This window comes from Rutilus rutilus (assembly GCF_951802725.1).
Source record: "Rutilus rutilus genome assembly, chromosome: 19".
Taxonomy (NCBI): domain Eukaryota; kingdom Metazoa; phylum Chordata; class Actinopteri; order Cypriniformes; family Leuciscidae; genus Rutilus; species Rutilus rutilus.
In genome coordinates, this window is record NC_140232.1 from 22,305,845 (window position 1) to 22,449,620 (window position 143,776).

Consider the following 143,776-nt stretch of genomic DNA (forward strand, 5'->3'; position numbering starts at 1 on the left):
TTGTTTTATAACTGAAAATGTTTTGGAGGTAGGCTAAATGGTTAATTGACAGGAGCCGCACGTGATTGATTTCTGGGCGTATTGAATCAGATCGCTGTCTTACTCCCTCCCAATTCACGGGTCTTTGTTTCTGATCCTCTAAATCCCACCCACTTGAAATGAAGAGGTGGAAAAAAAATCCCCTACTCGCTCGCTACACTAACGTGTCCCCTGTTAATAGCATCCTAGTCCACTATTTGCGCTCTCGTGCTCGGGACGAGGTGATGGAGACTGAGAGTTGTTTGTCTTTCTCCTCGCCTCCAAACAGGATCACGCCGGAGAATTCACCCGGTTTGGAGCATAATTCCGGCTCTTTCTTTCAGTGTGACGACCTTCAAAAGTCTCCGCATCTTCCTCTAGCGCATCGACATGAGTTTTTTATGGGACGCTACTCTGACGGCGGCTCCGCGAACTTTACGCACGGCGTCAGCACAACTCCTCGCGCCTCGCCTGGAAAGCATACCAAGTTTTTGGAGAATATGAATCAGGACCAAAAACCTTCGATCACCGAGAAGAACTCGTCATTTTATGAGACGAATTCCGAAGGTAAGTGACTGCTGTTGTTTTGGTAGTCAAACGCTATAATAATAATAATAATAATAATAATAATAATAATAATAATCAATTGAAGTTTAAAAAAACTTTTCAAAAACTCCGTCTGAAAGGCCCCATCTCAAAACAACCAAGATGACTGTTATGTGACAAACCATTCATGTTTTTAACTGACCCATAATTTGTTAAAAGTTTATGGCAAATTGGATTTTTCTTTTTTTATTATTATTTCATTTTCCCTTAAAAAGATATCAGATCTAATAAGTTTATCTGTGATGATTAGAGATAGCTTTGGCCTATTTTAATATTTAATTTAAATTTTCATTTAGCCTTTTCGGTCAATCAGGCCTATTTCGTTCGATCTGGAAACTTAAGCAGCATTTTTGAAACGGTAGGCCAAATGTCATTACTAATGTAATTATTATTATTATTATTATTATTATTATTTTAGGAAATTAGCTAGTTCTAAATATAGGCCTAATAATCGAACATTACTAATAAAAATAGGCTATACAGATCTCAATAACCAAACAGTAATAAATACGTAACATTAATAAGGCTATTAAGAAAAATACCAACATCTTAAAAACAAGCATAAGACAATACACTTATAAAAATAAAGTTTCTTTAAAACTTTAGGTTCAACAAAGAAGCATTAAAAACCCCGTTGGCCGTGTGGGGGTTTTACGTTTTGGGGTTTTTGTTTTTGAGAAATGAAAAAAGTTGATATTTGGATCTTCAGGTCAGTGTATTCGTTGATATTTTCATAGAATGTTCTCTAAATAACTACACAATTATTTATTTATTATTATTATTATTATTATTATTATTTTATTTAGGCTATTTTGCTACACTTAAAATACTTATGTTAGGCTTTAAACATGTTTAATTACCTTTTTCAGATTGTAGAGATAATTGATCTCAAATTGCCTAACTACTATATTTGATATTTTATTATTTTGTAGGGAAAAAAAAGATTGACCCTAAATAAGATTTTTTTAAATATATTTGAACAGCTGAATGATTTCTTCAGGTTGTAGAATTATGTATTTTAGATTAAGTTCAGCCCTGTACAGGCCAATATCCATGGCGCGTTTCGTCCTCAGACTTTTCCATATTATGATAAAAAATAAAGCATTTATAGTTCTAGATTATTGATAGTTATTTTAACAGGAGTTTGAATAACCCTCAAAGCGATTTAACGTTTTCTTCCCTTACCGGACTGGAACGATTTATTTCAACCACAAGTCCCAATTTATATAGCAGGCCTAAAATATTGCGATGTGAAGGCCTAATGCTCAGAAACAATATTTATTCAGATTACAGCATTCAAAACTGGATTTGTCTGCGCAGTTTTGAGGCCTGTCTCGTTTGCTTTTAAATGCCTTACAATATATTGTCACATATAAAGACGAACATTGATTTTCCTTGGAATAACAGATTGTAGGAACTAGTATGCTTGATGATTCTAAATTCGTTTAATTTATGAACGATATTGTTGATACCATTTTTCCATAAGTCAACTAGCAGTTTTCCATTTCTGAAATAACTTATTTGTTTTAAGATCATGAGATTTGTTCAGCCAGTAGGCTATCTTTAGCCCTTTAATTGGGAACCATATACCTTATGGGGGGGTGGGGGTATATACCCTAAATATAGCCTGGATTTGATTAGTCAGAAGGAACTAGTTCTGAAGGCAACACTGTTATAATACCAGGTCAAAAGAACATTTCAAAGACAGGTTGTCTTTTGGCTTACAGTATAAGGAACAGAAAAAAAAATCCCCATCAGATCATTTTTGATACATCATTGGACTTACTTTATTATCTACAGGCATTCACATAAATACTATTTTGTAATTTTTACAATAATTTATTTATCAGGCTTTTTAAGGTCAGTAGACATATTGGGATATATTTATCCCAAATAAAAATGAAAATGGATACAAATTTACATCGACTACATTACAGAACCTTACAGTATAACTGTTCTTGACAGTTCTATTCTTAAAACTGAGTTTAGCTTCTTTTTTTTTTTTAGTTCCTAAACTATTTTAAGAGATCAAATATAATGCACTCTTTATGTAGCTCTGTAAATGACTTCCTCTGTTTTGGTTAAAATTTAATTATGAAGAATAAATCATTTCTGCTACTTGTAATCACTGAGCAAAGAGACACATTGAGCAGTAAAGCAAACTGCCTGAGGATATTTTATGACCCAAGGTCAGATGTTTTGAATATCTAGAGAAATGATAAGTTCACTCTAATTCAGATGGAGTAGAGTTCTTATTATCAAACAATATTATGAGCTGAACTATTAGGAACTTTAGATGTGCCTTTTAATATAATAATTGTTTTTTATGTATGTGTATGTATGCATCTTATTTATTAACCTACATTTTATAGAGCCATCATTTTGTCATTTTATTGACCTATGATCATGGTTTAAACATTATCTCTTCATTCTATGCCTACGTTCAGGCAACTATGAGAAATTGCACAAATATATCTGAAAACATGAATTTCCTTTTCATAAAAAATTGGGAATACAAATATTGCATTACAATTTTTCTCAACGTCTCACTATTTTGGAAAGTAGTCAGGAAAGAAAACAGCCTTCTAAAGCTCTATGGTTTATTCCTTTTAAAACAGCACTTCCCATCCTTTATATTCTCTTGAGAAAAGCAAACACGTCCTGTTTGAATTATGTTTATTATTGTAGTGATTTTAACGGATCTTTTTTGTTGTTGTTGTCTGTAAAATTCTTCGACTTCTTACAAACTTTTAATCTGTCACATCATAACTGTGGATTTTGTAATGACATGCTTTTTTATTGTGTTATTCAAGCAAGCATCCGAACTAGCAAAAACTGCAACATTCACTCTAAACTCAAGCCATTCAATCTCAAGTTTCAAGCTAATCAAAACAGTAAGCTCTACTGACAGTGTGTTTTATTATCCCTTTTAAAGTATGTGGAATACTCAAAAAAAAGACAGAATATTTAAAGGAGAACATTTTTGTCTTTACGAGGTTGTTTAAATAGTATTTATCATAAAAAGCAGAGATATTTTTGATTTTATGTGCCGGTTGCACACCATTATTTAAATCCCAGTACATTACATAAGCACTGTTGATGTACAACATAGCTTACACAGTTTACAGTAGCATATACAGTGATTGCTATTAATTTATCACGTATCAACAATGTGTTTTTAGCAAAAGTTATATTTAGGGAATATATTAAAATGAAAGCCTGCATTTAAATTTTTTAAATTTTTTATTAGATATATAGATACTGCATTATAATTGTGTTTGCCCTTTAGTTAAAACTCACATAGTTGACGTGCTTTTTTTGGTTAGTCTAATGTCGCTTAGCTATATCACATGATGAAATATTCAGGCTATACATAACAATTTAAAATGTCATTAACAGCAGTTGAGGAGACAAAAACAAGCACTGTACGTACTCAGAAACTGATGTTTAATTAGCCTGCACAGTATTATGTTAGAGACTAAATGGTCACTGATCTGCATTTAGTGGCAAAACTTGCCTGTTTGTAACTCCGCAGGAGAGAAAACCCTACCCAAGACCCTTGGCTATCCTGCATTAAATTCAGAGTGCTGTGGAAAACTGAAAGAGCCGTCCCACGAACTAACTGGAGACTCCATCGCTGACTCCATCGACCTTTCAGGCAAGAACAAGAAGCGGCGAAACCGGACAACTTTCAGCACCTTTCAACTGGAGGAGCTGGAGAAGGTCTTTCAGAAGACGCATTACCCAGATGTGTATGCTAGGGAACAGCTGGCACTGAGAACGGAGCTTACAGAGGCCAGAGTGCAGGTGTGTTCGACTCCACCTCCTGGGACGGGTTGTTAGCTATGCATGTAAGAGGAATGCAAGATTAAATAAAACTGGTTTATATTAAAACAATCATGATACACTCTATCGTTCAAAAAATGTAGGGTCCTTATGCTCACCAAGGCTGCATTTACTTCATCAAAAATGCATTAAAAACAGTAATGCTTTGAAATTTTATTACAATTTAAAACAACAATCAATATATTTTCAAATATAACTTATTTGTGTAATGTCAAAGCTGAATTTTCAGCATCATTACTCCAGTCTTCAGTGTCACATGATCCTTCAGAAATCATTCTAATATGCCGATATGGTGCTTAAGAAACATTTCTTCTTATTAGCAACGTTGAAAACAATTGTTGTTCTTATTAATATTATTGTAATAATCATGATACTTTTAGTTACATAGTTCTTTGATGAAAAGAAAGTTCAGAAGAACAGCATTTATTTGAAATCGAAAGCTGTTGTAACATTGTCAAAGGCTTTACTGTCAGTTTTGATTAATGTATCCTTGTTGGAAAAAGTATTAATTTCTTCAAAGTAAACTTTTCAACTGTAATTGATTCATATATCTGGATACTACTCTGTTGAAAATGAATTGATACAATTGTGATTTAAAGGGTTAGTTCACCCAAAAATGAAAATTCTGTCAGTAATTACTCACCCTCATGTTGTTCCAACCCCGCAAGACTTTCGTTCATCTTCGGAACACAAATGACGATATTTTTGATGAAATCTGAGAGCTGGCTCACTCCTTCATAGGCTGCTAGGTAAATGATATCTGCCGGCCCAGAAAAGTTAGTAAAGACATCGTAAAAATAGTACAATTGACTACAGTGGCTCAACCTTAAGTTTATCAAGCGACGAAAATACTTTTTGTGCGCAAAAATAACGACTATTAATTTTGGCTCATAAAGTGAGTTCACGTGTAACAGCGCAGCGCTTCTGGGTTGTACGTCAGAACGTAGGCTCACCATTGGCCAGCATCACACACATGACCAGCGTCGGCCAATAGTGAGCCTGCGTTCTGAGACGTACAACCCAGAAGCGCTGCGCTGTTACACTACGTCAACAGCTTAGGAGAAAGACATGGAAGAGAAGAGATGGTTGAATAAAGTTGTTATTTTTGCGCACAAAAAGTATTCGCGTCGCTTGATAAACTTAAGGTTGAGCAACTGTAGTCACTTGGACTATTTTAACGATGTCTTTACTAACTTTTCTGGGCTGGCAGATATAAATGACCTTGCAGCAGCCTATGAAGTAGTGAGCCAGCTCTCAGATTTCATCAAAAATATCTTAATTGGTCTTCCGAAGATGAATGAATGTCTTACGGGGTTGGAACAACATGAGGTTGAGTCATTTTCAGAATTTTCATTTTTGGGTGAACTAACCCTTTAAGAAAAGATCTATACATTTTACATGAGACAGAGGTGTTTCATTCAGACAGGGCCTATACTTCAGCTTCACCTTCAGCCAATCAACCAAAACTTTAAATGAATAAATGTGTTCTTTCCCCAGGTGTGGTTCCAAAACAGACGGGCCAAATGGAGAAAAAGAGAGCGCTACGGGAAGATGCAAGAGGTGCGAAACCACTTTGCTGCTACATACGATATCTCCCTTCTCCCTCGCTCCGACACATACCAGGTACACACACGAATATACAAACACAGAAGACACACAGAGCTTGAGAACAAGTATTTCAACACACACTGGGGAGCTGCTTTGGTTTGGCTGGGGATATAGTGAACATTGTAACAAATTATATTTGTTGCCAAAAACACTGATTGAATTTATTTTTAGGGGCCATTTACACAACACTGATTTCTTTTCTTTTTTTTAATTTAAGTTTTTATTGCAAAGGGAAAAAAATACACATCTGTTTATGACATTTGTCACTTTTACAGCTTTACCGGCTTACAATTATATTCATTAATCAGGAAAAGCAAAACTCTCCAGTGACTCAAGTTCTTCATATAAAACACCTCAATGTAGTTATCCTCAGTTTCAACACAGAAACTTTTTAAATAGAAGGGGGAAGTAGCCACATTACTCATAAAAAAGAATAAATAAAGTAATGATAATAAATAAAGAAATTAAATGTTAATTCTATATCAAATAAGAATTTGGTTCAATAGGAGTTGTATACTCAATCCATTTGGACAGAAATCAACCAATAAATCCTTCTGAAAATTCACACAAAATGTAATATATTGAAAATACTTTTTAAAACCAATCCATTACTGTTGTGGAGGGTTAGGTTTATAATAACTTCTAGTTTTTCTAAACATGTGTTTGTTCCTCCTTTCCCTGGAAACCATTGACACACTGCCCAAGTAAAGCCCTAAACTGAAATCAATTGAAGTGCCTTGAATCTTTTCTAATACAGTGCATATCTTTCCAAAAACTTTTGATGTTCGGGTATGTGAAAGGGGTTTCCAACAATTTGCATTACCTAAAAATACCACCGTTTTCAACTAAAAATGGAAATCTTTTTTTAGTTAATTTACATGACAACAGCTCTTGGGAGCCTGAAACTGCAAACTTTTCAGAACAGGTTTCAAAGGTTTTTTTTTTTTTGATAACGTATGTAAACTTTTTTTTTTTTCAGACAATATTCTATAATTATAATTAATTCTAAGACATATTAGAATAATTCACTAATGTATTTCTATTTAATGTCCACATAGATGCAAAATACCCTATGGCCAAGCAGTGCGGGAACGGGAGGTGTAGGCGGAGCGGCCAGTGGTTGTGTTCTGGGCACGGAAAACATGGCGTCATCCTGCATGACCCCTTATTCCCATCCTCATGGCAACCTACCCGGGCTTATGGGTATGTCTGCATCTGCAGGCCATCCTCATCATCATCATCATCATCATCATCATCACCCAACCCACCATCCTAGTATAAACGGGATATACTCACTCCATGGCTTCCCTGGAAGCCTAGGGGCCCATTCCTATGAGCCCGGACCGGAGTCTGAATACAAGGCCTCAGGTCTGGTGGCCCTGCGCATGAAAACCAAAGACCCCGGGAGCCTGTTATCCTGGCCGACATGACCGTGCAGCTGCAATTGCGATTGCGATGACATCACTGAGCCAACAAACATTTAGCATGCCTGCACATACCGGCATGTTAGTGTTACTCAGAAACACACAACTGAAAGACACTATTTTTAAACGCTCAATGTACACATTTCTTTTTTGCAGGCTTCTAGATGTTTTCACGGCAAAGAACCAGCTTGTGCCCGGACTCTTTGTGTCGATCTCTTTCCCTATGGAAGCGTCTCATTTGTTTGTGTGATTTTGTTGAAACTCAATGAGCCATAATGGGCTTTGCACACAACTTGCCTAACTATAAAATTCTTTCTGGGATACTAAAATTGTAAAAATTGTGTAATATTAATTACCAAAGAGGATGTGCAACATGTTTATTTAAGTATGTTAATGTTAATCTCATAGTTTCAGTGTATGCAGTGTTTTAGCCCCATTATGTATATATGTAGTCCCATTCAATAAATGTTTTTACATTTCCCAACTTTGTGCATTCAAATATGTCACCACTAAAAACACCAACTACATGTGTGCTTCTTTGGCTGGAATTAAGCATCTCTTCATATAGATTGCATTTTGTGTTGCTGATTGCTTAATGCTTATTCTAATTATGAAACGCAATATTGGTATCATATTGGTTATTGCTGATACGGGTTTTTTAATTTAATTATTTTGGCCTATATTTAATATCTACTTAAGCTTGCTCATTTCTCCAAGTTTTACATTTAGATTACCTTAGCCATCATCTAATGCTTAATCTAAAAAAAAAAAAAAGACAGAATTTAACAACATTGTTAAATGTTATCTTTAGCAAACATCAGAATTTCATATTGAGCATTATAGAGCTACCCAAATTCACTTGCTGCATTAAAAAAAAATTTAGATAAAATTGTACAGATTTAAACTCTAATTTTGGTATCAACCTAAATTTTTAGTTTCATGCATCCTTAATTCTAATTTGAAAATATATTTGAAATGTGTGGTTTTAGTGTAACATAGCGAATTAAACATGCCCTGACAACTTTTGGAACCATACAAGCATCTCAAAATATTATAATGCAAGAAAAATATTTTATGTGCCAATTCTTTAAGGCTAGTAGCCTTTAGATAAATGTTTGCATGCATGTAAGGTGAAACGTTTTGTATTTGAGAGAAGACATGGCCATCTAATGTGTAATTTTAAATGTGTGTTTTGCTGTAGGCCGGCTGGGAAGGCTGTCAAATGTCACTCGATACATCAGCAGCATGTGACACCACTGCTAATACAAAACCAACTAAGTAACCACAAGCCCTTCACTCCTGGACTGATGATGGATTGCAAGGTTTTTCTCTGTCGTACCTATCAATTGAGGTCTGGGGTCTGACAGCAGAGCAGAACCACAAAGCCTAATGAATTATGAGTCAACTTACATGTTATGCTACTGTTTAATTCAAAAGTCTTGGACAAAAAATCAAAATACTTAATTTTCCAGTGCACGCTTCAAGTTCTTGAAGCTGGCTCTGTTGTTGAATGTATTGGATAAAGAATAATAATAATGAAAATGTAATAACATGTTCGCATGGTACAGAATGCACATAGGCCTCAATAAATAATCAAACTCAAATTCAAATTCTGCCTGGTGAAAACATATTGTCACATATACAATTTTTCTGACATTGACTTTTAACTAAAACTATGTCCCTCATAAGAGTATACAGTTGATCGTGTTTGATGTGTTTTTGGAATCCCGATCCAAGTGGGAAATAGCTGAAGTTAAAGTGTTCTGTTGATACAAGTGCCAAACAGCCTTGAGGAGGGCAGTTCTGTGACCCAGCAATGGGACTGGTGTGGGTTATTCAGCTCCATCTGGGTTTAATGACTGCATGCCAATCCTGCCAGCCATTCTTTCAGGGTGATTCACTTCATTTAGATGACACACAAGACGAAATTTTTCGAGATGAAAAAAGCTGCAGTAACATGATTTTCAAAGCTTCTCTCGATTCCCTAATTCTCAAAATGGGAACAGATCGACAGTCTCTTTGGGGCAAGCATTTCCTGCTGCTTCTTTCCTTTGTGCATTGAGGATGACAGAAACGCTGGATCACATTAAGTGCCAGTTTAGCTGACCGTGCCCTGTTTTGGAGAGAGCTGACATGTGGTTCCAATAGAGGATAGAAAGGGAGGCTGACAGAAACTCTCTCCACACCCACAGCTTCGAATTCCAGCCTGATCTTTCAAGAAAGGGGAGCCAGCTCCGGCTACACATGCAAACTGATTAAATCCCTGATTAAAGGATGTGATAAAGAAACACAGTTCAGGAATACAAGAGAAGCATTACTAATAAGAACTACAATGAAACTGGCAGGATGAAAAATGTACACAAAGACAGTGTGTGCTAACTATTGTAGGCTTTGATAGGACAGACACACAATATAAACGTACACAGCATCTCAGTATTTAACATTAACCATAAAATAGCCAAAACTATTGAGTTGACCTGTCTTGATGACTAGGCCTGCAGCAGTTTGAATGACAACTTGGCAGTTAACTGGCAGATAACCACTATAGGCTACTTAAACAAAAATTTTGTTATAGGCCTATAAACAAAAATGTAAATTATATGATGTGTTAGCTTGTGCTTTGTGCATTTAATCCTTATTTGTAATACACAAATTATTTGTAGCCTAGCCTATAGAAAGCATTTATTTCCTAACATTTTTTTAATCGCATATTTGCTCTCTTTTGACCACACAAGAAACATTCAAAGCAGTTTTTATTTTAATTTTTTTTGCCTTAAATATAGGCTAACATCTTACATTAGCCTTTGGTTAGCAATTTGGGAGACAAAAATAAATAGATATTCCACCCGTTCTGAAAATCTTTATTCTAAAAAAAAAGAACCCCGTTGACAATGCTAAATCTAATGGGCTACTGAACCGACAACCGACATGTTAAAAAACTATTCTTCACGTTTACACTAACGTGACCCTTCAGTTCACCTCAGTGGAACAGGCAAGCATCACCATCTGTTGGACATAAAGTGAACTACCATATTTTTATGTTTCATTTATTCGACCACTCACAATTTATAAAGATAACATTTGTAATTTAAATGAAATGTAAGACAAAACTCCCAGTCTTTAGAATCAACTCAACATAAAACACTTTTTAAATTCAAACAATTTTTGTTGAATCCTAACAGATTTATTGATTCGTCATGTTTATTAAAATATGATGGAATTTGGTGCAGAAGCACATATATTATATTTTAGGTGCATGACCTCAAGACCTCACTGAAAATTAGTTAAATGTCACCTCTCTTGTTTATAAAGTGGCTATGGTTATGGTAAATATTTGCCGAATGAAGCTAAAATGGTGTACATCGAGACTGGGCGCTGTACGGGCGGTCTAGATTGACAGACAGAACAACCAGTGGCGTGGAAGTTTCTCAGAGAGTCAAACCAATCAAAGTCGACGGGCGGGACATGTTTTAGTCTCGACAAGATGGCGTATGCGGTTGTTTTGCCGCAGGGACACTGAACAAATTATACAATTTCTCGTGTAAATTCGTTGCCATCGCGTTAGCGTACCTGTTAAAAAAAGTGTTTTGTTTGACGCGCAAAGCCAGAGGATATCTAACATGAAAGGGAAAGAGCGGTCGCCTGTGAAAAAGCGTTCAAGGGCCTTGGATGATATACGAGACAGGGGAGGAAGCCACCCGACCAGTAAGAAAATGGGGGTTATCTCGATTTCTGGCGGGGGGAGCAACAACGGCAATAGTTCTTCTAAAAGCGAAGGGGGCTCTGCACGAAGGGGCCTGATCGGAGATAAAAGAGATGGAAGGGATTTTGACGGACATGTCTCCAGTCGGACTGGAAATAACCACGGTTACACCAGCCCCGTTGCGAGCTCGAGCGGCAAGAATCACGCGTCGAGCTTGTCTTTAGAGGCGGCCGCGCGCACCAACTCGCGCGGAGAGTCGCGCGCCCCGCTTCCCACCAACGAAAGTGAGTACAAAACTTTAAAAATCAGCGAGCTCGGCTCCCAACTGAGCGACGAGGAAATCGAGGACGGCCTTTTCCACGAATTCAAAAAATTTGGTGATGTGAGCGTTAAAATCAGCCGAGTCAATGACGAGAGAATCGCATTCGTCAACTTTAGGAGACCGGATGATGCCAGGGCGGCAAAGCACGCGCGAGGGCGGCTGGTGCTGTACGACCGTCCTTTGAAAATCGAGGCTGTCTACTTGAATAGGCGGAGAAGTCGGTCTCCGGTAGATAAGGACCATTTCTCTGTCGTTGCTGGCCATAGACATTTGCATACCCAGAGGCCGCTCTCTCCAACCGGTCTGGGTTACAGAGACTACCGGTTACAGCAGTTAGCGCTGGGCCGGCTTCCTCCTCCCCCACCCCCTCCCTTACCGAGAGAGCTTGAAAGAGAAAGAGAATTTGCCTTTTATGAAGCGAGGGCGCGGCCCGCGTACATCGCTGAGCGAGCCGCTCCTTTCCGCGAGGAGGACTTTATCTCTCCAGAGGACGACCAGAGAGCCAACCGCACACTATTTCTGGGTAATTTGGATATTACTGTGACTGAAAATGATTTAAGGAGGGCTTTTGAACGATTTGGGACCATCACTGAGGTGGACATTAAAAGGCCCACTCGGGGCCAGAGCAGCACCTATGGCTTTCTTAAATTTGAGAACTTGGACATGGCCCACAGAGCTAAAATGAGCATGTCTGGGAAAGTCGTGGGCCGAAACCCCATAAAAATTGGCTATGGCAAAGCCACCCCCACCACACGCCTATGGGTGGGTGGTCTTGGACCTTGGGTGCCTCTCACTGCGCTAGCCAGGGAATTTGACCGTTTTGGCACTATTAGGACTATAGACTACAGAAAAGGGGACACCTGGGCTTATATTCAGTATGAAAGCCTGGATGCCGCTCAGGCAGCCTGCACACACATGCGTGGATTTCCTCTCGGCGGTCCCGACAGGAGGCTGAGGGTGGACTTCGCTGACACGGAGCACCGCTACCAGCAGCAGTTCTTGCAGCCCCTCCCTTTGCAGCACTATGAAATCGTGGCTGAGTCTTTCGTCCATCGCGCCACCCCCGAGGCCATCAGGGTCCGAGAACGGACTCCCCCACCACTGCACTTCAGAGAACGAGAACTGTACGCCGGGGCTGAATGGCCTGCCCCTGCCATTCGTGAACGTGTACGAACTCCTGCATTTGAACCCCTTGAACACTTGGAGCGTGAACGACGGCGAGAGGCGTGGTCACTGGAGCGGGAGCTGCCGGCCAGGGACGCTGCACGCAAACGTCGACTCATGGAGGACGGGAGACATCTGGAGTGTTCGCCTGACAGCAGCAGCGAGTGGGCAGCCCGACGCCGCAGACCACCGTCCCTTGAAGGCAGCCCGGGAGGGAGCAGCCGAGATGGTCGATTCAGCGATTCAGAGCGTCCAGCGAGAGCAGATCGGGTGTCCCCTGCACGAGAGAGCCGCAGCAGCCTGGACCGAGCCCCTGGTGAGAAGCGCATTAAAGGCAGCAGCGTCTCAGAGACCAGCGTCGGCGCAAGTCCAGCGGAAAGAAAGCGCAAAGCAGGCGATTCAGCCAAAGGCATCTCCAAAAGGGACAGATCCGAGGGCAGCTCCAAAAGCAGCCAGGCTTCAAAGCAGGATGCAGGGGGCAAGCTTAGCATGGCCTGGAATGGCATGCTGCTCCTAAAGAACAGTAACTTCCCAGCCAGCATGCATCTCCTGGACGGGGACTTGAGCGTCGCCACCAGTCTTCTTATCGACGGCAGCGTGGGCGGCAAAGTCGCTCAGCTGCGCATCACGCAACGCCTCCGCCTCGACCAGCCCAAGATCGACGAAGTGTCTCGCCGCATCAAAGTCGCAGGCCCGGGCGGGTATGCGGTTCTTCTGGCAGTTCCGGGCAGCACCGAGGAGCCTTCGTCTTCGGACCCAGCAGCATCGACACAGAGGCCCCTGCGCAACTTGGTTTCCTACCTGAAGCAAAAGCAGGCCGCTGGGGTCATCAGTTTACCCGTCGGGGGCAGTAGAGATAAGGACAACACTGGCGTCCTGCACGCATTTCCACCATGTGATTTCTCTCAGCAGTTCTTAGATTCTTCTGCGAAAGCTCTTGCCAAAACGGAAGAGGACTTCCTGGTCATGATCATTGTGCGAGGAGCATCCTAACAATCATAATACACACTAAAGTATTGTTAAATGCAAGCTTCTCTTAATGTCTCTTAATTGCATGCTCTCTAAAGCAGAAGTGGTACTAGAGTAAAGGGCAAATGTTATTACCTGCTCTGCCAAACATGTACAAAAACGAAAGAAAAGGCCCATTCGTATAGCAAAGTTTAGCTCTATATAGCAATATATTTGTTTTCCATTGCAATTTATTCAGATGTCTAGTTTGTGATAAGTTGTACCCTGCGTAAAAGAATGAGTGATATTGGGTATATTAGAATAGAAATTTAATTTGCTATGGGTCATTAAACACTGTTTAGTTACAATACTTCTTATCAACATGTATTTCAGTCAGATTCCAGACAGTTATCCCTGTACGAAATCAATGTTCATTTCATTCATGTTCATGGTTTTCAATTGATCTGATTTAATGGGAACTTGGTTTGTGTCTTGATGCTTTGAACAATCATTCATTAATGGGGAGTGTAATATAAGTATATATAGTCCTGTAGGCAAACTAAAACAGGCCGAATATTTTGCTCAGTGAACTGCATGTTAATGCTTGTGTTCTACTGTAAGCTGTTGCAGAGGTTTAATATACAAAGATGTAGCCAAATAGTGTCATCAGTGTTATATTGATTGAAACAGGCAGCATTTTAACACCCCATTTCACATTAAAAAAAAAATCTGTAAACATATTTTGATTATAAAAGTAGTCCTCCTTAGACCAAAGCATTACATCAAGCATCAACTTTTGTGAAGAATAAGGTATTCTGACATACTGTTTCCATGTTTTTGGGTTACATTTGAAAGGTTTTGAATTAAGCATGATTCTGGTTTCAAAGTGAGGTGTCCCAGTTTAAATTATGATTATAATTCATTTGTTTGCATAGTGTGGTTTTAATTTTATTTTCCCCATAGGACTGTCATTATTTTCCAGAAATATCCTCTTTACAGTGACATTTTTTTAATACTGGTGGTATTCTTATAAAGGTCTCTTTATAAAGATGCATTTGCTATAAAAACAGACTTTTCAAATAATCAATGTTAAGTAAGTGCATGTGGCCTATGATATGATATTTTGTCATTGTCACCCGTAATTTGCTAAATATGCCATGTGGAACTTTCACCCAAGGGAAAGTTCACCCAAAAATGTAAGTTCTGTCATTTACTCAGCCTTATGTTGTTCCAAACCTGTATGAGTTTCTTTTTTCTGTTGAACCCAAAAGAAGATATTTTGAAGAATGTTGTAGCCATTGACTTCCATAGTATGAAAGTCAACTGTTTGATTACCAACATTCTTCAAAATAACTTATTTTGTGTTCAACAGAAGAAAGAAACTCACACAGGTTTGGAACAACTTAAGGGTTAGTGAGTGATGGCAGAATTGACATTTTTGGGTGAACTATCCCTTTAAGGTGTATGAGTAATTTAAAGAAATCAAGCCCACAGATTTGTACACGAACAGAGACTTTGATGCCCTAAAATTTTGAATCTTGTGCAACTGTAAGACAGTCCTACATTTGATTTTAGTTGACAATATAGATGTACATTTAAATATGTTCATAGTTCAACAGCCATTTATGTTTGAAATATTACACGCTGTTGTGGTTCTTAGGTGTCATTGTTCGAATGGTTTTAAAATGACAGTCTATACTTTACTCTGAAGTCCTGAAGAAGTAGAAATTTGTGTTCTTAGTCTGTTTAGCTAACTGCAGTGTACTGATCTGATGCATAACTAACATCTTTTCATGTATGACTTTTCTATTCCTCACACTAAATTGTGTTTTAAAAGTTGATTGATTGGTAATTTCACAATATAACAGCTCTTTGTGTACATGGTTAAATGGACATACTGTACCGTTCAGTCCCGGCCACACAGGACAGGACAGCAAATGGACCGTTCCACAAGTGGACTTCACATGGCTGGAAGCCGAAATAATTGTTTGAAATGATTCAGGAGCCCTTTGGATGCACAGGGGCAAGAGCTTTCCATTTAGTGTTAGTGTACTCTCACTGAGAGCATCTTCCTGCTTGTGTAATTGTTTTTTTTTTTTCGTGCTTACAGTTCCCGTATTTAAACGGAAATAATGACACTCTTGATTTGTGCTGTGTTTACCTAATTTCTTGATTGGGGAGAAAGAGGAAGCGTCACTCACTCCTTGCACAGCTCTTGACGTGGCTGTTTGTACACACACAAAAAGTGCACTGGCCCCTCATTTGATTATATCACGCTATCAATAAATTGTTTCATTTGAGGGAGAAATGTTTATTCCTTGGAAATCAATTGAAGAACGCCTGCGCTGCTTTTTTCGGTTGTGTTTCGGGAGGAATTGTTGCTCAAATGCTTGTTTCTGCTCAGGAAAGAGAAATTCTGCTCCTTTGTGTTCGGCCCGGGATCAGTCATGGCAGTGAGAGCGAAGGGGCGAGAGAGCTCTTTTGAGGCTCGATGTTGTTGTTGATCTGTGTTTTCCACCCTTGTGTCCTGGAGTTGCCCCACATGCTAAGTAACCTGAGGTTGCTGCTGCCCCCCCCCCCCCCAACCCTCAAACAGATCAGGGAGAAAGGGGCCGTTCTGCTGAGCGTTGAGAATGAGTGGAGAGATGATGTTTGCGCAGACCTTCATCTAAACTGAAATATCTGTTTCAGCACCTTTTGATTCTCTCAGGCGTGCCGGCTGCTCCCCGTATGTGTCCCTCAGCTGGAAGTATCCAGGCTTGCTGTAACCTGGCCGGCCACACTATGCATTGCCAGCACGACTGCCTGAACCTTACCTGATATCAGTGATTTCCATTTCAGAGGAGCAGGCATTTGTTTATCCCATCCTTTGATTTCGTCTGATATGATTTTGTTTTGCTCCATTGAAAATCAGTGAAGGAAGAGGATTTAGAAAAGCCAAAAAAGCGGTTTTAGCCTTCGAAATTGTGTGCGCCTCGAGTCGAGCTTTGATAGTTTTGTTTCCTTAAGCGTTTATTTTCCCCAAAGAGATTGTAAAATGCATCCAGATGATCGGTACGTGGTTAATTGACCCTCCGTTGTGAAGAACCCCTGAAAGAAAACAAGCTGCCCTTGTGAACTCCACTCAAAGTTAACATGGAGTTTGCTTGCGTTGCGAGGAGCCTCATCAGGAGGAAGAGAATGAACACCACCTCCTTCCCTTTCCTTAGTAAGACATGCGGTCAGCTGCATCACTTCACCTGCAGCTCATTCAGGCCTCTCGCGTGAGGAGGAACCAGACCAGTCCTCTGGTGTGGGTGGTGAGTAAGGGAGCATTTGCTTCATGCCAGGTCTTTAGACTCAGAGTCTACCTGGTACAGGTAAGTGTCAGTTAAACAAATGCATTAGAACATTGACTGTAACTGTGACATCTTGGCCTGCATTATCCAAAACATTTCTTTCCTCTAAAAAAAAAAAAAAAAAAAAGTATATATATATATATCGGTATCACTTTACAATAAGGTTGCATTAGTTAACATGAACTACGTTCATTTCAACATTTACTAGTGCATTATTAAAATCAAAAGTTGTATTTGTTAGCATTAATGCACTGTGAACTAACATGAACAACTGTATTTTTTATTAACTAACATTAACAGAGATTATATACTATAACAAATGTATTGCTCATTGTTAGTTCATATTAGTTAATGCATTAATAAATGAGACTGTTGTAAAGTGTTACCGAAATATTTGTTACGCTATATTTTTGGTAGGTGAATTTACACAAATAAACTGGCAATAAGGATTTTCATGTTAAAGCACTAGTTCACCTGAAAATGTTCTCACTCATGTTCTTCCAAACCTGTATGACTTTCGTGTAGAACAAACAAGATATTTAGAAATTTTCCTACGTATAATTTTTCTAATTCTTGTTTTGGACCCTATTGACTTTAACTGTATGGGCAACAATGGTTAAAACATTCTTCAAAATATCTTTTGTTTTCAGCAGAAGAAGGAAAAAAAAAAGTCATCCAGGTTTGGAATGACATGAGGGTGAGTCAATTATGACAGAATTTGCATTTTTGGGTGAACTATCCCTTTAAGTGAAGAATAATAAATGCATTGTATTTTCAAATGTAAATAAATTAATAACCTATATATTATTCATAGATGCAAAAATAGTTGTTGGTTGTATCCCTAGAATGACAATAACCCAAATGAACACTAATAGTTTTAAATAAATGTAGAAAATAAAAGTATATATAAAATAAGATATATCTGTGTTGTTAAATTTTTATTTGGATTATACAAAATTGGAGACAGCTTTTATAAGATCTAAAACAACCACATTTACAATTTACATACAATTTGCAATAAAATTACATATACAATTTAAAGGGATAGTTTTTACTCACTGTCAGGTTGTTCTAACCCTGTACGAGTTTCTTTCTTCTGTTGAACACAAAATAAGACATTTTAAAGAACGTTGGTGTCCAGACAGTTAACGGAAGCCATTGACTTTCATAGTATTTTTTTTTTTCCTACTATGGAAGTCAATGGCTTCTATCAGCTGTCTGGACACCAACGTTCTTCAAAATATCTTCTTGTGCGTTCAACAGAAGAAAAAACCTCGTACAGGTTTGGAACAACATGAGGGTGAGTAAGTAATGACAAAATGTTCATTTTCGGGTGAACTATCCCTTTTAACATAATGCCACACTTCATTTTAGCCTTTGTATTTTCATAGAGCTTTTCATTCCAGTTAAAGCTTCACTAGATTTACTATTAGCCTTATAATCCTAACAATTAATTGCCTTATAAGTTCTATTGATAATTTTCATTGTAACTTTCACCTGTCTGTGTTGAAAGTACTGTAATTGATAGATCCTTAGAGCACTAGGTACATTATAATTTGCTACAATGATGTCAATATATCAGGCTCCTCCTGATTGTAAAATATTTCCCTAATGATAGCAGGAAACCAATAAGATAGTGATTACATTAGTTATGCAGTAAACCTCATTGATTATGAACAGACTTGAAAATAACCAGGGGCTGTGGGAGATTGTGTTGAATATATTATCTAGTATATTGAATATCTAATTAAATTATGATGGGTGTCAGAAAAATTATTTAATTGCATAGGGCTTTTTTATTTTATTTAGTATACATAGGACTGTCATAATTTCTACCTTCACAATGAATGACACTGTTAATACTGGTATTCTTATGAAGATCACTTTATAAACATAAGACGAACAGGAATTTTCTGTACAAACATAGATTTCTGCCCATGGATATGAATAGAATTAACAAGCTGAAATATTATGTATGTATGTGTGTATATATATATATATATATATATATATATATATATATATATATATATACACACACACACACACACACACTCAGTTATAAAAATAGTCAATCTTCAAATTTTACAGTACATTAAAGAAATATTGGTGTTTTATTTCAAATTTCGACTCTATTACTGTCTCATTTTGAAGACTGCGCCCTCCGGAGGTCATATGTCATAGACGCTGCCTCATTTCAGAAAAGTAACCAAATGACAATAATTTACTCCTCACAAGGAACAGTCAATTTTAAAATGATTACTTTTCTAAAAAGGAAACATCCTGGATGACATATGCGTTCCCCAAAGGTGACCTCCGGAGGGCGCAGCCTTTGAAATGAGACAGATTTTATTATGAGTATAGATGTGGTGTTCTATTGACCAAAATCTGCTCTTTGCAAAAAGATTTGGGCACTGACTAATATTAAATCCATTAATACACCTGATATAATTCATCTCTATAACATTTTTACTTGTCCAGTGTCAGTCACGCATTGAGAGAATACCATGGCAGTGACGAAAATGATGAGTTCTCTCAGCCCTTATGTTTTCTCTTGTGTCTTCACCACAGTTCTGACTGACTGGCCTGTCTTCTGATGCTATGGAATGGGCCTGGTAACTTGGTAACCGTAGGTCTCCACGGTAACACTCAAACCCCTCCTCTGGCCTCATTTGCATAATCTCTTTGTGTAGTCTTGGCACTTTTCCCTCCCCACTTTTCCAAGCAATGAAAAGACCATATTAAGTCTGGACAGTCCAAAACATTAGCTCATTGTTCCTGGTTGTAGCTTAGTTCTCTCCATAAGCTACCACATGACTATAAAACTATTTCAGGCCTCACAAGAGGCTTTCTACCCTCTGATCTTAATAAGAATGACCTTACTACTCTTGAGTGATTATTGGAAACTCAAGTTAAATGTGCAAACTGAATACAGCCAGAATTAGCTTTTTAGAAAGTTAATTCTAAACTATTATACATGTACTAATCATTATAGAGGAGAGTGATCATTGAAATTCTTCATAAATCTGTTTTACAACACAGTATAATGTTGATGTCATAGGTGACCTATCTGCATCCTCCGCTGTTACAACTTCATTTTAACACCGACTATCCCTCTAGCAAGTATATATGCTGAATTTATAAAAAAAATTCACCGATGTGCTGATCTGAATGGGTTCCAGGTGGACAGATCTGGATCTGCTGAGAGAAACCGTTAGATGGTTTGTTATTGATTATAAGCCTTTGATTAGTTTTTCATGTTTTCTTTTATGCATGTAATTAATGAGATTTTGCTACACCTTTTTATGTGCTTTTTTTTGGTGTTTACAGAACATCAGTGTTGCATTGTGGGTATCCATCCATCAGTGATTAAACACGAAATAGTCTCTCATCACGGCTCACATTTCTGTAAGTACAAGTTAATGTTTTTTTAATCTAAGCATTTTTTTCTCTCCATATTTTAGAATTGAGTAGGTTCATAATAACAATGAATGCTAATGATTTCTTGTAAATAAAAAATGATATTAGAGTAATGATGCATTCAAATTTAAAACACTGCCTACCATTGTTGTATGTACTACATTGTGTTCTCAATAAAGATATTTTTACACCACTTTGTTTTGATTTTGATTTTACACATGAAAATGCAATCTTTTTTTTTCCCAAAAAGCTAATAATTAAAATAATGAATGTACTTCGGACAGTTGCATTTTAAAGATTGTAGTATATTCTGATTTGAAGATAAACTGTTTTCTTTTATATTTTCCTCATGGGGAAAAAGGAGAACATCTCTCAGGTATCAACAAATGTTTTACAGAAAACCCAGTTGCTTTGTCAAATTTACTGCGGGCTTTAATTGCAGTCATGTAAATCTTAACAGCTGTGAGCATTGTCAACAAAATAATTATTCAAAACCTTCAGAAACAGTAAAAAACAAAAACACTTTCAGTTAATAACCCCAATACCAGTATAATGCTATCACGTTTCCACACAATTACAAAATCATTAACAGTACAGAATTACTGAAGTCTGTCATTGACAATAATATTGTTATTGTGTCCCCTTATTCACCCAAAAATGAAAATTCTGTCATCATTTACTCACCCTGATGTTTTTTTTGTTTTGTTGAACACAAAGATATTTTGAACATTTTTGGTGTCTGGTCACCATTGACTTCCATAGTTTTTTTTTTTATGTAATTTTTTTACTATGCAAGTCAATGGGGTCCATCAACTGTTTGGTTAAAACATTCTTCAAAATATCTTTGTGTTCAACAGAAGAAAGAAACTCGTACAGGTTTGGAACAAGAATTTTCATTGTTGGGTGAACTATACCTTTAATTGTCTTTAAGTTTTTGAGTTAACAAACAATGTATACAACATTACCAAAACATTTCTAATCCATTTCTCCAAAGAAACTTGCCTTTATTAAACAATTAAGAGTGATAAAGAAATGCTTTCTGCAAAAAAAAAAAAGAAGGTGCCCAGAGTGTGGCAATCTGTTCTTATATCTGTGATGTGCTTATTTGTTAAATGGTCACAGTTGTGTGTGTCTTGCTCATTCTTGTTAGGAAATACTGTTTGTATTTACTTGCTGATGAAAGGAAAGAACTAGACATTCCAGAACATGGATTGCCTGTTAATGGATACAACATTCCAGTCGCAGTACATCATTAGTGCCTCTAGAGGGCAAAAGCTCACGCAGAACTTCTTGAGAGAACTGTAACGTGTGAGCAGTAACTAGATTTGTTTATAGAAATACAAGGACATGGTCAAAGGCATAGATTGATAAATTATATTTCTATTGCATCTTTGGCTCTCATTACATGATATTTAGCACAGTCATTGTGTACAAAGGCAAATAGTGGCGATAAACATGACACGAAATAAAAAAATGACAGTAAGTATAAAGGATTTGCACTTTCGAGAAACTCTCCCACTCAAAGGCTCACCATCTGGGCCTCTTGTACAGGTACATATGAACCCACAAGCCAAATGACCTAATTCTTGCAACACTTGGCTCATTAGCATCAGAAGAATATTCACTTGTTCCAGCAAATCTCTTGGTGGTTGTCAGTAGTGAATGACAGTGTGACTGATTTGGCACCAGTGAGAAGAAAAGTCCATGTCTGGAATATTCTGCCCCCAAATGTATTACAGTTGGGGCACTGACGGCAAAACAAAATCTATGTTGTTTTCAGTCATTGTGCCATTATGCAGTCATTTACACGGCTTCATGGCTAGTGATACACATCAACAGACATGAACAGGCATTAAAGGCTCAAAATGGGGACTCGCAGAAGAAGCAGCCGTCTTAGGCTTATTGCATAGACCCATCACCATCTGACAAAATACCCTTATTTTAGTTCTAGTTTATTTGCCAAAGTGAGTAAAATGTGTCATGTGATACACAAATTTACAAGCATGTCAGTGGAAGATTTTGAGTAACTTTCTAGTGAAGGAAGATCCTGATTAGGAAATAAATGCTTATGTGGTGATGAAGACTCTTCATTTTGTTCTTGTGCTGATTTGATTGTCATTAAAGATCGCGGTGAGGGAAACGTACTATTTGTTTATATATCAAACCAGTTCAACAAAATCCATTCTCATTCACCCACTAACAAAATAGTTTGCATTGTAGTGTCCTCAAGCATTCATTTATTGGTCTCTATATTCAAATGACATTAATTTGCTTGCCACACTGTGGTCCCGCCAAATGTTCAGGTCAGGTCCTCTTCCGATCAGAACCACATGACATGGTGGAAAGTAAAAATGGCTTTGAGTTTATTTCCTTTATTATACAACACCATTCCTCTGAGGCGCCGGGCAGAAACAGCCATTATTCCACATCAATTCTTCGCTCATCGTCTCCAGCCGTTTCTTTCGGGCTTGCCAGCGTCTCGCCAGAGGCTCGAGAAAAAGAGAAACCGATGATAACAGGTAACACGCACCTGCCAGGTAGAAGGAGCAGTCGTAGGTCTGTGTGTAGTCGTACAGGAAGCCTTCAGGAAAAACGCAATGCGTTAGACACATATTCAACTGTTGGCAGAAGTCAATGAAGAAAACAAGGAAAAAAGACTTTTGCAAGATACATTCGGCGAACAGTCAGTAACCTAACGCTTAAGATGATGGACAGATGGAGAAAACTTTCTTCACTTTCCAGCCCAGAATCTCCCACACCTGTTTTCTGACTGGATACGCTTTTAAAACGACGGCTTGTTTTCGCCACGCAAGCAAAAGCGGGTCAAGTCCGGAAAGGCCTTGGGTAGGATAATAAAATCAGTTTTGCTTCCCTGGCTGCTCATTATTTTTGGTAGGCGGAGGGATTGTGGAAGGGGGCCCTGACAAGATGGTTCATGTTAGCATAACTTTAACGAGTTCAGGGCAAGGTCTATACTCGCCTTCCTAAAGAGGCCCCTCTGCAAGACTTGTATTTCCAAGAATTGTCCCATCGCTTTACAGCTGTTCAACATAAGGAGATTCTGTACTGGGATTTATTACTGAATACTGCTAATAAATAGCAGCAAATAAAACAAATCGATATATGTTCTATAATCCTGAAAGTAGCCTAAATGTATTTATTCAGCATTAAAATGTGCCAAAAGGCATTTCAATCTAACCAGACAGGTCATCCTATTTTTAGATGGGTTAACATGACTCCCATCTGTAACCCACTTAAATTGGAATATGAAACTAAATGACCGCAGTGTGCCCCAAGCCACACACACAGAAGCAGGCTTGTCTTACACATTATAAGGACTGGCCAAGACTTTCCAAAGCTGCAGGTTGTTTTTGTGAGACATCAAGACTGCATTTTCCTATTGATGCTTGTGTGATCTAGTCATGGAGCTCATTCAAACTCCACATACCTGCAAGAGGAGGACCTGTGAGACAGCCAAGCCCCACGAAGAACATTGAGAAGCCCATCGAGTTGTTCAGCTTTTCAGAACCCACCAAGTCCACCTGGAAAACGCAGACAGGAATATGAATGATATTTATGACATATGACAGATTATGACTTCTCTGACTAGGCCAGAAGAAATGGAGCTTTAGTTAGCAAACTCTTTGATATGAAAAATAGACAAAGTTTAAAAAGCACAGTAAATCCCATATTCTTATATTTATAAATACACTTCTTTTCCCCAAAAATGTATAATTCTTTATCTAAAGATGCTTTATATCAAAATGAATGTCCATTTCATACACTACAGCAACATTATATATATGTGTAGCCGTGTGATGGATTATTAGACTATATTATCATTATTATACAGTAATTCAGAATTCTTTTTTCAGCATCATTACTCCAGTCTTTAGTGTCACATGATCCTTCAGAAATCATTCTAATATGCGGATTTGGTGCTCAAGAGACAGTTGTTCTGCTTAATATTTTTTTATATTTAAACTGTGAAACTTTTAATTATTAGAAAGTTCAAAAGGACAGCATTTCTTTTTTTTTTTTTTGATAATTTGTGTTAACAGTATAAAAACTCTTTAATGTCACCTTTGACCAGTTTAATGCATATTTGCTGAATAAAAATCTTATGCAGACCCTTAACTTTTGAATGGAAATTTAACATTTTTCTTGCACCACACAGTATGAAACATTGCTGTAATGGAGGAAATTATTTCACTTTTACTCATCAATCATAATAAAACAGCTGATTTGCATATCACATTTGGGTAAGTAATGACGTTGTGTTGACACAAATGGTATTTTCTTTTTTTGGTTTTTGCTTTCTTGAGGTTCAGGGAGTTCACTTTTTCTGTTCAAAGCAATGTTCAACATAACTACTTTTTTAAATTCAACAAACAATACTTATTTAATGCCCATGCATGTTGGCAAAAGACTGTTTTCCCCCAGGGTCTTTTTCTGATTCACTGAGAGTGTTTCCATAGGTTGTAAAAATATTTGAAAGGTAAAACCTAAGATTCCTTCCAGAGGAACGGGTGCACTGCAGTGCTGACTGTCAATCTATCCCTCTCTCCTTACACTGCCCTGCACAGCATTACAGCACAAGAACTCAATGTCTCAATACTTAGAAAGGTACGGAGACCTTTTCATGAGCACATTTAATAAAAGTGAAGGAAGCAGCACTCAGTACTTGGATGTCGTCAAACCCTGCCAACCAGTCCAGTCAGTTTACATAAATTCTTTTTTCACTTAAAGACAGAAACACCAACAAAACTCTATGTACCTACAGAACAATTTGCACTTACATGGTCTTTTCAAAACTGTTCAATTTAAGTTCAAAATCTTACATAATACAAAAATGAACGAGCCAGCAGTTTGCTACATTTCTGCAGTAATACCATATTGACTTTGAAAAATACTATTAAAAAATGTAGATGTAGCAGAACACATGCACAGGTGTTAGTCTTTGAATTTCATTACTATCTATACAAAATGAAACGATGGTAATGAAATCGATAGACTAACACCTTTGTAGGTGTTCAGCTACATCTAATTGTTTTATTTCATTTTTTAAATTCTGAATTTATTTGAATATGGTATTACTGTAGAAATGTAGAAAATTGCAGTCTTATTCATTTTTGTATAATGTTAACTTAAGTTCAACAGTTTTTAAGAAAAGTATTTAAACATAGCCTGTAAAAGTATTTAAACATTAACCTGTATGTACAGAGTTGGAGGTGTTTGTGATGGAGTGAGAGACCAATTCATGAAATCTGAAAGATGACATCATTGAATGCATTTTGTTCCAAAGCAATGACAATTGATCCACAGTTTATCCCACATAGACTGATGTTGTGTTCACTGGTGAAGAGTTTTGAAAAAAAAATGACCAAAGTATTGAGAAATGGGTGCTAGCGATTGTCAAAAACTGTAATGTCCATATCATAACTACTCAGTTTATAACTGCCATTACTCACCAGCACAGGAAGTAGTAGGGCCATGTACCCCCCACAAAAGATGGCAAAGAAGATAGCGTAGACCATGAGCAAGATGTATGAGGTGGCCAGAGGGGAGAGAAGATTGACCACACCACACAGGATCAGGTAGGCCTTATGGTAGTGATATTTGTGAACTAGATTCCTGTCTGTCACCCAACCAGATGCAAGTTGGGACACCGTCTCTGTTATACCTGTGAGACAGAAAAGGCGCTGAACTGATGGACTGAAAATGGACCACTTATTGTTGGATTCTTTAAAGGTTTCATGCTTATACAGTATTGAAGTGTTATATTAAGCCACTGGCATGGCAACACATTAATGAGTGAGCTTTAAAGTTATGCTAAAATGAAAAGATTTTCTCCTTTGAATAAATCTGAATTTGGTCAATCATCATCAGGCACGCAATAGCTGCGGATTATGTAAGGGATAATGTAGAACGCCTCGGCTGTTATAGCGAATACAACCCCGACAGGCTGATCAGGACCCCGACGCGAAGCGGAGGTCTAATTCTCTACATTAGAATTCAACTGAGCCATTATTACATGGCTTGGTTGAATTCTAATGTAGAATGCGGTCTGTTATTTCTTGATAACAGACCGCTGCTAAGGATAACACACCGTTGCCATGCAAAGCAGAGCGTTGCTATGGACGCAGGATTCTAACCGTAGAGAAGAAACTTACTATTTTCTTTAGCGGAAGCAATACAATCGTTTTTAAATCAATAAACTCCTTTTTAAAGGTGTCAAATTATTGATTTATTTGGTAGGTAGCCATGTAATAAGTGGGTTATTAAATTTTCCGCTTCGCGTCGGGGTCCTGATCAGCCTGTCGGGGTTGTATTCGCTATAACAACCGCCTCCGTCTACTTTATCCCTTAATTAAATGCCAATCACTGCAGATTGGTACCTTATATTATTACACCATCCTCATGTTGTTCCAAACCTGTTTGACCTCTTTTCAGTAAACAAATGAGGGCTGTGACTGTCAGGATGCAAAAATGACAAAGAGCACCCTAAGGGTGTTATTACAGTGCTCTAAATGACTTGTGACTTGCATACATTTACAATTAGTCATTTTCCAGATGACTTTGTCCAAAGCGACTAACAAATGAGGACTAAATTAAGCAAGTCTTCGTGGAGAGACAAAAACAACACAAGAAGTGCTCAAAATACAAAGTTCAGGCATTGTATATATTTCAAGTCATTCATTCAATCCTTTCCATTTGTGAGAATTAAAGAAATGAGTTCTTCTATTCATCAAGGATGCATTACATTGATCAATAGTGACAGTAATATAACATTACAGAATTTTCTATTTTAAATAAATGCTGTTCTTTTGAACTTTCCATTCATCCAAAAAATCCTGAAAAAAAGTATCACGGTTTCTTGGGCATCAAATCCACATAGAATGATTTCTGAAGGATCATGTGAGAATGAAGGCTAACTAATGGCAGCTGAAAATTTAGCTTTGCCATCACAGTAATACTGTGTTACTGTTTAAAATTACATTTGAAAATATATTAAAATAGAAAACAATTTATATTAATATTTCTGTTTTCACTGTATTTTTGATCATCAAATAAATGCAGCCTTGTGAGCATAAGAGCATTCTTAAAAAAAAAGAAAAAAAAAGAGTCCCATCCCAAACTGAACTAACAAGAAATACTGAAAAAGAATACTGTCAGTCAGGTTCATACACAGGAAGGGCTGTGCCCTTACACTCCGAAGTGCCCCTTTTTTTGGTGGTGGTGGTGTTTTTATTTTTTTTAATTTTTTTCAATAAATCAATGCTATTGGTCACCCTTTACGTCTGTCTGTCTGTTTTACAAATATTTAGCCAATGAAAGTTCTTAAAAAGCGCTTGTCTAAATCTAGTTCGATCCTCAAACTGTCAGTAAGCCTGATAACTCCCCTCTATCTTGACTGAATTAACTGAAGTTGCGCAGCAACCGCACAGTAGACAGCAGCTGAACGAAGTTTTGCAAGGGTAAACAAAGATCTTGCTGTTTGAATAAGTACTAAACACTATGTCTATAAAGGCTCATATTTTATTTATTTGATGTCTGACTGAGACATGTGGGACCTGAGAGAGAGGTCTAGCATTTGCCATCTAGTCATAGCCAATACATAGCCTACACTTACTGTGCATACAGTATAGCATTTCATCTTTTATAAAATGAGATTTGGGACAAATGTATTTTACAACAGGAAACACTGAGCGCATTTTTTCCTTTAATGTAGTCTTACTAAATAATTTTAATATAAAAAGAAAAAAAATGGGAGAGGGGCACCCTTTTTCAGTTTCAACACATGCACCTCAAAAGGTCTGTGCACGGCCCTGCTGTCAGTTAATTGCTTTTAGCCTCTGGCGGAATCTATTTTTCAGTTCAAAGAGTGACATAAGAACAGAAGTAATGATAACAGCCTAGTTATTTTGTGGCGTCCTGTACAAAGCATTCAGTGCTGGTTTGTATTTGCTGTTCTCTGAGCCGCAGTTGTGATTGCGTGTCCATGTGCTGCAGAGCTTTATTGAACAGTCCAGGAAAAGACCTGATGCAGCACTATTGCAGATTCATACATACGCAACAGATCCAAAGTGTGACACTCACTGCTGACCTGCAGGCTGCCGCAGTTTATTGGATGTATAAAAAAATGCACATATGCCCCATACATTGGATCATATTTATCCTGTAATTCATTCATAATCTCTTAAGTAACGAAAACCAGAGGTGTTGGCATGATCAACCATACTGACCAGGGCTGTTTCCCAAAAGCATCGTGAGCCTAAGTTGATCTTAGAACAATTGCTACCAATGGTCTCTAAGATCAACTTAGGCTAAAGATACTTTTGGGAAATACAGCCCAGCTCATGTAGAACTGACGGCTTGAGCTGATGCTGCAGTTCATGCACATGTGGGGTCATTTATTGCTGGCCAGACATAAAACAAAACAGCTGCTCAATGTTTGCGTGTCCTCGGTGCGCCACTAAAGGTGATATCCTGGTGTGCCCCGCTTGGACCCGAAGACATTTTGTGCGTTGTTTGTGTGTTTAAATCCCAGCAGGGCCATTGAGTTTCACAGCTGTTCCTGTCATGCTTTGTACAATGAAACTTTAATACAAAATCTCAGTGACAGAAAGTAGCAAACTGCCTTTATATGGAGGAGCCTAGTCCACAAAACTCTGTAGTGTATAGGGGGACTTTCACCAGGGTAATCGGGCATGTGACAGGTGTTTGTGTCTTTGTGTACTTCACCCAGTGGACACAAAAGGACTGGACGAATGCAATGTCCCCACTACATCAAAGGCGGACAATAGGCCCTCACTGAGGTACAGAGAGTCCAAATGCATGTCCGATCGCTACTAGCTCATTAAAACACAAAACGTGTTTGGCTCGTCTCCTCGCTCTCTTTTGTCCGCATTGCTGCCTCGGTGGCAAGCCACACAATGTCAGGCACTTCAGAACTGGGCACAGAACTACCAAGCTTCGCGTCAGCTACTTGGGCTGTTGCTTAGCGACTTCCCTCAGCTCGCCGACTGTGTGTGACCTGCCACGAGGAGGTGAGCTTTAGTTCCCTGCACACCCTGCCTGATGTGAAAATTGCAAAGTGCAGGTGGGAGGGGGTGGGGGATATGAGACGTTTGGAATACGCGAGTAGTATATTCACACTGAAAATTCCAAAAAGAAAAAGTGCACTTTAAATACTGAGCACTTAATTAACCGAAAGAAGTGTGAAATGTTGGATACTATATTCTCTCAAGTTACATAGCGGAGGGGGTGAGGTTATCAGACTCTAATGCTGGATTACAAAATAACCGTATCAAATTCATTCACTAAACGGTAGAGTACTCTGTAAAAAAATTATTTTCAAAAACAAAGATTATTTGAGTACAATTTACAAGAAAATGCTGTTTCAGTTTTTCTACTTCTCAGCTATTTTTTTCTGGAAGCAGTTTTTTTTTGACAGCTTAAATCAGGCAAACCAGAAAATGGCAAAAATGCATTCAATACAGTGGCTTCAAAAAGTATTTGGACACTTAAAATTTTAAAAACAAATGGCATCTGTAAATAAGTGATGCTAAACTTTTCCCTTTGAGCCATTTTTGCAGTGATTTATGAATTAAAAAATGCTTTGCTTGAAATGTGTTAAAAACAACAACAGACATGTTGTGAAAAGAGAGCCTTCATCAGGGTGTGTATTGCATTAAACATACAAAGGTGTTGCGTGTTTAGAGTCCTACATGTTGGCGGGCGTGGGGGGTGGGGTAGTATTTGTTACTACTATCTGTTGGTAAAGAAATGTAAATTGAAAAACGCCTGTTTGAGTAAACTCATTTGAGTACATTTTCATTCACTACGGCATTTTTGACAGGGCACTTACAAGCCCTCTGGTTTTAGCCACTGGGCCAAAGTTCATTATTTATGTAAGAGAACTCATTGCATAACACTGCAGATTTTAAACTGCTCACAAATAATTAATGTGAAGTTGGCTGCGTTTGCATCAACCCTTTGAAGCCCATATGGGAGCACATCTTGCTGCAAAACACAATGGCCTTAGTGCATCTCTCAGGTACGGCTTTATGGCTTTCCAGAAACACAGCCCTGATGAAGCCAGAAAAAAAATCTGTTCTCTGGCACCGCTAATGACTGACATTACAGGGTCTTTTGTCTTTCAATTTTCCACAGCACAGCTCAGCAGTGCTTACGTCCTATTGATTTCTTCTACTGTAACACATTATTAGTGTACAATTGAACTGTTGCAGCCAGAGAACAGCAATAACGATCAGGCTGACTAGAGGACTTTTTTATGCAATAGGTAACTTTGAAAGTTAGGTAACTTAGAAAGGGAGTTAGAAAGGTAACTTAGAAAGAGAACAGGTACTATATATTTGCTATAGTTGGACCCAAATTGCGGAATAGCCTTCTGTTATCTATTAGGCTAATCGCTACAGAATCTCTGTTTAAAACAAAACTTGTGACACTGTCACACATGACACATGTTTTAACCACTCTATATATTAAATAAAACCTACCATTTACAGAAGGCTTATAATATGTGAGTCTTTCTGAGGTTGTTTTCTGTATGTAAAAGGTCTTTGTAATTTTATTTTATTGTTTTGATAATTTTTGTCAGCGACAGTTGTTTTATTGTGCTATATAAATAAACTAAAACTAAACTTTGTAATTAGAATCTTCATGTAACCTTTGTCCCCAAACCTTTATCTATATTTTCCCCTGCTAATGCAAAATTAATTCTGTAAAAAGAGCATTATACTTAAAATAGATGACAGTGGGAAAACAAAACTCTAGTGTTACATACTGTAGGTTGGTCAAAGGTAATTTGACTCACCAGCCACAGAGATGATGAAGGAAGCATCCATGGGGTCGATGCCCAGGTTCCGGGCCCTTGCAGACAAATGGAAGTAAGGGATAAAATAAGCCAGCTGACTGAAGACTAGCGACCAGGTGTAGATGCAAAAGAAAGGGTTCTTCAACAGCGAGAAGTCCAGCACTTTTTGGGAGGTTTCAGGAAGAGTTTCTGTTTTGCTGTTCTCAAGTAACGCATCCACAGGAGAAACCCCATTCATCTCAGGGGACGTTTTAACTTGGCTGCCATCCGTTCCGTTTACACCATTCTGGATGGATTTTTTGAGTTCCGGATGTGGAAGAGTGTTCTGCTCATGAGCTGGGTTCTCTATTATAAGTGTGTCCCTGTGATTGGTGGATGAGCTGTCCATTTTGGAAGTGCCATTGGACACAGGCGTGTTGCCATTCATATTGTTCTTAAGAGGATCTTTCTCTGACCCAGCCTGATGAAGGGTGGAGTTTGACATGGGTGAAGCTGGAGGTCTAATGTTAATGGGCCGCAAAAGCATCCCAGAAGCCACAAGGTTCAGCATCAAACCTCCCAAAATCAACAGAGCTCCTAAAGACAGAACAAAAAACAGTCAGTGAAAATAATAAGATTTATTTATTTATTGAAAGGAATTGACACTTTTATTCTGCAAGGATTTGTTCGATTACTCCAAAATTACAGAAAAGACATTTATATTGTTACACAAGATGTCTAATTCAAATAAATGCAGTTCTTCAAACTTTCTGTCTCCTCAAAGAATCCTGAAAAAAATCCATTACATAACAATTTTTAAAATAATGCAGCCGAAAGCCAATTACCCTGCCAAGCATACTGATCCAAAAGCAGCTGAGTGAAAGGAGCGAGGGCAAAGGTCAGACCCATGCCAGAGCGTCCAATAGAATACGCAGTTGCCAGTCTCTTTCGGAAATAGGTCACTGTTACAACAGATGTGGCCTGATAAAGAAGAGCAAACCCGAGACCTGGAAAAATCAAAGTTTTGTAGATGACTTATTGCATGATAACCCTCCAATATTTAACTTTGATTTATAAAACAAAACATAACAAAATACTCACCAACAACTAACCCCATGCTAACGTAAAGGTAGATCACGCTGGTGGCAAATATGCTGGAGAGAAAGCCGGCGCTGACTAAAAGCGCCCCCATTATGGAGGTAACCCTGTTCCCCAGCTTGGCACAGGCCACCGAGGCCAACGGACCTAACGGGTCACAAACAAAGTTCATGACCTGTCATATTGACCCTTTGGTTCAAAGGTTGCTATGGTGACCGTACCTCCGGAGAGCCTGAGGCTGGACATTATGGATCCAATCCAGCTGATGCTCTCGGACGAGCCTCCAAACTCATCCTGCAGTGCCACAAAGAAGATACCAAAGCTCTTCAATGTACCCATCACCAACACGTTCACCTGAAAAGACACCAGAAGATTTTAGCTCAATACAAAAAAACCTCCAGTTCTATCATAACAAAGATGCTCTAAATCAAAGTACATAAAAGTGTCATTCATGACATACCAGAAAACAATGCAGAACCACCATCCAACCCCAACCGCCATCTGGTGGGTCCACATACACAACCTCATTCTCTTCATTCTTCATAGCCTTGGCATTCTCTTCATTCTTCATGGCCTTGGCTTTTTCTTCATTGCAGGAGGTTTTGGCAGCCTTGCCATCACTGGAACATTATCACATCCACTTAATACATTTAATACACTTACCCCCGGTCTCACAGACAAGGCTTAAGCCTAGTCCAGACTAAAATGCATGTTTGAGCTGTTTTACCTGAAAGCAGCTTGCACTGAGATATCTTAAGATATGTCAGTGCCATTGTTTTGTCTCGAGATGCACATCAGTAATGTTTTGTTCCAAAGCATATTTATAATAGCTACTTAAATGCCCTAATCGAACTAAGGTTTAATCCTGGCTTAATCTAAACCATGTCTGTGAAACCAGGCCGTAATACAATACATCCACTAGTAAGAGATAAAGTTTCATCAGTATCATGTAGACCATGTAGACTGTTCACAGTGTCAGTCCAAATCCAATTATATGTGGATCTGATTGGAATGTGATCTAAAGCCTCGTTCAGACTGTCAGTCCAAATCTGATTTTTGTGCATATCCGACTGGAATCCGGTCACATTTAGCAAATGTGAACGCGGTATAAAAAACATGTACTAATCCATTTTTGAGCAACATTCTTGTGGTTTGAAATCCTATACAAAATGCATTTCTGGAAATCCGTTTCAGTCCGAGCGCTCTAATCAGATTTCACGTAGTTTATGTCACTTTCTTTCCATTTAAAACGTAAACATGTCAGACATTTTTATAGTAAATGTGCTGAAAGTCGCTGCAGAAACAAGGTTGTGTTGTTGCAAAGTGCCGGTCGAGCAGAGAATTACAATATAATGGAGACGTGTTAAATTTTGTTTTCAATTCAACAGCAACGTGGAAGGGTTCACACAAAGATGTTGTCTTATTTACAACACGTCTTCTGAGGCGGCGGCAGAAACATAGGTGGCTGCTGGTATGCGCGGCTTTATTCCATGCTGTTGTCTCCGCCGGTCTCAAAACATGTCTTCATTTAAAGCCAAGGCTATTGTAATTTTCTGCTTGACTGGCACTTTTTAACAACACAGCGACCTTTAGCATGTTTCCTATAACAACGTCTGGCATGTTCTCCGTGACTCGAGAAAGCTACGTAAACCACACAAAATCCGATTAGAGCGATCAGACTTCTAGAAATGCGATTTGAATAGGATTGTGGCTCAAAACGGATTTCATGTGATTTCTCGCATTTACACTTGCTAAAGGTGATCGGATTCCAAACGGACATAGAGATCAGATTTGGACTGACAGTCTGAACGAGGCTAAATATTGTAGGCTACTGTTAATTTTCTGAAACATATAAAAAAAGGGCTTCCGTGAACACATTAGGTAATTTACATGAACAGGTTCAATGAAAACAAAGACAAATGTACCAAAATTTTTCATTTTTGTTTTTTTTTCCAATAATTTATCTTGTATTTCTTTTGCACTGGACCCAAAAACAATATCACCAGCATAATGTGGTGTGATTTTAGGCTATTTAAATATTTTCTGTTCCAGGGGGTAGTAGATTATGATGACATCAGTAGTACCATGCTCTGTTTAGAGTGGTTAAAATTTGATTAAACATGAGGATGCCACTGGTTTAATCTGGTGATCAGTATGAGGTGAGGTGTTTTGGATCCAGGCCTGAGACCTCTTTATTTACAGCTGATACAGCTGAATACAATGTGTGTCTAGTACAGTGTTCAAAATGACACGGAGAGACTGAGCGAAAGAACGGTCAAAGAGTAACGGGTTCGTTCAAACAAACACCTGGCATAAAGTTAACCAAACTGTGAGTCCCTGTGCGGAGGTGGTGGATCCTTTGAAATATTTCACAGAGATAAATGTTTGCTCAACTATAATACAGAGCAATCAAAGTCAGCACCACAGGTGGTTCCAGCTGAAGCAAGAACATGATAAAAATTTGCTGATTTTAAAATGTGTGCATATTTACCATACACACAACATCTGTATAGAATTATATATTTTTTATCTTAAAGGTATAGTTCAAGCTCTAAAAAGCGCAAAAAAACACCACCAAAGCCTCAGTCCATGTGATTATATGAATTTTTATTTTTTATATACAGTGCTATGCATAAGTTTAGACACCCATACTAAAGTTGACTAAAAAGAGGAATAAAAAATCATCTTTTGGAAACTGAACTTAATGCCTTAATTTAAAAAAATAGGAAAAATCCAACCTTTAAGGACACCAATTTTCTTTGTGAATGAATAATGCATCGTAAATAAATAAATGTTCTTCCTTAAAATACAGGGTGCATAAGTTTGGACACCCCTATGTTAAATTCCCATAGAGGCAGGCATATTTTTATTTTTAAAGGCCAGTTACTTCATGGATCCAGGATACTATGCATCCTGATAAAGTTCCCTTGGCCTTTGGAATTAAAATAGCCCCACATCATCACATAGCCTTCACCATACCTAGAGATTGGCATGGTTTTATTTCAGTTAGCCTAATAGCTAGTTTGATTTGCATTGAGAGATGATCTTATGGAAAGTACCCCATGCCAATCTCTAGGTATGGTGAAGGCTATGTGATGATGTGGGGCTATTTTAATTCCAAAGGCCAAGGAAACTTTATCAGGATGCATAGTATCCTAAACAAAAAAAAAAAAAAAATACTTAAAAATAAAAATCTGCCTGCCTCTATGGGAATTTAACATAGGGGTGTCCAAACTTATGCACCCTGTATTTTAAGGAAGAACATTTATTTATTTACGATACATTATTCATTCACAAAGAAAATTGGTGTCCTTAAAGGTTGGATTTTTCCTATTTTTTTTAATTAAGGCATTAAGTTCAATTTCCAAAAGATGATTTTTTATTCCTCTTTTTAGTCAACTTTAGCATGGGTGTCTAAACTTATGCATAGCACTGTATATATTTTTATTAACGATTCGATAGATTTGCATGAGAAATAGACTATAATGTAATGCTTTATTAACTGAAGTCATGGTCATCATTCACTTTCACTGTATGAAAAGAGCAACTTGGGCATTCTGCTATAAACATCTCCTTTTGACTTTTGAAGTAAATGACAAGAACATGTTCTTTTTTGAACGAACTATCCCTTTATCTAAAGACTGGCCCACATTAAGATTTAAAAAAAAAAGTGAGAGACCACAAACATGACAATAAAAAAACAGTTTTTGACAGTTTTGTTCCCATAGTGTGTGGAGTGCCGCAATGTGACCAAGACAGCACACCACACACTAACAGATTCCATACACAAACAAAAAAACAGAGTCCCGACTGTGGACGTGGAAAAATCTCACAAAATCTCTTGCGGTCATTAACACACAGGGAAATCTGATAAAAAATTATCTGTAGAACCATCAAGATAATCTGAACTTTACCAAGGATTTTCGGAAGAGGAGAATTGAGCCCAAAATCGGCTTGATTATCTTGAAGTGTGTATGCTGTTAAGTGTGTATAACTTTTAAAGACAAAAACAGTTCTGGAAATTCAGTGTTTCATTGATGAAAACACAACTGTGTCAAGAAAATATGTGGTTTGTCTCGTTCAAGTTGTTGGCTGTTCCTTCAAGAGAAGATAGACATGTGGAGAGGCCAAAGCATGTAGAAACTGCTTAGAGGATTACAGAGCAATGAATTGGGCCAGTGTGTTGTAAGTGAAAACATTTTCTTCCATGTGCTTACCGCGGGCCACCCCGGAGTGTGTCTCCATGTGTGTGTGTGCTTGCATGCATGTGTAAATGCCTCGGTTCAAGGGAAAGTGCAGGAAGTTATATTGGTTAGGTACTGAAGCAGACTACGATCCACCCTGTTCCTCACTCCGACACTTTCACTCAAAAGCCTCTTAAAAATCCACAAATTGCATTTTTGGTAATTGCCCTAGGCAGCAATTGAGTGAGCAACATTAGTGAAAATGCATAAAGACGAAAAGGGCCGTCCATTAGGCATTCTCAAGTCTTAAAGGAATAGTTATATCATTTACTCTTCTCACACCTGTTTCAAACCTGTATTAAGTTCTTTCTCTGCTGAACACAAAGGAAGATATTTTGAAGAATGCCGGTAACCAGACAGTTGATGGACCCCATTGACTTCCATAGTAGGAAAAAAAATATTATGGAAGTCAATGGGGTCCATCAACTGTTTGGCTACTGATATTCTTTAAAATATCTTCTTTTGAGTTCAGCAGTAGAAAGAAATTCATACAGGTTTTAAACTACTTGAGGGAGAGTAAATGATGAAAGAATTTTCATTTTGAAGTGAACTAAGAGCAGAAACTAAACAAAACATTTTAACATCTTAAATATGACATATTCAATTTTAGAGTCACTAACATGGAAAAGGAGAGTTGTGGATTATGACAATAATATAAAATTCACAAAATCGATCAATAATGTTAGAGCCATGCTGATTAAATAAAAGGACAATGGAATTGCAGACTCACCAGTGTTGCTCTTTTGGCAGCATAGTTGTAGCACTTGAAAATGAAGCGCCTTATTTATGTGTCATCTTCTGCATGAAGCTCAACTAGTAGTTCCCGTATTGGACAAACCTGTTACACAAAATCTGTTTTAACTTGCTATGTTTTGGATCGTCCCCACACAAGAATCTTTAAGCATTGGGTGTTCAAGGTGTGCGCATACTTAAAATAATTCTTTTTCACAATTTTCATGCATGCAGTCAGACGCATGACACAGTTAATCCAACATTCATTGTTAGAAATGTCTGACTTGGGAATCACAAGCCTTCATAACTGCGGTGACTTTTGAGGTGAAAAGTCAAGAGTACTGCTTTTGGCGCAATTTTTTTACAAAATTGTAGTTGTTGGTATACCTGTGAGGAACTTTACACCCCTGTGATTGTGCAGCAGTTTTTCTTGTATTGGATTTTTGCAGGGGGTTGGTCCTTTTTAATTAGTTATATCACCTTAATTCAAGTGAGAATTGCATTTAAATCTATAAATCTCACTCATTTGATGAATCTGCAAATGTTATCTTGTCATTGTGACATTACAGCTAGGCGAAGGAAATCCTTTGACCTCTCCATTGATTTTCTGTGTTTTCTAAACACATATTCACAGAAGTACATTTCCACACATTGGCTCCCAATGTCTTCACATCAAACATTTAGATTCTACAAAAAACATACACAACTCATAACAATGTAAAACATAATAGTAGGTTTGGTAAGATTGAGAAAGATTAACAGAGCATATTCTAACTTTGGATATATCTTATGATACAACATCTCTCTTCTAGTCTACTTTATTAATGCCATTGCCATAAATGAAAACTGGCCACGTGACTCCTAACTTTTATTTAAACAAATGTTTGCACCCTTCAAAGATGCACATTGGGAACGCACTGTTCAGGACATCCCACATGTCTACAACGTGATCATCCTCAAACATCAATAACTACATCGACGACAACTAAGTGAGGTCGTATAGTTAAACGTCTGAAAAAGCTTAGTTTATAATCCTATACCATGGCACAAAACATTGGGGAAAATCACGAGGGTATTGCACGTATGCACTTACCCCAAACGCCCAAGCTGATGCTGTCGCGCGCTGTCCGCAGCCGCATAGCGCTCGTGTGTGGTTCGCGCGAGCCCAGCGGCGTTCATGTGAGTGCGCGCTACTGGAGTGCAGTACTTTACACCTATCGATAACAGTCGATGAAAAAACAATGTCATTAAACCTCCGGCATTGTACTATCAATGATTCATGTTCTGATAAAACATGTCGGGGTTTACTTTACTGTAAGTGAAGTAGCCTAGCCTAACACTAAAAAAAAGTTAATCCCAAATAGGTTACCTGCCGTTTTACACGCATTATGTTGCCTACCAAATGGTTCAAATAAATTAAATAATTAACAAAACCGCGAAAACACATCACATTTGCTAGATTACAATGATTCAACTATTAATTTTAAAGGTAAACAAATTCGAAAAGTAAATAAAATGATACTTTTTTTCAAGTAAAGCACCAAATAGGCTAGCTTACTTTATTTTATGACTTACTGAACACAGAAATCCATAAAAAAATATAAAAAAAAACATTCGCTATTAAAATGACTCGTGAGAGAGACACTTAAAAAGAGAAACTATAGAAAAACTTGTTATAGGCTATTTAACTTGTGGCGTGTCTGCAACCGACCAATTTATTCTGTGAATTGTCAAGGACCATTTTATAAATGGAAACATATGGTTGGCGACAAAAAATAAGGACTTACCATATTTCCCGAAACGATATCAGTCAGTTTATTCCAGATTTCACTTGTTAAGACTTAATTTGTGTTGACGCTTCCTAATGCGCGCATCTGCAGTTGCGCCGCGGGCAACATCCGTGGATTTCCCGGTTACAGCTCCTCCTATGTGCTGGTATATCTTCTCAGAATCATCCCTGAACATGGCTGGACCACCTGTGCTGGATTTCTCTTACTTTCTGAAAGTTTGCCCCTAGTCTCTGAGTATCTCTAGGGTCACATCTGACCCCTTGGACCGGCACAGATCGGATGCAATGCGCTCAGGCTGTGCAGAGCCAAATACTGCCCCAGTGCATTTAATGACCATGTGACCGGAACCTAGTAGCCAAGCATTGAAGTGGAACTCATTTCAGAGGCTTTCCTGGACTGTGCCTATTTGAAAGAGGTCACTACACTGTGACAGCTTCAGGGGCAAATTATGAATGCATAGGTATCACCATGCGTGGAAAACCCCTAAATGCAGTAATGCCAGATGCTCAGGCCCTTAAAAGGTTGGTTGAAAGCAGGTTAATATTCGAGGCTGTTAGAACACAGGTAAATAGACAGTAATGAATGACAGACTGTCCTGAATGATCTAGATATTTTAATACTGCAGCAGGTAAACATTGCCATGTGTCAAGTGTCCTCCTATAGCCAGGTCTCATTATGGCACAATGCAAACCTTCCATAAATACACCTGTATTCTGAAATGTTATAATTACCATTCAAATGTACTTAGAGAATATTTATCTGCTGACTTAAGCACACACAAACCTTCTGCAGTGTTTAGTTTATCCCGAAATTGTCAAACTATTTGGAGCTGCAATTCAGATAATATAATATGTCCTTTTTGTTGTATATGGCATTATACAAAAAGATCCAGAGCATTTCTTTCAACTGTGTTTTTCTCTTAATAGTCATGAAATTATGTAATGTTTACCCACACATGCTAAGATGATGATTACATTGTGTTCTGTTCTCAGTGCTGTTTTTGTGCTCTGAAAGTTAGACATTCAGAACATCTACTAAACATTACAAATAATACATTACAGATACAGTACATCAAAGAATGGGACAAAAACTATACCTTGATTTCTTAGCATTCATGCTACTGAAGGGGGTGGATTGGAATACTCATGTAATGAGTGATTATAATCAAGGTATTAATCAATATTTTTCCTTCTAAATATCACACGAGTTGAATGACTTCTCTATAGCTTCTGAGATTTTACTTTGTTATAGAAGTTATCAGTGCGATCACTGACATGTTCTTTTCATGTATTCTCTAATGTATGACTGCAGTAACCGTGCTTGCTAATTTAGCCCGGCTTCCAGAAATGAAATATGGAAAGATGTTTTGTTTGAGAAAGGTCTTCAACATGTGTCAATACATACATCTGTTTTTTTTTTCTAGGGTACTCTGACAACTATGGTCACAGGGGTCAATGAAGTCTATAGTTTGAGGGACCATCTCTTTGTTAAAACCTTACTTTCCAGTTAGACTAAAGTGTAGCTCTCCTTGAGGGAAATAATGCATTATCTTGATGTTTTAAGACGACTCTCCTGTTTATAGTTAGAGCCTGGCCAAATCCAACCTTGGGAAAGCTGTGTGTCAGTGTGCGTTAAGTCTTTTTGGTTACAGGTTAAGGAACCACTGGCACAGATTGACTGAGTTGTTGTTCTGAACATGTTGGCGCCCAGCAACCCAAATCTGAGACCAGGAAGGCCACGACGTGCCTAACTTCAGGGTCCGAGTTTGAGCTGCATAATCGATGGAGATTTGCTTCAGTCTATCTGTATATGTGTGGAAAATTACTGTTTATCTATTTCTTAGCCGATCAGAAACTGCAACCTGAAGCAAGGATTCAGCTTAGACTTTGGTGTAGGGTATAACTGCTGTGATCTTTGTAACTGTAAACGGGGCGGCCTACGAACTCCTGTGTGAGTCTTGAAGCTGACTTCTGCCTGATGAAACTGCAAACTATCTTCAGTAAAACTTTTCTTCAATTTATTTGCAATAACTGCAAACTTGGCAAATAAAAGTCTGGTTCACCAGTCATCACATGCATTCAGAAGGAACGCTTCATGACAGGCCAGAGTGACTGATAAAAAATTCAGCAATCTTCAGATACCTCATTTTCTCCCCTCACATGTTTTACTGGAGTGAGCATGACAAAAATAAAACTAATGAATTCTCTGCATTCTCCATATGCATAAACCAGTACAATCCAAGCAAACATAAAGAAAAGAAAAAAGGGATAGGGATAATGTATTTCTGTTATTCCTAAAAAACAATAGTAATAATTATAGTTGCCTCTTTTTTCTCAGCTTACATGTCTCTGTTTAAGAAATAATGACTTAGTGACCATTACAGAGAAGGATTAAAAAACACCTCACCTGTCTTAACTTTTATAATATAAACGGCAGCTCAGAATGAAAACACTTTAGCTCTGATTTGATTATGTGTTACAACTGCTGTCCCCTTCTGACACACTATGGTACTTCAACTATTAGTACTTATGTGCAATTAGACACAGTCAGAATAAGTTTCCTTAAATAACACAATTTATTAACTGGAAACAATATTGTTTGAGCAAAAAAAAAGCAGTAAACACATTTGAACTGTGGTTTATGGTTATAAGAAAACATTCAAAATTAGTGATTAACCACGGACAACAAACATCTGATGGTTGCTGATATGAAGGAAGACTTAATCTCAGCCAATCATTAAGCTTCTATGTTGCTGACAATAGGCCTAGACCTTTAAAGATTTTCAAACTCAAAGTAATGGTGTTTAAAAACACTGCACACATTCAATATCTGACAATTACATACAAACAGAATTCATGATGCCATCTTATGCACGGCCAGTGTAATTGTTCCATGTGTTCTCACCAAAATGTTCCTGCAATAACAGAATTACAAACATTCCCCAATTAATACTTAAAAAGCAGCTGCAATATGTATTATTACAAGTCTCTTTATAATAAATTTAGGATGAGGATACTAAGCCTTTAAGATCTGGAGTTTGTTTTGTTGTTCTTTGTTCTCTATCAAAATGAAGCTTAATCAAGAAGCGTCTTACCCACAGTCAGACTCCAGGCACACAGTAGGGAAGTCAGTGGGGTCTTTGGTTAGAGAAGCAGCTTGCTTGGCCAGTACAGACACAATTCCTCCATGTTCATCAGAGAGCGAGCCACGGCCTAGAGATTAAAACATTAAAGAAGCTTACAGTTACAGTACATAAGTCGTTCTCATATTATGGTGAGTAATGGAAAAGATTTCAAACATTCAAGAAAACCCATATAAAAGCCTATAAGTCTATAACCCTATATTTTATTAAACAACATGTTTAATGGTTTAACTCTATTTTGCTCCTGTGTGCAGCAGATTATATTTTCAGTGCAGATTTAGGATTTATGGAGAGGACCAGAAAATTGTGTGTTTATTTTATCGGGCAGTTATAGAGAGCATAATTAGATATGGCATTATGGTATGGTTTGGTAACCGTGCGGCTCAAGCAAAGTTTAAGTTTGCTCGCCTGGTAAAAATAGCGATGAAGACCATAGGGAAAAAGAAACATCAGTCTTTTGAGTCATTGTAAAAACAGTCAGTTCTTAGGGAAGCACATCAAATTTTAGCCGAGGCATTGCACATATTGCACATAGAGTATGAGTTGTTGCCCTCTGGAAGACAATAATAAACAATAATAAAAATTCGTTACATTTATATAGCGCTTTACTCGCACTCAAAGTGCTTTACATGGAAGGGGGAATCTCATCAACCACCACCAATGTGCAGCGTCCTCCTGGATGATACGACAGCAGTAGTGCTTTTATTATTATTAATTGTTATTATGTATTGTTGCATTTATTGTTTATGGACCCAGTTTATTGTCACTGTAAACACACCTTGAGTCCAAGACAAATTTCCATTATATTGTTTTGCACATAAAAAAAACTGGGAAAAAGGAATATTTAAGGAATTTGTCACTGGTCTTATTAATTGCGTAATTGCGACTACGCGTAAACATGTTAACTACGCAAATACAGTCGTTACTGTCATCAAGACCCAGTGGATGAACGAGACAAACGATACTTACATCCTAGATTATGGCCTTGAGCGTCTGTGCACAAAACCCCAACAATAGCAGGATTTTTCATCCTAGTGTAAGAAAACACAGATTGGTAAAGCAACACACAAAATAAGTAGGCTAGGCTAATATGCTTGGTAAAGAACGATCATTTTTTTAACGTACGTATCATCAAGATGCTGTTCCAGAGCACCCTCCATAACAGCGGCTTAAATAACGATGTTAAATTAACAGTAAGAGTAAATATTGTGGAGAGAGGTGAAGCGGCAGTTATTATTTGGGCTACTTCCGGGATGTCAGCTGACATCCTAACATGCGACTCAAACACTACGGCGTCCTCCAAGGAAAAAACACTAAGCGAATACGATCTTAGCGCCATCTAGCTCAAGTCAGCACTCAACACTCTCCATGTAGTTGTAATGCAATATGTGTTTTAGGTTAAATGTAAGTTATATGATACAGTTTAACAGACTTATGACAGGAGAACTGAACAATTTTCTGCGTAGTCAGACTTGCTGAAAGCTGTTGTTTTGCTGGACCAAAATCACCCAAATGGTTGAAGACCAGCTTGGACCACTTAAAAAACAAGCTACAATGTACCATAACACCGCAACCAGCTTTAGATGGATGTTCCTGCAGGACTATCATTAGCAGATGATCACATTTGATTCAGTGTCTTTTTTCACATCTTTTTTTTTTTCTCTAGGCTACTTCCTTTTTTATCAATAATACATTCTTAAAGAATTCTTGAAAAATTCTTTAAAGGGCGAATACATCCGGTTAACATTTAGCTGTCATTGTCAATGAGAAATCCCAGGGGAAGGTGTGAATGTTCACTGTTGATATCTCTAGACGACCCCATGCTCTGACCAAAAGCAGAATAAAAGACCAGTCCAGCTCCTTACCATCAATTCTGTTTGAGGAGTTCTTTATCAGAAACTGATGCTGTCTTCTCTATTTTGAACTTATGATACTGAGGCACTCTGTCTTTTATGTTTCATGAGCCACTTTTGATGAAGACAGTGTCCATTATATAATACATAACATATATGTTTGTATGTATATCATATATCTAGACTACTGTGTAAACTGTAGCCTATACTTCAAAAATACAGCCTACCATTTTGTATTTGTGCACATTGTGAAGTATAAATCAGCTTAGAGCTCAATATACATGCAAATGAAATGAAGCAGAGCAACAATCCCTAGAGCCCAGAACTGATTCAGGTTTCCAGAATGTATGCAGCCTTATGGGTATCACATTTTTTAGGTCAATTTAATTTATCTCCCCTTCATTTCTCTCTCGATAGATTCATTAATAATATACTAAGATCCTAACTGCCAAGATATTTTAACTGCTTTTACAAACTGCTACTACTAATATATTATGCTCTTATTGTGCCAAAATGCCAAGATATTAGTGTGTGCTAATAATTTAGTTTAATTAGTGTGAGAATTATATAATATAATATAATATAATATAATATAATATAATATAATATAATATAATATAATATAATATAATATAATATAATATAATATAATATAATATAATATAATATAATATAATATATAATAGCTCAGCTCTATTTGGTTCAATGCTCACATTGCATTATGAAGTTATGTTTAACAGCGACCAAGCTCTTTTAGCCAACATAAGTTCTTCCCTGCTGGCAACGCTTGATGATTTCTGCCCAGTCCTGTGCAGTTAGAGCCAAGCTGGTCTGCTGACGAGGCAAAAAGTTGCAATGTAATTGCGTGGCCTGGCCGTCAGTGGCATCCATCACTTTCACTGCAGCCAAGAAATGCACTGCTGACTAACCAATGGCATTTTCATGCTCTCGCTAAACGTAAATCAAATCCCAACTGTACTGACATTTTCCAATCGGCTATCCTTCACTCCAATTGCTGTCAAGTTGGATATTTTATTTAGCCATAATTTCAAGTAAGCTCATTGATTCTGTATAATTGCATTCCATCACGTATCTCCAACCCAGGGGCTTTGATCATCAGCAGTTCATAAAGGCCATATCCACTTTTCCATATGCATCTGACTCTGATGAAAAGAGAGTGCCTGACTTCATAAAGTGCAAGGCCGCATAAGAAATAAGTCATGAATGTATTTCTTTAAATGTATTGTTAGCTGAATTATTGGTCAAAAGCACTTGCATGCAAGTGGCTGTTATGAATGGCAGGCGTTCTAATTCTGTGTAAAACTGCAGAGCTTTGCATGAAGTTCTGCGGGCGATGATTCAGTGCAGGCCTTCCGATGACCTCACAGCAGCAAAAGCTGAAGTTCGAGACCAGATTAAACCTGACACCAGAAATTGAAGAGTCGTTATTTTTAAAGAGTCCCTTCATGATAAATGTACTGTTTGTAGTGAGTAGGGCACATGTGTCCGCGATGAGATGCAATTACTCTTGTTACTGCTGGGTCAGAGAAGTTTTCAGGCTTGAGAGGACATGATGTCGAATACGTTTAACAGTCTGTGCCTGACTGGCACATTTAAGACTTGTGAATAGGAAATTGTCAGTGAATGACAGTGCATATTATGTCACGGGGTGACTGTAGGCTTAAACGTCTCAAATGAATTGACAAGCGCTTAATTTGTTGTGATTTACCTGGGAGCTGCATCATATTGTCAGGAAGCAAAAATAAACGTTTCTCTCGTCAACCCTTGCGCTGATGACTCATTTCCTATGACCTTACTTGACTTGTGTTTGGTACTCTGAAACTTGGCTGCAAAACTGACATTACTCTGGCGCTGTAAAGGGTGATGAATCTTAATAATTCAAATGAGAAGGTGATAATTATGGCCCCGTGGACTCCTGTAAAATGAACAAGTGCCTTGTGGAGAAGTGAATAAGGGGGAAAATGAAATTACTTTAACAAGCTGCGCATGAAACTGGATGCATAGAGGATATTAGATGATGGTGATAAGGATTCTTTCTCTTTGACAATGAAGTAAATCATTTAAAAAAATATATATATGTATTTTCAAATGATTGTTTACATCATTACAAATGATAAATCCTCAAATTTAAAATATAAAAAAGATATATTGTGATATTCTATTTGTTGCACAATTTAATAAATTAGAGAATCCAACTGCAGATACTACAAACTATACCTACAAAACATTAATCAATCAAACAAACTAGAGGATTTACTGAAATATTACATAGTAATTTGTGCTCTAGTGATTCCAAACTAGGAATACTTGGAACGATTTTGATTTGTTAAACCTATAAAAGTAAAGGAAAAAAATGATTTAAGTTCCTTTTAAGAAAAGAATTAAAACACTAAATTAATAAACAAAATATTGTGTTTTTTATGAATTTCTGTGGATGACACCGATAATATTCGTGCTACTGTGTAAATCTGTTTTCAAACCATATCAGCTGTGATTTTATCAATTATGACTTTAATTGTATTAATGATATTGTGATGATAAATGATATTCGGTATAAAATGAGTTGACAGTATGAACACATTTCAGGTTTCAGTGAAGGTGTACTTGAGACTTATTGATTGGGGCTTTTTGGGGGCGACGTAAGCCAAAAACAAAGTTTGGCAAACAATGCTCTTCTAAATTTAACTGGGCTGATTAATAACCACACATATCCAATGAAAAACGTGCTAATAGCTGGTGTCATCAGGAAGGATTAGCTTGAAGTGAAACATCCAGTAAAGGTCTCTTCTCCATCATCCGGTCCAGCGTCATACAGAAAGAGATGACGAAGTCTCTGCGGAGGTGTGGGTGGGGGGGAAAGAGGGGCGAGGGGAGATAAAGAGAAAGAGAGATGGAGAAAGAAAGAGAGAGACAGCCAGATCTCAGACCTTATTTCAGAAGTTACCAAAGACTCCACACTCTGAGACAGAGGGTTAAGAACAGCAGAGAAGTCAAATCGTCTCCTCAGGGCCATAGAAAATCCTCTGGGAGCTCCGCAGGACAGAAGAAAGATCAATAGGGAGATTTAGAAGACTGAAATAAGATAATTCGTGCTCTTAGTGTTTTGTGGTGTTTGTCCCGCTGCTGCTGCTATGAGCAGGGTGTTGATACTGTCCGTGCTCCTGCTGTCCCTGAGCTGGTGCAGATGTGCCGTCATCACAGGGGTGAGTCTGACATTTTTACTGATTTTATTTTTCATCCATTTATGCAATTATACATAATAATGAAGTGTTCAGTTGGTTTCAATAACTTATAGTGAAAAAAGTGGTTTATATTTCGTCAAAATGGATTGGTAACAATTTACAATAAGGTTTCATTTGTTAACATTAACATTTACCTACAGCATTTATTATTTAATGTTAATATCAACATTGACTAATACATTTTTACGATCAAAAGTTGTATTTGTTAGTTAATGCACTGTAAACTAATGTGAAGATGAATATTTTTATTAACTAATAGGTTAATAAACGCTTTAAAAAATGCTAATTAACTAATGTTAACAAAAGAGACCTTAAAGCGTCACCAATGGATACAGTTACTTCATTGTGTTTGTTCAGGCTTATTGTTTAATTGATTGTGTCAGATTCAATTTACTGTATTAATAAATGTTTTTGAAAGGACAGTTTGTTCATTATCAGATTTTAGATCCGTTTTTCCACATTTTCCATTTTTGCATTTCTATCACATTCCCCCCCATTTCTCCATCCTCCATTTAACTCATATTTAACTCTAATCTAGCATTTTCATTTAATAAAGAATGATAAATATATTGCAAGATACACTTAAAAAAAAAACAGACTTACCAAGAAAGTGGCTTCCTCCTTGCTGGTCTATAAAAGGTTCTGACCATTCTAGGTAAAATTTTAGACGAAACTAACTTTCTGAGAAAGGCATTAATATAAGTCAAATATTTAACAAAGGTCATTTGCGCTCTTGGCATTGGATAATTCAAATACATAGAAGCTCAACAAACTATCACTCATGAGCAATACACTATTATCATTTGTACAAAATTGTAATCTTACAAGTAAACAAAGCCAAAGCAAGATCTTACATGTATTGGGAATCAAGGGCATACAGTATGTGACGTGTTCTGTGTTGTGTTTGTGTGTCAGGCGTGTGACAGGGATGTGCAGTGTGGCGTGGGGCTGTGCTGTGCTGTGAGTCTGTGGCTCCGAGGCCTGCGGATGTGCACACCACAGGGGCTGGAAGGAGACGAATGCCACCCGTACAGCCACAAGGTATACAGATACACTCACACACACACTGTACAGAGCCATGAGAGACCCCTCCGGGAAATCAAAGCAGTGATTCGACTGGCTGGCTCGAGGGAACCCAAGGTTAACAGTTATAAGAAGAGAAAGAGAAAAATGGAGACAAAGAGCAAAACAGAGATAGACTAGTCAGAACGGACAATAGATGATCAAACAACTCTAAATTGAAAAGAAACACTCGGATTCAAGAATGCAGAAATCAAGAAATCTGATCTGATTGTGACATGCAGCCAGAGATGAGTGAGGAAGGCTTTAAAAGAATCTGCTGATAAGTGTGGCTGATATCGATCGAATGTCTCACAGATCAGGGCTGTTTATCACTCTGACGGACAGTCTCACACTGATACAGAAGCTTTGCCATTCAGCGTAGGCTACGAGGTGAAGAAAAGCAGATTTGGGGAGTTTTGTGACTCAATGATGACTAATAAAACTGACAAGATCCTTAAACAGAAGCCTACGCCTAGAGAATTTTGTAGTTTCTTGATTGGCTGACCTAACGTCTGCAAAGATTTAATTAGAACCAGTCAAGGTTTAAAAATAAATGGTCTTTATTTTTATTAATTTGAATGTAGCAAGTCATGTTTTTTTAATCAATGCATTGCTGATCAATAATACTAATAAGTTATATGAAATAATAATGTCATGCAGTTATTAATAAAGTTATCTGTGTGTTTTGACTTCGCTTCAGTTTCCTTTCCCCGGGAAGAGACAACACCACACCTGCCCCTGCCTGCCACATCTGGTCTGCACCAGCTACAGCGACAACAGATATCGCTGTAACAGCGACTTTAAAAACATAGACTTTTAACACTGGAAAGAGTGCAAGAAAAGAGGAATGGAGGAGGGGAATACTTGAAAGCAGGATAGCACAAGAAGATTAATAACAAGTGCCATTTTAATTTTTCACTCTCATGCACTTTGCAGTACAGAAATGCAGATATTATTCGCAGTGGCGCAAGGTCTACCTTTAGAATCACTGGTTTACCTTGGCATCCACTACACTTGATAGTAAAAGCAAAGTTAGTCTCATCACCAGATTACCTTTATGTTACACACACCTTGATATATACACCTTTATGTTGTGTACATGCAAACAGAGACATTTTGGAATGTGCTTAGGAGGGAGTCATATTTCTGAATAATTTATCTTCAATATGCTGTAAATATGTTGAAGGCTTAGTTATTATAAATAAAATATAATCAGTCTGAATTGTCTTTGTGCTTTTTTTCACTGTGTGAAGAGTGAATGTGAACTGGACCTTTTCATGCATTCAGACTTTTTGATGTCTTGCCCTTAATGTTTCTGTTAACGAAGTATATGACGGAGAAAATATTAAAAATTTCTTTAAAACATTAACAGTTTTGAACTATAGCATCAAATCACTCCTGACTTTCTCTGAAATGCACACCTAACGCTCAAGGTGAGATATTAAAGATCACTAGCAAACAACAGTGTTTCATCCCTAACAGGGAACTTTCACAGAACTCTCAAAATTATGAACAAACGTTCTTCCAGTAGCGTTAATAGAATGTTCGTTAAAAGTTATCTGGTCTTTAATAATGTTCTCAAAATGTTAGCACAAAAACTTTATTTATACATCATTTATGGATTTTTTTTTTTTTTTCTGAAACAATTTATTTAGATTTTTGTCTAATGTTTTTAAATGTTATTAATTGCTTCAGAACATTCAGAGAACATTCAAAAGTAATGGTCATATCTTTGCAGAATTATAAAATGGAATGTTACATTAATTTAACCAAGAAAAAAAGTTTTTAAAACTGTACGTTTTGAACGTTGAGGGAACATTCAGAAATAACATGTTCATAGCTTAATGGGAACGTTAGCAAAATGCTCTTAGAATAATATTTTAGTTGGGTGGTATCTGATGCTTAATAAAAAAGGTTTTCCTATGAATACCATTAAAGACAGCAAAATACTTGTAGAAATGGCATAAAATGCTATAATATTCCAAAAAAAAAGTTTCAAATTTCTATAATATTTTTTTTTTTAAGATTTTACCAATTTGATATACTTTCAAAATGAGATAAGACATATGCATTAGCACATAAAAAAAAATAAAGGTTTATGAATGTAAAAATGTAAAATAGAAAATTAGGTGCAATACAGGAACAAGAAGCATTGTTGTCAATATTTCACAATAGTCGTCTTATTTAGAGATGTGTGAATCGAAGATAACCATTTGACCCTTCTTTTTTTTTTTTTTCACTTCTGTTTAACAGTCTTTAAGACCGGAGCAATCTGAGTTTCACTTCATAGAATGTAAAAATATATATATATATATATATTGCAGTGTCTGGTTCCTATGAACTCTGCAGTGAATGCAAAGGAATTCTCTTCATTTCTGAAAGCTCCTGGCTGATTAACATGGATAGGTCAACAAATTGCCTAGAACAAACATTATTAAGACAAAGCAAGGGTGCCCTAAAATGTCGATGTTGAATTTATTGGCATGATTTGTGGAAAGTGGTTGTCCTCATTCATTTGAATGGCCTTGATTAAACCAGGGCCCTTGAAATCTTTTGTTTGTGTAACTTTGCTCTGCAATACTTATCCTTTGGACAGAAGTGGCCAAGACTCACTCTCGATTCTGATTGGGTCTTGCCATTGCTGCCAAAAGAAGTACTGGATTGCAAAAATAGTTTTTTTTACCGATTTCGACATCTAACCATAGCCAACAAATTGCAACATTATCAGTTATTAATATTTCTTTAATCCTCTCTTGTTTTTGCATGTGTTCATAATTTCTTTGTTTGACAGCCTGGCCAAATATTATGGCCGCACAATTTGGCATGTTTCATTGTGTTATCACAAATAAAACGCAATATGCTTACAAAATCTTTAACAAATGTTTAACAATATTTGTATAAAGGGTGAAGATGTCATTTTTCCTATAGGCCGGACATCACTTTAGTTGAAAGGTTCTCTATTCATCCGAAATAAAATTATTGTAATTATAATTATTGCATCACAAATTGCCATCCTGTGTTTTTCTGTCTGTCAAACACCCAAATTTAACGATATACAGTTTGAGAGTAAAGAGAAATTCATTTTTAGCTTCATATAGAGACAGTACACATTTTTTACTATAAAGACGTTTTCAGTTATCATCATTTATATTTGATATTATCATATCAGACAGTGTTGCATTCATAGTTTCTCATAATGAAAAGAAATATCCATTGAACAGCCAAAAACAACAAATGAAAAAAATCTAAACAATGACAATTTTTATGCTGGTGCTCTCAAAATAGTGGAGTATTCTACACTTCCCTCTGTTGTGAATGTACATCTTGAAGAAGGATCCGTGTCTCCTGGACTGTGTATCTGTAAATTGGCATATATTTCAGATGGATCCTGGTGGGGCTTGAAGTCCACCATAGAGTAGATGACGCTGTTCTGCTCCTGTGGAGAGATGTTGAGCAGACAGGGTTTGATTCTACAAAATCATCCATCTCTATATACCAAGCTGTTCCCAGTTGATGAAGATGATTACAGATCAGCATACTATTATGAATAAGGAATGGGCCGATTAAGCAGAATGCGAGTTGTGGTTTAACTCATCGGTTTTACCCCATAATAAACCTTATTTGTAGTATGACCGATGAATGTATCATAAAAGTGGGAGATACTGTATATCAAAATAAATAATCTATAATTTACACTTAAATATCTTACATCTGTCTGGGACTAAATAAAAGTAATCCGTCAATTGAAAATGTATGGTCTCCTTACCATGGTGGTGTTAGCAGAACCACAGGTTCCACTTATTTCTGTGGGAGTGAAAAAAAAAAAAAAGTGATGTTCAACCCAAAAGATAGATTACCTTACATAATTGAAAATAATCATCGTTCATTGCACTTACCTGTGGATTTTTTCTTCCTGGTCTTTAGACGATAGACAAGCAGTGTGACTGAGATGACAGCAAACACCAGAACACTTAAAACTGCAGCGAGCGTGTAGGTTGTTTCCCAGCCGTCACTGCTTAATGTTGTGATGTGTTACACAGATTAATGACTATTACTATACTAATTTAATTGTAAGGGGTTAATATTTGTGACAAAATTTACCTGAGTTTCCCTGCGTCGTTCTCAGAAACAGTTGGTGCAGAGGAAGAAGAGGGCCGGACTGTTGGCTTGATGGAGGATTTTGGCGAGAGACGAGCTGTGTTTACTCCACTTTCTTTAAGGCCTATTTGTGGAAATTACCAATATATATATTTTTTACAAACTATAAACTAATAATTAAAATACAACTTCCAAATGAGTATGACCAACACATAAACCATAAAAGACTGATCATTTGATTCCAAAAATAATTATCAACGCTTAATCAATGTATGCAAAAAAAAAAAAAAAAAAAAAAAAAAAACATTAATTTATAAAAAGAAAATCTCACCAGAAACTGTAACTTCAACACTCTCATAGGTGCCAGGGGACACACTGACACCACACATGTATACGCCAGCGTCCATTACACTCAGGTCCGTAATTATTACTTCAAATCCTCCATTGTAATTAATGATGAATATTCTTCCTCGATACAGGGGATCAACTTGTCCTCTATTATTCACTAAGAAGAAGCACTCCGACTGAGCAAACTTACAGCAAGCTTTTTCAAAACTATTATAATATTGGTCAAAGGAATATTTTAAAATAATGTGCCCTGATGAATAAATCACATGGAGTCCTTCGGTTGGATTCATTCCTGAAAAACATTTTCTGAACATTAATGTTCTCTCATTTTAAAATTGAGATTATAGACATAATACCATCTTTTATTGCTGCTTGAAATAGTATTTTATTCTTGAAATCATAAAAACTGATTTAAGTTCAAATTTAAATAGGGAATTACAATGCTTTTGCTCCATAATCTTTTAAAAAGAGCAGAAAAAAAACAAGAACCATTCTCACCGTTCTTCAAGAGCACAAGAAGAAAGAAAATCAGCTTCATTTTTCTCTCGATAGTTTAAATGTTCTCTAAAAAGCTGGACTGACTTCGGCAAGCTTTATGTTGTTCTTCTGTCAAATTGAGGAACAAACTCTAAACATAAGACCATGACGCACAACTAACAGAAAACGGAAGTGTGGCCACCAACCACTGAACATTATGATTTCATAATCATCTTGTCATCTTATCATCTGTGGCATGTTTTTGAACACATCATAAAATAATTGTAATGGCTCTCTCAGTAGAATATGAGAAACCATAATGCTTAAACCTTACATGTTATATTAGCAACCATATCTTCTGCACAAAATTATATCCAATTTTATATAATCTAAGTCAATATATTTTGTTGTATCCACCATTAAGAGTATGTCAATAGAATTAAGTGTGATTAATCTCATGATTTCCAACCCGCATTTCGACTGAAACGGTGATGTCAAATTTAGTAAATGTCTTATTTTATACTTTTAGTTCTCACTACTTTTTGCAGACCCCCTTGCAACCACTTGCCGCCCTCTTGAGGGTGCCTGCATGGACCCCATTTTGATTTACATCACCTCTGGTCTCCAAGTGTTGCTTTCATCCATCGATCATCTTTCTTCCATTTGAGAACATTCTAGAATTTAATATTCTGCTGACTGAACATTTAAATGAACACAACTTTATTGGGAAAATGGTTAAAGGTCATACAAGTTTGGTGATTATTAGAACATAATGTCTCTATCCATCAAGAAATTGACACAGAAATGACTTAAACATGCTTTTTTTTTGTGCTTTGCTTTACGTTCAACCTGCTGTTTCTGCAGAATCATCATTTTCATATTCGTCTTGAGAGATTTGTCCATGATTCATCTAAGAAGAGAATCACAATCAGACTTTATATTGTTTTATTGATAACATAGCCTACTGTTGTTACAGAGCTTCCAAAGCAATTTCTAAAAAGGAACATTTCCTATTACAATTGGTATTTAATCCTAGACTAACTGTTTACAGTAAGTCACCTATAGAGTGTGTTTAACAAAAGAAATAGACAAAACAGTACTAATATTATAAATCTATACAACTTACACCTACCGTTCCTGAAGAATTATGAAGGAAAACATTTATTAGGGATTCCATTTTTTCAGTTATGGATATACTGTGTTAAAGAGCACATGCTAACCTGAATTTGCTTGCCTTGAGATTCCATAACAAGCTGTTGTGGGATTAAATATTGACCTCCATCCTGAGAGTTGATATACTGAACCTGGGCAATGGAAGACAGAAAAAGATATTGGACTGTGATTTGATTATATCTGAGAGTTTTAAAAATATTTATTTGAATCTATTTTCAGTGCTGGGTAGATTACAAATTGTAGTCAGTTACTGATTCCAAATTACATGACAAAATTTTTAGTTGGTAACATAATCCATTGCATTACACATTTAAGGTAATAATCTGACTACTATGATTACTTAGATTACTTTTGACCTAACTCATTTATCGCATTAATTCTTGTGCCATTAAAATACATAGAGAAAGTAAAATATGTGGATGTGAGGCGATCTGGCTGCAACATCTGTCACTCCATTGATCTGTAGGGTTGATTCGGCTTGTCTGGCTAGTTAGGCGGGTGTCCCCTTCCTCCCTCACTGCTCCATGTGTGTCCCCTTCCAAAGCTCTGCACTCGGTTGAAGAGGACGAGTTCTTCCGGTGGATAAGCATTGTTGGTATAGAAGTAGCTGCCCTGCTAGAACCTCCAAATAAGCTCAAGGCCCATTTGTAGGAGAAGAGTAGGAAAATCGAGCTCAAATCTTCAAGCACATCCAAATGGCACTGCATGTGGCAGTCTGCCTTTCTTTTTGGAGCAGTCGTGGCCTAATGTTTAGCGAGTCTGAGTCTTCGATTCAAGTACCGGCAGGAAATGACTGAGGTGCCCTTGAGCAAGACACCTAACCCCCAATCGCTCCCCGCGAAAAGCTATTATTAAGTAATTAAATCATACAAATTTAAAATGTAAATAAATCATTTTAAAATAAAAACAATCAAATAAAACACTTACTAAAAAAGACAAGTGTCAAGTGACCATTAACCAACATCAGAGAACATGAACTTAATTGTATTATTTATGATTATTTGTATTATTATTATATTTTATTAATGACCTAACATATTAACTTAAAATCTCAGGGGTATACTCAAGTAAATATATTATAGGTCAAAGAATCCCTGCATTGCATGTCATATGAAATTATGTAAATTTGTACATTTTAATGTGCTGGAAAGACAAAAGCTCTCCAAAGACAGTAACACGATTAAATGACCCAATGAGTGGTAATTTCGAAAGTTGAAATGTTTAGAAGACACTTGTTTCTGTAAATCCAGTGATCAAATGCTGAGTAGCTCTCAGTTTTCAGTGATAGTCACATGACAAGTGGCTGTTCTGTGTGTGTGATTCCACAAACCCGGAAGACTTTCTGAATACATATAAGCAGTAGGATTTTTTTTTTTAAGTAGTAGGGAGAATCAATTAATTATGAATAATTTACTGCCATTGTGAAAATAACATGTAATCAGTGTTGGGCATGTTACTTTCAAAAAGTAATTAGTTAAGTTACTAGTTACTTCTCAAAAATAGTAACTGAGTTAGTAACTGAATTACATCATTTTAAAAGTAACAAATTACCAGGGAAAGTAACTATTGAGTTACTTAAAAAAAATAAAAAAATAACTTGGATTCCCCCAATATTAAATATATTAAATGAATGAAATGGACACTAAATAGAATAAATTGTTATTATGAAACATTGTACACTAATCTACACTATTTGAATGTTGCTGTGGGACAATGTAAGAGACACCTATTAAATATTATCATTAGCAGAACAATAAAACACAATAGATGGTTTAGAACTTTTAATATTGCACAGACCACAACTGGCCAACAAACAAGTCTAAATTCTTCTTCTTAAGAAATGTACCAAAAATGACTAAATAATAATAATAAAAATATATACACTCTTTGTAGAGTTTATACATTTTTTTATAAAACTGTCACACAACTTCACAACTGGTAGACATACTGTAGCCTAGGCTACTTGAAGTATTTTCTTCCTCGCAAAAGTAAACAGTTTAACAAGAAGTGCTCTTATTATAATACTGAACAATGTACCAAAAATAAATAATAATAATAATAAAAAATAATATTTTTAACCTACAGAGAACGTCATTACATCATCAGAGGTTATTTCAGGCGTGTTTGCCGCGTGTGTTCACAACCAGACAAACGTTCCCTTATTTTGGGGTTTATTTTATAACCTAAAGAGAACGTTCCCAGAAAGTTGTGTTATTGTATAACCTAAACCATAACTTCCCAGAACGTTCCCTGCAGGTTTTTATTTTATTTTATTTTTATAACCAAAACGTTGCAGATGATACCAATAGGCTACAGAGAATATTCTAATGCTGAAATGTGTAATTTATTTATAAACAAACTATATAATGCTCGGATAACCTCGGTCTCTCTTGCGCAATGTCGCTTGCTCTCAGACACACTCGGGGCCCTATCTTGCACACAGCGCAATTGACTTTGTACACCGACGCATGTATCATTCCTATTTTGCACCCGCGCAAAGCGGACTTTTCCCTCCACAGACGCATGTCGGTTAACTAAGAAATACACTTGCCCGGGGCGGTTCAGCGCAAAGAGGAGGCGTGTTCCGGCGCAAACGTTCCCTCATGCTATTTTACAGGTTTAGAAAACAATTGCGCCACTGACCGAAAAAAAAACTGTTTAAAGTCAGTGGCACGTGCATGTTATTCATATGCTATTTTAAGGGCGCATGCTTGGCCTTAATCAATGTAGTGTGTGCACAACGCGCATACACTTTGATTCTCTCATCTACACACAGACGCAGCAATTATCATTTTTGCAAATCATACATTATTACGATAGATAGATAGATAGATAGATAGATAGATAGATAGATAGATAGATAGATAGATAGATAGATAGATAGATATTATAAAAACATACATCTAGCTTACACATTTACCCAAATGATCATACGCCTGTTTAACCGAAGTTAATCTGGGTGTGTTTCTCCATCCCCAACGTCCCTGACGAGAACGTCGGTCTCCTCGGCTGTGAACCGCTCCTCGCGTGCGCCTGGCAAATCCGCCGTTATAATAGGAATCCGCTTTAGAACAAGCGCGCCTGCTCTTAAAGGGAATGTGAGATGTCCCTCTGATTGGTTTATTTCACGTTACGCCCAAACCACACCTATGAATAATGAAGCTACTTCAGACCAACCCCTTTTAGATTTGCGCCAGGCGCAAGAGTCATTTATCCCGCCGGGAAAATAGCAACAGCGCCAAGACCCGCCCACAAAGTTATTTGCGCTTTGCGCTTTGACACTTGCGTTTTTCAGATCGTTAAAATAGGGCCCATGGTCTCTCTCGTGCACTATCGAGCGCGCTCTCGGACACACTCGGTTCTCTCTCGCGCTCTGTCGAGCGCGCTCGCGGCGTTCGCTTCGCTCTTATCCAGTCAGACGCCTCATAAACTCACACAGCAGAGAAAAAAAAACTTCGCAGGTCCTATGGCTGAGAAAGAGCCTACTCGGATGAAAATGCTTCAGTGGGCTCAATTATAGTAACGCCACATTTTATTGTCAGTAACAGTAACGGCGTTGTAACGGGGAAACAGTATTTCGTATGATTGGCATAGCCTCCTTACTGAAAAAAATAACGCCGTTAGTTACGCCGTTTATTTTTAACGCCGTTATTCCCATCACTGCATGTAATCATGTAATAATAATAAAAAGTAACTGTAGTCTATTTCCGACAATTTTAAAACGTAATTATAATCTAGTAATTCATTTTTGGAATTTGATTACGTAATCCAGATTACATGCAATCAGTTACACCCAGCACTGCCTATTTTTATAGTGATTGTTGTAAAACTGTGGCAGAAGTTGTACCTCAGTAATTTCATCGTGTCTGCTCTTTAAGTACTCTAACATCTGTCCATCTGCAGGGTTGTTCTGCAGAATATAAGTCACTTCCTGTGAAGCAAAGTGAACCATATTTATAGGACATGGATTTTATAATGTTTCGAAATATCTCCACTAGTGCCAACCACTTGATGGATGAGAAAAGATGCACAAACTGCTTACCAAACTGGTGTTGAGAGAACTGCAAGTTTCACATTTATCTGAGTGTACAAAGAAAAGCATGGATTATGTTCAGGCATTATATTTAAAAATCAAATCAGTGGCATTGATACTCAAAATTGCAACCAACCTGTGGATTGTTTCTTCCGATTCTTTAGAAGGAACACAAGCAGAGTCGCTGAGACAGCAGCAAACACCATAAGACTGAAAACAGCAACTTGTATGATGGATGTTCTCCAGCTGTAAAACATGTTATGTTTGTCATGTTAAAGGTATAGCGGAGGATTTCCCCGAATTTTAGAAAAGAACCGCCCTCTCCACTTTTTGAAAAAATGCACATGCGCAACACTTTACCTGCTCCCGAGAGGGAATGCCTATTAAATGTGTGCACGAGAGAGCATGCACGAGCCTAGTTCTCCTCGTGCACGCTCTGTTTACAAGTTGCTGTTGGCATGGCTCATACAAGCCTACTTTCCTTTACCTGTCGAGTAGAAACTTCGCGACTGATGCATCAGTGGGAAGCCCAACCTGTGCTTTTAGCGCACGCCAGCGTGTGAAATATTCTCCCAAAAACACTCTGATCTTGTTTCTTTCTTCAGAGGCTTTTCTCTTCTTGTCATACAATTCGTAGACACTTTTTCTCTTGCGACCCTCAGACATTTTGAAAAAACCCGGTGATAATGGCGAGCTTCAATAAATGGCTGAAACCGTAGCTCACCACACGTATACACCCGAAAGTGCGCATGCGCAGAAAGCAAAAACTACCTAGGGAGGAGCACCTACAACGGCCTTATGTAAACATATCACCAGAATGATTGACAACTAGGAGGACCAATAGTCTTGATTATCCACCCGGAAAAAGAAAATCCTCCGCAATACCTTTAATATTTAAGATATAATTAATTCATCATTTACTCTCCCTCATGTCATTCCAAATCTGTATGACTTTTTCATCTGTGGAACACAAAAGAATATATTTTGAAAAATGTTTTTTTTTCTTTTGGTCCATATAAAGTCAGTTGGGTTCAATGTCCTTTGGACCCCAGCATTCTTCATAATATCTTATTTTTTGTTTCGAAGACATGGAACAACACGAGGTCAAGAAAATTATTACAGAGTTTTTTTTTTTTTTATGGGGGTGAACTGTCCCTTTAAGAATTGGAATTCTTAGACCTTCATATAGGATATGTGACAACATTTACCCGAGTTTCTCTGCATCATTCTCAGAAACAATGACTGTAGATGGAGGAGACGACATCCAGACTGTTGGCTCGATGGTTGAATTTGGCGAGAGACGAGCTGTGTTTACTCCACTGATTTCTTTAAGGTCTATTTGTGGAAAATACCAATATATATATTTTTTACAAACTATAAACTAATAATTAAAATACAACTTCCAAATGAGTATGACCAACACATAGCCCATAAAAGACTGATCAATTGATTACAAAGTAATTATCAACCCTTAATCAATGTATGCAAAAAACTATAATTTATAAAAAGAAAATCTCACCAGAAACTGTAACTTCAACACTCTCATAGGTGACAGGGAACCCTCTGAAACCACATCTGTATACGCCAGCATCCATTACACTCAGGTCTGTAATTATTACTTCAAATTCTCCATTGTAATTATTGATGAATATTCTTCCTCGATACAGGGGATCAACTTGTCCACTATTATTCACAAAGAAGAAGCACTCCGACAGAGCAAACTTACAGCAAGCTTTTTCAAAACTATTATAATATTGGTCAAAGGAATATTTTAAAGTAATTTGCCCTGATGAATAGATCAGACGGAGTCCTTCGGTTGGATTCATTCCTGAAAAACATTTTCTGAACATTATTGTTCTTTCATTTTAAAACTGAGATTATATACATAATCCCATCTTTTATTGCTACTTGAAATATTGTATTTTATTCTTGAAATTTTAAAAATAGATTTAAGTTCTAATAAAAGAATTTCGTAAAAATCAATCCATAAATGTTTTTAAATTGATCTAAAATAGTTTTTTTTTTATCTGCTATTAAATTACAATCCTAGTGATGCTTTTGCTCCATAATCTTTTAAAAAGAGCAGAAAAAAACAAGAACCATTCTCACCGTTCTTCAAGAGCACAAGAAGAAAGAAAATCAGCTTCATTTTTCTCTCGATAGTTTAAATGTTCTCTAAAAAGCTGGACTGACTTCGGCAAGCTTTATGTTGTTCTTCTGTCAAACGGAGGAACAAACTCTAAACATAAGACCATGACGCACAACTAACAGAAAAAGGAAGTGTGGCCTTGTAACTCTGTTGAAATGATGTTCTTCAAATGTGTTAATCAAGCCTGCACTGTAAAAAAAAAAATACATCCCCAAGTCAAAATTTTCTAGTGACTGGTCACATCTAAATTTTTCAATTAGTCTGACGTATTATTTCTCATTGAGCCAATGTTAACAGACTACTGCAACAAGAATTGCACTTGGGCCAATTCAAAAATTTCGATTTGGAGAGGTTAGCATTTTTTTACAGTGTGTTATCCAGTAATGAAAATCAGATATTTCTTTACAACCACTAACAGTGCTAATTGAATATTATGATTTCAATACTATCTTATCATCTGTGGCATGTTTTTGAACACATCATAAAATAATTTTGATGGCTCTCTTAGTAGCATATGAGAAACCATAATGCTTAAACCACATGTTATATTAGCAACCATATCTTCTGCACAAAATGATATCCAATTTTATTGGAACTATTAGAGGAACTATTGCCTCAAATTATGTTGTTTACATTTTTTTAATAAAGCCTGTCACCCATTAACAAAAAACTGATATTTTTGAACTCAACTACAGAAACTTTACCAACGATGTAAACTTAACATTCTGTTTTAATTTAAGACTTACTTAGTCTTCAGAAAGCAATTGAATACAACAGAAAATCATGTTGACTCCACCCTTAGCCTGTAAAAACATACAAAAATAAAAATTACATTTGCTGTAATGAACATTCAACGGGAACTAAGAAAATTAACGATAGGTTAAAGAGGTTGTGATTTATTTGGTATGCATTTTAAGTTCCTTTCTGTAGCCATCTCAAAGAAAAAGAAATCTTTCAAACTTAAGAAGCTAAAGATGAAACGGCACGTTTTACATCAAATGAAAAATGATCAACCCTCCTTTCATAACAATGTTAACGTCAATCCTCCAGCCTACCGCTTACACACTGTCATTGAAGTAGCATCTACCGTAGTACATTACAGTGACATGAAGAATTAAATACAGGATTCTCTATACAAGCTGCTCTTGGCTTTCGTGTTTCTTTTTCTTTACAAGGCAAAACACTGTAGGCACACAAAGTTAAATGCTTTAAATATTTACAGTGGCATGAGTTGTATAATTTGCAGAGAGGATCTAACTGTACATTCACCCTCTTACTGACTCATTCTGGTAGAAGACAAATTTAAGCCTGTGGAATAACCCGTCAGAGTTTGTGATGTCCACTGCACTCATCTGTAACCGAGACGAGCCGCAGATAGAAGCTCTGTCTGTGTGTCGGTGTTGTTAAATAATAGTCAAAGTGTGTGTCTTGTTTTTACTCCTCAGTAAAAGTGATGACGTCATACTGGATGCCCTGTTGTTGCAGCTGCTCCAGTTGTTCAGGTGTGGCCTCGGTGTAAACCGTCTGAGTCTGAGCCATGGCTGCATCTGCAACAGCTTCACACACACACACACACAAACATCACTTACATCACCTCTGATTCTTCTGCATTACCAGAAGGTTGTAGTATTACAATGTCCTGTCTTGGCATTTCGAGTGATCAAAACTACAAAGGTAAAAGGTGAAAAGTCCTACCAGTGACAGCGGAATGGGCCGCTGCCTCCAGGTCCTCAGGGGCCACAACCTGTTGTTCGGCAGTGATGGGGACGTACTGGATCTGTCCATCCTGAGACAGAGCAATCTGACAAAAACACAGACATTTCCGTTTTCACTGTTAAAGCCAGTTAGGTAATGTACGTCCACACTACCGTTCAAAAGTTTGGGGTCAAAAGTTTCTTTCTTTTTTTGTCTTTATAAATGATTCAAATTAATAATGCATTAAACTGATCAAAAACTTAAAAGGTAAGACTTTTACATTGTTACGAAAGATTTCTATTTCAAATAAATGCTGTTCTTTTGAACTTTCAATTCAAAGAATCCTAAAAAAGTACCGGTATATCACTGTTTCTAAAAAAAACAAAAAAACATTAAGCAGCACAACTGTTTTTGAACTTTGATAATAATCAGAAAGTAGCACCAAATCAGCATATAAGAATGATTTCTGAAGGATCAAAGGACTCTGAAGTCCAGAATAATGATGCTGAAGATTTAGTGTTGCCATCACAGGAATAAATTACATTTTAAAATATATTAAAAAAGAAAACAGTCATTTTAAATTGTAATAATTCACAATATTACTGTTTATACTGTATTTTGATCAAATAAATGCAGCCATGGTGAGCATTAGAAAAATAAATAATAATAATTGACTCAAAAACATAAAAAGTCTTACAAACGCAAACTTTTGAACAGTAGCATACTTCTGATTTATGCCGCTTCATTAAAATAACATATAGAGGTTTAATATTCTGTCATTAACAACACATATGCACATGCCATTTGGCATTATGAACATTGCCGTATGTTATCATGTTGTATTTACTGTAATTCAGACATGCCAATGATGTAGCATAAACTAAGTTGAAATGTAAAAAGCAGGTTTGTATTTTGCTCAGGGCTCAACCTGTTGCTCCTGCAGAAATGTCCCATCATGCTCGTACTGAATGTGAGCGATCCGCCCATCCTCCATCTGCAATTCACAATCAGATTTTTTTTTTTTCATAATGATACAATATAACGTCCAACAGACCATGAATGAAACTGAAAATGCTTTTCAGTCAGTAGTTCCGGATCAGATGAGCCTGTTTCTAGCCCGAGAACTGTTTTGGAGCCCGGGGGTCATGAATGATCTAAAGAGCACATACTAACCTGAATGTGGTTTCCGTCAGATACCACCACATATTCCCGTGGGAGCAGGTGCTGAACTCCATCCTGAGAGATGATATACTGGACCTGAAAAAATATAGTGCAGAAGAGGGCACCAAAATTGTAACTTTTCAATTGTAAATCTTGAAAACTAATTGACAACAGAAACCGACTGTGTATTTTATATATAAATTAAGGGTCGGTAAGATTTCTTAATGTTTTTGAAAGCATTGTCTTGTGTTCATTCTATCTATTCAAAAATCCATTAGAAACAGTAATACTGTGAAATATTATTACAATTAAAAACAACTTTTCTATTTATAATATTTAAAAATGTATTTGTTTTCCAATGATGGCAAAGCTTTCAGAATCATTACACCAAACTTAAATGTCGCATGATCCTTCATAAATCATTCTAATATGATGATTTGATGCTTAAGACACATTTCGTATTATTATCAATGCAGAAAACAGTTGTGCTGCTGAATATTTTTATGGAAACTGATCATTTTTTTACTCAATTAACTAATTTCTTTCTTGAAAAAAAAAAACATTCTTACCAACCCCAACTTTTAAACTATAGTGTTTATGACTTTTGCTGGTTGTCAGAATAAAGCCCTAGAAAATGAGTTGTACCTCAGTGACCTGATTGTCTCCAGTCATTAAGTGCTGTACCGTCTGTCCATCTACTGTTGTGAACTGCTGAATATAAGTCGCCTCCTCCTGAGAAATGTAGAGTTTGGTCAAAAACAAAACTAAAGCTAAACGTAAAACTACCTGAAGTCTGACATAAGATAATAATTAAAACTATACATGCAAATTAAAATGTAATAAGCTGCTCTTTAATTACCCAAAAAGAGTCAATTACACAAAGGATGAAAATGAGACGGTGTGCAATTGCGCAATACCTGGTCAGAAAGCGACTGATCCTGAGTCACAATGATGTGCTCCTGACCCAAAGCCTGCTGCAACCTCTCCGGACTGATGACTGTCTGACCTGCCTGCAGATCTGGAGAACATGGGAAAAACTAATATTATTAGGTAGAAGTAAAAATTAAGAACAACGAAAGTGCCCCTATTATGCTTTTTAGGATATTCGGATATTCGACAGCATGTGTAAATAATATGGACCCAGCGATTTTCAAAATGGACACATTTTCCACCAACCAGAGGATTGATTTTGTAAAACTAATTGATACGGTAAAACCAGCGTCATCGTTACTATTCGTATCTTAGGGTAAACAAGTGCTGAGGAAGCCTTTGGACTGGAGCTGAAATTCAGATATGGTAATTTGGTAATATGGTAATGGTATTTGGTTTCAGACACACACTGTAAGTGGTAAACCAATCACAACAGACCAAGCCATCTGACCAATCAGAGCAGAGTAGGCTCACGGAAAGGAGGAGTCTAGAGAGACCCATTCCTTGATCGTCCAATGTATATTATGAGAAAATTAAAGTGTTTTGACATTGGATACATGTAAACCTATTGTAGAAGACCTCCAACAACAACATTAGGAACCTTTAAATAATAGCACTTTTACAACATACCTAGAAATGTCAAATAATCAGAATAGGGCTGTGTGAATTCATTATTTCTATATAAACAAAATACAGTTTCACAAGGTCTGCACTTACTCTGTAGTGTGGCTAAAGCTTCTTCATCGCTGTTAACAATGATGGTCTGCTGAGAGGGGACAGGGCGGGTTTTACGGGGCGAGGGTTCCTGAGTGTGAAGCCTCTCCATGTGAAACTTTAGATGGCCGTTACGGTTAAACCTGAAAGAGAAACTCAGAGCACTGAGAAGCTGCAGAGGTCTGTGTGTATACATGTTGTTTACATCAAATATTAGAAGCGTTTATGGATGTAGAACAGTACAACCAATAATGTAAACAGCACAAATTATGTGCTAAATCAATTCTATTATCATTTTAACAATGGTTTCTCATTTGCTCTCACCTCTGGCCGCAGACCTGACAGGCGTAAGGCTTCTCGTTGGTGTGTGTCATCATGTGGCGTCTCAGGTCTTTCTTGTTTTTAGAGGCAAAACTGCAGCTGGTGCATTTATGAGGCCTCAAATATGCGTGCATGGCCATGTGAGACTAAGATTGTAAAAAAAAAGGGAAAAAAAGTAGTATTTAACACAAAAAATATGGTTTTTGACAGGTAAGAAAAAAATCATAGACACTGAATTAACACTCATACCACAGGACCAACACACCTTGACTTCTGGCCAAGAAGGCGCTGTAAAGTCACAGTCTGGACACTTGAATGTTTTGGGGTCTATGTGCGCCCTCTTGTGGTTCTCCATGTCCGAGCGGCCGTGGAAAGCCTCCATGCAGATGCGGCAGGAGAAGCGTTTGGTGTTTAACTGTTGAGAAGGGGGTGATGGACACAGGGAAGGGGAACCTGGAGCTTCACTGCTTAGCTGCAGAAAGAGAATTTCAGCAATTCAACTTTCCATTGGAAAGGAACATAACATTGCTTATTCCATATGTGAAGTAGCAAAACCCAGTCTCACCTCTACCTGCTGCAGGACCCCATCTGTCAAGCCTGAGCTCAGGAAAAACCTCTCTTTATTCTCTTTGAGAGGTGTAGAGATGGACAAGGGCTCAGTGCTCACTTCCATGACCTGAGGCTCTGCTGAGGGTTCCTCTAAACTGCTGACAAACACACACGGATCATCTTAAACGGTTTATGACATTTATAGGCATTACAGTGGCAGTTTTCGATGTGAAGTAGTACCTCTGTGCTGTCTCGTCGGAGGCCTGCTCCACCACGCTGAAATCTGCTCCCTCGTATGTACCGATGCCAATCTGTGTCACTTCCTGCGACTCACCAGTTGTCTCCTCTTGCTCCACCTCCCCTGTAGCTGTCTCAAAAGCCTCTTGAACCAGAGTGTCCCCGTTTTCTGACACATGGAAAGTGACGATCTTTTGAGGCTCACTCCCAGAGCCATCTCCGGGCCACGTTCCCGTCTCCAGAGTCTTACCGTCGGTTTTCAGCACTGCCACCTGAGAAGAGTGAATCGACTGATCAAGACATATTATAGGATTTATATTTAAATACAGATATATAATGAATAAAATGTTAAATTATTTGATAGATTCATGTTCATATGATATGTGATGATATGATTCTGATACAGAGTAAAATCCTAATTCTAGTTTGACACTGATGACTTTTATAGAGATGCAAAAATGTAATAAGCCATTTTTTTTTTATATAATTACTAAGAATTTATTGAATTTCATAAATGATCTACAATAAGCAGGCTTTTGGCAAACTATCTTATAATACATCCAATTATTCCTGTGTAATTATGTTCTGCTACTGTTCTTGTAGGGGTGCATTTGAAGTTAAACACTTAAAAGCACAATTCAAAAGCAAAAAAAAAAAAAAAAAAAACAGTTACATATGACATTAATTCACTTACTGATACCTCTTCATCCAATAAATGCCATATCAATTAAGCATTTATAACATTATTCTATATTCAGAATCAGAATTCCAGTAGAATTAACCTATGGTAGAAGATGCCCAGTGTGTCAGTACAGTACCTGCAGTTCTCTGGCGTTACTCATGTTTAGCAACAGATCTAGAGCATTCTGGGCTGAGAGGTCTGTAGTCTGGGCTGTGAAAGAAGGTACAGTTTAAATTTAACACCATAAGCTGGATATTAATATCATGAGGTGAATGGTAAAATATGTGTAAATGAATTCATAGATCACACACTATATTTTAGATGGGTTACAACCACAGATGTACTGACAACTTTTTTACTGACCTTGCTCGTAAATGATGGTAGTGTTTCCCAGTGCATCTTGGGATATAGATGTGTTCCCAATGGACTCCATGTTTTGGAGCGTAATGGGGTCCACTGTTACCTTTAGGTGTAAACATATAATATAAAACACTGTTATATTATATTTTATATATATATATATATATATATATGTATATGTATATATATACAGCTACTATGGATGGATGGATGGTGCATATCCATGTACTCACAATTGTCCCCTGAAATCCCTGGGTTTCTTGCTGTAATTTCAGCTCTTCAATCTCCTGCATGGAGAAAACGGGCGTCTGGCGTCGACGAATTGGCTCCTCCGGGTGGGACTGACTCCACTCATCGAAGGCCTCGGGGTGGCGACACTGCACATGCAGCCGCAGGTTCTTCCTGTGCCTTGTTGTGAAGTGGCACATGTCGCAGGAGAAGGGCTTTTCACCTGAGCAGGGGGTAAAGATGGACAGACATGACTGATCAGGAAACCTTCTAACTGCCAACATTTGAAACATTCCTAATCGTTACGTGACTCACCAGTGTGTTTAATGGCAATGTGGGACACCAGGAAATCCTCTTTACTCGTGGAGTATTTGCACTCTTCGCATTTGAAAGGTTTGTCGTTGGTGTGGGACAGCTGGTGATTGAGCAGGTGCTTCTTGTCATTGCAGGTGAACTCACAAAACTCACATTTAAACCTGACAAAGAAGATGAGAAAAATAGATACATTTACAGTATGTTTACCAGTAGAGTTTTTTTTTTGGAGAAACAGACATGTACACCGAATCCTGACATCTCACTTACGTGCTGTTTCCACAGTTCTGTATGTGCGTGAGAAGATGCATTTTGAAAGTGTAGCGCTTCTTGAAGGATTTCCCACACTGCAAAGTAAACACATTTATACTAGTATTAGCATAGCAAATATCCAGGGCTGCATTTCCCAAAAACGTCATAAGCCAGTGCTTTCTACAGTTTGCTTAGGTTTATTCATTGATTCGTCAAAACTAGTTTAATGAACTAAATTCACATGCTTAGTTGCAGCATACGAGAACTTTACCTTGTCACACATGTGAGGTTTCTCCGTGCTGTGTGTCTTCATGTGCTGTGTCAGGCGTTTCTGCATGGGGTACACGCGGCAGCAGATTGGGCATGGAAACTCGGACACTTTGGGAACCTGTGAAGGATTTATGCAAGACTGCTGTCGCATAAAAAGCTACCCTCATCAAACCACTCAGAGCCAAGTTGAACAGATACATCATGCCAATAAAAGGACAATGTTGCTAAAACATGATTGTTTATTGATGTTTAACATCTGGAGCCTTACCATGTCAGTCTTCCGACTCCTAAAAGAGAAGAAACAAGAACATTTATTAATACTCTAATCAGATTATGTCAGGTGTGAGTTTTGAATGAATCCAACATTTTATATTTTCATAATCTGCACAATATTAAAGGGACAGACACAATGCAGCTTGATAGAAATTTTTTGACCTCAAGAGTTTGACAAAATAAAATTCATGATGAGTGATAAATAAAAGAGGAGACATTTTGAGTTCTTACCTGCTTTTGTTGTGGACGGCTGAATGCCGGATCACGTCCTTCTTGTAAACACTGGAGTAATCACATACCTCACATTTGTAAGGTTTTGTACCTTCATGATTGAACATGTGCTCCTATAGGACACATGGATCAATTTTATTATGTGTAATGCCGAATAATGACTAAAGATTTATTTATTTATCTATTTATTTAGACACTGAAGCACATATTATACAAATATTTACATACAAATATTTTAAAATGTAAAAACTACACAAATTTAACAAAAAGTAAATATATTTTTATGGATTTATGGTTTGTAAGATGAAGGACTCTAGTTCTTACCTTCAGTGAGGACCACCGTTTGCAGCGGTAGCTGCACTGCAGGCACTTGAAGCGTTCAGGGTCGTTTCCCTCATGAGAATCCACGTGGAATCTGAGATCCTCTTGTGAAAGAAAGCGAGAGCCACAGATCCAGCAGTTATGAGGCCTTAGCAGAGGCTTAAGGGATCTGTAGTATTTACTTAAAAAAAGAGAAAATGAGATATTGACTGTCCAGAATATGTGGTTACATTGGATTATAAAATATTCTAAGATATAATTTGTGTCAAACAGACAAGTCAAATCAATCAAATGTTGTTGTGGATGATCAAAAAGTAGTGCCGGCATTACATACTTGCGATTCATGTACTTTTTGTACTTCTTCTGAAGGAAACGTTTTGAAGGCCGGCCTCGTTTTTTGGGCAAAGACTCCATGTCATCGTGGCTTGTGTTTGATGATGGATCTTTGTTCTCTGAATCTGACTGGCTGACGCCTGGCTCCGCTGCCGTCCCGTTGGATAATGAGGAAGTTCCATTCTCTAATCCAGAGGAACTTGCTTCTTCAGGAGCTTGAGGGTCCTCTGCATTGTTCGTTTGAGACACTGCTGCTGTCTCTGTTTTATAAAAAGGTGAAAATAAGAGTTATCACAGACCAATGAAAAAGTTAAATTTAAATATCTGAATGCAACTAGCTAAAAATTACTATCCATTTCTATATTTTATTTAATATATTTCTGTGCCCCAAAAAGCTAAATGAACATTGACCTGACTCAGGAAGGAATTTGCGAGGTGGCCCCACCATCCTGCGGGGACGTTTCCGTGAGGTAGAGGAAGAGGATGAAGAGCAGAAAGGAGGAGTGGAGTGACTGGGAGCCAATTTGGGCCTGGCCTCTTCCTCAGCTGGCTTATAATCACTATCACCTGAATGCAAATTAAAACTGCATTAAAAAACAGAAAATTATGAAATGGCAAATGCGACCTGCACTCCACTAACCTTGATCATCAAGAGCGCCCGCATCAATGATGTCATCATCTTCCTCTTCTGGCGGCTCCTCCTTTTTGACCTCACCGACCGCCCTTGCCTTGCTTTCGGACTTTCGTGGACGTCCCCGTCCACGTTTCTTTTGGCCTGGAACACCTGCTTGTGAGATAGCACATCCTGAACAAGAGAACCTAAAAAAACTGTATGCATAAATCAAGACCCTAATGGAAACTCAAAGTCGGCATGAAAAAGTGTCCATTTTGTCCATTGGGAATTGTTTGGATAAGTGTGGTTTGCTATTGCTGCAATGTCATGTGAGTGACAGGTTGCCTCATCCTCATAAAAGAGATATTGTTGCAAGTGGGAGGGGAGGTCATTTCGATTAGGGCACATAAAAAAAAAAAAGAATAAATAATTTATAATAAACACTCCAATATTATATAAAATATAAGAATTGTCCATCTATCATATTTCATGGTAACTTTAAGACTGTTCTATTAAAATTGTATTATTTCTTACTTTATTTTCTTATTAATTAAGTCTTTGTGGCCATCATCTGCCTATAATGTGTTGAGCACAAAGTATAGTCCTTGATAAGGACTGCAAGGTTTGAGAGTGCCATTTGGGACGGGGCCATTAATGGGGCTGATATTAGTTTATTTTTACATTTGACAAAGACATAATTAGCACCTCCTACTTTACCTGCTGGTTTAAAGTGTTTATCCCTCATGTGGTTGATGAGTGTATCCTTAGAAGCACTTTTATATGGGCACATCCTACACCTAAACTGCTGTACGATCACCACCTCCATCATTTCCTCCAGTTCGGCCATGTCTGGGGTTCTGTGCCCAGACTCAACCACCACCCCAGACCCCACCACTTCAGGATCTGGTTGGGTGGAATAGGTCCCACTGCTACTTATGTATGGGCCAGGCAAGTTATCGTTGCAGTCCATTTGATCATTGAGCTGGGACCCCATCGTGTCAGCCAGGGAGTGGCGAACAGAGCCCTCGTCGGCATACAGTGAGCCATGCGACATGTAGGAGTGCTGGGGCTCTTCTACCACGCTATCTTCCTGCTCCGAGGCCGAGACGTGATCCCTGTCATCCATGCTGCTGTCGATATAACGTGAATGCTGTGGCCGCTCCGCCCCGTAGTCCAAAAACCCATCACTGCACTCTACAACATAGCGGGAGGAGCGAAATGAGCACCTCTGAGAGCTATCGGTTGTACCGCTGCATTCTGCTGCGTAACCCCGTAGAGGTTCTTCTGAGTCAGCCACGTTGTAGTCTGTGACACCAGAATGACGTGGGGTCTGGTCTGGTTCGGTTCCCGAGCACTCTATGTACCGAGCCTCCCTGGTCTGGTCTGGGTCGTCTCCTCCACTGCATTCTATGTACTGGGAGTGCTGAGGCTGGTCTGGGCGGCTGCAGCTGCTGCTGCTGTCGTCGTGCTCACGGTATCCGGAGTGTCCAGGCTGGTCGGGTTCCACGCTGCCCTGCGGGTTTTCTGACATGTCTGCCTGGTCCAGGCAAGTGGAGGTGGGTCCATCAGCAAGGGCTTCAATGGCAATGCGGCTCGACAGTGCAGAGGAAGACATCCGAGCCACCATAGGAGCTCCTACACACACAGTGAACAAAGAAAATGTCTGAATATCCCAAAACTACACCACTTCTCTTTTATTTCTGCTAATTTATTTGATTTTTAAAGGAACAGTTCACCCAAATATGAAAATTCTGTCATCATTTACTCACCCTCATGTCGCTTCAAACCCGTATGACTTTCTTTCTTCTGTGTAACAAAATAATTTATTTTGAACTTCTGAAAAGTTCTAGTTCCCATTGACTTCCATTGTATGGTTTGAAAATTGAATGAAAGTAACTGAATCTGTTTGGTTACCAATATTCTTCAAAATATCTTCTTTTGTTCCACAGAAGAAAGTCAGTCATTCAGGTTTGGAATGACATGAGGGTGAGTGAAGAATTTTTATTTTTGGGTGAACTGTCCCTTTAAGTTCATTTGAAATATTCTTTCCTGCAACGAGTGTGGCAGTAACACAAGCACATTTGGGTCGAACAATACATTGATTAACAACTTTAAAATCTAGATTTGTCACGAAGATTATGCTGAGAACAAGAACAAAAGGGTGTTTACTACAAGATAACTAATGACAGTGCTAACTAATTTAGCCAAACATGAAAAATCGTCCATAATGTATTCATGCTCATGTTTCATGCTCAATCATGCCCATTTGATTTGAATTTTTCTGTGGAACACAGAAAAAGTTATTTAGCATAGTGGTTCTCAACCTTTTTGACTCCAAGGCCTAAAATGTCTAAAAAACAACAACAATTATTATTTTCCAGAGGTTTGAAAGTGAATTAATATAAGAAATGCTTATAACTTTAGCTTATTTCATAGCTTTTTTTTATTTTAAGTCATTCATAATCAAGAAGACATATTCATTTATGTTATGTTGAGGTCCACTTGGAAGCATGCTGAGGCACCCTAGTGCGTCCCGGACTGCTGATTGAGAACCACTGATTTAACAAAGGTTAAAGCTGCTTTTTTCCATACTGGGGCTACCTCCAAAAGGAACAAAAGCACTATAAAAGTATTGCATGGCTATTTTTATGGTACGTTTTTATAGCTTTACAGCCCCAGTTCATACTCACCTTCATTGTATGGAAAACAGCAGACTGGACAGGTAAATAACTCATTTTGTGTTCCATTGAAAAAGAAATTAATTTACTTTCCAATTACATGAGGTTAAGTGAATGATGACAGAGCTTAATTTTTTTTTGCTTAACTATACCTTTAATTTATTTATCCCTTTAACTTTTATTTAATTTAAAACCTATCTTGGCTGTGTCTGAATATGCATACTTCCCTACTTTAGAGTAGTTGTGTTAAACACGATATGTGAAAAGAGTAGCACATGCAAATTAACAGTATCTTTCTCACCATCATCAGGACCTTGGAGTATCAGATACTGTGTGGTCTCAGCACTGCCATCCTCTGCACTTGTAACTGCAATACATCCTGTAAAATGGGCATAGAAACACAGTATTTACATTGAATACTGAACTTAAATACCTTGAGTGTAATAAAAATGAAGAGGCAAGGTTTTTCTACCATTCATAATGTCGGGTCCAATGGTGGATTCAATGATCTTATCAATAGCCGAGCCAAGATCTGAGGACGTGGAAGCAGTGGAATCAGAAACCATCATTCCTCCTTCAGAAACAGCACTGGAGTGCACCAGGACCTGGACAGACTCCGAAACCAGGACCGATTGTGTCACGGTGGAGACACTGGTTGACTGGGCGACAGAAGAGGAGTCTGGGAGATGAACTCTTTGCACATCTGTACTGGAGCTTGTCTCTGGGATAAAAACCTACAAAACACCCACCAAAGGAAAAAACTCGATATGAAGAATTACACACCAACATGTGGAGCTACGCAGATGTGTGGATTACTTGTCTTACCACAAGTCCCTCGGAGCTCTGTCCTACTTGACAGTCTGATTCTGGGGCCGGGGCAGGAGGAGCGGCCGCATCGCTGCTATCGGCAGACATGGCTTCTGAAGACTCCATGCCCATGCCGCTTTCTGACGGCTCCTCCATCCCAGAATGCCCCACATCACTGCTGCTCTCCACCTCCATGTCGTCAGAATCCATCTCTGCTCTATGGGAAAGTGTCTGTCACTCGGTTATACAGCACTGAATGTGTCCTGAATGATAAATGCTAGGATATGGAAGACATGTGGACAAGTGCATAATGTAAAGTGTAGTTAAGTATAATCATTTTATTTAAAAAATATATAAATAAAAACCAAGTAAACATTTTTTTTGATGTAGTAAAGTGATTCAGTGGATGTTCAGTATTTTAATATTTATATGAGTAATATATTGTTTAAATGATTTAACACACTAATGTTCAAAAATCTGAGGTCATTAAGATTTTGCATTAATCTGAACTAAAGTGTCCGTAAAGACATTTATAATATTACAAACTTTCTATTTCAAATAAATGCTGTTCTTTTAAATGTTCTATTCAAGGAATCAAAAAAAAAAAAAAAATCATCATGATGCACAATTGTTTTCAACATTGATAATAATAAATGTTTCTTGAGCAGCAAATCATCATATTAGAATGATTTCTGGAGGACCATGTGACACTGAAGACTGGAGTAATGAGGCTGAAAATTCAGCTTATTTATTCATCATCAATAACATTTCACAATATTACTGCATTTATGATATTTATTTATTTATTTTTCATCATTAAATGCATTCTGGGTGTGCGTAAGAGACTTCTTTTAAATACAAAAAAATAAAAATAATAAAACCTTTCCGACACCAAACTTTTTAACTTTAATGTAGGCTTCATATATCAAGTTATATATTAATTATATGTTATAGATTTTCCAATTGTTTCTCACAGTAATGTGAGCTAAGTAGGCCAATCTGTGTGGAAATAAAGTAATTTTAAACAATATATATATAGAGTTTAATTTAATACACTATGCATATGTGTTCTTTTCATTCATTCACATAAACATTAATTCACCTGCATATTCTCTGCAGTATTTGCGTAAGAGCCTTATTGCACAATTAACATTAGAATTTTCTAAATAATTAATTGCACATTACATAGCACATCTCTTTATATTTTGTGTTGGTTTTGTATGAAATGTTATTGCCTACTGTGTGATTTATGTCAAATGACGTAATTGAAAAAAAAATAATAATAATTAACGCACGTCTCAAATTCCCCCAGTTGTTGTGATAGCGCCTTTCTAGGTCACTTAAGTACTTTATAAGCATATTATAAGCTTACCAGCGAAACCACAAGCCAACGTGATCTCCACATTTAATGCACTTTAACAGCAAAAACAAAAAACAAAACAAACAAACACTAAACCATTTGATTTCAACAATACGCCAAATGATATCAATCCCTCCCCACCAGAGCACCCATCTGGCTGTGTTTGGGACATAAAACCTGTCTTTTGGCTCAAACTTCTCAAGGACATCAAGGTCCTGGTTCTTACTCATCGTTAACACGTTTTAATGTTGAGCACACTAACAGCTTTATGGAAACAATGTCACTGCAATAGATCCTAAATCAAAGCTTGAGGCCCCGCATTAACTGTGGCTGGCTACTCTTGTCTTGTTCGTTTCAAATGACTATGTGCTGCCCTTCCTCCTGCCTGCTCGCGCAGCGCCATTTTCCCTCCCGCCGCACCGAGTTTATTTTTTTCCGCTCAGGCGATATGAAGAACCGCTCGGGGACCTCGAGGGCCTGCGTGAGCAGGGAGAGCCAGTCCGCCCGAATGTTTTTCTCTCGGCCATCATGGAAGAAGCTGTATTTGTAAACAATTTGCCCCCACTATTTTGAGCTAGGAATTTTTCTTACCGTAAATGGACGATTGTTTTGCTCTTCAAGCTCGCGAATGAGGCGAAATAAATAAATCTTCGAAAGCGAATAGTTGCTGTGCTTTCTAGTCGGGCGCCATCAGCGTCTCCTCGCTTCCTGTCCTCAGAGCTGGCCGGAACTCATTTATCTGTCATGGGGAAAAGACGGAGTGGGATAAACGCTTAACCGGTTTAATAATGTAGCACGATTTTTTTTAAAGTCAAGTTTTATCTAAAGAACTTGTATATCGACCATTTCGCTTCATCTTTTAAGTGTTTTGTCAAGTAAAGGTGTGAACCGGAGGACTATTACTCTGAGAGGATGAAACCACTGAATGTCTCGCGGATTAATATGATGCGGGTTGTTTATCTTGAGATTCTCATTTATATATTTTTTTGATTACATCAAAATAAACATCTCTTTGCTCAGATTGAATGTGAGGGATCACATGGTATTCACGATTTAATTTGCATTCTGTTGAATTTGTGCCGTGGATATGTGGCATTAAACCACACTGCATATGCTGTCTTCCTGCGATTAATATTTATGGTTTATTTTATTTATGTAGATTTTAATTCTAGAATTAGTCCAACTCTTTAACTTATTTGTGCATTTACTCGTAAGGTAAAAACGGCTTTTTGGTAAATCATTTAGAGCAGCATTAAAGTACACTGCTTTTTCTGTCAATTCTCTTGTATCATTTACGTACATTTTCAAAGACGACACAACATTTTCACATACCAAAACCAAATGAATACCAAAAGCCCCTCTGAAAGTATTTTTATTACTTTCCTCATAAGCAGTCTTGATAGTTTTACTTTCTTGTACAGAGTAATTGTATTTTCAACTGAGAACTTTTAACATGAGTATGTGGGGTGGTTGTGTGTGAGTGTGTGGACATTTATGGATACTGCATACAAGCTTGAACCTTTTTATTACTTTTAATATTAATCACCTGCTACATGTCAAATACTTTTGTGGCAACTGTTTAAAATCATACGCAGTGATTGGTTATTGAATATATTCTAAACTTGTATCACCTTTTTACCAAAAAAGATTTTTGTAAATTCACCTTATGAGAGATTTTAGTGTGTTTTCACACAGGCCAAATACTAATGAAAGAGCAGTCGCACATATTGAATGGTCTTGCTTACAAATTTATTGAGTAAACATAATGCAGCAAACAAATACAATATAAATAAGTGGAAAGTGGAACATTAAATTAATAATATTAATATTATCATTTACACCAGGCAAATGATTACACAATACACCAAAATCTGGGCTTAATAACATCTCAACATTAGCTCCAAGGCTAAAAATAAACCTTTGCTTTGAAAAACATCTGAGTGGGTCAACACAGAGAATAGAGGCTCAGTTGTCAACAAATGCATCTAGGCTACAATGTTCCTGTGGTGACTCCACTCATACATTTACACACACAAAGTTAATTCCTCGAGTTAGACTGGCATTGCCTCATTGACGTTTTATAGAACAAGATTATAGTTTCTCTTAATGTGCTGTTAAGAAACTCATCATGACCAAAGCAGTTATATAGTAAGCTGAAATAATAAATTATAAGACCAAGTTAAAGCTGACAGACAATGAGACAAATATGCCTAACATCCCGTTTCATGTGCCTATGATAATTTCAGTGTTAAAACTGTTCATCTATAACAGTTAAAGTCAAAATCCCCAAAACAGGACTTAAAATTTAATACATTCTGTCTGTGTCTTCCTCACTAAATTTTACACAGAAGAGAAATGGTTTCCCCATTTTAAAAAGGGCTCTGTCATCATCAGGTTAGGATGTTGGACGTCTTCACTGTGCCGAGCGACTGCACGTCTTAGCATTTCAGCAGGTCTTGCCTCACATAACCGACACGGTCAACTTGCCTTTTGGCATTCATTCTCCAGTAGAAACTTTCCCGGCAGAAGTAAAAGAATCCTGCAAAATATTGAAAAATAGAAAGAACAAACTTAGTTTGCTTGATCAGTAAATCAGATTTTTAAAATGAATTTGAACATAATTACTTACCCTTGTAGAGGAACACGTCATGTGAATCGATGGGCACTCCACCAAAAACTGAGTCAGTGGATCGAGGGTATCCTCTGTCGATCATCTGAGCCTTCACATCGAGTCTGTGACAATAAATAAGAGATAAGACAATACTGTAAAAATCTACAATTATTATTATTATTATTAAATTATAATTTCCCATCGTTAACTCAATGCTATAAACTTTACACTTTCTGATCAGTTACAGTCATAGCAAAGTTACTTACCTCCAGAAGTTCGCTCCATTAAACAGGAGCACCTTGCCATTTGTTCTCTGCACAGTTCCCTCCACTCTGCCCAAGTCGCTTGGGAGGCCGAGCTTCTCGATTTTACGTGGTCCAAGCACCTCATTTGCAGTATAAACCCAGAACTGTTTATCTGTGTGCATGAAATGCAGCACTGTTATATATCTGAAATTTAACATATATTTTGCAATAATGGCACAATATCTCAATCTGATAAATAAGAACCTGCAAAGAAGTAGATCTTTTTAGTGAGGGGTTCCTCAAAGGCACTGTTAATGGTGGCAGGCAGGGCAGGCCACTTCTCTGATATCAAGAAAGGGCCTTTGCGTTCTCCTTTGCTTGAGATCTTCCAGTAATTCCTTAGATGTTAAAAAGAGAGAATTTAGAAAGATGTTATTTGAGAATGTGACTAAATGAGAAGTTTCCTGAGTTATGTTTGCAATTTCTTGTCAGTATATATGTAGAATAACAGCATATACCTATCCTTGAAGAAATAAAGCTCTTTCTGGATTTCGGTGATGGCATCAAATTCCTTGATTTCGCAGGCATCCTGTGATGGGTCTACTTGTTTTGTGGTGGAAACAGTGGTTGTTTTCTCACTTGGGGTGGGTTTAGTTGACACAACCGGAGAGGAAGTGGTGGTCTTTGGTTTTGGAGGAGTGGGATTAGGGCCAGTTTTAGGTCCTGAAAAGAATATAAATATAGCTATAAAACCAGAATTGACCAGACTCTTAAGTGTCAAGATCAGAATTCTTGAATCTTGAATACGAACATGCATAGTAAACTTAACAATCAGTTAATGATGATGGATAAATACCATAGAGATACTGAATGCCTTCAATATCATCCTGATTCAAGGAGAAATCCTCTACATATTTGTACATGGGATACATCAGAGCGTCTTTAATTTTGGAGTGATCCAAACCAAGTGCATGACCAAACTCATGAGCAGCCACCAGAAACAGACTGTATCCTATGAGAGAAAAGGCATGTTAGCTAATCTCTCACTTTCATATTTGTATAGTGTCTGAAGGAGATGATTATCACTTACCCTTATCAGGACAAAATCCCCATTTTTTATCTGTGTCATAGTTGCTGGTAGTTCCACACCAGAGTTTTCCATCACCACGGCCTTCACTGGTGCAGGAAGTGTATGTATTTCCCAGGAAGATGAAAGGAAACTGGCATGGCTCTCCTTCTGAATTTCCACCAATCACAGCTGTATCTGTGAGGGGAAAATATTATATTATAAAACATTACATATCTTAGATAGATTCTGTAGAAATATGCTGTTAAATGTTTGCTATATATGCTATATGTTAGTGAAAAAATAATATCTGATTGTGAACTGCTGAGACTTGAGAACATATTATTTTTGCATTTACGATATGTATCTGACTCCACCAAAGTTTCAGGGTTGAGTCTTGAGAACTGCTCACCTCTGTTAGGGCAGAATCCATACTTGATATCAGTGTCAAAGTTAGCTGTAGTGGCACACCAACGATACCCATCAGTTCGTCCATCCGTGGTGCATGAGTTATATGTTACCCCCTGAAACACGAAGGGGAATACACATGGTGCTTCATTGCTGTTCCCATCAAACGTGAAGAGAACTGTGGGAAAACAGAGATGGAACGTTAGACATGCTCAAAGAATAAAAACTTGTGCTTGTTGAAATGCTTTCACATTAATTCCACATATTATGGGCAAAGGAGTCAGTTTAAATGTCTGTTTTGGAATTAAAGCCCTATTAAAAATCATTACTGGAACACTTACGCTCACTGGGACAGAAGCCAAATTTCTTGTCCTTGTCGTAGTCTGCAGTGGTTGCGCACCAGGGGAGACCATCTGTGCGGCCCTCTGTGGTGCAGGAGGTGTAGGATGTTCCCTCAAACAGGAAGGGGAAGTGACACATTGCACCATCTGCATTACCATAGCGGGTTTGAATGGCTGAAAGAGACACATCAATGTCATTGTCTAATCCACAAATGTATATATAAATTAAATATATAGGGGTAAACATGATGATCCCCTTGTGTGGGACCCGAGATATAATTTAATTATATATATAAGGGTTATTTATACTATATATGAAATTAAGTGGGGTCATATTCTGACCCAAGTTTAAAAACAGAACTATACATTTGAACAATTAAGGACTCATTTATTCTATATGAGAAATATTAAATGTGATATTATGAAAACAATATATTTCAAAGCAAATACTTAAAATATTTTCCCAGTTTGACAATCCCTATTTTAGGACACATTCTAACTGTCACTACACTCAAAACTCTAGAGGGAGCTATTGTCCCGCTATGTCCCCTATGAAACTGTTAGAGCGTAAGATGCTTCATGATATTTGAACTATTTATCAAAGCCACTTCAAGTAAGAATCCCACTCACCTGGTCCAGATCCAAGGGTCCAGTATTCATCATCATCAAAATGGGCATCTCCTTGGATTCCCTCACCTGGAGGGTAGGCATGAGCCAGCAGTCCATCTTTCCCATCAAAAGGGTAGGGATCTCCGTGATCTGAAACAAAAACAGCAGTTCATTCAAACCTTCTCAGAAGTCCAAGTGTTAAATCTTAATAATTTTATCCATTAGAGAAAAATCAACTCACCTTGTTTCCCAAAGGAGATCATGATGTCAGCAGTGCCATCATAGAGGCGTGTGAACTTCAGAGGGGTAACGTCACTCCAGACTTTGAAAGCTCTGGCAAAGGCGTCATCGATCAAAGAGGCTTCCATGTCCGGTGAATAGTTCAAAATCCTGAAAGTCAAAACAATGCAATAGATTACAACATGTTCACCACAAACCTATGAGATTTAAAAGTGTTGTAGTAGTCAAAGGTTGGGTGCAGATAATATCCCACCTGTATGTAACATCAGTGTGATCCCACTTCAGGTCTCCTTCGAATGTCTGATAGTTTCGGATGTCTGGGACCCCACAGCGAGGCTGCCTCATGGCATCAATGGTGGGCTGGTCAAGCGACCCCGTCTGCTCCAGCCCGAGCTTCTCCTGGAGCTTCTTCAGAGCCTTAGAAGTGGACACGACTGCCTGCAGTCCGCTCTTCTGGAGAACATCTATGTAGCCATAACGCTTCAGGTACTCCTGGAGGCAAATATTTATGTGGAAAGGTATTTATTTGGAATGATACAACTGCATTTGTACTATTTTCAAAGTACAGGACTGAAAGTAGATATCCACAATCATAAAAACCATGAACTAAAAATGTATATACTCACATCTGCCAGCTGAATGTCCGTCATATTCTTGATCACATCTCCAGGGAACGTCACATACACGGATTTGAGCGGCACGGACCAAGCTCTCAAAGAACAGGTTCCAAGAACCAGAAACACCACGACTCCAAGTCTCATGTTTAGAGTTTCAAGCCAACTTAGAAAAAAGTTAACTTCGATAAGAAAATAGACTCAAAACTAGAAAAACAGTCTTCCAGAGAGACAAAGTGCATGCAGTCTTGTTGCGTCTTCTCCTCCTGATTTGTCTGTCTTCTCTCGTGCCCTGAAGGCAGTATTTATGCACCTCAGGGATTAGTCACTGAGCACCCACCCACCTCCTGTAGGTCATTTTAGCACTCCCACTTACCAAACACTTGCCCACTGAAAGGAGTGAGTTTTTTTTTTTGGTCCATTCAAAACATAAGGGGATTTCCAGCAACCTCACATTGAGCTTGAAGACACAAAAGATGACAACAAACACTGTCTTGTCTTTTATCTAGTTTCTTAAAATAAATGGTCACCTTAAAAAAAAAGAACATATATTTTTATTTAGGTATCTTTAATATAAATATAATACATTTAATAAACATAAATATATAATAGGCAAAATAGGCTATATGAATATGACTGTGTTTATGTAAAAGAAAAGTGAATAAACAGTATATATATTTAGCAGTTACTATAAGAGTATAAATGTATTCATGGACAATAAATAAATCATATATATTTTGAACAATTGGCTATACAAGTATATAAATGTACTTATGTACAAGAAATACAAATTAGCTAAATGCATGCATGAATGAATGAATGAATGAATAGTATATCATTTTATGAGTATAAATGTTTTTGTGCAAAATATAAACATACATACATACATATTTTTTATGCATATATATGTATATGTAAATGTAGAAAAATTATTAATAAACCATTAGAATATAAATGTAGGCTACTATATATAATAAATTAAATGTAAAATAAATTACATGGTGATTTTTCAAAGGGTGTTTTCGTAGGTTTTTTTTTTTTTTTTTTTTTTTGGTGGACCAAGAACAATGGATGGATGTAAAGGCACTCTGTGTAAGTAAATTTTGGGAAAATGTACTTTACTTTACATTTCACATCATTTACTGTGAAATGATCAACCTGATCTCACGGAAAAATGCAACTATGTTACAAGGTGGCAAACCGTACGATTATTAGAAAAAAATTGGCATGAGGGTCCACCCCTGAACATAACCGTCACAGGGGTGTAAGGAGATGGTACAAAAACATAAGAATGAGAAGCACAAATTCATATGAATTAGCCACCAATTCGCCAAAACGTAGTAACAAATTGCCATGAGATTGTGTTGGAATGTCGTATACAGTCTTGCTAACGCAGCTATGATCTTACAAAACTCAATGTTGCACAAGTTTATTCAATCTGTGCTGGTTCTGAGTAGTTTTGCCCCAGAGGCAAAGGAAATACTAATCCATGGCCATAAATTGCTCTAGTTTCTGCAAAAATGCAGAAGCAATCATCTATTAATGTTGAGAAAAGTTGCCTAATGATGCTTTGAAAATGAGGATGTAAGTGTGTTCTTAAGTAATGCAAAAAAACCACAATCATATGCTAATTTCCTAATTTCGGTCGCTAGTGTGTATATGTGCGTTTTTAGGAACATGTTGTCACACGCACACACATCACATAATGTAAACCACTCGTAATATATTTGATATCACTGCCTTTTATTGGTATACACATCAACAAATGCATCAGTACATTAATAGCATAATTTCTTACATCATTTACTGTGAAAAACTGAGACAGGAAACACTTCTGTCATAACTTAAAGGATCTCATTTATAATGCATGTCTCTATTTTGGACATGAAAATTCATTTCCTCTGTCTCAATACGCTTGATAATGAATCAGCAGCTAGTGGGGGTGGTGACTGCCTGTATATTTGTTCTTTTAAGGACATAGATAAAATTACCTGTTTATTTTATAAATAAATGGTTAGTCTAAGAACAGAATAGAGAATAAGGTAGGGGAAAGTATAATATATTTAAACTGAACTTAAGCTTAATATACATTCAGACTGCAAAGAGCCATAGTGAGATTCAACATTCAGTAATGGCTTTTGACACAGATATGTACTGATACCACAGTAAAACTGAATTGCATTATTCTTGTGCCTTCCGACATAAATGCAACATCCTTTTAGATAATTTCATCAGAAGCGAATGATGAAACCTAATCACAAACAGGCATTAATCAATCTCTTTCAACAACTTAATAACACAGATGCTTTATTGCACATAACTGGACAACAAGAGAAACAGGGAAATAGCAACATTTCAGAATTCAAATGTAAAAGCTTTTTTGCATCTGCCATAAATTCACGCATCAGTGTTTTCACATTTGAGATGCAGTTTGCTTATGAGGCTTCATATGTTGTTTACTTAAATTGTTTCATTGTCAGTTTCAGATTTAGTGGATGCCAAGGGCAAGGAACCCTTGTTTGAGTTGTTTGTGTCATGACATACAACACTTCAGGACGAGTGCATCCCAGTTGAGGTTTAGTCTTGTCACTTCACTTGCGTGTTTCCCCCTCAGAATTTTTTTCATAAACAACCATCAAGAGGTTTGGAACTGTAGTCCGTATGTATATGTTCTATTCTACCTGATTTGAAAGTAAATCGCTATAGAAAGCATGACCATATATAGGGTTGAGAGCATTTTATCAGAAATAGTTTTGAAACTTTTATGGTGCACTGTAATGTCTGTATCCTGTGGGTGGAGTTGTATTGGAAAATGTGTTTGATTTGTTAATAGGATCATAAAGATTACAATATAATGAGGTCATTTTTAACCAGTGTGTGTGTGTGCGTTTGTGTTTGTGTGTGTAAGTTTGTATGGGGTGTAACTAACATACATTAGGAAATTTGTTAGAAATGTGCAAATTCTGAGACAATTTTGTAAGTTGTTCTTATCTTTATTACATCATTTATTTCAAATAGCAATAGTCCTGTGCCATATTTACACACACCATAGCACACGCAAACACACACAGTTTTTTACACTGTAAAAAGTGAAAAGTTGACTTAACTTAAAAAAGTGAGGAAACCAATTGCCTTAAAATTATTAAGTAAACTTAAGGCGTAATTGAAAAAAAATGTTCAATTACGAATGAAGTTTATAACTTACTTTTTTAAGTTAAGAGTGTAGAAATATTATTTATTATTCTATTATTAATAATTTTCATTCTATATATATGAAAATATTGTTTGATGGGTAGAGTAAGTCCACATTAAGACTAGTTTAATGTGCACAATTTTCTCATTAGATAACAAGGGAGTGACTCTTTAAGCTTAAAAACAAAACAAGGGAAATATACTGGTGTTTATGTTTTTCTGACATACGACTTTGATGTGGAGAGTGCTGTTGTTCATTTAAAGTTTGGCCATGAAAACCCTTTCGAGGCCGAACCTTCCTACGAGGATGGTAAATGTCAAACGTACAAAACCTTTCAGTACGGATTAGCATAACAACACACACATTGTGCTATAGGCTGTTTAGAAAGAAACCAAAATCAGACAAAACTTGCTGATGTGGTCAGGTTTGGTTTTTGCTCTGTTGTTGTTATAATAATGTTGGATGATTTCTCACTTCATATAGTATTTCTATAATAAAAGTTCTATAATGACTTGTTGACACTCTGTAAATGTTTTATGGTAATCAAGTCCTGCAGCTATAACTATTTATAAGCTGGGTTAACTTACCGGACATCAATTTACAATAATTTATGCACAATCATATGGGCGCTACGATTTGCATTTGTCACATATCCAGATTGCTTATACGGAAACATCTGTATGCGTTTAAGAATGGCGTCAAGTGAGTAATGAAAAACGGCTCCAGGGCTGTAGAGAATGCCACAGTGTTTTTGCTATTCTACATCCCAAAAACCTAGCACACACCCCCTAGCATCTTCTGCTGGAAACAAAATATCAACTTGCCTTGTTTGGCAACAGTAAATTTACCCTTTATTTGAGAAAACATTTCTCATGCCATATGTGACAAGAGGAAACCACAGCGAACAGACATATGTTATTGCATCACAACAGAGGATGTGAGTGTGACATCAGTGTGATGTGACTACACACACACACAAAAAAAACACAAAATCTGAAAAGATCATTTGTGATAACAGCACAGGTCTGTGTCCGCCTCTTCTTAAACTCTCAGGGTGATGCATGAAAATAATTATGTTTTAAATGTCGCAGGCAGAGATTGCTGGCTATAAAACGACCACAGCAACATAGTCTGCCCTGCCCTGGTCTTCCAGCCAAAGCCTACACAGACACTGAACCCTCAACACTTGGCTTCGTCCCACACCAGCAGGCTACTTTTTAGGAAAACAATACTCTAAAAATATTTTATGATATGTTTGGCCCATGAGATTTGTGTTACGAAATGGCTGAATAACCGAATAAACTGTTCATAAATCATTGAGAGTAATTCCTTATTGTGTTTACCATACACCATACAGCAGAGCAAATATGACACTAGATTTCTGAATTATTGAGAAATGGTCTGAAATGTCATATGATTGTACTCCCACAGGGGGTAAATTTGCACATCAGCAAAAAAAATGTTGTTGAATTTCACTCCCAGTCCGAAAATACCAGCATTTCCGTGTGTTTTTTTTTTTTTGGTGTTGTTTTGACAAAATTATTGCACAATTTTGTAAAACTGAAAGAAAATGCACAGAAAGCATGTTGAAAAGGCCTGTTCTTAGACTGGTGTTGGGAAAGTTACTTTAAAGTTAGTTGGCATGAAATGAAAATTCACCTTATCGTTTTCTAAATGCATGTTATAGATCTTAATGTGAAGAGTTCATCCATTCATTTATACCAAAATATTTTGACCTCATAATGTTTAATCAAAAATGTCATAACCGGACCTTCTGGGGAAACCGACATACAAGTGCATGGGGATATATGCAGGACTTCTCCAGTCACTTAGTCCACTTAAACCTTGTCTCTGCAAGCTCATGTTCGTCTGCCTCAGGGTTGCCAGGTCTGCGCAACAAAATCCATTCAACAACCACTGAATAGAACCAAGTCACTATATTTTTTATTTTTCGATAAAACATTACACACAGATGTATGTTTTCTTCAATGCGGAAGACATCTGTTGCTAAACTGTAGCTTGCAGGCTACAGATAATCATAATTTGACGTAGTTATACTAAATATAAGTTACATTCAATGGACAACATGTTTTTATAAATAAAAAAATATATCTATCCAATGATATAATTCATAATTTAATAGTTTTATAGCACAAAAATAATGAGTGATTGGTAACTGTATTTGATTACAGGTGTGACTCTCAAATTGTCTCTTTCACAACAGCTTTTACATACAGAGTAGCCTATGTACGTGATATTCTAACCAGAAATATATCACAATAACAATAGTGACAATAAATAAAGTATATCAAAGATGGCGACATCTCAAATGTCTTATTTGACACGATAAGAGCTCAACAGCGCAAGTGCATCTGTCAAATCCCAATTAACCAGCAGCTTTTATACAGAGAATGCCGCATTTCAGTCACAAAAATGGGGTTATGAGTCCTGAATGTGGTTGTCACCTAAATAAACCAAACATAACCATATACCGCAATATTGACAACTGTATTGTGTTGCTGTGTGAATATGGCCTCTGTGTGTATCAAGTGAATGCACATCATCCGCTGCAATGTTGACATACACTTCCAATTGCAGGAAATAAAGCAGTGTTAAATCAAGCAACTCTGCCGGTAAGAATGCACGAAGCAAAAAAAAGTAGGAATTTTATGGAGTTAACAACAAAGGTAATTGCTTTTTGCTTTGCTACTAGCGCAGCAAATGCGGACTAGGTGTTTGCATAAGAGCTTGAATCATTTCCTGTGGCTACGTACAGTATGTGATGACACTATAGGAGTCTAGTGGGGATTTTTTCACCCTAAACATTACCAGTGAGGGGTAGGAAATGAGCAATGAGAAATGAGTTTTTGCAAACATTGGGACTAAATGGGAAGCTTATTTCAACAATTAAGAGTTGATATATATGCAGCAACATGACTCATATCATCTACTCCCTCAGATTAAATTGAAGAATTCTCAACTTCTCTGCCCTGGGGCCATCATTCTTCAAAGTCCCATGCAGCTTCAGAATGAGATGGATTGACACAAACTCTATCCCATCACCTGTCAACTACAATGCTTCCTCAAGAGAGCCGTCATCCTGCCAAATCAGCCTACTTTCACTTCCATCGTGTCACTGGATACACCCTCCAGCACTTAAATGCAAGTGCATATACAGTATGTGTTTTTGGAATTATGTATGTATTGTGCAGGGCCTTTGTTTTTGGTCTTTGTTTGACAGGGACAGTGCTGATTAATCAACAGAAACAAGACTGTAAATGAGCCAAAGTGAGGCCTGTAGGCTCATCCTCAGATGTCATCCCAGGCCAGTTCTTCAAAAGGTCACTCAAAATTAGAATAAAACAAATTATTGCATTACATATAAAACAATGCAAACCAATATGATACAACCACCAAATATTATTTATATATTTTTTTGGGGGGGTGAAGTTGAAGTTCACCTGTCCCACAAAACTGAAGAATTTGTAAATGCAGTCACAGACAAAACGCTAAGTAAGGCTTTCAATCAAATGTATGACATTATTATTTCGAGCCTAAGGTGTCATGTGAAACCAGGCTGAAAAGAAAAAGCAACATCAAAATAAATTAATGTCTGTGATCCATGGGATCTGTGACTCAAAGGGCTGGTGTTGATAAATCCCAGATGACTCTTCCGTCTGGCTGAAGTAGTTCTGCAAATCTTTTCATAGAGCAGGCCTCACTGTAATGATTCATTTAAATCCCTGAGAAAGAGCCTAATTGGGTGTTCAGCTGTCAGAATGATGTTGTTTCCTGGATGAAATGTTTGCAAGAGAAATCTTAATCATATCAGTGTAAACTGCAGATTCTACATTTGTTGTAAACAATAAAAACAAATTAATGACTGAAACTGTTACAACAGCAAAATCAATACACTGTAAAAAAAAAATCTAACCTCTCCAAGTCAACATTTTCTAGTGACTGGTCACATCTAAATTTTTTAATTGGCCCAAGTGCAATTCTTGTTGCAGTAGTCTGTTAACATTGGCTCAATGAGAAATAATACGTCAGACTAATTGAAAAATTTAGATGTGACCAGTCACTAGAAAATTTTGAAAGTATTTTTTTTTTTACAGTGTACATAAAAGAATATAATTAAGGCAAAATTTCACAGGAAACTGTGAAATGCATGAATGTTTCACCAATCATTATTACATATTAGCACACAAAAAGTATTCTCGTTGTTTGATAAACTTAAGGTTAAGCCACTGTAGTCACTTGGACTATTTTAACGATGTCTTTAGTATCTTTTCTGGGCCGGCAAATTTTTATCCAATAGAAGCCTATGGAGGAGTGATCCAGCTCTCAGATTTAATCAAAAACATCTTAATTTGTGTTCCGAAGATGAACGAAAGTCTTACGGGGTTGGAACAACATGAGGGTGAGTGATTACAGACAGAATTTTCATTTTTGGGTGAACTAACCCTTTAACCCTTTACTTGCATTTCTATATTTCCTTTTGTTAACGCCCTTTTTACAAATCTATCTGCTATTTCATTCCCCCTTATCCCTCCATGTCCTGGAACCTATATCAATTTTACCTGTCTTCCTTGTTTTACTATTCTTGTTACTGACTGGAGTACTTCAAACAGAATATCTTGACACCTTTTGGAATAGAATAACCTTAGGATTGCTAAAACTGATGATGAATCTGAGCATACCAAAACTTTGTTCTGTCCCGTCTTTTCTACCCATCATTTAATAACGTTTTAACATTAACATTTTACATTTACAAAACATTGCCAGCATTTCCACTGAACAAACCCCTAATTTATTAGATGTTCTTCTATTGATTCCTATTCCTTTATCCGTTTTCACCACCCCCAATCCTGTTGCTTCTGTCTCTGGATTCTTAGCACCACCTGTATAAATCTGGACATATTCATTATATTTTTCCATTACCCGATTTTTGAACACTCTTTCCAAATTAGAATCCTCCTGTGCCTTTCTTTTTTCCTGTAACACAGACCAGTCTACCTCAGGCCAAACTATCTTCCATGGAGCAGTCTCTTGATAAACTACCATGGGACTTATCCTCAAATGAAACACTTCTAATTCTTTGGCTATATCATTTCCAATCCATCCAAAATGTTCCTTTAGATTTTTCTCATACTCCCAGCTCTTCTGTAGTACTGCTTTAGTGAGATGTGAATTACAGTATTATGCCCTTGTAAACCCGTCCAATAGGTAGATAGTCTACCTGTATGGCTATTACAGGAGTTGTTTTGAAAGCTCCACACATCATATTCTCAGAGCCGGTGTCTGGATAGCATCTAACTTTTTTAACTGAGATTTAGCTGCCGATCCTAATACTATGCTTCTATAATCTAGAACTGATCGTAATAGACTGCGCCAACTGAAACCTGGCCTAAAGTCAATGGCGCAGTATTATTTTTTTGGGGTTATTAAAAGGGCGCATTAGTAATATATGCTTATAGGCTGGTGCACAATGTGCATACACTCTGCTTATTACACACACAGGGACGCGCAGCAGCACACAAACATACCAAATATTACAAATAAAAGGATTACAATGTAAAAGATTAATATTGTGTACATAAAGATATGGTGTAATCCAGCTTGTCCCGTAGATGGTCTGCTTGCGCACTTTAACCTTGCACAGGCGTGTTCAGTCTTTCCGCTTGCAAATTCCGCGTTGTAAATAGCAACCGGCTTTTAAAGGGAATTGGAATTTGGAAATGACACTCTGATTGGTTTAACGCATCGTTACGCCCAAAACACACCCATTACTCATTAAGAGAATAGGGACAACCCTTTTAGACCATGCGCCGGGTGACCATTTTTCCTGTCGTTAAACTAGCAAAAGTGGATTCGTACACTCCCTAAGTGCACTTGGGCCGTGCGCTTTAGACCATGCGCTTAGATCATTAAAATAAGGTCTAAAGAGTGAAACGTCACCTCATCATTATTCACTTCAGACATTGCCACCTTGTGGAATAAAGGTTAATTGCACTTATTCAGTCATCAAAGATTCAATTAGTGTTGTGCAGAAAAAAATAATCACAAAAAATGAATGGGAAAACAGGCATTCTATTATATAAAAAAATATTGTTATATTGTTTATAATGAATTGATTGAGAAATACTAAGAAGGTTGATGTCTAACTAAAAAAAAATAAAAAAAAATGAATGAATGAAAAGTGGGGTAGTGAATGACATCTCGGGTCACTAAAGTCCAGAGGTATGCGTTTAAGGGAAAAATAAAATGGTGTGCAAAAAAACAGAGAAAACAGATGTTTTTTTTTTTTTTTTTTTTTTTTGCTCAGCATTAACTGATAAACTGCACAATATCCAGAATTTACTGTCACCTCAAAGCAGCCAAAAGCTGAACTCAGCAAGACCTGTGGTTTTCCATTTCCATTTCCTCCCTTCCATTGAAAAAACACTTACGTGTTTAACCCAGCAGTGTCTATTCAGCTAGACACTGTAGAAATATAGAGACAGAAATGTAGAAATGTACATATAAATACACACAACCGCAGCAAAACCACACTCAAAATAAAAAAGAGAGTTATATGCAATGCACAACAGACTTGTTTAACAAGGTCAGTTTAAAGGGCAATTAGGTTACATTCAAGTGCAGAATGAAAGAAACAACGTTAACACAACAAACAAAAAGTGGGGTGGGGGTTAAATCTAAAAAAGGATGGATTTTACCAAAGACAGTCAATGAGGAGTGAGAGAAGTGCTGTTTGAGCAGAAAGGATTCAAGCTGGCGAAGGAAAACAGTTGTAAAGCTGTGGTTGATCACTCAGTGCCGCAGTGAGAGGAATTTACCACAAAGCTTGATTAACCCACATATAATTAGAGCTTATTTAACATGTTGGAATACACAAGACTACGCCTCTATAACAGTTTAAATATGTTTATTTAAAAAAAAAAATCTCCGTGAAACATGTCTTAGACACACATTAGTTTCTCAGAGATGTCTTTTGAGAGAGAATACCAGGTATTTAGAACTTTAAAATGTGTTTCACGTAGGTTTCAGGAAGCACCACAGCATTCACAGCCTTATTGACCTGTGTTTAGTATAATTTATCGGAAGAATCCCCCTCAGCATCCACAAACAATACCATCATCATCATCACCACCACCAAGTTTCAACTTTATGTATAAATCAACAGTTCCTCTCAAGGCAGCAGGTTAGGGAATTTCCCCCTCGCTTGAGTCAGGAGCAGCTGCTAGCACAACCAACCACATGCAGGCCCTGACATGACAATGCTGGGTTCATTTTTGTGCGTTTGTATGAGGTTGGGTAATTGGTCACCCTAAGGTGAGCATATTTTCTGGACCACTAACTTGTAACTTACTAATTCTGCAAGAATGTGGCTGTCCCAGTAATAAACACATTTGTGTGCTGCTGACATAACACAAACACAATAAAGTGGAGAAAAGCAGGAAGAGGTTGTCTGAAGAAGAAAGAAGAAACAACCTTTGGTTCAGTTATAAGCTAAGGCAGGTTGATAGCTATTCCATTTACACAATGAGAGATTTGTATAAAACTAATCATAAAAGCAAGCTCTTTACAAAAAATAATTGTAATAATTTAATAATAATTAAACTAATAATTTATAATAATTTAAAGAAATTATTTTGTTAACAATAACCATTTTAGATAAATAATATTTGATGTAGAGTAGGGTAAGGTTGTTTTAGGGTATGTTATGTTTTTATTGACAGAATATATATAATAAAGGGTATTTCAGCATTTCACAACCGACAAGTGACAGCAGGATGATGACCGTCAAAATCCAGGTAAATTTCTAGTTTTCCACATGCACTCACAATGAACCTCCCACATCTGTGCAGGCAGTCTTTTCCTGTAAGTGTTAATCATCTTAAAACTAGGGAACTCCAGGACCATGTAATCCACTGAGGGTGACGTTTACATTGTTGAATTCTGAATAATCAATCAATTTTCGGCTGTAACAAATCTGTTTCAACACGAAAAAGTTCACAACTTTTAAAAAACAAAACAGACAGTGGCATCTAACTTAACCCTAAGGTTAAGAAATAATAAAGCAATCAATCATAATTGAGGTCATTATGCAGTTTTATGGCAATACTCCTGATTTAATTAAAACCGATTAAACAGAATCAGAATCAGAAAGAGCTTTATTGCCAACTATGCCTACACATACAAGGAATTGGTCTTGGTGGCAGAAGCTTCCAGCACAGACAAGACAGATAATAAAAAATAGAATAAGTGATTAAAGTGGACAATTTAATAATGGACAGTATGTACAGGTATGTTATATACAATGCAAGGGAATGTGAATAAGAGATATATGTTAAACAAATATGAGTATAAATACTGTTCTGTAATTGCACATGTTTATTTCCCAGTGGGGGCGTTTAAATGTTCATGAGCACCTGGCTGTTCTGGTGCTCAGTGCTCTGAAGTGCTTACCAGAAGGCAACAGTTCAAAGAGGAAGTGGCCTGGATGTGAGGGGTCCAGAGTGATTTTCACTTTTACTCACTCTTAATGAGTGCAGTTCTTGGAAATCTCTCAGCAGTCCGGACTAGGTCTTCTGAGGTATGATTAGGTGGCCGAACCAGACAGTTACAGAAGTGCCGAGGACTGACACTATAACTGCAGAGTAGAACTGCTGTGGCAAGTTGAACTTCATTAGCTGCTGAATGAATACACAATGAAGCCTTATGTGAGTGTCCCATTTCAGGTCCTGAGAAATGAGCCCAGGAACCTGAATGACTCTAGTATTGCCACAGTGCTCTTCATGATGGTGAGAGGGGGGAGTGCTGGGGTGTTCCTCCTGACTGTTTTGAGTGTGTTCAGATCCAGGTATGCACCAGAGAGCCAGCTCTAACCTCCTTTTTGATTTTGCCAAGAAAGACGTTCTGGAACAACATTACTGTCTGTAAATGTAGTCTTAACCCTATCCCTTTCCCTAAACCCATAACTTCTCCTTAAAATCAGAGGGAAATGATAGGTGAATAACACTGATGTAGAAGCACCTAACCCTGGTTGTAAGCCTAAAGTTGAAAAAAACTGTAAACTTGTCCCTAAAATCTGACTGGTTGATTGGAATGTTGTTCTAGGATCAACAAAGATGTTGATCCAGGATCATGTCTTGGTGAAATCTCATTCACTCCGGCCAATGAGTGTAGTGTCCTCTTAAAAAGGCTGTTTACACCTCTGGCGTGTCAGAATGCAAAGGTGGTCTCCAGCGACTACATTGCACAGTCTAAACATCTGTTTACATTAGTTTTATTCATTTATTCAAAGCATGGATCTACCTGTAGAGGGCAGTGTGTATCTTTGTAAACTCTGTGGACAAATCATTAACACACAAACTGTAGTATAACAAGTCAATGAGACACAAACCGAAACATTTATTGGAACAATTTTTTTTTTTTTTTAAAGGTAAACTTGTACAACCATGCCTTTTGCTTGCTATCAGAAAGCAAATCAATGCAGTGTATAGAATAAAAAAATCAGCATCTTAATAAATTTAGTCTATTTCATATTGAAGCATTACAGGAAAAAACATGCCCGTCTGTTGCAAGAAATACAAAATATAAAAAGAATACGACACACACACACAGGGGGGAAAAAAGGTGTAAAAATTGTACCTTTAGGGGTACAACAGCTTGCCACTGGACAGACTTAAAAGGACATCTTTGTACTTACTCCTAAAAAGTGCATATAGAGTACAAATACGTACCTTAAGGTACTACTATGAACCTTTTTGTGGTAAAAAAAAAAAAAAAAAAGGTACAAAGATGTCCTTTTAAGGCTACCGCCCCATGCAGTGACAGCTGTTGTACCCCTAAAGGTACAATTTTTACACCTTTTTTTCTGTGTGTACAATAACTCAGCACATCTTTCAGACGTTAAATTGCTCAAAAAGCTGACATGATGGAGGCACAGTCGGTCAGGAGGATTTTAAAATGCATAACACATCAATACATTTTTCTAAATACATCAGGATTCATACATCGTATGTTTCTGTATACGTGAGTATTAGAGTGTGAGGGTGCTAGAAATCCCAAGGTGCTTGATTAAATTAAATTAGACCTCAAATGTGTGGAAAACTGATCACAGAAACTGTAACTGGTTTAGTGTTTGTTATCATTGATTTATGTCAATGATTTAAAGATTTCCTTCAAGTAAGATGGTTAATAGAAGTGTGCTAGAACCATTTTTCAACCTCATGTATGTGCTTGCGTTTATTAAATCAATTTAATTACAAAATTTTTTTATGCTTTATACCTCATAGCAATTTATAGATCTGCTTGATTACTGGTCTCCCTGCCCCTCCGTTTCTGGTTTACTGGGCCTTTTAAGCCTGATGTCTTCTCCATAAATATACTGCACTGTACTATCGATCAGCTCTGAGGACAGCCTGGCCCATAACAGCTCTGTTAGCTCATCATTTTACACAATGCTTGTTTGACAAACTCAGAGGAATAATGGCCAAGGGGGCATCTTTTTTGTCAGATGTTATCTTCAACACCCATTTAAAAAACTGTAGGCCAAAATGTGTTAAAAACTACTCCTTCTAGAGAGAGTTTGGACTTTAGAGTGTATCCCCCCAGATATTTAAGTCTCAAAAAACTCACAAAAAGTTTAAATACCTAAAAAAAACGATTCTGTTTTCCCATTTTTTGTCTATTAGTCTATTTTTGTTCATGTTGCACTGGTCAATATGATATATTTAAGTTACTGACTACACTTTTAATTCACAGCAGGACACACCTGAAATCCAGGAGGATGGATTTTTCCATTTCCGAATCCTTAAAAAGTATGTTTACGGAACGTTTAGCTTTCGGCATCATTGAATCGGCTCTGATGTAGATGTTTATTCAAGCTTAAGCCTGAATAAATTATTGGAGCTTCAACTAGAACAGCACATTTATACTTCATTCATGCTTGCTGACCCAACTGAGTTAGATAAATCCTTTCCTGGCTCTCATTTGTGTCATTGCTCTTTATTTTATGCCCTACTGGAGGCCACTGAAGATTAGACTGCAGTCCTTAATTAGAAAAACATAATCTGAAAACCTTCAGTCCGAAAACCTGAAAACCTTAAATAAAGACTAATCGCTTGCTGGAGAAAAAATGTAATAGGTTATAAGCAATGGTGAGCAGTGCTTAGATAACTGTATTATACTAAAGCAACTAAAAACTTATTGCCTGATATGTTGACATTATGACATAAATTAATTTATGTTCTCTCATTACAGAGGCTAAAAACATCCAATCATTTTGATTCAAACCGTATATATTTCAACAAATCATCATGCTTAAATAATTTACTTTATTAACAACTTGAAAACAATTAGGAATCAGGTCAGCTACTAATTCTAATTTGTATTTAATGAAATGCTGGATGTGAAACATATATTGAACAAGTCTAATGAATCTGTCCTTGAAACCCCAATGACTATATCAGGTTAGAATCATGTTACTCAGTAAGTGTGTTCGGCAATTTTCAGAAAATCTATAGAATCAAATTTCGCCCTTCTTGCAACTTCATGCACTATAACACTGATTTGATCAGGTTCCTTTCCATACATTGGTCGGATCATGTCGTGGGTCTAGTGACTGATTTGCACACACTCCTGTTATTAGCTATTAAACACATTATGAAAGCAATTAAAAAAACTATTTTGATTCAGTTTTCTTTGATAGAATTGTATTGGGAATATAATAGAATATTTTAATTGAACCAAATACTAAAAAGGTAGATTCTTCAAAAATGGATAACAAAAACAAACAAATAAATAAGTATAAGCAAATAAGTAAATGTTAACTGCATATTATTTAATATTGGCAACAATATATAAGACTATAAATGTTTTTAAATCAAGCTTACTTGTGAACCATTGCTTTTCTAAGGGCAGACCTGCAGAGCGAAAAAAGTGGCACGTCTTTAACAAGGCACAGATTTTTTTACGGATTAAGAAAAAGATTTATAACAGCAGGATGCAGTGGCCAATAAAAGCTTTTAATTGACTTATTCAAAGTCATCCCTTCATTATTAACTTCATTATTGCATTGCCATCGTATTACCGGTGCTTGAAAAGAGGAGAAAATTTAGCTACTCCAAAAATAATCCAGCACTTAGAAATCCTGTAGAAATGTCATCCCCACATATTTCCATTCAATCATAATTGCTTCATCCATCATTGCATGTTGCTGACACAAAGAGTATGTTCAAATAAATAAGGGCAATTATTAAACAATAGACAGAATTGTGGTTAAAATTCTCTTCAATCACAAAACACACATCCATGATGAACTGCACTGATTAAAGCTCAGGTTTGTGGAGCAGGTGCAGCGAGAGCAAAGGGACCGTTGTTCACAACCTCTTCCGTATTCATGTTTGCTCCCTCACATGCTCTAAAAACAGATTTTCCCAATAGACTCTTTGGTCACTAACACCATAGAAATACATACAGCTCTTCCATGTCATCATGTGGTTTACTTTCAGATTACATGCTAGACCTGTTGAGGTAAGGTCTATGTCTCTCCGAGGTGAAACCCGCTGAGCCAGTTTGGTGAGTCCGTCAGGGAGATGCAAACAGGTGTATTTTCAAAACACGGATAAAGAAAACAGAAGGGATTATTTCAACTCCAGGTATATCCTACAAATACGCTTATAATTTTAGACTTGACCTGCTCTTCTTGGAGATGACAATCCGGAACTTCGCCATTGAGTATGATGCCTTGAATGATCGCAACACATTCAGCAATGGGGATACTTTGGCAGGCAGAGTTATTGTGGAGGTGTCAAAGGAAACCAAGATCAAAACTCTCACTGTCAAGGCAAAAGGCAAGGCTGATGTGGCATGGACTGAATCACAAGGGGAAAATAATGTGACGTACTGGGATAAAGAGAAGTATTTCTCACAAACTGTCTTATCTGTCTTACCGGAGGACAAAGCAGATGGTAATATCTGATGATGCATATGCTGTTATACACACTCATCTGTGAAAAACAATCTTTGCATTTTATGCGTAGACGTATACTGTACTGAAGAGACAAAAATGGACTGTTTTTCTATAACATAATATTTCTTATATTATACATAGCCTATATTTTATAATATGTTGTGCATATATTTAATATATTTACTAACACACAACACTAGGCTATACGGTATGTATACGCTACCAGTCGAAAGTTTGGGATTGGTAAGATTTTTTACGTTTTTAAAAGAAGTCTCTGCTTCTACCAACAACAACAACAACAACAACAACAACAAAAAAACAGTAATATTGATAAATATTATGACACTTTAATAATAATAATAATAATATATAATAATTAATAATAATATATAATAATTAATAATAATAATAAATAATAATATATAATAATTAATAATAATAATAATAATAATAATAATAATAACAATAATAATAATAATAATAATAATAAACTGTTTTCAACATTGATAATCCAATAATCATATTACCCAACGTCTTATCTCCATGTCAACTACACAGCCTAATTTCACAGTTCTATATTTTGATATTGTGCATGCCACCTGGGCATTAGACAATAGATACATCATATTTTTTAAATGATGTATACAATTGTACATAATAATACATAATGTTCCATTTGAACTAAGATTACAATTTTAACACATAATGAAAATGTGCATGAGTTTCAGATGAATTTACAGGTTTCAATATTCATACTATACATATGACTCAGTAAAGCCCTGACATTCGGTTCTATTTATTTAATGAATCATAATGTGATTGTATTATTCAACGCACTATTATTATGTTTGAGACATCAACCACTGGTCGATGACCATAATGTTTGTATAAACTGTAGGTAACAACTGGTAAAATGTACATCTAGGTCATAAAAACCGTAATATTTTCTTCTCAGCCATGTCAACAATTATCCGTGAGCGAAATCTCCTCCCATCCGTTGTCTGATTGGCCTTTCGCAAGGATTCCTGGGTAGTTAAAGTGTGTGGAGACTACATCTATGCATAGACAGTATATAAACGCATCTATGGGGGCTTCGCGGAAGACCACTTCAAGGGTACAAAGGGGGCGCTGCTGAGCACACTTCAGAGCGTTAAAATGCTGAATGGGACGGTCTACGGACTCGTAGACTCGGCGAGCACGTGCAATTTAAGTCCACGAGACCGAAAGTCCACATGAAGTGCGCCATTTGGGACAGGGCCATTGACTCACTTTCTATTTTTAAATCCCACCTGAAAACACATCTTTTTAAACTGGCATATCCCACGTGATCTTGCTTTCTTAATCTTTGTTCTAGTTGTTATGTACCCTGATTTTATGCACTGTAATTATAATTGTTAAATTGTATCGATTTATTGCTGTATTGTTTTATTATGTTTTGTGAGGTGACCTTGAGTGCTCAGAAAGGCGCCTATAAATAAAATGTATTATTATTATTATTATTATTATTATTATTATTAGTTTGGATAACACAGTCTCCACGACATGGCGGCGCCTACGCAACAATAATACAGCGAGAATAAAAGTCCCGCCTTCTTTCTTTGCGTGTACATTTGGGTGGTGTTATGAATCTCTGCTCCCACATACTGACGTAGATTTGTGGAGGCGTGTTTGAACGAATCGTTTTAGGAAAGCGTGGCTGAGCCTTAACTTTTATAAAGAATATATCTTTGTTTGACACTTTGAGCTTTGTAACTCTGCAGATCTTATACTTGCACTAACACCTAAAACACACTAAAGAAAAAGGAAAACAAGAAATCGCATCATATGATCCCTTTAATGTTACAAAAACTTTCTATTTCAGATAAATGCTGTTCTTTTGAATTTTCTGTTCATCAAATAATCCTGAAATAAAAATGTAAATAACTGTTTTCAACATTGATAATAATGAGAAATGTTTCTTGAGCATCAAATCATCATATTAGAATGATTTCTGAAGAATCATGTGACGCTGAAGACTGGATGCTATTGGACTGGACTATTTTTTTCTCAAATAAATGCAGCCTTGGTGAGCAGAAATGATCCTTATGATCCAAAACTTTTGACTGGTAGTGTATATAAAAAATTATCTAATTAATTGCACATTTTCTGTAATTAATCACTATTAATTGCACCTAATATTACAACATGTAATATATTTCTATATTTTAATACATATTTTCACATTGAATCTCCAAATGAATGTAGAAACAACATTAAAACTGTATATTTAAAATATTAAATGGTAAATATACTTTTGTTTAATAGCATTTTTTGACTATATATATATATATATACACACATATATATGTGTCTGTGTCTGTATCTTTTTTTGCTATAGGCTCTGTTACTCTAGTGGCCGGTAGACATGTCTTCTCTTTTGCCTTTCAGCTTCCCTACCAGTAAGTCACCAGACATACGGTCTGGTTGATAGATGTGACTTACAAATCGACAGTATATATACTTAATTGATTCCTGAGAGAAACTCAATCTTCCTTTGAAACAGTCTCAGTTACTTTTTGCAATGTAGTCAATACTTCAATGTGCTATATCCTATATGCTGAAATATTGATCTATCATATGATGCAAGTTTTTCTCTCTGAAGACTGTTAGTCATTCATGAAAATGTCTCTACTCTCAGGGGGCTGCCGTCATCTTTCAAAGGTGCTCATGGTAAAATCCACTACCGACTTCAGGCCAAGCTGACCAGGTCTTTGCGTGCTGCGAGCAAAACTGACACAAAGTTCAAGTTTCTTGCCAGAGCTGATTATGATCAGTCAACACTGATGGTATGGTTAAAATCATTATTTTTAGGCCTGATATGATATTCAAAGGCTCATTTAATGCATAATGCAGACAAATTCAATGACAAGTTTTACAATTTTAATTGGAAAAGGCCAAAAAATGTCACTGACTGTAATGGTGAGATTAACATGAACAGATTAGCAGAAGTATCTGTTACTTTATGGATAGTAAAAACCTAACAAGCTGTAAAACTTTCATCCTCTGCAGGCACCTCAGCATGGTAGTAAAGATAAGAATGTCATATTGTTTGCCTCTGGAAATATTTCAATGGATATGTTCTTGCCAAAGACGGGCTACCAGCAAGGTAAAATATAACATGCATTTTGGTAAATTAATAGATCTATCAACTAAAAAACAACAACCATCAAACAGAGATTATTGCTTTGATTCATTTGACAAGCTACAGTATAATGCATTGTTTATTTGTCAAACAGGTGAAGGGCTGGTTGTTGATGGTGAGATTGTCAACAGCTCAACTCGAAAAATTGTGCCAAAGTACATCATCTACCAGAAGCAGAGCTTCTTTGCCGGAGGCCAGAGAGCCGTTCACACCACACAGATACTGAAGGAGAAGGGAGAGCCTTTAGTGTCCTCCACCAGACAGAATCTGACCAAAGTATTAGTCATTCCCCCAGAAATCAGCACCAGCATCCACAACTGCAGAATCCTCAAAGTAGAGTATAGACTAAAGGTAGGTACCCGAAAACAAGACCAGGTTTCCAAAAGGGTCTGATTTATTTTCAGCAGCAAAACATTTGAAAGGAAATAAAAGACAATGTCAATGTCATCTATTTGAATATACAATACACATGTTGCAAATAAGAAATGATTCTTGAAATCAACAACAATATAACTTGTTCTTTCTGTTGCAGGTTATTTTGGATGTATCATTCACGAAAAACCCTGTGATTAAACTCCCATTGATTGTACTGCCACACAGGACCTCATCCAACGTGTTGGAGGCAGGATTATACCCAGACCTGGCCAAAATGAATATTTTAAATTAATATAAGCAATAAGCACTACTTTTGTTTTGCACGAATATCAGATACTTGTATCAAATACAATAAAATATATAGAGAAATAGGCTATGCAACATTTAATCTATATAATTCTAATTTGCATTTGATAAAGGGATGGTTTTTAAAAGGGAAGTTATTAATTATTCATCCTCCCCCTTTAAAAACTAATTATTTCGAATACAGTTTATCAACTTAAAATTCTATTGACAACAATATTCCATCATCATGTCATGCCTAAATAAAACATAAATGCATGTGTCTGTGTGTGTAATGGTCTCTATTGTTGGCTATGTTCTCTCTGTACCCCTTTTGTTATTATCAGCTCAGTTGATTCAACTAAAAGGGAAAGTGTGTCATATTCCTTTTAGAAAGCGGATATGTGAAGAGAAATGGAACATCAGAATGGCATTTACCGTGACACTCAGGCCCTCACTGTGACATAAATACAGAGGAAGACTGACTGTCAACCTGGAGGCCATTGATCTCTGGAGGATATCAACTCAGCATATGTTCAGGAAACCTTTCTGCACCAGTATCCTGCTCTTTTGCTGTGTGTACTAACTCACTGCACCTCATTTCAGGAGTGAAGGATGTGGAAGCAATGTTACAGCTAATCTGTGACCTTTGACCCCACAGCAAAAGACAAAATATTGAACGGTTTTGAAAATGGAGGACAGTGAATTCATCTGTTCCGTATACAGATACTTTGATATATTTGAGCAGAGAAAAAAAAACAAAAAACATTTAATATAATTTAATAAAGCACCTGATTTTAGGAGGATGAAAACATTTATCACAGTTTACACCACAACGCTTAACTCAACATTTAAAGAAAATCTGTTTCACATAATTCTACAGCGTTAATTGGAAAAAGACTTTACTGTGAATGATCAGCAGCCATCTCTGGATGACAGTGATTGAATGAGTTTGGTATTCCGCCTCCCCCTGCTGGAAATCAAACGTTGTTACTTCTCACTTATCTGACTTGACAGTTTAACAGGAGCCGTTCTCTCTGCTGCTCGCCGTGTAATTGTAGTAATTCCCTTATTGCAGCAATTCTTAACTGCTGTGTGTGTAGCCTTGTACCATTAGTAAATAACGTCACAACATTTATAGACAAAGCTCACAGGAGGCGGAACATTTATTGAATGTTTATTAGAAATAATTGATTGAATCTAATTACAGGATATGTGAGGCTGATATATTTTAAATGAGATTGGAGCATCAAAATTGAATCATTGCATTTGTTTAGCTATAACAGATGACCTTTAGTCTTTAACATCAAGGCCCCATTTACACGTACATGGTTATTTTGAAAAACTGAGACATTTCCCTTCGTTTGTGCCCTTCGTTTACACACAAACAGAGAATTCACCAATGAAAACGATTCTTTCTAAAAATTCCGGCCAGAGTGGAGATTTTGGAAACTTCGTTTGCACGTTTGCATGTAAACTGAGAAAAACTGAGTTTTAGGCAGCCGACGTATGCACAGTATGCGACAGAACTTGCACCTGCGTCAAAAGTGCAACCTTGTTCAAAAGAGAAAGTGATTCGTTGCTGAAGTTGCCATTTTCGGGATTCTGATTGGCTAACGTGGGCTTGAGCTTCTCGTTCCACTGCCACCTACAGGTTTGGCATGCTCTTGACGGCACATATACACGGGTTCGTGTAACAAACACTTTTCTGAAAACTGACAGGTGTGCACAATGTTATTTTTGAAAACGGAGAGGGTGAAATGTCCGTTTATGAAAATAGCCGGCCACGTGTAAACGTAGCCTAATACTGGTGTAACGAACCGCTCCGAGACAAGAAGGTTGAGAATCCAAATGCAGTATTTATTGAACAAGGTAATCCAAAAACGTAATCCAAAGTACAGGCAAGGTCAAACACAGGTAGGCAATCCATACAAACAAACACAACAAGGCAAGGAAACAGGGCAAAAGAATGAGCCACGGAACAGGCAAGAAATCCAAAAGCGACATGAAATCAGAGAGAATGCTCAGAATTGCAGTGTAACAATAAACAAGACTTCGCAGATAATGAATGAGAAAACCAGGATTATATGGGGTGAGCTAAACAAGACAATGACATACAGGTGGGTGCAATCAGGGATGATGAGTCCAGGCAGAGAGTTATGGGAAATGTAGTTTTTGAGGGAATGACCCTCATGATGGCTCTCAAGGGCTCTCAAGCGAGTGGTGACATTTACTGCACAATCTCTTGTGTGAAGTAGTCTCAAATTAAAAGTTATTCAGTGGCTAATCTACTTAAAATTCCTCAGGGACATCGCTTTATTTTACTGATCCAAATTAACTGATACAACAACAACTGATTAGCTGGAATATTACAAAGTTGAGCGTAAAAATGATACCATGATGAATGTTTCTCACTAGATGACATGAGGTGTTGCCATTGGCCTACAGCATATTGCTTAATTTAATGTCGGATAGGGCAATAGGGCAAGCGCTATATTAAAATATGCAAGTGCAAACACATGATTGGTCGCTTTGTGTGTCTGTCAGATGATCTCTTCTCGTCTGTTATTCTTGGCTAGAATAAGCTGCAATGTGGAGCTGATTTTATGCGCCTGGCTGTGTGAGATTAGTGCAATAATGCAAAAAGAATTGTGCACCATTTTGCCACTAAATATGAAGGCCATCATTTGGCTACAGAACAGGTGAATCGTACGCCACATGCACATGCTGTTCATCCGTTTCTTCAGACCTGATTCTACTATCATTGAGAGTCACATGAAGTGTATTCTTTACAGATGAGAGACTGGAGGAAGACAGAGGTCTGTCAGTGTGTCTGAGCAAGAGTGGTTACAGCACCTCATTAGGTTCAGCTCTGAGCAGACAGCTGCAGTCACTAATGAGACAAGTGCTGATTTAAAGTCAGTGAACAGACTTGGACTGAAGGAACTCATCACCAGAGACCCCTACAGTATAGCAGCGGACATTAAAATTCCTGTGGCCCATTTGTCAAAGAACGTAAAATGGATAATAATATGAATGATTTTTGAACATTATTATTTTATTATTATTATACTATATTAATTTGACATTCTTTGGCCACAGATTATATATGCAGACTGGAAAGACTGATAAATAAATTAGCCAAAAATACTGCTTAAGAAAATGATGCACTGCAGGGAATGTTATTGTAAAATAAGCTGCATGTAAAGAAAGATTGCTTTTTCTCTGATTGGTATCATGAGCAGGGAATTGTACGATGAACTCCAGATGTTTGGTTATTATAATAAATGGCAATCAGTTGAATATAACATAATTGAACACCTCATTCTTCTAAATGAAAATTAATATTTGATAACAAATAACAGTAACCACCAGAGATGCTATTTCTACCATTTCACTTCCAATAATTAATTGCATGTGTCACGCACAAGACAGGCTGGGAATAAACTATTGCCTATAGAAAGGATGCTACCATATTTGCTTTGCTACGGGCCAGAATTGATACAGCTTTATGTTCAAATATGGGTGCTTTGCATCTTAAGGATTTTAACAGATTCTGTAGCACGGTTCGGTCATTGAACCCCATAAAATATGATTGCATGCTCTCATCAGCAGAATAATTTTGCACATATAGTAGTTCAGGAAGTCAGGCACCAACATATGTTTGTCTGGTTATAGGGGGAAGGGAATTTGAAGAAAAAGAAAGTGAGAAAGTGTGGACCATCTGTTGTCTTTGTGCAGACATAATAACATTTCAGCTGTTCAATAAATGACTTCAGTTTATTGTGTGCAATGATGCAAATCAAAAGTCCATGAGAATTTTTCCTGATAAACAATCTACAATGTGCCAAAATCAGAATATGCTCTTAAAATAAAGGTTCTTTTTTGGCAACAGTGGTTCCATGAAGAAACTTTAACATACAAGGAACCTTTCCTTTGCAATGGACATTGTTACATATATAGTTCTACCAGAAAGACTCGGGAGATAAATTGATATAACAAGCGTATATTTATTAACAGCCCAGCAAGCATACATTTATAAAGTTCTTTGGCGTATAGGCCCCGTCCTTAGCGCGCAATGCGATGGTAGCGGAAGCTGCATATCCTGCCTGAAGACGAAGGCAGGGGCGCAGCCGCCCCCTGGAGGTAAAGGAAGGGACCATCCTGGTGGTGGTGGGGAGGATGAAGGGGAAGGTACCATCTTGGTGGTGGTTGGGGAGGATGGAGGTAATTGGCAGCGTCAGCATCTGCGAACTCAGACAAATGTAAGTACCAATCTTTTATACTGCGAGTGTTAGCACATGATTGGTTAGAAGTGAGGTAATACATGATGCGCTGATTAAGTCTTCCTGGCAGAACTTACGCTAAAGCTTTCATTGCTTATAAGAATTTGTTGAATCTTTTGTTTGGTCTGACCTGAGCAGGTGCCAGAATCTGTCTAGTGGTATCAAGATCAATAGACCATTATGTTATTAGTTATATTAAGGAAAAAATATATCTTTTCTCTTTTTGCCTTTGGGACCTAAATAGCTGCTGACAGATATTCCCCCATGGCTTTGGGCAAGTTTTTGCAGGTCGTATGGCTTGAATTCTCTCATTCCTTGCTGTCTGCAACTTTCTTGCATTAGGCAAACTGGCCTCAGTTTTCTGAGGAAAATCCTAGGAAAATATATGATGTATGAGTAATGCTGATTGTAGTTTTACAGGCTGAGCTGTGCCCAGTTCTGTCAGCAGTTTGCTTTCTGTTCCAGTATTTTCTAAGTTGATTGGATGTTTGGAATATTTGTTTCAACATTTGAAAGTGCTGTTGTCAGTTCAAGTTCTGGATCTGGCCGAGACAACTGAAGGTCAGATATTTTTTATTGAATGTCTTAGGGATTTAGTTCTTGCATTAGTGCAGACATTTGCAAAAAGATTTATAAAGTGCCAATATATCTTGCTTTGTAGTTGCTAGTAGTCTTTGTGTGTGTTTTCTTAAAAGTCATTATTTTTCACCAGTTTTCTAAAATAAATAAATTTCTGACAGGACAGCCCTCGGAGTGTTTGGCTTGGAAATGGGTATGACAATGTTGATATGCTTGGTCTTGGTGGAATAAATCTGCTACGCTGCTGTTGCTGCAGTTATTGCTGTTGCTGCAGAGCACATACGGGACTTGCTACTACCAATACACAACACGCTGTTGTGAGCAAGGAAGACATGCTGCTGCTGTACAATATAATTACCCATTGCAGATCTATACAGGTGGAGCTGGGGAAGGTGGAGGGTTTCTAAAAGGTTGAGCACGTATTTAAAGGTTAAGCACACAAGCTCATTGGCTACTGAAATGGCAGGCACCAATCAGCTGTACCCTATAGATAACGATGTGATTGCAAGCAGGTTGAGTTAAGGACCTTTTGCACCATGCAGTTTCATGACAGAACATTGTATTAAACTAAATAAAAAAATTACATATAAAAAAAATATATAAATACATTTTAAATAAACAAATTTTAAATAACTGAAAATTTATTTCGAATTTGAAAGGAACCATATGTAAGATTGTGGCCAAAACTGGTACTGCAATCACTTTCAAATTACTGTAGAGCGATGTATCCCCTCCCCCTCCCCCTCCCCCTCCCCCTCCCCCTCCCCCTCCCCCTCCCCCTCCCCCTCCCCTTGCCAGTTAGGCTGCAGGATCATAGGCTGCTACAAGGAGCTTCCAATGGCAAGTGACGAGTCCTACACAGTACGTTTTTTTTTCTGTTAATTATGTTTATGCTTCATGAGAGATGTTTTGCATGTTTCGGATTCATAACGAGGTCTTTTAGGTTTCGTAACGTTAGACATTTTTTATCCGACACGTTTGTAGCTGCAGCTGTGTTAACTAGAGCAGAGCTGGCAACCCGGATGCCGAAACACTACTGACTTCGTGATTAGTAGATAGGTGGAGGGTGGCGCATCAGGCCAAAACACAACATGCCAACATCAACATCAGTTGAGGGCTGCAACTTCACTTTTAAATGACAATATCCTGGCCGGACTACTGTTGTCAGTGATATAAGTATTTGAAATGAACATGATTTCTTAATGTCTAGTGACATATCAGGGCCATTTTATGATTAATTGAAATACATTTCTTACATACGGTTCCTTTAAATAAATAAATAAAAATGATCTTTTTGACAACAACATTATAACAGCTATTCCTTTTGCCATTTCAGCACAGATCATTGTGTCACTATCGGCATTACATGAGATGAAACTGCACCTGAGACACATTATGAGTTTGCTATTTTTAGATGCATTTTTCCAGCACTGCTGCTTTTATTGTTTCTCTCTTGTTCATTCTGTGAACTGATGAAAGGGACTGAATTTAAACTACAGTAAGAGAAATATTACACCTCCCACACAAGGCTGCAGACAACTCTTTGGGTAACCACCCTCATATGGACTAAGTGTGATATATGTTCCGAGCTGCATGTGTCAAACAACAGAACGCCCACCTACTATACGCCCACAACAAAACAATGTTTTCTGGTTCCACTTTAACCTGCGAGGCCTTGTTTAGCTTGGAGTCCACATGCAGCTTAACATCAGAGCTCAGCAGCAGCTTAACCAGATGAGGAAACAACGAGATGCTTCACTCACTAGTGTTGACAGCGGCTATGAAAACCTGTTCCTTTTTTAAATAGAAGTCCACTCAAAAAAGCTATATTTGATGAACTCTGTGAACTCTACTCAAAGATATGGAAATACAAAGTTTTGTCATGAAACTGTAGATGGTGCAGGCTGATAGGTCCTTAACTCAGTCTGCTTGCAATCACATAATTCTCTATAGCACCAACATTTTTTTTTTCTAAAACAACAAAACCATAATTAAAGTTTTCATAATTACATTTGGTTAATGGGTAATTGAACTCTAATTGCATGCTGTTCAGGGTGATCTCAGTTGTCTTCTCAGGTAATAAATAAATCCAGTCGTAGTGAAGTTCTTCAGCAACAAGCCACCTCTTGATATTTCGCCAGACATTTTATTTTGCAGAGATTTTGGTGCTTCACTAATAGAAAGAAGAAAGAAAAATATGTGTCCTCAATCTTACCAACCACAAGCTCAAATCTTCACCATGACAAGAACCCCTAAAACACCACCAGAAACTCTTTCTATTTTTTTCTAATCTTGTTCAAAAACTTAAAATAACACTTAATTTCAACATTTTCTTTCCCCATCCATTGCAGGAAGACGATCTACAACAATGTGGAATCAGCATGTTGGCCATTATTCAGGTAACCAAGGCAATGGTTCTCCCAAGTGTGTTCTCGGACTGGCCTCAAAAAATGTATTAAACGTACTGAAGTTGAGTGTAGCTCCAGTGAGACAGGTCACCAGAGGATTATGTCAGGCTATTAGTGGAATCAATGAACCCCTGAATCCTCAGGCTTGTGCTGTATCTTGGTAAGGTTTCTCTTCTCTGATACAAGCCTGCAGATCAGTGTGAGCTCACTTAATGTGATTATTTGGCAACATGCTGGCTTTCGTCTCCATTATCAGTCAGATGGAGTATAAATACACAACAGCTGTGACCAAATGCACAATCCTTAGGACAAAAAAAAAAAAAGCATAGCAAAAACAGAATCTGGCACCTTTATAAAATGCATTCCCTGCTCACTTCCAACCCTACTGTAGCTGAGATAGAACAACTGATATATATATATATATATACATATACACACACACACACACACACACACACACACACACACACACACACACACACACACACACAGTCCTTGTCAGAATTACTCGCACCTTGGTAAATATGAACAAAGAGGCCTATGAAAATAAATCTGCATTGTTAATTCTTTTGACCTTTTATTCGAAAAAAAATTTGAACAAAATCTAACCTTTCTTTGAAGTAAAAATTAAAAATGAGGGGAAGTCTCATTATGAAATTAAAGGGTTTTTTTCTCTAATACACATTGGCCACAATTAATGGCACCCTTTTATTCCATACTTTTGGCAACCTCCAAGATAACAGCTCTGAGTCTTCCTCAATAATGCCTGATGAGTTTGGAGAACATCTGACAAGAGATCAGAGATCATTCCTCCAGACATAATCTCTCCAAATCCTTTCAAAGTCCATGTTGATACATTGTCCTCTTCAGTTTCTATAGGGTTCAGGTCAGGGGCCTGGGATGGCCATGGCAGAACCTTAATTTGTGCTCAGTGACCCATTTTTGTGTTGATTTTTTGTTGTGATTGATGTTTGTTTCGGATCATTGTCTTGATGCAAGATCCGACCAAGGCCCACTATAAGATTTCTAGCAGAGGCGGTTAAGCCATCTCATGGGTTAGCTGCCAATTTTTTTTTTCATCTGACCATAGAATCCAGTTCCATTTGAAGTTCCAGAAGTGTCTTGGATGAGAGCAGATGGTTTTTCTTGAAACCCTCCAAAACAACTTGTGGGGATGTACTGTTAGATATTTTTGAGGCTTTCTGACCCCAAGACTCAACTATCTCAGCAATTCTCCAGTTGTGTTCCTGGGAGAGTCTTTGGCCACTCAAACTTTCGTGCATTAAGACAATAATATACTGTAGATGAAACAGGAAGACGAAAAAAACAAAAAGGATATACAACGCAGGTTTATTATCTATGATTATATTTTCCAAGGGTGCCAATAATTCTGACCATGACTCTAAAGGGAAGATGGGGGAAAATACCTTCCTGAAGAGCATTTATTTCTTGTATATGTAAAATAAAAATCACATTTTTATTGATATTTTAATAGTAAATATAAAATACTAATAGTCCATATACATTTTGACAATTTAGTGAATAATTTCCCCAGTGATACAAAGGTGACAGTTTTCTGTTAAAAGCAAACAACTTGTGGAAAGTGTGCCAGTGACTGAATATTGAAATGGCAGGACAGGAAAGTGTGACAGTGACTGAAATATTGAAATAACCAAATTTAGACATGCATGTGAACGAGTGATTTTTGCCACAGTGTTTTAGACGAACACCTTCCTTTACTTACAATAATTGTGCAGCTTACTGTCACGGGATACACACACAAAAAGGTAAAGTCCAAGTGCAGTTTAATGGGGTAATCCGTACTCACAATCCAGCCAGGCAAAAGGTCAAAATCCATACAAGACAGTCCGATAAACAAGAAACAACCAGGAGTGGAACAGAGAAGTGCAAATAGACATTAAACAAGGAATCCACAACAATCACAGAAACAGACAGGGTATAAATAGACAGGTACAAACAATGTGAGTGGAAACAGCTGTGTGCAATGATCAGTGATGAGTTCAGACAAAGGATTATGGGAAATGCAGTTCATGATGAGGTGGTGACGGTATTGGGAAGAAACCTCTAGTGGACACCCAGGGAACACCAACCAGACACTGTGACACTTACTTGCATAAAAGTCAGTATGAGTTTTATTTTAAAGAAATTAATACTTTTATTCATCATGGATAGATTGATTAAATTGATCAAAAGTGACAATAAAGACTATCCATTTAAACGAAATGCTGTACTTTTGAACTTTCATTTTTTTTAAAAAATGCTCATTCCAAAATGTTGCAAACATTTGGGGGAGTTGCATTTAAAAGCATGTTTTATTTTTCTCATTCTGGCTACTGCACATTCACATTCACTTTCACATTCACCTGACATACCTCACCCGCTCATTTGTAGAGAGCTCTATAATCTGAATTGGGTGTCAGATTAATGAGACACCAAAAATGAGCAGTGCTAGGGGGTCCCTAGGAGCAAGACTGAAAACACATTATCACACCGTTCAGATCTTCATGCTCTCTCTGTAAACACAAACCCACTGTGCAAAATGAGTAAAAGCAAACCTATGTGACCCTGTACCTCAAATGGAAAACAACATGGTTAGAGCAACAATACGGTCATGACTACCAGGAAATGCATACTGATAAAAAAATATATAGCTTGAGTGCACCATAACTGAAGATACCTGCCATGTGCAATAAATCCTGTTTAATTTGTGGCTCTCGACAAATCGCCAATATTCCTACAATTAATTTCAATCCTCAATAAGAAAAACTAATTGAAAAACAACCTAGATGTGAGATTGGTTATGCTTTTGTCAGGTGTCTTGACCCTGTATATACAATATCTATCATTGTTCTCTAGGATTTTTCCAAACCTTTTCATCTTCACTGTCATCTCACCCAGAAAATAATAGCTTCCATGTGTCACCATATATACTCTTTGTTCTGGTGTTGTGTCTTGTGTGAGTTATAAATAACTTCCTTTCCTCCAGAGAAGGCTAAAGCTAGAAACTGCTTTCCCTCTCTCTTCCTCAAAGTGTGAAAGCATGCAGTACAAGATTTCACTGCAGGGGCGGAGGAACAACCCAAGCTAAATAAATCACCTTTGCCCTGAATACTGAACATCTACTGCCTAGTCTAAATTGTAAATGTAAGAATGCTTACACCATTATGAAATTGTGTCTTTTTGATGCAGTTTCAGACAGGCTTCAGAGAAGGTCATTTATTCTGTTTTAGTAGGTCAGACGAAAACCTACTAGGTGCTAGACCAGTCATTTGTGCTTTAGAGTGAGTCCCCCTGCAGCACAACATGCATGGCAGTTAATTAAATCAAATCTCACACTCAGTTTTCACATCTCACACTATTCTGATGAAACTGACTGGGCAAAGGTGTTTTTATGGAGTGCAGTGTGTGCTGCTGTCTCCACCCACCCATCAACAAAAGTTATGCGTCTCATTACCATTTTATGAGGCCCAGGGCACTATAAGGCCGCAGGGCTTTAGTGTCAGAACTAAGCTGCTATCTAAAGATCTTCATTTCACACAGTCTCATGCATACTTAACATAAAAAAGAAAAGGCAAAGCAAAAGCTAACTTGAGCCAGTGTTCATTGAAGTTGTGCCAGTCCTGCTCTACCATATGAGCCAGATTCGAATGATTACTTGACAAACTGTTCAGAGAATTTAATTGGAAAGTACCTTTCAGGTAATTTCCTGGATTTACACAATTAATCTGGACTGTGTTGTAGTAATCCAGTCAGACACTGGTGGAGGTTTGGCAGATTAGCATTAGCCCCTTGCAGATGCTAATTACATTCTAAAAAAGCTTTTTTTTCTTTTTTTTTGCCATTTACAATCAAGTAATGTCGAAATAAATTATAATGGGATTATACTTCCTATTTGAATATATATTTTTATCATATATATTAGCACATATTTACAATATATGTGTATATATCTTTGAAAATATTTTTATGTATTATTTTTATGTATTTATTTATTTTAAGCCGTAGTTTGCCATTATTTCAAATTATTGAATTATCATTCATTTATTGACTCTAAAATATCTTGTGAAATGCTGTGACTAATCTGTTTTGCTTCACGGCTGGGAAGTCTTTACTCAAGAATTCTATGAAATGTCAGTGGAGAAATATTGGAAAAACATCTTACAAATAACCCATGCTGCTAAAAAAAAAAACAGGGATCAAGAACCTTGATCCGCTCATGGTCACGTGTAACCAGATGGAAACCCGCACATCACACACACACACACACACACACAAACCTCTACCCCTTAATACCCTGCTGGGAAGTCATGTGTTACCGCCATGGACAAGAATTGGAATGTTAACGGGTTTCTTCATGAAACGGTTGCATCATCATCATCATCATCCAAAAAATAAATAAAAAATTCTTAGGAAGAGCCGTCACAATCAATATTCTGCTACAGTGTATTTTGACTGGCTTATTGAGAAATACTAAGCCTGGGAACAGAGATGAATACCTGTCTTATCACACCCGTGAGAGATTTAAGTGTCACACAACTGTGTGTACTCAAGAGGGACTGGCTGCTGGGAACCCATGACATCACCAAGGGTTATATCACAAAGAAATGCACTCTCTCTCACACCCACTCATTCTCTCTCTGTGGCTTTTGCATATCAAATCCAACCCGAGGCTGAGGTGCTGAGTCGTTGCTGACTGAGTGCAGGAACAAATGGTGTGGAACATGTTTTTGACTCATTTTAAATAAATTGCTATGTACTCATGGCCTCCAGACTGAACCATTAGCATTACAAAATCACAAATCAGCTGGAGCCATGGAGCCTGTTCCATTAAAGAAAAACACCACAAGCACAGCTTTGACCTTTATGCTTGCCGATATGTTAAAAACAAACACAGATTTTTATTCTGTTAGACAGGTGTAGGGGGTCACCTTCAGCAAAACAACACAACATAAACCCAGCGTGTAAAATGAAAAACTATGTAAATAAGGCATCAAGGTCACATTATTACGAAATGAAGCCAGGCATCTTTCAACACATTACAAACTGTTAAAGGTAGCATCCAGACTGGCCTGAAGCCATGCTGTGTTAGTGGCATCATAGAAATGGAACTGACAGTTGTGTAGTGGCAGTGCTTTTATATCTTCACTGTATTCTGCACACCCCACATAGTCCAGCCCTACTGAAAAAGAGCAGCACTGCTTCTTCAACCAACTTCTTCAGAATAAAACATGCTTGCTGACCAACTTCACCAGATTTCGTACAAGTTTTATATGGCTATGCTGATTGACTAGCTAGACAATCACAAGCCAGCCAGGCTGCAGTTATTTAAAAAAAGAAAAAAAATTTTGCATACATCCATATATTTAAGCTGTGATGCCAGGTTTGTGAACAAATAACACTTATGAACAGGTTCTTCTTAATGAGTTCAGTCAAAAAGATTCAAGAAACATCCTGGAACTAGCTCATAAGCAAGCCATTTGAAGAAGACAGTAAACTAAGTTCACACCCTGAACTGTGAGTTTATATTTTATTTTTTATTATTATTACTTTATATGAGTGTTTTTACATTGTTAGAAGAGATTTATATGAAAAAAAAAAATGCTACTTTCTATTCATCGAAGATTTCTTGGGGTTAAAAATGTCAATTTTTAACATTGATAATAATAAGAATTGTTTACTGAGCACCAAATGGATCATTTATGAAGGATCATGTGACACTTAAGACTGAAAATTCAGCTTTGTTAAATATATTAAAATAGAAAACAGATTTTAAAAAGTCTCACTCCTTGGTGAGCATAAGAGACTTCTTTCAAAAACATAATATTTCTAACCCCAAACCTTTGAACTGAATTTAGTTATTATTCATATGACATAATTTATTCTGAAACACATTTTTCAAAAAATAAATAAATAATCTGAATTATGAAAGATTCAAATCCTATGTTTAATCTAAAATCCATTTGCCTCAATATGAATGGGCATGATGCTTCTTGCCCCTTCATTAGATTCATTGAATAAAACAGAAGATAATGCATCTGAGTGTGCATGCCAGTTATTGACTGCTCTGCCAGGAGATGAAATCTGATATTGAATTTGTACTGAATCACAGTGAATTATTGACTACTTTATTTTTAGGCAGTGGCGCATTTATAATTAATCAAATAATGACTGGCCATGTTTTTATGCACTGGGCTCTAAAGCATTTTCTGGAGGTCTAATTTCAGAGGCGTTGAACTAGGATGAATAAGAGAGACAGGCATTGTCGCTGCTGCATTAGCAGTCTTGTTCGCACAGTAAGTCGTGCACGGGAAGAGGGTGTCCGGCACTTGGGAGAGGAAAACACTTCACATATGGATGCACAATTGTGTCAAACGCAGGTTTCAACGGACTCTCAAAAACACTCACACAGACAACACTCAAATGCCATGTACTAAATGCAAGAGGACCGTCCCAGAGGGGTCTTCCTTTTGCAACACTCTGTTTAGCCAGGCAGACTGAATGCCCCTCAAAGAGCAAGTCAGTCAATTCTGATGTTGATAGATGCAGACTGAAAGAAGCATCTTGCTCTCTAGCCTGTCTGTCTGACACGCTTCAAGTGTGCTGATTGCAAACCAGTCTCATGCCATACATGCACTGACATCTGATGCATATTGCTTCCAAAAACCAATATAATTCAACAGTTCCATTCAAACTGACATGTTTATTCAATTTCAGATCTTTAAAAGATATTCACAGTTTTGTTGGATGCACCTAGCAACAAGTAAACTAAATTTCTGCAAGTAGAACTATGTTTTACTTCGTTTCCTGAGTTAATGAATGCATGTGAAATAATCCTTTCTTATTTCGAATTCTGATTTTAAACAAACGTTTTTTTTAAATCTGACCATAAAACTTTTAAACTGTAATCTAAGTTCTTATTCATATGGCAACAGTTAATAAATTGCACTCACAATAAAGTGTTAATATATTCTAAAACATCAAAGATTTTCAAAAAAATAAATGGCGTAATTGTATTACATGTAACAGAAGGATGAAAGATTCAAATCATTTCATTTAAAATCCACTCGCCTCAATTTGAATGGGCATGATACTCTTGCGACTTCACAAGATTCCTTTAATAAAACGAAAATTTTCTCTGTACAATTTTTCATTTAATTTTCTTTTCACGCTGATCTATTATTGTGAAAATATATTTTAGATCCATCTAAACAGCATGTCAAAACAAAACAAACTGTGATTGGTTGCTGTGCATTACAATCAGTCAGTCAGTCTATTCCTGTCTAAGTGTCTGGTTCTTAGAATACCAATCAGTTTCAAGCTTTATGCTCTCAAATGTGTGGTCACGCAAGATGACACATGAATAGGGAAATAGTGCAGAGTCAGATTAAAGTGGTAGTGAATGAGTGTTCATGGGTCCATTAAATGCTGCAGTTTCTGATTACTGGAGGTCAAGAGCATGACCATACCCTGATTGACCAATTCATTAACAGCCTTTACCCACTTAAAACAACTAGCCCACAGCAGGACAAAGGTAATGTGAAAGATATCATGTCAAATCCTATAGAGGCTCTCATGGCCTGTTTTCTCCTGCACTGTTCTAAGCCATGCACAGATGGCTGCTAAATTTTTTAACAACCAAGAAATGCTTTAGAGCTTTATCTTACATAATCTCAGCTTCTCGCTTCTTTCATCATGTTTACTGTATGAGCACTATACAGTCAAGGTTAGACTGTTCTTGGATGTAATCAACACATCATGAAACATCTGTTCAAATTTATAATCCTTACAAATAGCCACAGTCACATCTAATTGTGTGTCGCAACATAATAATGCAAATAATTGCACAGGCTCAAATAAATAATATAATAACCTTGAATTCCCTTAGATATTTACAGAATTGTCTTCGCCCTTCTTAATCCATTAGCTCAATATTAAATTCGGTACAGTGATTCCATCATCTGAAAGAGGATCTTCCCATGCTTGCTTGCTTTCTTTCTTGCATTGATTGCCCATTTATTCCTCTTCAATCAAGAGGCTCCTCTGTGTGCTGTCTGACCCCTATTGGACCCAGAGGGGAATTAAAGTGGACACAAAGAGTACAAGCAGCCAACAAGTTCATCACATTTACTCTGATTAAACATTCACCTACTGAACACATACACACAGCATTGTCAGCTCATAACTTTTGCGAAATGTTTGTAGACCTCTGGTTAATCAAAAGGAGTAAGTTATCAGTGTTTCAGTCTGATTCTCACCAGCCTGACATCCACAACATGCATTTCGTACGTCAGATTTGTGGAGATAAGGTTTTGGCATCGTTGGTGCTGTAAACATATCCGCTTCATATCAGCATCACAGATAGCTGGTCCCGTCTCAAGGACAGGCTCGAGTCTTAGATCAAATCTGAATACTGATATATAATTTTCAGATATCCAAGAGCATGGAAAGGTCAGTGGGTATGGAAGCAGAATTCCAGAGTTCCAGCTGTTTGAACAAATATTAGTTCAAAGAAGGAGAATCTACTTAAATGTGGCCAAATTGATCTAGTTATTAATAATTTTGTGAATTAATTAATTAATAATTTGCTTTATATAAAACATCTGAAATCAAAAGCAGAACATTATATTGCTGTATCTTATAAATGCATACATCATTTATATACTGTATATGACTCCTTGTACTCCTTGAGGACAATATGATGAAAAGTGCTTCTAATATACTTGGTATTCATGAAGGCAAGTGTGCAGTTCTCTGCCCTTGCTTTGCAATATTGCACAACCCTGAACAAATCGTTCTCCCAAAGGATTGAACGAAGACCTCAACCTTGGCTTTTACCTTCCTATTGCTGTTTTACGTTCCTTTACAATTCATCTCCTGGGTAAGACACTTTACCATGCTATAATGTATAAAAAACACAGTGTCGTTTTTACACTAATGTCTATCAAACCGTTTCACTCAGGCAGTCTTATAGCTTCCCAGCGGTGTGAAGTAGTTTACACATTTTGAAACCCGCTGTTCCGTCACCCTGGGTTTCCTGAGGCTGCCGGTGAATCTAGCATTTTGAAGTACTGGGATCACTGTTCTGCGTCTTTGCTGACATGTAATTGGAAAGACAGGAAGGTAGAAGCCCTGCAGTGTAGTCCTGTCAAAGTAGGGTGAGAGCCGTGCTGTCAAATCCTTGACATTCACTGCTTTGTGTCCATCATGGATTCCAATAATGCTTCAAGGCTTCCTTTGACCCTACGGCAACATGGCATAAATTTGTATTAATTATCAGTAGTTATTGTATACGGTGGCCCAGATAAATAACCCAGTGGCAGACTTGCAATTTCTTTCCTCTTAAAGTTTACATATACATTATATTTATGCATTTAGCATACCAGTGAGGAACATCGCAAGCAATTCATCATAAGAGGCAACAGTATTTGCAGCACACATTGCCAAGTTTCGAGTATCAGCTAGAGTAGTACAAACACTAGAGCTGCAGAAATGTAGAAAAGCAGAGAAATAAAATACAAATAAATGTAGGTCCACATGGAATTTTCACATTAGTTGTGCTGATTGTGAGTGGGACATTTGTCAGTGAGTAATTTTGGAGAATGGACTTATAATCTTAAAGGGATAGTTCACCCAAAAATGAAAATTCTGTCATCATTTACTCACCCTCAAGTTGTTCCAAACCTGTATGAGTTTCTTTGTTCTGCTGAACACAAAGGAAGATATTTGGAAGAACGTTTGTAATCAACAGATCTCGGTCCCCATTGACTTCCATAGTAGGAAAAAAATATACTATGGTAGTCAATGGGGACCGAGATCTGTTTGGTTACAAACATTCTTCCAAATATCTTCCTTTGTGTTCAGCAGAACAAAGAAACTCATACAGGTTTGGAACAACTTGAGGGTGAGTAAACAATGATATAATTTAATTTTTTGGGTGAACTATCCCTTTAAAGGCAATAGTATACTATTTATACTTCTAAAAAAGGTGTTACACTGAATGCAAATAGTGGTGGATATTTTTTGCACCTATATAAATAGCAACATCTTGATTACACAACAAGCAGCAGTAGATGCTATTCAGGCAAAGTGTAAACAGAAGTAATATGCTATTTGTACTGAAAAAGCTGAGTATTGCAGATGGAGTTCCTGAAAATAGTCTCTGCAAACAATGTTGGCTATTCAGTGTGAGCAGACACTGTTTAATTAGTAGAATTAGTTCAATGTAGCTGGGAGTAGCTGAAAGCATTTTCAAAATACTAATTCACATATTTCATCAGCAAATGCACAGTTTTCTGTAGAATCATGAGGAATTACATGCAGACTTGGATCATATGTTATTTTAATGTGAAAATCAATGGAGGTTTAAAGGTGATATATAGCAATTTATCTAAACTGTCTGTCAGAAGATTTCTTGCTGTTTACAGAGACAGGTGTGATTTCTCAGGAGATCTATTTCAGGGAAATCTGTTTTAGGACCTTTTATAGTAAAAAGATTTAAAAAAAAAAGAAAAAAAAGATGCCTCACCGGCTGCAGGATTATAGTGTGATTATGCAAACTCCATGGGCCATCTGGGTGAGTCTAAATCAGACAATAATTATTCTGATACTAGCTAAAAATACACCATAAGTCCCATAAAGAAAGGGGAATTATTCATCATTCTTATTATTTACACATTATTCTTGTTAAAATGCATTTTTTAATCATGAATTTACAACACTACAGTTCACATGTTCACCCTTACATATAATCGGATATTGTAAAAGTATCCATATTTGGCTTGCTGTCCGAGGGGAAGGCTCCAAGCTGGGAATTGTGCCCGAACCCAGAGTATTCAGGGATAGGAAATATTTAAGAGTGAGGAGTAGGGGTGGTGGAGGGATGCTGGGATAGAGGTAGGTGGGCTACCGACATATAGTGACATACCTCTTCTCGTGCTAATTAGGTTGATTATCTAACCGTTCTCCTCCTGAACTTTGTTCGTAAAACAGCATTACGTTAATCAATCACACTAATCATGAAAAAAAGAGAAACATAAAAATAAAGTGAGAAAAAAAATCCAATCTTAGATGTGTTATAAAAAGATAAAAGACACCAAATTCATTAAATATATGAAATATTCATGGAAATACTGATGAAAGGGTATAAGTGAGAAGGCAAATAGAGCGAGAGGTAAGAGAATGAAAATATATCAAAATGAGCCTTTTAGTGTTTGAGCTGATTGAGGTAGAAAATCTCTCCTGCTGAGTGAAACCTATTTGCTGCAAAATCTATTCCAAATGAGAACACACTGTGAAATTATCTGTTTCTGCACTATACCTGAATTACCAGCTGTGCCTCCCGATAATAGAACATTACACTCAGTCCCACAATGCAACGGGGCAACTCTAGATAAGCACCAGTGGCCACTGGACTTGAGTGAGCGAGACAAAATTAAGGAAAAAACTGAAAATAGATCTGTGGCGGAAACAATCCAGTCAAGTACCTCTATTCTATAACCTTGTTTAATCCCTGATGATTGCTGTGAATTTAGTGAATGCATAAAAAAATAATTTTCAGGCATTTCTCCATTTAAAATACCCATGAAAGATGATAGTATTTGCAGTTTCAATGTTTTATCTACATTACGATCAAGACAACATGCCAGAAGCAGCTTAAACATACTGAAGACTTAATACTTAAGGCTGTTACAAATATCCTCAGATCCTGGTGAAGTTCCTTGTTAAGATGATTAAAATGAATCAAAATTAATCTGACTAACCTTTGCTGGAATATAAACCGCACACTGAGAAGGTTATATACACAACCAGAAAAATGTTTAGGGTGTGTACGGTATTTTTATGCTCACCAAGGTTGTATTTATTTAATCAAAAATACAGTAAAAAAAAAAAAAAACAGTAGGTTTCACTTTATTTTGATGGTCCCTTTAACACATTTTGTTGTCTATAAGTAACATTGCATCTACATTTCTACTAACTCTCATTAGTAGACTGGTAGGGTTAGTGTTAGAATAAGTTGACATGTAGTTGCAAAGTTACTTATAGACAGTTGAGTGTCTGTTGGAGGAGCATCACAATAAAGTGTAAGCACATATTAAGTATACTAATACTCTAGTGAGAGTTAGTTGACATGTAGTTGCAAAGTTAATTATAGTCAACAGGAAGTTAAAAAGAGACCATCAAAATAAAGTGTTACCAAACAGTAATATTGTGAAATATTATTACAATTGAAAATAACTATTTCTATTTTAAGATATTTTAAAATGTGTGATGGCAAAGCTGAATTTTCATCAGCCATTACTCCAGTCTTTAGTGTCACATGATCCTTCAGAAATCATTCTAACTGTGGGATTTTTTCTTTTGATAAATAGAAAGTTCAAAAGAAAAGGATTTATCTGAAATATGATTTTGTTCGAACATTATAAAAGTCTTTTTAGACTTACATACTAAAATTTATTTTGGATAGTTTTTAACCCAAAAAAAGCTACGGACTGCAGCTTTAAATATACAACTTAAACTTAAAATAGGTTGAAAATGCTCTTTATCCACATTTTTGCCAAACAAATAAAATGCACAAAAAGTCAATAAACAGAGTAGAGCTATTCAAGTAATGCTTGAGCTGGCATGCGTCTCCCTGCAGGCTTACTCAAAGCCCTCAAAGAACAGTGCCAATATCCTACAAAGTATGAACCAAAAAGAGATTTACAGCCTAAAAGAAGACTTTGTTCCACAGAAATATTTTACTCTCTAGTTCAGGAGTATTTGAAGAGGCACTTTAAAGAACCCAGAAACTATTAAGCTGATTGATCTGAAGATATAACACCAATAATTTATGTTCCCCATTTACACACAAGATACAGCAAACATGGATAACATGTACATATAAATCTTCAATCAAAAAAAAGAAGAAAAAAAAAGAAAGAAAAAGGAACCCAATTAACTCAAGGTATAAGCTGCGTATTAAATCTATATGGAGCCAGATTTACTGTATAGAAAGCATTGGTTGTTGGTATTAAATGGATAAAAGACATCAGCTCTGTGTAAAACCTTGATGGCTAAACTTGGATTTGATGTCTTTTTGACTTTTTTTTTTATGAATCACAAGATTCACAGTACCTACAGTATTCACATACATCTTTAATAACACAGGCTACTACTCGTCACATCACACATAAATCTGGCCGTCAAACCAAAAAGAGAAGAGACAAGCAGAGTAAGATCATTCTTAAGAAGAAAAGATATGACACACTAAAAGTAAGAAAATCAGGCTGCTTAGATGCCTGGTGGATAACAACAACAAATGGCATGTGAAATGAAGTATCAGACAAGACAATGGAATGATTGGCATGCCAGCCTCAATTCAGACGCACTGTCCAATTCTGTGGCTCAACAGACCATTGACGACAGCTCAGGAGGATCAATCTGTCTTCTGGTTCATGAAATGAGCTGAGCACAACCAAGCCATAAAGACAGCAGTGTTGAAAGGGATAGTGTGTGTGAAGGCTTTTTTCCATATTTTAAAAGCCCTGTGCCTATAACACTTCCTTTGAAACCACAACTATGACATCAATACAATGTACAAACATGACAACATCAAAACCTATTACATACATAAAACCAGCAAAGCTAAAATGAGGAAATATTTATTTTGTCCCTGTAAGACTGAAAATACTGGTTGAGGCCCTGGTCTGAGACAAAGGGCTAATTACCATTTGACCTCCCCCATACGACCTCACTTCCGCAAAATACTAAGAACTCACAAAAGAATATGGTTTAATGTGAATGTTTATCATTGACTGTTATGTTTTTGGTGTCATTTGAAATGTCTCAAAGTGAGTGGTACAGATATCTCATATTCAGATAGATAAAATAAAAGGTAATAAGGTTTAGAGAAGTTTAGAGAAAACTGGTTAAGCCATTTGAGGGTGGTTTTCCCCATCCCCCATATCACCTGGGCAAACAGGATAAAGGAAGGTGTGCGTGCTCTAGGGCTGCAACAAACGATTATTTTGATAATCGATTAATCTAACGATTATTAGAACGATTAAGCGACTATTCATCGATTATTTCGCCGACTAATCAGTACGTTTGGAACGATTATTCAGCCTTTTCAATTAGTTAAAACACGGAGTTATACATATTCTAACTATAATATAAAAAAAGAAAATCACTTCAGCTTTTGAAATGGTTGTTTTAATGAACTTTGAGCAACTAAACGGGTCATTCTCTTTAAGTTTTCAGATTTCTGTCCAACTCAAATCACACACAAATGCTCTCTAAGCATTGTTTAAATATTCTGTTCTCTTTCAATAGAAAAAAATAAACAAAAAAATTATCAGCTGCATTACAGACACACTTAAACTGCAAACAATTATTATAAGAATTTTTTTTTTTTTTTTTTTTTTGATATGACAATTGAGCTGAGCTGACAGAGACATTCTCATTCACCTTTTAATTTACAGTATAAAAAATTAACTGACATGATATTCTTCATAACATCTCCTTTTGTAAGTCTTCATGAATATGTAACAAAATACAGGCAAGGGATAAGACTGTAATAACGTTACCTAATAGAGCTACAATAATAAAAACAGCCCCGACTCCTAAGCTCGATCAAGCTTTATTCTATGCAAAAATGAATCATCACATTACTGTAATTATATTATTATTGTTAATATTATTGCTATTATTAGTAGTATTGCATTCTCTAAAAAGAGATTTACTGCTAGTTATTTAGCTTCAGCTGGAGAATATTCACCTCTCACCGGCTCGTCTCGTGCCGGGTTTTTCCTCTTTAAGTGTTTTAACATGCATGTTGTGCTCCCGTGAAAAGCAAGTTCCGCCTTGCATGTATTGCATACGACAGCATTCTTGGTTTGCAGTTTTGTGAAACTTTACACACCTTACTAGTTCGGATTCGTTTGCACTCCGTCATAATTCGCGCTGTGTTTTCTTCTACCGCAATAGCATTTGTAACGGCTGCATTACACTCTAGCGCTACAGCGCCGTAGCGGTCAAATCGCGATATTGCAGGCCCTTCCATTAGGTCACGTGGGATCAAACGACTACTCGACAACAAAGATATTTGTCGACAATTTTTTATTGTCGACGTTGTCGACAATGTCGACTAATCGTTTCAGCCCTAGCGTGCTCTATCTGGGCTCTTCTTTGCTGGTCACGAATGGAATAGGTGGTCTCTCCCTCTCTCTCTCTCTCTCTCTCTCTCTCTCTCTTTCTCTTTCTTTCCCTTTCTCTCTCTCTATCTCAGGTTACAAGCTGGGTAAGATTCTTTGGTGTAACCAATGTATAATCATGTTCTAGATATTTGAATTGATTGTGGAATTGATCTCTGATATCTGAAATATTAAATTGTTACACGTGATTATTCTAACTGATTTTGACATTGTTCCTTTAATGGTTATAAGGAATAGTCAAACATTCGCTCACTTTCAGTGAGGCACAGATATTATTAAACCTTTCATTTATGGAGTCAGATGAATTAACGAGTAAATACATATGATTAATGTATTACAAATTTAACCAACCCATACTTTGCATGAGTGAGGACAGAGCACGTGATTCCTTCCCCGTATATTGGCGAACCGGCAATTGGGCCAATATAGCGGGCCTTACATCCCCAACCCCACATAGTGTAAAGTATGCGCAATAGTGGTGTTTCAAACCTTAATCAGTGCTTTTGAACGAAAAAGTAGTGAATGATTGCAAAGAGGGGAGACTCACTCAAAAAGACTCTCAAAAAACGTATTTTCTGAATGTATCAGTGTTTTAAATCAATCACTTAAAGATCATGTCTAGTTTCATCCCTGAATGAATCAAGGCTTTTGAACGAATCGGTTGAATGAATGAACGAATGTTTAATGCCGCACTTGTTGCCACCTACTGGAGAAACAATGAAACCTGCAGAAAGAGTCACTGAAAATTCACTGGTCTTGTCTTTGAGGGTCTGATCAATGTTACGGGCCTGGAAGGCCATTTTTAAAGGAATAGTTCGCTTAAAAATGAAAATGCTGTCATACTCACCCTCAAGTTGTTTCAAACCAAAAAATGTTTTCCTGCTGAACACAAAAGAAGATATTTTGAAGAATGTTGGCAACCAAACAGTTGATGGACCCCATTGACTTCCATAGTATTTTTTTTTCCCCTACTATGGAAGTCAATGGGGTAATGGTTGTTGAAATCATAAATATAAACATTTAAAAAAATATATAAATGTTAACTTTCTACAAGAAACACATACAGATTATAACAATGGGGTAGAAGACGTTGGGAAGGGGAAGTTCTATTAGTCATGGATCATATACAAGTGCAGGTGTGACAAACCTTTTTTTTTTATTGGATTTGAAAATTGTGTTAACCATGGAATTAGAAAAAGGAAGAGTTTTATTAGTTAAAGCAGAAATTAAGGAGTTTGTATTTTTATTAATTAATGTTTATGCTCCTAATAAAGGACCAGATCATGTAAAACTTTTGAGAAAATTCACTGAGGCAACAAAATGATGATTTTTGTGTGATAATGGGTGGAGACTGGAATTGCACTACAAATTTTTTTATTAGAGAAATGGAGAAGAGTCTCACCCATGCACAGTCAAGTCATGCACTTCTCAATTTAACTAAAGAGTTTGAGTTAATGGATGTGTGGAGGGATAGAAACCAGATGATTAAACAGTATGAATTAAGATGTTAGTTCTACTGTTCTGTTACTGGTGCAAGACTAAACAGAATATACTGTATGTTAGCAAGAAAGAAAACAATAAAATCATGAATGCAAATAAATTTCCAAATGTTTTTTCTGACCATCATATTGTTACCATTGATTTTAATATTTTTAAAGTACCACATCCAAATTAGTATTGCCATTTTAATGTTAAATTATTGCAGGATTTCTGTGAGATTTTTTTTTTTTTTTTTTGTATTTCCTTTTTTTTTGTGAGGGGTTATTGTAATTAGGAGTAGGAGTATTTTTGTAATTCAACGGTCTATATAAAAAGGAAAATAAAACAGTTGAATAAAGATTTTTATGATATGGAAAACTTGGTGTCAATGATGTAAGATTAATTAAAGGGGTGTTTGATTCTGATTTCACTTTTCTAACTTTAGTGTTAGTTAGTGTGTAATGTTGCTGTTTGAGCATAAACAACATATGCAAAGTTACAACACTCATATTTCAAAGCAAAGGGAGATATTTTCTTTTAAAGAAATTGCTTTTTAAGGACTACAACAAACAGCTGGTAGGACCTACACAACAATCCTTCCGGGTTAGTGACATAACAAACTTTAAAATGTACATAAACCCTGACCCCGGGAACACGATTTATAGATTATTAAGACAGAACATGCTAATCAGTGACTAGAAGATAAATACACATAATCTACATAAATTCATCAACTAACCATTCAGAAATGTTGTCACTTCTTTTTGAGTCTCTCCATCTTTCTTCTTCTTCTTCTTCTTTTTAGGTTTAACTGGCGGTTGGCAGACCAACTTAAGGTGCATTTACCGCCATCTACCGGATATGAGTGTGGTCGTCGAGAATAGTCAGAGGGAATTATTCACCTATGCGCATACCTATGATATAAATATGTACATATTAAATTCGGTAGAACAACCCCGTATTTTTGAGAAACCTCATAACTTGATTTTTAACATTTTTAGATACATCTCCTAATAGATTAACTAAAGTAAGCGCTTTCCCTTCTTTATATAGGACTGATGTTAAATAACTTCGCTCTTCCATGTAATTATTACACTCTATTAGGACATGATCAACTGTCTCTGGCTGTCCGCAATAATCACAAACTCCTGTCTGATGTTTCCCTATACGGAACAAAGATCTATTGAGACCCGAATGGCCAATCCTTAAACGTGTCAACACTGCCTCTTCCCTCCGATTTCCATCCCTAGATCTACCCCCTCCCACATTTCTTTGCACACAGTAAAGATGTCTGCCAGTATCATTACTATCCCACTGCTCTTGCCACATCCTAATCACTTTTTCCTGAATAATAGATTTCCCTTCAGCTTTGCACATTGGGACATTGATGTTAACCACATCCAATTTCAAGGCCTGTTTAGCTAGAATATCCACCTCTTCATTTCCATCAACACCTACATGGGCAGGGACCCAAACAAACTGAACACAAACATTCTTACTATGCAGCTGAAACAATATATAGTAAATTTTGTTTAATAGATCTAGTCTGCATGACTTTCCGGTTTTTATACTCAATAATGCAGCTTGACTGTCTGAGGCAACTACAGCTCTGTTTATGCCCCCAAAACATTTAATAAGCAACCAATTAAGAGCTAAAACAATGGCAGTAAGTTCCACAGTATACACTGAAAGATAATCAGATGTTCTTCTTTTAATTTTGATGTTATACCGTGGAATACTCACTGCCGCTCCTGTTCTGCCATTGTTGGGATCTTTAGACCCATCAGTATACAGTACAAGGTGTTCTTTAAACTGCTCAAAATAATTTTGAACAACAAGCCATTCTGGGGTACCGCTACTTTCCTTTTTCAATGCCAGTTGTTCTCCATCTTTCTGACTGCGGTTTGAACATAAATTGAGCGTCAGCGTCAGTTCTGGCAGGCCAGGTAGTCAAGACGCTGCTAATGCTGTTTGCTAAGAACACTGTCCCGTCAACTGATCTGCTCCAGCTGAGCTGCATTAGCTCGTTAACTCCCCTCGCTGCTCAATGGCCAAAGCTCAAACAAGGCGCCCTATTTAAAGCACATTCAGTTTGCTCATACATGCTTGCTTCTGCTGATCTGTATGCTGGTAAAAAGTTGTTTAATTCCTTCATCTAGCTTGTTTCTCAGAAGATGGCTTAGTCATCTCTTCATAGCGCTTACACTGCAGACTGTCAAAACAGTTCAAAGTCAGATAATTCTAGGTAACAGCATGTTTTAGCTATTGCAGTCTTGAATAGTCATTTCAGTAATTAATTAATTTTTACCATAATAAAAATTGCTAAATTAGGGTGGCTCAGATGACACCGTTCGAGACACTCAATTTCTGTTTTGGGGGGAATAGCTCATCTAGTCAAAATAATGTGAGAGCCTTATGCTGCTGCTGCATCCCCTCATGCTGATAATGCTGTCTCTATATGCTGCTGCTATCTCCTCATACTGCTGCTGTCCCCTGACTTCTGCTAATTCATGAATGATCAGGGGACTCCTCTGATCAGAACATACTGCTGCTGCTGCTGTCCCCTGATTCTGCTAACTCGTGGGTGGTCAGGACTCATCTGATTATAACATATTGCAAATTATCCGTATTCGTAGATTACTAAGCATAATTGTTAAAATAAAATCATCCTCTGTATCTCAGAGGATTGCCAGGTGTGGTTTTGTTTGGGGGGATATTTTAGCTCTCACAGTCCTAAACTGTGTGAGCGTTCCCTAATGCTGCTGCTGCTGTCCTCTGACTCTCTGCTATTTCATGGTGCTCATGAAAGGTCAGAGGACTCCCTGAACAGAGCCATACCGCCAAATTTCAATTCAGGAACATCAACTTGTTTGCAATCTATTCAATGAAAATTCTTTATTTTTTATTGTCTGTGTGTTCTTGACTTAATGGACCTGACAGAAAAGGCTAAAAGTTTTAGAAATGTTCAGTGCATGTCTGTGTGAGGTAATCGAAGCTTCTAAGGACACAAGTTGTTATAGCTCCGCCCCCTGTGCCGGGAGCAGCAGCTCAATTGCATTTAAAGGGACAGACACAGAAACGGTGCGTTTTACTCACCCTCAAAAAGTAGCAATTTTAACATGCTATATCAAAATATCTGTGGGGTATTTTGAGCTAAAACTTCACATACACATGATTTATTTTACATCTTGTGAAAAGGGCATTATACCACCCCTTTAAAGATTTATGGATCTGAAAGGTTTTTTTTTTTTTTTGGAGGAAAGAGTCAAGGGTGCTTTGATTAGAGCAAGGATAATGTATATTAAATAAACTGATGCTCTACTGTTATGGAACAGAGACTCAAGTCAAAATGATACTGGTAAAAAACGGTGAGCACCAGTGGGTGACGATAATGGAGAATGTCTTTGAATAATGATGGTTTGATATACTGACAGTCTGTGGTTCTTTTGCAGATGATGAAGGAGGTCGTGGATGCTGTGGTGAGAGATCGCTGGAGTACACACAGTGGAACGGAGAGAGGTGAGTAGCTGGATGGTGACAGGAACCAGGAAGACGAACGATCACACTAAATATCAACCGTAGGAAGGTAAGAGTAACAGGGAAGTGAGTCCTTACTCAAACGAGACCAGACAATGTGACTGTGTGAGGTGAGTGCTTTTGTGCTGATGATCAGATGACGTGCATGTGCGGGTGATTAGTTCTCAGATGACAGCGATCTCTGTGATTGTGTGGTGGTGGAGCCTGGCTGATCCCTGACACCTACTTCTTATTTTTTTTAATTTAGAACGGAAAGTTGCACAACAGAATGTTTTGCACTGTTTGCGTGAGAATGGGACATTGACTTCAAATCCATTGGAAATGAGAAAAATGACTATAGACTTTCATGCTTTTTTTTTTTATTATTAAACTGGGGGGAAAGTGAGGAGTTTATTATGAGTGAATGGAGGAATAGTGGGATACCTCACATTCCAGAAGGATTGAAGTGGGGAACAGAAGGTATTAAAATCTTAGGAGTTTTCTTCAGAGAACTAATAATAAATAAAAAAACATTTGGGAAGGTATGCTGGATAAGGTGCTAGCCAAGTTGTCTAAATGGAAATGGCTATGGCTATGACCTGAACTATCCTACAGGGGGTCTTGGTCATAAATTATTTGGCTGCCTCTATATTATGCAGGCTAAATGTGATAGAGCCAGCTAATGGACTGATAAATCCATAATATCCGATATAAGATATCCAAAGAAAGTTGGTGGAGTTCTTTTGGTCAGGCCAACACTGGATTCCTGTGCCTGCTTTGTATTTGCCAACTCAAGAAGGAGGACAAAGGCCTTGTAGACATCAGAAGTCAGATCAATAAATTTCGATTACAAGCAATACAGAGACTGTTATATGCGGAGGAGACAGAGTGGAGCAATGTGGCATGTGCTTTGCTGAGAAGGACATCAAGTCTTGGATATGATAAGTAGTTGTTTTTAATCAGAGATGCCAAAGAGTGGAAAACAGCCGAATCACTACGGATACAGGGATAAACTCTTTACGCCTCCTGTCAGGTGCTGAAGGAAGTGCACGCAGCTTCACCTATAGTCTGCAGAGAAGCTTAAGTACTTCAGCAAGAGAGGGGGGAAGACTGTAAGTTTCCATTGATTGCTGTGTCTGCTATGGCACAAGAGGAGTACCAAGAAGAAAGCAGCACAATATTGACTTTTAAAACACCCGAATTGGGGAGTATTCGGGACATAAGTAAAAAGCTTTATATTCTGTGTGTGTCAATGTCCCATTGGCATGTTTTGAAAAAAGTCAAAGCTTGGAGGTGGTCTATTTGGGTCAAGCCTCCTATAGTAAAACGTACAGCTGATTTAGAGGGGACACTAATTTATGGTATTATAATTTATGGTATACACTCATACGAACAGAATCTGAGTCTGAATCCATAAGTAGGAAAAAATTGTCCCTTTTGCAGAATAGAAGAAACTGTGGATCATTTGTTTATTAATTGTGAGAGATTAGGAGGTCTTTTTGATATTTTAAAAAGTTGGTTTGAAGATTTTGGTGTGAATTTTTCTATAAAGGTTTTATCAGTGCACTGTAAAAAAATTCTAACCTCCCTAACTCAAAATTTTCTAGTGACTGATAACTAGAAAAGTAAAATTTAAGTTATCAGTAAAATTCAGTTTAAATTTTTCAATTGGCCCAAGTGAAATTCTGTAAATTTCAATTGGCCCAAGTGAAATTCTGGAAATTAAATTTGATAATTTACAGAATTTCACTTGGGCCAATTGAAAAATTTAGATGTTATCAGTCACTAGAAAATTTTGAGTTAGGGAGGTTAGAAATTTTTTACAGTGTGGTCCGAAATATAACTTCCAAGAACGAAAAAACTTGTTTATTAAACTATTTGTTAGGATCAGCAAAAATAGCAATATGGAAAACTAGGAAGAATAAAATTGTAGGTACTGGATCAGTTGATGTAGAGATGGTACTGAAAGGGATGGTTGCTGCTTGAATTAAAATTGAGTTTTCATATTTTAAAATGGTTAATAATGTATTAGAAAATCAAAAATCAAACACATCTGAACAATAACAACACTCCCAAAAGATTCTCTGCTGACTATGCCCAAATGTCTAGAAACACAAAGCTGATTCTTCAGGACTGAAGGCAGCTGTTTCAGGAAAATCAGCAGATTTTGTTTGTAAGAAGCTGTCAGTTGTGGTTAGGCTAGCTATATATAGAGCTGTTAGAGGTTCTGTCGGGAATGTCTAATAGGTTTTTAAAATAGCGTGAAGTTGTTTATAAAATAAAACAAGGGAAAGAAACTTTCCCATGCAGCCTTTCCACATCTAAAATCACATCTCTGGGAGTCATCAAAAAAAGATTTGTAGTGTTTTTCATATCTCACACACCCATTTGACACACATTTGATTGTCTTTGAAGTATGATGCCACACTAAATACTGAAACAGACTCCTGTAGAGAATTATTTTTTTTAAGTTGTATGTGAAAAGTCTGCATGAATATATTAATATCACTACTGCCATCTTACTATGTGCAGAATAAGCTCCTATAGCTGCACATTTTCCCTCTGGCATTATAGGCTCACAATATCTACAGCTTGGATTCTCATCGCTTTGACTAATTCAGCCTATTATGAGGATGTTTTGACAGAAAATAAGAGGTTAGTTTGATATCAAGCCTGCAGAGCTTATTCAAATCCTAACTGCCATATATGTGCAGAATAATGGGCCATTCACACAGGACACATTCCACTGTTGCATTTCCATCATTTTTCTATACAGTTTTTCTCAATTGCTAAAACACTAAAACCCATGCCTGAACTCATTTAGCTAATTGTGCAATCTGTTGTCATTACCTTAAACCATTTCACATGGTAAAACACAATTTGCAGATCTCACTTAGACTTTTCAGCAAAACGCTAAACACATTCTCATTCTCAAAACACATCCTGTACTCTAATGCACATGCCATCCATACTGGTAAACACAAGTGGCAACAGTCAAATATAAATAGAGAACACATGTCATTGATTAAACACAACCACTCAAAACAATAGATTATGACTGGTTGCAGGTTCATATCAACAAAGAACAAGAATTACAGTGTCACAGAGACAAAGGACAAGTTTGTGAGATGCAGGGTACAGTACTGTGAAAATAGGGGTACAAGGAAAAAAAAGTGCAAAGAGCAAAGCAGAGTAGTAATTTCGGATCAATTTTGAGCTACTATGATAGAACATGTTTTCGTTCATCAAAAGACAATAACGGAAAAATATGAAATTTGTTATGAGATTAAAGATGTACTTCTCCCTGAGAACTATATGGTTTGAACAATGTGTTTTTTGGTGTATTGTTTACTGACAGCTTTATAGTGTATATCATTTTGATCACTTTGTTTATGATTTGAGAGCAGTGTTAAACTGTTTTGAGGCGAAAGTTTCATTTTGCAAGAGGAGTGAGAGGTTTTGTAAATAGTGCTTGAAGATGAGGTTTTGTGTTTAATGTTTTCAGAAAATGGAGCAAGGTTTCAGAAATTGTGTTTCAGCAACTGAGAAAAATTGTAATCATGCGCTAGATGAACGTATTTGACCGTTGCATGTCTATTGCAGAATCTCGCATATGACATGCTGATCTAAAAACACTGCGCGTTGTTCAACTTAAAAAAATGCATCTCTTGACCTTGCTTACCCCACCCCCTACCTGCCCCCATTCCACTGCCCCTACCCTCCCCCATTCCACTGCCCCTGTTCCACTGCCCCTGCACTGAAAAGTAAGTTCTGTGTAAATGTGTAAAAGGTATAGGCTACTGTATATACAGACTTTAGATTGCCCGCAAGAAATTGTTTGCTTGCGCACGAGGAAGTTTTCAGGTGCGCACCGGAATTTTTTTGTGCTATACAAATAGTGTTTATGTACACTATTTCCTTGCGTTACTCTGCCCTTACTGTGAAGAAACATAGATTGCTAAAAATGTGTCTTTCCTTAGTTTCGCCAGTCTTTTTCGGCAGCAAAAATGCACACAGCCGTATTTGCGCCATCAGCCCATTTCACGACAGTTTTTCGGCCACCACAGAGGATGCGTTAAAGGAGAACTTGGTAACTTTTTTAACTTAATAAAACTGTCTAGAAATCATTTGGATGGTTAAACAACCTGTTCTGGTGATATTGGTGACTTTTCCCGCTCCCCCCAGCGTTCCCAGGCGGAAAACCAACCTTGCAACTTGGGGACTACCATCCCGGCAAGATAGAAATTGGAAGTCTCGTGAGAAGCGAGAACGAGAACGAGCGCGAAACACGAATTGCTTTACGGCAATTCGACATAAACACAAACGCATGTATGATGTATTACCAGAGAATGTCTAATAGGAAGAGAATTGGCACTCTCTGCTTACTTCCGGGTTCTGGATTGGTTGCAGTAACACGTCTCTGTCCATGCGGGGGCGCTCGCTCGCGAGTGCAGAATGAATGGAGGTCTATGGCGAAAAACCCTCAAAATCCACTTTTCTCAGGATATAATCTTTTGTCTAGTAATTTGAATGTTGTATTCGAAAGGAGATGCAAAGAAATGACACATTGCTGGGTGTTAGATTTTTTAGAGCCACTTATTTGGTTTAAAAAGTCTTTTAAAATGTCAATGACGTCAGAATGCTGACGTCATTAGCAGAATGCTAGCGTGTTATGGGCAACAACAACTCAACCTGTAAGAAATCGAAAAGAAATAAGTACTCGTTCATTCAACTTTCGACCTATAACCTATGTTGAACTTGCAAAGCCTACAATAAAATCTGAGATTTCTCAACGGCAATCGGGTGAAAGAGACACATTTAGCCGTATAGCCCCATTGACTCCCATTCAGTCTGCACTCGCTCGCGATCACCCCCAGTGGAATTCTAATGGAACTGCAACCAAAATCAATACTATGGGGCTGAATAGGGAGTGCCAAGGCTCTCCGTAGACGGGCTCTGGTATTACCCATAGTTACCCACCTCGGTAGACATAGCTCCACACAATACAGTTGGCTTGCTCCGATCAAAACAAACGCACATGAGCAGCGGTAGAGAGGGGGGAGGAGGCCGCCGCAAGTGAGTTTTTTACGACCGTGTTGTGAAATATACGCCCTCCCACAGCTGTAGGGGGAGCTCGTGGGGAAAACATGCGACAACAAAAGGGAAAATCAGCGCAGAAGTGACTAGAGTTCGCTAGAGTTGCCGAGTTCTCCTTTAAAGTGGACATGAGGCCTTGATATTAGAGTTACAGCCCTAACAAAAGCAATCTTTTGAGCAAAAATCTCTATTAATTCATTGACATCCATGCTCTCATTTTCTTCACTGTAAGATGGCAGTGATGCACAAAGAATAAACCGGAAATTGTAACTGAAAAAATGTCTGTGCGCATGTCAAAAGTTTCTTGTGAACACGCAAACAGTATCTCTGTTTATTTTTGTATAAAAGTCTGTATATTTTTTATTTTTACAAAGGTCCTTTTAGGGGCTCCGTGGTATAACCTTCTGTGGCAACTTTCAATTTGATGTCACGGCCGCAGATTTCTATTGAGACGATTCTTATTACAGCACCTTGAAAGTGTGTGGTATTGTCCATTCACAGATTGCGGTACGTGCAGCAGAGAACAGCAGTGCTGACAGGTAAATGACGTAGATCATAGTGCAATCATCATCCTGGGCTCAGTTCCCATTTATTTCCCACTGGTGAGGAAGAGTAATTTACTCTTAATATGTGAGGTCAATCGTGCAAAGAGTTGCCGCGGAAACAGACTGAGTGTACACTTCAGCCTCGTGTATGACGTCTGTAGCCTTCATGCAATGGGATGACAATTAATCATTTCAGGGATCAAAGTGTTTGACGTATATATGCTATATAATGCTAATTAGATTTCACTTTTTATGTGATCTTAAGGAATATTTATTATTGCAGTGTATGTAGTATTTGTGTTTATTTTATTTTGTATTTGGATGTGGTTGAATGTACAAGGTACCTTTTAGTCATCTGTAGCTTGCCTGGCCATCTTTATCAGACTACAACGAGGACCACAATGGAAATAAGTTTGTAACTTTCTTGTGTTATCCTCGACAGTTCTGATAAATGTATAATGTCACTGTGATGGCATCTTGTTATGCATTTATTTTTGTTACTGTCTAATCAAATCAAATATAGACTGCATTCAGATGCATGTATAGCTAAAGACAATTGATGACGTGATAAGATCCAAGAACCACATTCTGCACAAAGAGAACTCCTAGCTGCGCATTTTCCCTCTGGCATTAGGCTCACAATATCTACAGCTTGGATTCTTATCGCTTTGACTAATTGAGCCTATTATGAGGATGTTTTGGCAGAAAATAAGAGGTTAGTTTGATTTCAAGCCCACAGAGCTTATTCAAATCCTAACTCACACTCTCTCCATTTTCCCCAGAGAGATTACGCTGTAATCAAACAGTGGGTCAGGAAGCAATCTGTGAAACCACAAAATTGAACACGCCGTAATGCAAACATCACCTTATTTATTTAGATGTAATCTTCAAGTGTATCTTGAGCAGCACAAAGCAATCTTAAACAAATACATAATTCATTTCATGTTCCAAGCCCGATTTCTTAAACGATAACAGTTCAAATTTGTATTGGAGAGCCATGCCACTGCATTTTAGATCAATTCACCCACAGCCACAAGCAAAAACCATGTAAAACATTTAATCCACACACCAGTGGTGGGGACAGGATCTTTTCATTAGGGTGGCCAGCAGCCAGTCTGGGGTGGCACAGAAATCTTTATTATTCAAACATTAAAAAAAATGAGTTTGACTATAAAGTACTGGACTGTTTTATTGCCTACAACAAAACTTAATTGAGGAAGTGGTGGAACATTTCAAGTAATACTGGGTGAATTAAACCATTTTTTTCTTAATCCTAGAAGATCTGTTTTAAAAACTTGCAACTGAAAAATTAAACACTAAATGTTTAACATTCAATTAGTTGCCAAAATAAATTAATTGCAACAATTATATCATACTTAAATGAAACTCATCACAAAGGAAAATTTTTCTCCTTTTTTTTTTTTTGTGATCAACTTTTTATTGTCTTTAGAAATAACATCCATTCAAACAAACAGACAGGGAAGGGGGAGCAACAGACATATTATCCATAATTTAACAATATGAAAGAGTGAGAAAAAACTACTTATATAGTCATTCCTTTATATAGTCCAATATGTTGGAAGAAAAACATTGCCATGCATCAATGGTACTAGGTTTAGCCTTGTTAATTAGTGCTGTTGTACATTCACAAGTCACTATTTTATGTAAGCTATGAATCCAATATGATTTTGCACACATGTGCGGAGTAAACCAGTTCTGTATTATTGTCTTCTTTGCAGCTGTAAACCCAGCAAACAACATTCTCTTTTGCAATGAACTTATACAGAGATCAGAATCATCATTGAGAAGACATAAACCTGGATTAGACATATAATCAATTTGTAGTAAAGAGGACAAAACCAGGTTTACATTAGTCCATAAGTTGACAACAATTGGACACTCCCCAAAACATATGAAGAAAAGTACCTGATGATAAGGTGTTACAGATATGGCAGTTATCGGATGATTGCAGTTTCATTTTGAACCTCTTATAAGGAGTTATGTATGCCCTATGGATGATTTTGAAATGAATAAAACGATGAGCCGAATTTTTAGAAGTTAAGATTAGATTAGACCACACCCTCTCCCAGTCGACAGATACATTAAAATCAGATAATTCACGATTCCAGATAGATTTAACAGAAAGAGGCTTAGCAATGTGACCATTAAGTTTACCATATCGTCACCTTCCTAAAATAATTGCCTAAGTCATTTTTTCAGGTTTCTCAGAAAACACAAAAACGGAACCAATAATTGAATATCGTCACCTTCCTAAAATAATTGCCTAAGTCATTTTTCAGATTTCTCAGAAAACACACAAAAAATGAAAAATAACTTCAGAGGTTCGGTCTTCTTGATGCAGCTCCCATCTTGAAAAGCTTGTAAAATTGCCTTTTAAAATTTTTAAATTGCTTGTAAAATCTTTTGACTTAGGCCAAATAAAACGGCCTAAGTCACACTCTTGACATAGGCCATTACACTGCAGGGGTAGAACTGCATGATCTGTTCAACTGAGGATGTGGGGATTTTACCAGAGGTGGCCAGCATCATGAGGAGATGACTAATATGCAAAAAAATCATTTTTGTCAAAAAATTACTTAGACAATTATTTTAGGAAGGTGACGATATATTAAAGAAACAGAAGGCCGACCAGAGGATGGTGCGATCCAATCCCACATAGGATGAGAGGAAATAGGGGATGCCCAGGGAACTCCATATGCCTTGAGGGCTGAGCGTAACTGAAAGAAGACAAAATATGAGGAAGCTGGTAAACAGAACTTCGTTCTTAGTTCTTGAAGTGCGCAGAGCCCCTGGTTATCATATAAGTCGCCGCATGTGTTTAGGAAAAATGTTCTCTTTTGATTCCCCGTGTGCAACAATGTGAATATGATGAAAGCTGCAGCATATAAATCAAAAGTCGAAAGCAACTGTTTGCATCATTGAATCACTTTCCTGTTATCACTGTAAAGCAGCTTTGAAACAATCTGTATTGTATAAAGCGCTATATATATAAAGGTGACTTGACAACATTTGAGGATGATTTTCATAAATGTGATGCATATAACAAATACTTTATTTTTTATTTTTTTGACACTGCTTTAATCATCTCCACATTTAACCATGTGGTCATAAAAAGACGGTTCTAAATAAACTAAATTCTGGTCAAGATTAAAAAAAGACAGAAACAGCAATTGTGATCGGGGTGGCCAAGGGGGATTCACCTCTCTCTTCCTTTCCAATCCATTCGAGAGTGCAGCTCATCCTTTCAGTTCTCTCAGATCTATTCCACATAATACTGCAATTTCCAGCAAAAGCTACAGCAAAGGTTGAAGGGGAAGGGAGGTGTAAATATCTCTTATTTGCAAATGTAATGCAACATCATGCACCCAGGTGTTAAAACAAACAAAGATGTGCAACCACACACACAAAAAAACACACAAATTAATGGTTTGTGGTAAAAGGGTGGCAGAGGTCATTCAGGATGCAACCTATTCTGTCTGTTTACCCTGTCCATTCTCAGATGCATAATATTTATAATTAGACTGCTAAATGAAGTAAGTGAAAGTGTATTCATGAAAATAGCAGATGGTAACAGGCTCTGCTTTTCTTAGTGGCCTTCAGTGAACGCTAAAAGGGGTGAGAGCCGCAGAGAGATACATTTATTTATCTTTGCTAAAAGGACACAGGCTTTAATTAAATCTGAAATGGGTTCTACACATACATTTTCAATTCAGAAAATTAACTTTAGTGCACTATTTCTCCTCTTCTAAGGCCATTTATACTTTCACATGTTTTATATAATCTCAGCTTTTGTGAGGATCAGATGGTTTATCTCAGCTATTGTAGTACACCTGATGCATCACGGAATTACAGCTTCAGCAGTGTATAGTGCAATTGGGGAGGGTTAGTGTGTGTGTACATGCTGTCTCACTCACTAGGATACCTGCAAATGCTGATAAACCACCATTTCTTCTTTCAGCCTTTCTTATCTTCTCTTCTCAATTGTAGGGTCCTCTGATCACATTAATAATCAATTTTTGTCCAAACAGAAAACCGCAATCAACTTTCCGAATCTTCCTAATGATATTCCCCACACAATCCTCGGCAAAATTCATCTGACATATTTATTTATTTATATATGTATTTTTTCAAAATGGAGAGAAAAAAAAGGAATTTGAAATATCTGCAAGTGCATGCAAAAAGCAGAGAGAATGATTCAGTATGAGCGTGAAAATAGTATAAAATGCTCTGGTTTTAATGCTTTGTCTTCTAATTACTCTGAACGCATACATTGGGTTCTGGGGTCATAAAGTCTGAAAACGTATTGAAGATTCAAAATTCAAATCTGACTTAAACCTGGAAGTAATCAAAATGTTTTAAAATGTTAAAAATGTTATAATGCAAATTGCATATGAAATATTTAAGATGCTGTCACAAATTTGTAACAATGTGAACTCCATTAAAGAAGCTTGAGACATTTTCAAATCATGATTTATAGATGAAAATGGATGATTTTTTTTTTTTAGATGTGGCATAAAAAAATAGAATTTAAGTGTATCATGATCAAGTTCAAATTTAAATATTTTGTCCTTTTTCTATGTAGTTTTACACAAATTTGTGGAATTCATGCAGGTCGAGTGCTGATGTCATTAAAGTAAAAGGGGAACAAACCAAATACCAAGACATTCTCAAATTCATGTAAATTTTTTATGTACTTTTCAGTTAAACTATTCATAATTTTATTTGCTGTTAGAATTTTTGAATTAAAGTATACATTTGCAAAACAGGAGCATTTTCACTAGTGATCTAAGATGTTTGAATCTCACTCTTAATGAATGTGTGCACACATATGTATATATCAAACAACACAGATGTGCTTGGTATATTTTGAACTGTGTGTGTGTGTGTGTGTGCGTGCATGTGTGTGTGTGTGTGTACCTGGTATTCCCTTTATGGTTACCAAATGTCCCCATACTAAAAGCAGTAAAAAATGTACCTTGAGGGGAAATTTTTTCGGTCCCCTTGACAAAAACAGCTTATAAATCGTAAAAAAAAATAAAAAAAAATTGAAAATGTGAAAATTCTGAAGGTTTTCTGTGATGGGTAGATTTAGGGGTAAGGTTATGGTTAGGGGATAGAATATAGTTTGAACAGTATAAAAATCATTTTCTATAAGTCCCCATAAAACATGGAAACCAGTATATGGGTGATTTATTTGTCAACAGAAATCCTCCTCAATATCCTCTGTCTCAAAAGAAACAGGAAATCCAACAAATCTCCTTCCTGTAATCTCCCAGACACCTTGTAGCCCTTTAACTTCCATTTTTATCTTCATTTTAAGCTTCCTACTTCTCTGTTTCTGCTATCTAACTCCATCATCTCTCTATCTTCTATACTCTCTCTCTCGCTCTCTTTCTCTCTTTCTAATAAGAGCCTCCTCCCTGCTTGAATGTCCTGCAGGATCCACTTCTCACAGAAGTGCATTACTACTCATCTGCTTCTTTGGCAACACACAACTTCACTTGAAGCCAGGAACTGAAGCAGAAGGGCAATGTTCTGCACCTGGCATTGTTCAAAATCTCAGCCATTCTTCTTCTGCTAACAAGTTTCTTAAGCAGCCAGGAGACATTTGTTAGGTTGCTCTCATTCTGTTACGTCTGATCAGATTTTATTGCTAATAAAACGAACGGTATGACAGCAAAGAGGAGGCACGCCTTTGTGTGTTATGATGACTAATGAATCCCTTTGCGACATGCTGCCTCTCATTCCTCTGAACAAACGGTGCTTCGTTTAAAGAGTGTCTGTCTCAGAGAGATTCTAAGTACACCTGATACCAATCACTTCTGCCGAGTGTTCAATCACACACAAAAATGCTGATGATTATAAAAAAGAAATTGTGAGCAAATGCCATTGAAACGAATGGGGATGCTAACTAATAGCTTTTGCCCGATATTATAGACTTTCTTTGGATGAAAAGTGTATCATCGCAAGTTAAATCTGGATAATGAGAAAAACATATGCAGCAGCACAGTGTTTATATGACCTTATAAAAATCAATGTAAGACTGTGCGTGTAAACACATTCATTCTAAAACATACACCTGCAATTTTTGGTCTGCCGCAGCAGCTTAATACAATATTTGATTTTCGTGAATAGTCTGAGTGTGCATCTTCATGTGCGTTAGTGAGTGAAAAATAGAGCAAAACAAGGAGAAAGGAGTATTGTAGATGAGGCAACATTAAAGAAACAGGCCTTAAGGCAATAATCCTGTTTGGTGAATGGTACACGATAACGAAGCTCTGCATGATGACCTACAGCGCCGCTCAGTCTCTTTCCTGCTGACTCTTTGTGCTTCTGAGAAAAATATGGTCTACTCATAGACCCCCAACCACGAATTCTATGAATCCCAAAGATGAAGTGCAGTAATAGCCTAGAAACACCATGTCATCCGGCTTCCTGTTATGGACAGAATGAAGTAGAAAATTGGCCATTTAGGACAGAGCCCTGACTGGAATTTCAATTGACTGGGTGAGAAAATTAAATCAAATATAAATTCTGATACACAAAACTATTAAAATAAACTAAATAATAATAAATAAATAAAATAAATGAAATGGAATAAATAAATAAATGAAGTTTACACACTAAATCAAGATGTGCTCAGCATCTAGTGTGATGAGGTAGAGGTAAAAAATGAGCAATGGTAATAACCCTTTGAGGCTCTGAAAATGCAGTCAAGAAAATGTTCTCTACAAAAGCATGTGCAAATCCTCTTCTTTTCTTTCCCCCGCTGTTTTAGCTTAATAAAAACTCAGCTACCTCGTTTTTTTTAACTGCTAGTGGTCTTGCTGAGGGACCATCTGCTGATATTTCTAGCTTTATGTGATGACAAGCTGCTCTCACTCTTCGTAGAGAGAAATCTGGGCCAGTGGAGAGGAGAGCTGGCAGCTCTTCAAGAGGTCACACTCTTCATAGAGGCTTCACTTTAAAAAGCGGAAAGCTAGAATGTGTAATTAAACAATTATTTCTAGTCACTGCCATATGTCAAGTCATCACATTCATGGGAAATATCTCATCAATTTAAAATTATTTCCAACGTTAGTTAATGCTTTTAGGCCAGCTTTCAAAGGCATTTTGCCACTGGTAATCATCACGACTTATTAACAACTAACAACTCAATTGAGAGTGAGATATTACTTTTATACAACCATGTAAAAACACAAGAATTTAATATTGAGCTTTCATTTTGGACAAATATTTCGTTCTGTTAACGAAAGTTGTTCCAAACAATGTCAAAGTAGAATTCACCACTACACGTCTCCGAGCCATGCACATAATAATAACATTGATAACATTCTGTTTATTCTAACCTGTTAGCTGCTATTAAGCACTTGCAGCTTCTTCTTCTTCTTCTATTGTTTTATGGCGGATTGACAAGCCAACGTAAAAGGTGCATTACCGCCACCTACTGATCTGGAGTGTGGAGTGCACATAGTTTTGGAAGAATTGAAATGAATCAGTGAGAGAAAATAATATTAATAATAAAATAAATAAATAAATAGGCTTAGCACATGCAGCTGTTAATGCTCAAGCTATTTAAAGTCAGATGGATTCTAATTGGCTAGTTACAATGGCCATGCCCCCCATACGTAAAAACAAGGTGGATAAACAGTGAAAAGTTACGCTGCCACTATGTTTCCATCCACCTATTTTTATGTGCATTTTGGGATATTGCATTAAAAAAAGCTGGATGAAAATGGCAAGATTCGCATACATTTTTTCAAAATGCACATAAAAGCGTAAACGCTCAATGGCGGATACATTTTTTTTTTTTTATCCAATAAGAAGTCATGCTCATAAAATGCGATGGAGACATATTTACCGATCCCTCAACGTGCAACAAAAAAACTTTGGCTCAGCAGTGGATGTGGTTGGATAATTGGACTAACCAGCAGACCAATTTCATTGCACAGCATCTCAAATGTTGGTTGGATCATTCTGAAATGTCATTTATTTCTAGGGGGGGGGGGGGGAAGCCACAGTAGCTCCCCGATTGCAGCAACTTCCACTTTTTATTACAGAAATGTTGAACCAATTTTCCAGGAAGTTAAGTTATTTTTTTCTCTTGAACACATGGAAACGCTGTTTCATTCACAAATGTTTTATGCAAAATTCCAATTTTGTGCACAAGTTAAATTCACACCTTTGGATGCAAACATAGCTGTAGTGTATATCGACAATCTTGGAACGCTGCTCTGCCAATCAGAATCAAGGATCAGAACTATAGGGTAATAGGTATATTCAATAATATTGACTATCCTAACACAGTGTCTGAAAAGGGGCATCATTACCACTACACAGCCATAAAGCAAATTACAATTATAAACAACCAAACCATGCATTTTGTAAAATAGGTAAGGCCTTGAAGTAAGGCTTTTCCTGTCATAATCACACGATTTTAGGGTCTGTGTAAGTAAGTAAATGATCTGATGCTTGGCTGTAAAGTGCAGGTCTCCGTAGGGACTTATTCGAGTCAGTCCTTTATGACATGATTCTCTCTTGATAGTTGCTTATAAAGGCAAATGGTGTTAATAGGTCTTGCAAGGTGTCCTGACTATAAGGAGACTGAAGTAGAACCAGCCGACATGAGTTTAATCATGTCAACTGCAACAGTGCAAATCCCAGATGTTTGCTAAAGAAACCCCAGCAGTGTGGACAATCTGAGTGGGTCATTAAGGTGAACAGACAAATACTGATCTTGGTAAAGTGCTGCTCTCAAACTGTGGACATAGCAAATATCCCTTAGGGAGGGAGAAACACACAAAGATCTGCACGTCTACGTCTGCTTAATTACTACAACTCATCCTGAAATTTTTTTTAGGCATGCGTATATGGATGATATGGAGCTGGACACAAAATGGCTCAGCCATTAAAATCTACACAAATGAGTCTCAGGGGGGATGGCCTTGCGGATACAAAAGTGCTTACCACATCACATTTTCAGATGTGCTTCTTTTCAGTGAAATCACTCAATTCATGCTTTATAGGGTGGAGATTCTTGCAATGCTTGGGATATTCAAGTGGATCAGGGACATATTCGTGCCAAGACTGCAGTCAGGTCGAGTAAAATGTAAAAGAGTTTTGCTTTATTTGAATAAATAAATAAATGTGGTCATTAAAAATCCCAGGATGTCCTTCGAAAAAGAGTAGGGGTGTAACCCCGGCATCCTGGCCAGATTTGCACCTTGGCCTCTGTCCATTATGGCCTCCTAATCATGCCCATATATTGATTGGCTTCATCACTTTATCTCCTCTCCACCAATAAGTTGCCAATGGCTGCCGTCACATCATCCAGGAGGATACTGCACATTGGTGGTGGTTGTGGAGATTCCCCCTTCCATGCAAAGCGCTTTGAGTACCCAGAAAAGCGCTATATAAATGTAACAAATTACTATTATTATTATTCATTATTAAACAGAAAGGCATGTTAGATGCAGATTGTCTA

General features: G+C 37.2%; 10 protein-coding genes across 21 annotated transcripts; 4 read left to right on the forward strand and 6 right to left on the reverse strand.

Annotated features, from left to right (window-relative positions):
- Positions 1-203: 203 nt before the first annotated feature.
- On the forward strand, positions 204-9,109 carry alx3 (ALX homeobox 3). 3 transcript variants are annotated; one of them, XM_084390100.1, is made up of 5 exons: positions 204-585; positions 4,160-4,431; positions 5,968-6,093; positions 7,137-7,281; positions 8,704-9,109. In XM_084390100.1, exons 1-5 carry the CDS (start codon positions 264-266, stop codon positions 8,751-8,753), a joined length of 915 nt encoding a protein of 304 aa, XP_084246226.1. In that variant the 5' UTR covers positions 204-263; the 3' UTR covers positions 8,754-9,109. The 3 variants fall into 3 exon arrangements, with proteins under 3 accessions (XP_084246226.1, XP_084246224.1, XP_084246225.1); XM_084390098.1 differs by lacking the exon at positions 8,704-9,109 and having other exon boundaries at positions 207-585; positions 7,137-7,984; XM_084390099.1 differs by lacking the exon at positions 8,704-9,109 and having other exon boundaries at positions 207-585; positions 5,968-6,030; positions 7,137-7,984.
- A 1,859-nt stretch (positions 9,110-10,968) lies between these two features.
- rbm15 (RNA binding motif protein 15) lies at positions 10,969-15,947 on the forward strand. The gene has a single exon (XM_084389523.1). It carries the CDS (start codon positions 11,123-11,125, stop codon positions 13,682-13,684), a length of 2,562 nt encoding a protein of 853 aa, XP_084245649.1. The 5' UTR covers positions 10,969-11,122; the 3' UTR covers positions 13,685-15,947.
- A 4,858-nt stretch (positions 15,948-20,805) lies between these two features.
- Positions 20,806-39,381, reverse strand: slc16a4 (solute carrier family 16 member 4). 2 transcript variants are annotated; one of them, XM_084389524.1, is made up of 11 exons: positions 39,078-39,381; positions 38,384-38,504; positions 37,289-37,396; positions 32,775-32,934; positions 32,536-32,668; positions 32,318-32,461; positions 32,062-32,223; positions 31,238-31,813; positions 25,869-26,080; positions 23,846-23,939; positions 20,806-22,978 (listed from the first exon to the last, which is right to left on the reverse strand). In XM_084389524.1, exons 3-11 carry the CDS (start codon positions 37,309-37,311, stop codon positions 22,773-22,775), a joined length of 1,710 nt encoding a protein of 569 aa, XP_084245650.1. In that variant the 5' UTR covers positions 37,312-37,396; positions 38,384-38,504; positions 39,078-39,381; the 3' UTR covers positions 20,806-22,772. The 2 variants fall into 2 exon arrangements, with proteins under 2 accessions (XP_084245650.1, XP_084245651.1); XM_084389525.1 differs by lacking the exon at positions 38,384-38,504 and having other exon boundaries at positions 39,078-39,186.
- A 2,255-nt stretch (positions 39,382-41,636) lies between these two features.
- lamtor5 (late endosomal/lysosomal adaptor, MAPK and MTOR activator 5) lies at positions 41,637-43,568 on the reverse strand. Its single transcript, XM_084388684.1, has 4 exons — positions 43,348-43,568; positions 43,192-43,253; positions 42,175-42,292; positions 41,637-41,994 (listed from the first exon to the last, which is right to left on the reverse strand). The coding sequence occupies exons 1-4, from the start codon at positions 43,380-43,382 to the stop codon at positions 41,934-41,936; spliced, it is 276 nt and encodes a 91-aa protein (XP_084244810.1). The 5' UTR covers positions 43,383-43,568; the 3' UTR covers positions 41,637-41,933.
- Positions 43,569-46,999: 3,431 nt separating this feature from the next.
- Positions 47,000-49,343, forward strand: prok1 (prokineticin 1). The gene is made up of 3 exons (XM_084390438.1): positions 47,000-47,299; positions 48,254-48,379; positions 49,101-49,343. The coding sequence occupies exons 1-3, from the start codon at positions 47,228-47,230 to the stop codon at positions 49,218-49,220; spliced, it is 318 nt and encodes a 105-aa protein (XP_084246564.1). The 5' UTR covers positions 47,000-47,227; the 3' UTR covers positions 49,221-49,343.
- A 2,063-nt stretch (positions 49,344-51,406) lies between these two features.
- LOC311279140 (uncharacterized protein) lies at positions 51,407-53,498 on the reverse strand. 2 transcript variants are annotated; one of them, XM_084390437.1, is made up of 6 exons: positions 53,345-53,498; positions 52,830-53,138; positions 52,502-52,622; positions 52,297-52,412; positions 52,167-52,204; positions 51,407-51,836 (listed from the first exon to the last, which is right to left on the reverse strand). In XM_084390437.1, the coding sequence occupies exons 1-6, from the start codon at positions 53,382-53,384 to the stop codon at positions 51,663-51,665; spliced, it is 798 nt and encodes a 265-aa protein (XP_084246563.1). In that variant the 5' UTR covers positions 53,385-53,498; the 3' UTR covers positions 51,407-51,662. The 2 variants fall into 2 exon arrangements, with proteins under 2 accessions (XP_084246563.1, XP_084246562.1); XM_084390436.1 differs by having other exon boundaries at positions 52,297-52,415.
- A 529-nt stretch (positions 53,499-54,027) lies between these two features.
- Positions 54,028-60,783, reverse strand: LOC311279139 (uncharacterized protein). Its single transcript, XM_084390435.1, has 8 exons — positions 60,639-60,783; positions 60,049-60,357; positions 59,738-59,864; positions 58,666-58,775; positions 58,539-58,576; positions 58,344-58,427; positions 54,544-54,627; positions 54,028-54,233 (listed from the first exon to the last, which is right to left on the reverse strand). Exons 1-8 carry the CDS (start codon positions 60,676-60,678, stop codon positions 54,168-54,170), a joined length of 858 nt encoding a protein of 285 aa, XP_084246561.1. The 5' UTR covers positions 60,679-60,783; the 3' UTR covers positions 54,028-54,167.
- A 771-nt stretch (positions 60,784-61,554) lies between these two features.
- Positions 61,555-75,736, reverse strand: LOC311278818 (zinc finger protein 335-like). 8 transcript variants are annotated; one of them, XM_084389891.1, is made up of 28 exons: positions 75,597-75,736; positions 73,664-73,862; positions 73,311-73,572; positions 73,140-73,217; positions 70,878-71,795; positions 70,188-70,331; positions 69,959-70,114; positions 69,549-69,807; positions 69,218-69,395; positions 68,894-69,006; positions 68,658-68,676; positions 68,391-68,531; positions 68,138-68,214; positions 67,871-68,031; positions 67,561-67,778; positions 67,331-67,430; positions 67,104-67,177; positions 66,289-66,557; positions 66,065-66,206; positions 65,765-65,971; positions 65,503-65,645; positions 65,182-65,321; positions 64,452-64,552; positions 64,180-64,266; positions 63,547-63,630; positions 63,302-63,367; positions 62,374-62,479; positions 61,555-62,234 (listed from the first exon to the last, which is right to left on the reverse strand). In XM_084389891.1, exons 2-28 carry the CDS (start codon positions 73,853-73,855, stop codon positions 62,113-62,115), a joined length of 4,557 nt encoding a protein of 1,518 aa, XP_084246017.1. In that variant the 5' UTR covers positions 73,856-73,862; positions 75,597-75,736; the 3' UTR covers positions 61,555-62,112. The 8 variants fall into 8 exon arrangements, with proteins under 8 accessions (XP_084246017.1, XP_084246016.1, XP_084246015.1 ...); XM_084389890.1 differs by having other exon boundaries at positions 68,391-68,507; positions 75,597-75,727; XM_084389889.1 differs by having other exon boundaries at positions 66,065-66,203; positions 68,391-68,528; positions 75,597-75,727.
- Positions 75,737-76,732: 996 nt separating this feature from the next.
- Positions 76,733-81,422, reverse strand: mmp9 (matrix metallopeptidase 9). The gene is made up of 13 exons (XM_084390055.1): positions 81,152-81,422; positions 80,779-81,017; positions 80,527-80,675; positions 80,307-80,435; positions 79,677-79,850; positions 79,340-79,513; positions 78,952-79,125; positions 78,718-78,873; positions 78,380-78,584; positions 78,126-78,259; positions 77,883-78,033; positions 77,635-77,738; positions 76,733-77,544 (listed from the first exon to the last, which is right to left on the reverse strand). Exons 1-13 carry the CDS (start codon positions 81,284-81,286, stop codon positions 77,444-77,446), a joined length of 2,025 nt encoding a protein of 674 aa, XP_084246181.1. The 5' UTR covers positions 81,287-81,422; the 3' UTR covers positions 76,733-77,443.
- A 15,503-nt stretch (positions 81,423-96,925) lies between these two features.
- LOC311279163 (arrestin domain-containing protein 3) lies at positions 96,926-101,893 on the forward strand. The gene is made up of 6 exons (XM_084390468.1): positions 96,926-97,309; positions 99,689-99,749; positions 99,989-100,136; positions 100,360-100,456; positions 100,587-100,843; positions 101,025-101,893. The coding sequence occupies exons 1-6, from the start codon at positions 97,051-97,053 to the stop codon at positions 101,157-101,159; spliced, it is 957 nt and encodes a 318-aa protein (XP_084246594.1). The 5' UTR covers positions 96,926-97,050; the 3' UTR covers positions 101,160-101,893.
- Positions 101,894-143,776: the final 41,883 nt, after the last annotated feature.

Excerpts from the sequence above, each read along its gene's own strand:
- prok1 (XM_084390438.1), top strand. The coding sequence starts at position 47,228 with ATGAGCAGGGTGTTGATACTGTCCGTGCTCCTGCTGTCCCTGAGCTGG. Across the intron at positions 47,300-48,253 it reads GATGTGCCGTCATCACAGGG|GCGTGTGACAGGGATGTGCA; the intron begins GTGAGTCTGACA and ends TTTGTGTGTCAG. Across the intron at positions 48,380-49,100 it reads GCCACCCGTACAGCCACAAG|TTTCCTTTCCCCGGGAAGAG; the intron begins GTATACAGATAC and ends ACTTCGCTTCAG.
- LOC311279140 (XM_084390436.1), bottom strand. The coding sequence starts at position 53,384 with ATGAAGCTGATTTTCTTTCTTCTTGTGCTCTTGAAGAACG. Across the intron at positions 52,416-52,501 it reads AACGACGCAGGGAAACTCAG|CAGTGACGGCTGGGAAACAA; the intron begins GTAAATTTTGTC and ends CACAACATTAAG. Across the intron at positions 52,205-52,296 it reads CAGGAAGAAAAAATCCACAG|AAATAAGTGGAACCTGTGGT; the intron begins GTAAGTGCAATG and ends TCACTCCCACAG.
- mmp9 (XM_084390055.1), bottom strand. The coding sequence starts at position 81,286 with ATGAGACTTGGAGTCGTGGTGTTTCTGGTTCTTGGAACCTGTTCTTTG. Across the intron at positions 79,514-79,676 it reads TGGCTTCTGTCCCAGTGAGC|TTCTCTTCACGTTTGATGGG; the intron begins GTAAGTGTTCCA and ends GTTTTCCCACAG. Across the intron at positions 78,034-78,125 it reads AAAGATCTACTTCTTTGCAG|ATAAACAGTTCTGGGTTTAT; the intron begins GTTCTTATTTAT and ends TCATGCACACAG.
- lamtor5 (XM_084388684.1), bottom strand. The coding sequence starts at position 43,382 with ATGGAGGGTGCTCTGGAACAGCATCTTGATGATAC. Across the intron at positions 43,254-43,347 it reads GAACAGCATCTTGATGATAC|GATGAAAAATCCTGCTATTG; the intron begins GTACGTTAAAAA and ends TTCTTACACTAG. Across the intron at positions 42,293-43,191 it reads TCAAGGCCATAATCTAGGAT|GCCGTGGCTCGCTCTCTGAT; the intron begins GTAAGTATCGTT and ends TTTAATCTCTAG.
- LOC311278818 (XM_084389891.1), bottom strand. The coding sequence starts at position 73,855 with ATGGATTCTGACGACATGGAGGTGGAGAGCAGCAGTGATGTGGGGCAT. Across the intron at positions 69,396-69,548 it reads AAAAAGTACATGAATCGCAA|TAAATACTACAGATCCCTTA; the intron begins GTATGTAATGCC and ends TCTTTTTTTAAG. Across the intron at positions 66,558-67,103 it reads GTAACGCCAGAGAACTGCAG|GTGGCAGTGCTGAAAACCGA; the intron begins GTACTGTACTGA and ends CACTCTTCTCAG.
- alx3 (XM_084390098.1), top strand. The coding sequence starts at position 264 with ATGGAGACTGAGAGTTGTTTGTCTTTCTCCTCGCCTCCAAACAGGATC. Across the intron at positions 586-4,159 it reads TTATGAGACGAATTCCGAAG|GAGAGAAAACCCTACCCAAG; the intron begins GTAAGTGACTGC and ends GTAACTCCGCAG. Across the intron at positions 4,432-5,967 it reads TTACAGAGGCCAGAGTGCAG|GTGTGGTTCCAAAACAGACG; the intron begins GTGTGTTCGACT and ends TTCTTTCCCCAG.
- rbm15 (XM_084389523.1), top strand. The coding sequence starts at position 11,123 with ATGAAAGGGAAAGAGCGGTCGCCTGTGAAAAAGCGTTCAAGGGCCTTG.
- LOC311279163 (XM_084390468.1), top strand. The coding sequence starts at position 97,051 with ATGACAATCCGGAACTTCGCCATTGAGTATGATGCCTTGAATGATCGC. Across the intron at positions 97,310-99,688 it reads ACCGGAGGACAAAGCAGATG|GCTCTGTTACTCTAGTGGCC; the intron begins GTAATATCTGAT and ends TTTTTGCTATAG. Across the intron at positions 99,750-99,988 it reads GCCTTTCAGCTTCCCTACCA|GGGGCTGCCGTCATCTTTCA; the intron begins GTAAGTCACCAG and ends CTCTACTCTCAG.
- slc16a4 (XM_084389524.1), bottom strand. The coding sequence starts at position 37,311 with ATGCTGCCAAAAGAGCAACACTG. Across the intron at positions 32,224-32,317 it reads TAGCATGGGGTTAGTTGTTG|GTCTCGGGTTTGCTCTTCTT; the intron begins GTGAGTATTTTG and ends TGATTTTTCCAG. Across the intron at positions 22,979-23,845 it reads CACAGGTCCTCCTCTTGCAG|GCTTCCTGTACGACTACACA; the intron begins GTATGTGGAGTT and ends TTTTTCCTGAAG.
- LOC311279139 (XM_084390435.1), bottom strand. The coding sequence starts at position 60,678 with ATGAAGCTGATTTTCTTTCTTCTTGTGCTCTTGAAGAACG. Across the intron at positions 60,358-60,638 it reads TCTTGTGCTCTTGAAGAACG|GAATGAATCCAACCGAAGGA; the intron begins GTGAGAATGGTT and ends AATGTTTTTCAG. Across the intron at positions 58,577-58,665 it reads TCGGAAGAAACAATCCACAG|ATAAATGTGAAACTTGCAGT; the intron begins GTTGGTTGCAAT and ends TTGTACACTCAG.